This window comes from Crinia signifera, chromosome 4, assembly GCF_055691185.1.
Source record: "Crinia signifera chromosome 4, ASM5569118v1, whole genome shotgun sequence".
NCBI lineage: Eukaryota > Metazoa > Chordata > Amphibia > Anura > Myobatrachidae > Crinia > Crinia signifera.
Genome location: NC_139220.1, coordinates 127,567,300 through 127,680,025, shown reverse-complemented (window position 1 = coordinate 127,680,025; position 112,726 = coordinate 127,567,300). Strand labels below are relative to the sequence as shown.

At 43.9% G+C, this 112,726-nt stretch overlaps 1 protein-coding gene across 2 annotated transcripts; it reads right to left on the bottom strand.

Annotated features, from left to right (window-relative positions):
* Window positions 1-11,943: 11,943 nt before the first annotated feature.
* Window positions 11,944-99,222, bottom strand: LOC146074397 (plexin-C1-like). Of its 2 annotated transcripts, XM_083182405.1 has the most exons (17): window positions 98,001-99,222; window positions 91,555-91,689; window positions 85,256-85,390; window positions 79,629-79,729; window positions 77,616-77,730; window positions 73,661-73,823; window positions 64,959-65,046; window positions 64,746-64,839; window positions 63,252-63,302; window positions 61,398-61,528; window positions 59,559-59,732; window positions 56,770-56,851; window positions 40,475-40,675; window positions 38,385-38,564; window positions 34,276-34,381; window positions 19,565-19,615; window positions 11,944-14,706 (listed from the first exon to the last, which is right to left on the bottom strand). In XM_083182405.1, exons 1-17 carry the CDS (start codon window positions 98,919-98,921, stop codon window positions 14,678-14,680), a joined length of 2,757 nt encoding a protein of 918 aa, XP_083038531.1. In that variant the 5' UTR covers window positions 98,922-99,222; the 3' UTR covers window positions 11,944-14,677. The 2 variants fall into 2 exon arrangements, with proteins under 2 accessions (XP_083038531.1, XP_083038532.1); XM_083182406.1 differs by lacking the exon at window positions 19,565-19,615 and having other exon boundaries at window positions 98,001-99,221.
* Between the last annotated feature and the right edge of the window lie 13,504 nt (window positions 99,223-112,726).

Sequence of the window (112,726 nt, the reverse complement as noted above, 5' to 3'; positions counted from 1 at the left end):
GTTTTGGAGGCTGAAAAGTGCGAAGTGGTGCGATTTGCGGCGAAGTGGTGCGATGTCTTTAGTCCTGAAAATGTGCGATTTTCATGTCTGAAAATCGCACGTTTGCAGGAGAGCGCAAAGTAAAAAAAAAAAAAACGAGCGCGTGGTCCCCCGCCCGAGCATAACCAGCCCCGGGCTCATTGAGCCAGTGCTGGTGACATAAAATCAGGGTCCCCGACAAATAGGGGTCCCCTTGATTTCATGAAACCAGCACCAGGCTCAAGGTCCGGCGCTGGTTCCCAAAATACGGGGGACAAAATGACTAGGGGTCCCCCGTATTTTAAGAACCAGCACCGGACCCAACCAGCCAGCAGGGTAATGCCACAGCCGGGGGACACTTATTATAAAAGGTCCCGCGGCCAAAGCATTAACCCCCTGGCTGGTCAGCATGGGCAGGGGTCCTGGGGAAGTGGGGACCCCCCCAATGAAGGGGTCCCCCCCTCCAGGACTTACCAGCCCATGCTGATAGTCCGGGGCTGTCCCCGATGCCCCTGGGCGGTGGGCATCGGGCTGATGGATTGTGTAACAAAAAGAAGAAAAACTATTGTTTTCTACTGGCGAACTATGAGTCCCAGCAAGCCTACCCCGCATGCTGGGACTTGGAGAATCACAAGTCCCAGCATGCGGGGCATTAAAGGGCCCGCTGGCACTTGTAGTTCTACAGTACAAAAAATAGTTAAAGAAAACACACTGACACCCTGAAAAATAAAAGTTTAATACACACATAACACACACACACAGGGCCGCCGAGAGGGAGGGGGGGAGGGTACATTTTACCTGGGCCCGGGCCTATCAGGGGGGCCCGGGCCAGGGGACACAAGGACACACTTTAAAAAAAAAAAAAAAACTTTTTTAAAGGCAGCGGTTTAGCGGGGGTGCGGGTCAGCAGCGGCAGCCTGTGTCACTCTCACTGTGTGCAGATCTGCAGTCTGCAGACAGTGACAGAGGCCAGCATCCAGCTGCGGAGCGTCTGCAGAGAAACTGTGTCTGCTGCAGACTAGAGCACAGCTCTTGAGACGCGAGAGGGGAAGGTCAGAAGGTCAGGTCACGTGACTGCAAGGACGCGCGGCATGTGACAGGGGAAGATGAAGTGCAGGCTGAAGTCAGAGGAGCTCCTGAAACTGGCTGCCTCCGGGTCATGCCCTGTAAGTACATTTTTTTCTGCCCTGCCTCTTAATACTTAATTATTCTCCATATCTATCTATCTATCTATCTATCTATCTATCTATCTATCTATCTATCTATCTATCTATCTATCTATCTATCTATCTCTATAGATCAGGGGTGGGGAACCACCGGCCCGCGGGCCGGATACGGCCCCCGCACCCAGTATGTCTGGCCCGCCCACCTATATTACTTTTTAAACAGCCACCCGCCCGGCTATTTTACCGATTAATCAGCCGCCCGCCCACCTATATTACTGAAGTATCAGCCGCCCGCCCGCCTATATTACATACCAGCCGCCGGGGATGGCTGCTGCTGCTGCCGCCAGGGAGATGTGCATAAGACGCGCCCGCCAATCACTGCTGGTGCATCACCTCCACAGCCACTGTGATTGGCGGGCGCGTCTTCTGAACATCTCTCCGGTGACAGCAGCCATCCCCGGCGGCTGGTATGTAATATAGGCGGGCGGCTGATACATCAGTAATATAGGCGGGCGGGCGGCTGATTAATCGGTAATATAGCCGGGGAGATGTGCAGAAGACGCACCCGCCAATCACAGTGGCTGTGGAGGTGTGTCGCCGGCAGTGATTGGCGGGCGTGATGCGGGCGGTAGGGAGGGGGACTCGCAAGGTTTGGGATGCGCCGCCATGCATTGCACTGCATGGGCAGGAGCATCGGAGGTCAGAGTACAGCAGCCGCAGCAGCAGCAGCCATCACGCTGAGGTGCCGCAGCAAAATCAGTGTAAACTTGTAAAGGTAAATGCTGCTTCTCTCACCCTCCCTTCCCCAGTGACTGACAGATCCAGGGGTTGTCATTTACCCCTGGATTCACCCCCAAACAGGTTAATGTGATTATGTCTGATTATCATAATCAGACATAATCACATTAACCTGTTTGGGGGTGCCCCCCCCCCCTTCCTCCACACTGTCACTTTTTATGGTGTGTCTGTCCACATGTGTATGTCGCTGCCCGTGTGTATATGTCGCTGCCCGTGTGTATAATGCCCACATGTATATGCCGGTGCCCTGTGTATAATGCCCACATGTATATGCCGCTGCCTTGTGTATAATGCCCACATGTATATGCCGCTGCCAGTGTGTATAATGCCCACATGTATATGCCGCTGCCCTGTGTATAATGCCCACATGTATATGCCGCTGCCCGTGTGTATAATGCCCCCATGTACATGCTGCTGCCAGTGTGTATAACGCCCACATGTATATGTCGCTGCCCGTGTGTATAATGCCCACATGTATATGTCGCTGCCCATGTGTATAATGCCCACATGTATATGCCGCTGCCCTGTGTATAATGCCCACATGTATATGCCGCTGCCCTGTGTATAATGCTCATATGTATATGCCGCTGCCAGTGTGTATAATGCCCACATGTATATGCCGCTGCCCTGTGTATAATGCCCACGTATATATGCCGCTGCCCTGTGTATAATGCCCACATGTATATGCCGCTGCCCTGTGTATAATGCCCACATGTATATGCCGCTGCCACTGTGTATAATGCCCACATTTATATGCCGCTGCCCTGTGTATAATGCCCACATGTATATGCCGCTGCCCTGTGTATAATGCCCACGCGTATATGCCGCTGCCCTGTGTATAATGTCCACGTGTATATGCCGCTGCCCTGTGTATAATGCTCACATGTATAATGTCCACATGTATATGCCGCTGCCCTGTGTATAATGCCCACATGTATATGCCACTGCCAGTGTGTATAATGCCCACATGTATATGCCACTGCCCTGTGTATAATGCCCACATGTATATGCCGCTGCCCTGTGTATAATGCCCACGCTTATATGCCGATAATTGATAATTTTTATATGGCCCCCGAAGGGTTTTCAAATTTTCCAAATGGCCCTCGGTAGAAAAAAGGTTCATACTTTTTGTACTGTACTTTTGTACTGTACTATGTGATGCGCGGGAGTGCGCATCGCATAGTACTAAACGGACAGCAGAAGAACGGAGCGTCTATGGGCTCCTTAACTCTGAACGGTCTTCTCCAAAGCATAAATATACGCTCAAAAAGACATTCACTTTCCCATATAAATACCCCCACTGTAGTCACCGCTGGGTGCCCGGATCCATCCTCCCAAAAGTGCTCGGCACCTTACTTCCCACTTATCCTGGAGCAGGATAAGTGGAACGCACGTGAGTGTGCCCTGACTTCCTACCGGAAACCGGGCGCCCGGCGGGGATGGAGAGATGGGTCTACAGTGGAGGTATTTATATGGGTAAGTGAATGTCTTTTTGTGTGTATATTTATGCTGCCATGCTCCTGGGAGTGGGTTCTTCTCATGTGCTAAACACGCCCTTAACATGCCGTGTCACCCCCATGGGGGCCCCTGGAAGTTGATGTACCGGGGCCCAGGATTTCTCTTGGCAGCCCTGCACACACACACTGATACTTACCTACCTTGAGCCCGTAGGTCGGTCCCTGGATCCGGGGTCCGGGGCTCCAGGGCAGAAGAGTCCGGTTCCGGGGCCTTGGTCCTGGTTCCGGGGCTGGTCCGGGGTTCCGGGGCTCCTGGGCTGAAGAATCCGGGGTCCAGGATCCGATGTAGTCCCCAGGGGTACCTAAGGAAGGAAATACTGCTCACCTGGTCCCCGGCGACGACCTCGGCATCCTCTCCGGCAGAAGCACTGCTCCCATCTGGTACCCGGCTTACAGGACTTTCACAGGCGCAGAGATGTTCCTTCCTTGGCGTCTCTAGTCAGAATGATTTCTGGCCAATCAGGAGCCGAGAAAGTGAAATGAGTGCCTCTGTCACTCTCGATGACCTTTGGGATACCATATCTACAGACAAACTCTTGACATATTTTCTTTGCTGTAAAGGTAGCAGTGTTGGAGGCAGCGGGGAAAGCCTCCACCCAGCTGGAAAACATATCAACACATACTAATACATACTTCAAATTTCTACAGGGTGGTAACTGTATGAAGTCGATTTGTATTACCTGGAAAGGGCCTTCTGTAGGAGGGATGTGGGATGGCTCTTCCAATGTTCTTCCTCAAACAGGTGAGGCATGACATTGCCACTCTACCTGCTTGAGAAGCGAACCCTGGTGAGCACCAGTAGGCCTTTACCAGCTTGCACATACCTTCCTTCCCAAGATGTGTCAGCCCATGGGCCGCCTCGGCTAGACTAGGAAGGTATGCCCTGGGGGCCACTGGTTTCCCGTGTCCATCTCTCCAAAGTCCGGTGGACTCTTGGCCACATCCCTTCGACTTCCATACTGCTCTCTCCTGTGGGGAACACAAATTCTGCATGTCTATCAGTTTGGATGTGGATACCATGTTAAGTGTACAGAGGTTTGTAGGATGGGTGGAAATATTTACAGGGCATGCGGCCCTTTTCGCTGCCTCATCAGCGCGGCTGTTACCAAGGGACACCGGGTCCTTCTCTGATGTGTGAGCTTTGCACTTAATAACAGCCACTCTGTCTGGAAGCTGGATAGCTCCCAGAAGTTTTCTAATATATGTCGCATGCGCCACTGGTGTGCCAGCCGCCGTCATGAAATTTCTGAGGCGCCATAGGGCTCCAAAATCATGTACTACTCCGAAAGCATATCTGGAGTCGGTATATATGTTAACTGATTTTCCTTTGGCCAGTTCACATGCTCTGGTCAGTGCCACCAGTTCCGCTACTTGTGCTGAGTGAGGTGGCCCTAAGGGTTCAGCTTCCACAATACCTTCTCCATCTACTACCGCGTAGCCTGTGCACAGCTCTCCCGTCTCCGTTTGTCTATGACAGCTACCATCAGTGAATAAGGTTATGTCTACCTCACTTAATGGGCTGTCGCTTATGTCAGGACGTGCTGTAAAGGTCTGATTCAGGTAGGTCATGCAATCATGTTTGTCCTCACCTTCACTAAACTCTGCCTTACCATTTTCAGCAACATTCCCATCACCCTCCACCCTTTGTGCCTTGGAGGGCACATGAGGTAGGAATGTGGCTGGGTTTAGTGTGTTGCATCTTTTTATGGTAATATTTACTGGGGCCATCAGCGCCAGTTCCCACTTGGTGAACCGTGCTGAGGACACATGTCGTGTTTGGGCAGAATTTAGGAGGGCAGAGACAGCATGGGGAGCATGAACAGTTAAATCGTGTCCTAACACCACATCCTCACTCTTGCTTACTAGTTGTGCTATCGCAGCTACGCTTCATAAGCAAGTTGGGAGTGAGCGTGCTACTGTGTCCAGCTGGCCACTGTAGTACGCTACTGGTCGGTTGGCATCCCCATGTTTTTGGACAAGTACTCCTGCCGCACACCCAGCTGATTCTGTTCCGTACAGTTCAAAGGGTTTCCCGTAATCTGGCATTCCCAGTGCTGGGGCCTTTGTTAGGCTCACCTTTAGTTCCTCGAAAGCCAGCTCAGATTCCTCAGTATGAGAGACCCGGTCTGGCTTAGTTGAGGAAACCATTTCTTGTAGTGGTAATGCCAGAATAGAGAATCCTGGGATCCAATTGCGACAGTATCCACACATGCCTAGGAACGTACGGATCTGGTGCTGGGTCTGTGGCAGTACCATGTTTTGAATCGCTTGGATTCGGTCATCAGTGAGGTGTCTCAGCCCTTGGGTAAGGCAGTGGCCCAGATACTTAACCCTGGTCTGACATAATTGTAGCTTATCCTTTGATACTTTATGTCCTGTTTCTGAGAGATGCATCAGCAGTTGTCGAGTGTCATCTACTGATGACTCCAGTGACTCAGAACACAACAACAAGTCATCGACATATTGTATTAGTATCGAACCACTCATAGGTTGAAAGGATTGTAAACAATCATGCAAGGCCTGGGAGAAGATGCTGGGGCTGTCTATGAATCCCTGAGGGAGTCGAGTCCAGGTATACTGTACTCCTCTGTAGGTAAAGGCGAACAGATACTGGCTGTCAGGGTGTAAAAGGAAAGAGAAAAATGCAGAACACAAATCAATGACTGTAAAATGTGTACAGTGAGGTGGGATTTGCATTAGGATGACAGCTGGGTTTGGCACTACGGGGAATTGGCTCTCAACTACTTTGTTTACCCCTCTTAGATCCTGCACTAGTCTGTAGCCCCTCCCCCCACTCTTTTTCACAGGAAAGATGGGACTATTGGCCGTGCTGGAAGTTCTAACTAAGATTTCTTGTTGGAGCAATCGTTGGATCACTGGGTATACGCCTAGTTCGACTTCAGGTTTTAAAGGGTATTGTGGTATTTTTGGGGCTATCCTGCCTTCTTTTAAATGAATCAAAGGGAACTCGGTATTTGTGCTGTAATTTCAGCTACCCTAGATGGATTCGAATCTACAACAGTTGAATGCAACATTAGCCTCTGAGGACTGTCCAGCATATCTTGCACTTCTTGTGCGAGATCTCTAGGAGTGTCCAGAAATACCCCATCAGGGGTGCAATAGATGACACATCCCATTTTACATAGTAAATCTCTACCCAGGAGGTTAGTCGGGGCCGCTGCAGCCAACAGGAAAGAATGTTTGGTATGCAGAGGCCCGATTGTAACATCTGCTGGTTTCGTCAGTGGGTAATGTTGTATTTTTCCTGTTACCCCAATTGCTGCTACTGATTGATCAGTGAAACCCAAGTGAAGGGGAGTGTTGAGAACAGATCTGGCCGCCCCTGTATCAACCAAAAAGGTTTGTCTTACTCCAGCTATATCAACCTTTACCTGGGGTTCCTCCCTGAGGTTTTGTGTCAATCTTACTGGCTGTTGGATACAGGTATGACCTGTTTCCTATTGTCTTACCTGGGTTGCCCTTAGTACAGTGTCAGCCATCAGATGGGGAGGAGGCATGTTGCGTGACCTGTCTGTCTCCTCCCATTGTCTAGGGGTTGTGTATCTCCGCGTCTCACCCTGGTGAGGCTCCCAGTCACGTCTATGTGCATTGTATGTCTTGGAGTTTCCTGACCTGCAGTTTTTGGAGTAGTGCCCTTCCTTATTGCAGTTGTAGCAAATTATTGGCTTTCTACCTGTGTCTCTGGTGTTTCGTTGGTATGCAGCTTTATTTGGGACATTTGCAAAAGCTTGGATGCTAACCGCCATTAGTTTTTCGGTTTGCATCTCTCTGTTTCTTAATATGTTTTTGTCATGGTCTACAGCAGATTCCCGTAGGGCATCTACTGTCATTCCTCGCCAATTTGGGAACGATGTCTGGACCCTGGTCCTCAATTTCTCTCTCAGCCCCTCCACTAACACAGAGACAACCATCTCCCTCAGGTGTGGGTTATCCTTAGGATCGGCGACACCAGTGTGTTTAGATACCGTCATCAAACCCCGGTTGAAATATTCGCTAGCTGATTCACCATCCTTTTGTTTGATAGTGAATATCTTGCTATATTCCACTGCTGCAGGAAAATATACCCCCAACTGCAAGTTTATTAGGCGTATATTTTCCTGGTTGACCTCATAATTTATTTCCTTGTCTCCTCTCAACCCACTATCCTGAATAAATTTCAAGGGTACTTATGTAATATCTGGGCTCCCGTTTTTCTTATGACACCGTGTACCCTCGCGGGGCTCGCTGCGCTCACCACGCTTCGGGCACGGTGGCTCGCTGCGCTCGCCACACTATATAAAATCAACTCCATGCGTAATTGGATAGTAGGGATATGAAAAAATGGGGTGCATTTAACATGGGAGCCCAGATAATACATAAGTACCATTTCAAGATATCGATGTGAGTAGGGAGACAGGCCCTCAACATGATTCTCCAATCCTTGTTGGTGGGTTCATCAGAGTTTCCCAAATCCCTTACAAATTTCTGACATAATGTCAGATCTTTCCTAGGATCAGGGAAATCTGAAATGATAGACCGCAGTTCTAACCGTGTCCATGGATTTAACATGGTCATCTTCCTGGTAGGTATCACACCCTCTCTGTCTGCCTTACCATAGGGAACCTCCAGTGTACGTACTGGGTATGTTTGCACCACATCCGCATTACTGGGTCCTGGTATGGGGTTGTCTGTGTCTGTGCTGTGTAGTGCTTTCTTACCTGAGTCCACAACTACGCTGTTGGCATCAGCCGTCTCCTCTTCCTGTGCTGGAGCCCCAGCAGCAGGTTTTGCTGGTTCAGCCTTTCCTTCAAGCATGTTAATTGCATGGGAGACGGCCAATGTCAACAGCTGATCGTTTTCCCCTCTGGTTTCCTTGTAAGGGGATAAAACAGGGTACAAGTTAGTAATGGTTAAGTCTTTACTGATGTTTTGCTTAGCAGTTATTAACCCCTCCGGCACATATGGAGGTGGGGGAGCGGTTGCGGTTGCATTCCTTTTGCGGCTGATTGTATCTGATATTGCTAGACATCCAATTCCCCATTGTTCCTGCCCTTCCTTCTGCCACAACTTAAGAATTTCTATGTGCTTCACTCTCTTCTTACGACAGGAGAGTAGACATATCTCATCTTTTACTGCCGATAAGATTTCTGGATCAAAGCTACCAACACTGGGAAATTCTAACTTGCTGCCTTGTGTCATTTTTTTCCATTTCCTTTGGTAAACAACTGCTCGTTCACCGTGCTTACTGCACATTATGAAAGCTGCCGACCCTTTAGGTCGACTAGATTCCTCCCTAACTAGCACGGCATCCCTGTGTGACCCGTTATTTCCCATTGTTACAGGAATAAAAGTTCACAGCTAGCAGAAACCGGTGGGTCGTTTATCTGTGAGTCGCTCCCAAAACACTCCTCCTCCACAAAGTGACACTATTCCGCAATTAAGCGTGAAGCCCACTATGCGAGGTAATGTACTCAATCACCAAGTCTTTCGGCTAGTAGCGAACTGCTAGTCAACTTGCAAGGTGCGGCCAAATTTTTCCAGGACACAACAAAACTTGTTTTTCTGTATCCCCAAAAACTGGTATTTCTAAAGCAGCTGATCAGATCACTGAGTTCCGATTTAGCTTCTTGTACCCTCCCGGTGGATCAAAATAGGTAGGTCCACGGAAGGGGCAGTTCCTATGGGCACGTCGTCACGTGCACCTTGTCCTACACTGGACTGTCCTACACTGGACTGCGCTACTACGCTTGAGTCGTGTCGTCACACACCCGTTCACCTCAGTGATTGTTTCACACTGGGTGCTAGTTACACCTTGGTCTTACGCTTAAACTTGAAATATTTCTGTACAGAAAAATCTTCCCAGGTTGGTAGTTTCTCACTAGATACTTATGCAGGTATAAATCCCTTTTTAATGACTATAGGAATCTATTAAAATAATGTTTGAGTTGCTTGTTTTTGGGAAAATGAACAATAAAAGAAAAAAACTTATTTTCTCTTATTAATCACCGCTTTATCCACAGTACGTTACTATACTGCTTTAAATAAAGCTAGTGATTTAATACTGTTCACCTTTGAGTTCCTATGTGTGCTGCATGTGCAGTGCCAGTGAACAGCCACGTGTGTACGTGCGTTTGTTAAACCTGTTCACAGGCCGCCGATGAATCGGCCACCCACGTGTTCTATAGTGTATTTGCAAGGTTGCGCTCGGGTTTCGCTATACGCAGTAATTGCGCATAAATATGGAATAAATCCCTTAACTTCGTCCGAAAGTTACGTATAAAGATGCGAAATAAATCCCGCACTTAATCCGTAAATTACGTACAAAGATGCAAAAATTTCCCAATGTAAGCTCGTGCGCGCGCACCTTGCGAAATACACAATAGACGCTTCACGTTACTGTAAAAGGCCCAGAACTTATCGCCACGTGGTGGAGTCCCTGGCCCTGCAGTAACTAACAATAAAAGTTATAGTTTTGCACAGAAGGGATCCTCTATGTACTATAATAAACACAGGCCTTTGTCTCCACGTGTGCGAACCTTATTGCACGTGGCACATATACTGTAATGAACAAGCAACTCAAGACACTATACCCCGTTAAACTACTTGTGGCAGGCAGAAGTACAGTTTACTAAACACTTAAATATACTTTAAAACACGTGGCTTAATGTTTCCTTGGATTTCACTTATTGTACTTCGGGTTCAAACGCTAGCACCTCTCAAACCCTGCACCGCCGCGGACCTGGCCTATCCAGCAATAATAAATACTTCCACCCTTTTGCTGGTATAGGTCAAGCCGCGCGTTTGGTACCGAGTTCTAGAGTGTGAAACGGCCGGACGCCAGCCCCCAACTATCAATACCGATATTTATATGATCAAACAACAATAAGTGAAAAGCGTAGGTTACGTATTATGTCCGTAACCTGTGTACCCTTTATCCCTAGCTACGTGCGAACAAAACGTAGCGCAGCGTAGCGTACCTTTATCGTGTATTATACACGGAAGAACCAATGCATTAATAGGAGATCCCTTCGCAGTACTTTGTCTCTAATCTGCGAATACACTTTTAAGGACAATGTCCGTAATACACCTTATCGCTAGATGCGAATAATAGACGAGACCACAGTATAAAGGTGAGGAGATAGAAACTCCGTAAATAGTGTATTTAGTCCCTAATGGACAAAAGGGGATTACAGAAATAGGAAAAACACAGTGTAACACGTAATGCAATTGTCTAACAATGAATATACAAATCAGGCTCTACTAGGGAAAGAAAACAGGCACAGAATACAATCAGCCAACAATACAATAAAAGTAAGTACAGTGAATGCAACCGTTTACCGTCTCAAATATGCACAGCGCAGTCCGGTCGGAGCTCGCTATGTTCAGATTGAACTATAGCCCAGGTTAATGGTGAGGGGATTCATCAGCAGTTCCAAAAATAAAAGAAAGAACCAGCTCAGGGATGGCTATTTTATAGGGTCAGAAGGGGGAGGACAAAGGCCATTCCTATTGTTCAGGGTTCGAATGTCCAGTCCTCAGTGATTGGGCAAGGTATTACATCTGGCTTGGAGACGTGCAGGGGGGGGAAGGGTACTTTGGTGTCCTTTTGTTTGCTGGCATGTCGTCGGGGGTCGTAAACAGCAACACAAACTAATTACAACTGCATTCCTTTGCCTCACTCAGGACACATGATAAAAATACATATAATAGGTATTTTGTCCGTAATTATCAGACCATGGGACTTGCAAATATTTGGCTGCGACCGGAATGCTGCGTATGGGACACTGAACATAATGATACCAAACATGTACAGAAACAATCGTGTATTTCTAATTAAACTATGTGTAGTGCACTAATTCTTTAATTAACTATATTTTATTTAGTGTTAGTGGCATTATGAATTTATGTGTAATAGTATGGCTGCGTTTCTGGTCCACTTTGTCACACAGACTCGGGTATGTATACTTTATTTGCGCAACTCTGCGAACCAAAATGGCGGCCATACTATCCTAAAATGGCGTGTGTGCAACTCGACTTTAACAATATATATATATATATGTATATACTGGCTTGCTTTGGTCCGACGTGGAGATGTCCTTGGTCCACCGGTGAATCCTGCACGTGCGGCTGTATCCAGTGAGTGGTGAACACTGAGTCCGTGGTCCCTGGTCGGCGGCTGAGCGGTTTCATTCCCTGTGAATGCCGTGGGTCATCTTGTTGCAGAGATCGGAACTTTCATGTGGCTGGCAAGCATCTGATTTTAAACCCCCATGTATGTGAGCATAAAACAGTAAAAAAGTGTTGTTTATACTTGGCGCATTGGTGCGTTTCTCTCCTTTCTTTTGCAAATATATATATACATATATATATATATATATATATATATATATATATATATATATATATATATATATATATATATATATATAAAATGAATCCTGTGTCACACCCTGATGAAAAATGTTTATTTCTGGATTTTAGTGAAACCTAAAAAAGGAAACTTATGTACTGAAGTGTAACAGATCACTTTGGATTAAAAGGATTTAAAAACTGGCTTTAGTGCTGAACTTCTCGTGATTCTGCACCTGCTTTTTGCTGTGTGGGCACTGAAAAGCAGCGGCACTCGGAGACTGAATGGTCTCTTATAGAGAACAGCAGCAGCACTATTGATCTGTAGTAATCTTTCTTAAAATATGTGAAAGACATAAAATTATAGCAAAAATATTTAAGTATTAACATACTGTGTCATTTTACATTTTACATAATATACATTAAAGGGATTGTTTAAGGAGATAAAACCTGCTCGCAAGCGGTGAGATAGTATAGACTCGCTCAGCACTGGGAGGACCATGACATCAGCTGCCTCCTGGAAAACAGGAATTCTTTGGCCGTGGGGAGGAAGGGCTGCTGACATCATCAGCGGCCTCCTTCTTCCCACGGCCTTCGCAGCACCGAGAGAGTCAAGTTGCACACAGAGGTGGGGAGAGTGGCCGTTCGGTGGAGAAGGTGGCTACCTGCTTGCTGGGCTGCAAGCACTCACAGCCCAGCAAGCAGGTCTGAATTGGGGGCATATTTCCAGTACACCTATATAGAAATTGTTTTTGAAAGGCGATGGATGCATACAGTTTTTAATTTTTACAGTAGATGGCGATATTCTCTCACTTTTTTTCCCTACATCCTATTGTGACTGAGAAAACAACAATGGTTATCCTGGAAAATGAGCTGCCACACATAATAAGAAAGGACTATATGTGTGAAAGGGAAATCCATTGCAAAAAAAAATGCAGAAGAGAAATAAGACTTTAAAAAATATATCAATTTGGCTCAGCGCTTTGCAGTACTATTATTTATATTATATATGTAGAAAGAGAAAAAGGGAAAGGGAGGGACAGGGAACAACTGCAGCATGAGAGTATATATATATATATACATACACATCAAAAAACAAGTCTTTTAGACACTGCAGTTCCCTGTATGTATTTTGGAAGATGTTTTTCATTTTTTTCATCTATCAACGGTGTGCCACCCCTATAAAACCTTGCTGTTAAAAAGGCACAGGGAGAGAAAATAGAAAAACAGAACAGAGGTGTGCTGTATCACCATCAACAATACTTAAAAATGGTGACTTCTTAGAGTCAAATAAATCAATAATTTGTAAAAACAAATGGACATTTATTTGATTTTTACCAATATGTATAAATTCATCAGCGTTTTCGCAAGTGTCAAAAAGATCAATCCGCAGACCAACGCATTTCGTCCCTCTGGACTTCATCAGGGGCAATTAATAAATCTCGATTTTACAAATGATACACATAAAACTTCAGAAAGGTAGTAGCTGGTTATAAATCACTACTGCCACCAATAAGTTGTCTATAAATTACTTGTGTCTCCAATACAACTTCTCAAGTGGAAAAACGCTGTATAGCACAGGTACTCAGAGAGCCATATATATGTATATATATACAGAATATACGGCGGCACCTGGAGGCAATGAACAGGCAGAGACTGCAGCGGTTGGAAGATCAAACGTTTTCGATGTTTACTCACACATCGTCATCAGGATAATACAAAGACAGTAAGAACATACCTATAACATACCCTCCAACATTGGAAGGGCAGAAATCAGTATACATTGGGAAAAGGGGCTTGGCCACGGGCAAAGGGGCATGGTCATCAACAAAGAAGCTGTGGCCATGCCCCCTTTCTGAATGTGTACAGGGCATTTTTTTCATATATATGTATTTACCTTAACAAGTGGCAATAGATTTGTGTAACTTGCTCCCTGCCTTTACCACATACTTGCCTACTTTTGAAAACTAGTTTAAGGGAGATTATAGTTGGTAATATAATTTTGCACAGTGCCCCATTGAGGGGACGTGTCATGCTCCACCCGAAGGGCGTGTCTAGTTCCATATATGGAGAGATTGTGAAAGTGACACCTAGAAGCATGGGTGTGCACTGCTACATCTGAGAGGAATCTTTTAAAATGATATATCCAAATGTAGATGAGCCCCAAAGCAGTTACTAAGAGCTACTGTACTTGCTAAAGTGCTGGGAAATGGTGCTGATGATTCAGTGTAAATGTATCTGTCTCTCATTCCTTTTTTCCTAAAAAAATGTAACAGTGTAGTTTGGGCTGTGTAAAATGAGGGAGATTGCTATACTAATGAGGGAGAGAGGAATATTGCTGCTATTTCAGGGTGCCTGAATCAGGGAGTCTCCTGCAGAATGCAGGAGAGTAGGCAACTATGCTTCAGCAGTCACACTGCCACCAAAGTGCTGCTGCTCCATTCAAGGTGTCTGGAAACCACAACTGTGCATGCGCCGTCTCCATAGGCTTTGACTTTAGGGTCTGCAGTGCCGCAGTGCATGCTGGGACCTCCAATGCAGCAGTGGGAAAGGGTGCAGAAGAGGTGAATTAAGCTGGGATTACAGAATTCTCTATCTGCCGCTGCAGCCGCCGGGCACCCGATCCTCAAGCCGAGCAGGAGGAGTCAGGAGCCACCCAAAAAACGGTACATTCGGTACACATTTAGTTAGATGGTACAGACCGTTAAAATGCGGTACTGTACCGGCTGAATAGGTACAGTTGGAGGGTATGCTATACCAGGAATCCCCACACCATGTGTAGTCGCGGGCTCACTTCCGGTTCGGCATGACACCCCACTGATGATGTAATCATCCTGATCCGGTTGTCGTGGCAACATCTAAAAACAAAGCATAACCAGCACATAAACTGGTATGAACAAACAGACAAGGATGATGATATACATAAACATACCAATACACAAAACATGCAAATACATATAACTATACCGGTAATGATACAGCCTGGCAACATCAGGGATCGAGTACAGGTTTAAAGAAAGAAAGAATTGCACTGTGGATGCACACCTGAAGATAGGAATATTTCAAGAAGAGTAGAGATATTCTATTTTTTAAAAGGTTATAACTTTATTGGTTTAATTCAATGTAAAAAAAGGGGAGATAAACGACCTGTCAGGATTTTTTAACATATAGGGCAGTATTCAATGAGAATAGTTCTCCGTGTTTTATGGAGAATTTGTGCTTTGTTCGCCTTGGACGGAGCATTTTGCTCTCCAAAAGCGAGCAACCCTATTCAATGTGAAATATTCTCCGTCTTTCTAAGTGATTTTCTACATCTCTCTCCGTGTAGCAATTCTCCATCTTTTGATGGAGATCTGGAATGTGAACTTTTAAACTAAAAGGTTTTTTTTTTTATTTTGGTGTCAAAAAATCAGGGTTTTTTTTTCTGTGAAGGGGCATGTCATTTTTATTCATGTGCTTATAGCACATGAATATATATTTAATTTTAAAAAAAAATTTAATTTTTTTTTTTTTTTTACACAGTGCAGCCAGCAGGGGGCCGGAGCACTCGAGCCGCTCATTAGATATTCATATATTCACTGCACCCGATCGTTAATATGCACGATCGGGTGCAGTGAATACTTGGTCCCCCGCTGGCTATAGGGGGGGGCAGCCTGTGCTGCCTGGGTCCAGGGGAGCCCACCTCCCCTCCACATTCCTCTGGAGCAGCCAGGGAGACTTTAATCTCTCTGGCTGCTTCCGTCCCCCGGCTCCCTGAAAGCTCCCTGCCGCGGACGCTCGTCTATATATCGCCCTTTTGTTTCATAGGGTTTATACTTCCTGGATTTACTAGCCCTCTCTTACAGGGTTTTGTAAGTCCTTTTCATAGGGTTTAGGCCTCCTAGATTTACTAGCCCCCTCTCACAGGGTTTTGTAAATACTGGGAGTGATTTTTAGTGTATGTCTTTATAGATTTGGTATCACCTTAATCGGAGTGTGATTTCCCAGACAGTTTTATTACTGTATTCCTGGTCTCCTTCTTATTTTTGTATTTAGGTGATTGACTAAAAGAATGCAGATTTAGTATATTACATCACATTGGTCACACAAAACTTCTCTTTTAATCATACGGTCTTTCCCTTGTATGCAGGTTTATGTATGGTACAGCTCTCTCTCACTGAGCTGTGTGCCGTTTATGTTTTTCCGTCTGGGTTAGAATGCCCTTAGGAAACTTGTTTATGTGTGGATTGTGGTGACTTTAATAATTAGCTATTGTGATGCCTCTCACTCTCACTGAGTTGCATTCACTAATATTGCAATACTGGGGTTGAATTCCCCTGATTAGAGTTTGTGGTTCTCTCTCGCCGATGCCGCTCACTCTCACTGAGTTGCACCCACTACTGTTCTGATATTGGGGTTTAATTCCCTTTTCTCAGTAGGTTACCACTGTAATGTACTTTTATTAGATTGGTCGTATAATAGTAGTTCTATCCGAACCATATATTGGGGTTGAATTCCAGTATTGCAATATTAGTGAATTTTGAGGGTCTGGAACAGTTTCAACAAAGATATGATAAATATAAAAAAGAAATCGAAGATTATAAAAAAGAAATAATAGAAAGAAATTCCAACGAGACCGTACCGATTTTGCGAACAACAAGATTTTTAGATGGAATACACGATCACAGAAACAAACATACACCAACAGTAATGCATCCAACTATTCGACATCAGAAGCTGAATCATCAGAAGGGGATTCAAGAAACAATCAATATCACAGGAGGCATTTTTTAGGGCAAGGCCGCAAGGAACACAAAGAATATGGAGAAAGATCAGGAGGGGCAAGGGGAGGCAGGAGAAAAAGAAAGTCGTTGGATTGGAGAGAGGAGCCGAGGGAGAGGAGACGATTCAGAGAGTAACAACACCAAATGGAATATCTGGAGAGGAGATGTCCCAGAGAGTAATGACATCAAAAACAAAATCTGACTCCCTCAAAATCGTGAATCTCACTAATAAAATCTTGACAGAAGAACAACAATCCATCCTTAAAAGAGGATTATCATTCTCCCCCACATCCAATATGCAAAGATTTGAAATGGAGAAAGACCTCAATCTTTTCACGAGAAAATTACTCCTGAAAAAATTCTTTGCAAACCAAGCACGTCAAAGGAATGAGGAGAGAGCACTGATGACAGCAGCGGGCATTAGCCCAGAAACTAACAATATTAATACATCTATACCTTCAACATCTCAGAGCTCAGAAGAAATGGAACAAGAAGATAGGATGGCACTCCAAATCCTAGAAGAACTAGCCATGGAGAACACAGATGGCCTGCCCCCCCCCCCCTAGAACCACACGACAGAACAAAGATCAAAAAGAAATCCGTGTTCCTGCCAGACCCCAATATATGCCCTCAGGTACAAATTTTTCAAAGTCTAGTATCTAGAGATCTAGACAATCTCATGAAGGAAACAAACATCAGAGGAGAAAATATAACCAAAGGAGAAAGGGAGGCACTCAGAGAAATGGAGAAATGGGAAGATACAATCATTAAGCCTTCAGACAAAGGCGGAAATGTGGTGTTATGGCCCCGTGAACAATACATACAGGAACTCAAACGCCAACTAACAGACACCAGCTGCTATAAGAGGCTAACATTTAATCCTAGTGGCAAATTCACCACAGAATACAATAACAGGATTGATCAGGCATTCAAAAACCAAATAATCAGTAAAAACGATTATCAATATCTGAAAATGGAGAAACCCAGAACTCCGACGTTATATCTGTTACCCAAGATTCACAAAAATGAGAAATCTCCCCCAGGAAGACCTATCCTATCCGGAATTGGCAGTCTCACAGAAAGACTTAGTATTTATGTGGACCAGTTCCTGCGTCAACACGTGACAGCACTGCCCTCACATCTAAGAGACACTATGGATGTGCTCCAGAAATTAGAAAATCTCTCTGTCACGGAGGGCACGTGGCTGGTCACGTGTGACGTAGAAAGTCTCTACACCAGTATAAGTCATGAGAATGGGATAGCAGCCATCAAATACTTCCTGAAAATGAACCAGAATCACGATTTCAACAATTTCCTGACGGAATCTCTAAATTTTATCCTAACTAAAAACGGCGATGGGGACGGCATGTGCCCCCACGTACGCCAACCTCTACCTGGGGTGGTGGGAAAGGGAAGTAGTTTTTCAGGAACAATATGAACAGTATACCTCTAATATACTCATATTTTTACGATATATCGATGATATCCTCATACTGTGGGAAGGAGAAAAACAAGATCTGAACGAATTTATTTCAAAATTAAATCAAAATAACCTCAATCTGAAACTAACAATGGAAGCAAGCCAAAGAAAAATCAACTTTCTGGACCTTACCATCACAATTGACGAAGAAGGAAGGATACAAACTGATGTGTATCGAAAGGAAACATCCACCAACTCTATCTTACATGCAACAAGTGCCCACCTGCCAAGCACGATTAGAGCGATACCCAAGGGCGAATTGATACGCATTAAACGCAATTGTTCAGACCCAGAAACCTTCCATGACAGGCAAAAAGAATTAAGTAACCGATTCACAGAAAGAGGATACAGTAAAAGATTAATTAAGAAATCGATAAAATCAGTAGAGGAAATCCCGAGGGAATCATTACTTGCCCCTAAGAAACGGGAAACTAAGGAAGAACCAGTCAGGTTCATTGGAACTTTCAATAACAACTGGAAGCAAGTGAAAGCCATTCTCCAAAAACACTGGTCAATCCTAGAAACTGATCAAGACCTCAAAGACAACCTACCAAGGGAAGTCCAAATGAGCTGGCGAAAATCAAGGAGTATTAAAAACTCTTTAGTGCATAGCCACCTATCGGAACCCAGAACATCGGTGACCAGAAAAGGCTTCAACTGCTGTGGGAAATGCAAGGCCTGCCAATACATGGAAACAACGGAAGACTACACCGACAAATTCGGGAAGAAGTGGATCATTACAGACCACATAACATGCACCAGCATAGGGGTAATCTACCATCTGAAATGCCCATGCGGGAAGTCATACATTGGTAAAACCAGCAGAGCATTGAAAGTGCGGATATTAGAGCACATCAGTAGTATCCGAAATGCCACCAAGGATCAGAATAGATTCAAGACACTAACTCCGGTGGCCAAACATTTTCTCAAGTCCCACAACAGCGACCCGAAAAATTTGAAAGCCTTCGGAATGGTCCATGTCAAGCTAGGAATAAGAGGCGGAGACCTAGACAAGGAACTCCTAAAAACAGAAACTAAAATGATTTACCTGATGGACTGCCTTACCCCAAAAGGATTAAATGAGAATAACAGCTACCTGCCATATCTGTGAGAATTGAAGATATCCCTTTGATCTGAGTAGCATCCTTCCCTATTACATCTATGGGAAATACAAAAGATCCTCATTGCCCAAGATATATAACAGAACCCTGATGCATGCCAAAGCCTTCTGGAAAATTAAATTGACCCCAAATAATGTAAAGACTAGATTACATTGTCTTCTCAGTATAGTGGTAGGAATAAGACCCCTATATAAATTGGATATTTTCACACCAAATTTATAAGAACTAACTCCAGTGTATATACAATGATACACAAAGAAAAATATACAAAACTGTTTCAGAAATGAAAAATATACAAAATAAAAAAGAAAAAAAGAGAAAAAATGAGAGAGAAAAAAGAGAAATAACTCACCATATGAAGTGTTGGAACTCCTGACTCCGGACCTTGACATATAGAGACACCCTGGACATAATAGGAAAACACTCATTAGTACTAAAACAAAGATGATTAGCCCTAAATCTATAAAAACCCCTCAGAAAAAGGATGAGAAAAGAACATGTAAACTCAATCAAGAACGAGTTCACAAAATAATCACCACCCAAATAAAATAAGTCTTAATCACACAATGGAATATTGGAGACATAATCTCCATCTTACAAAGGCACTCTAATGATCACCACAAAATATGAGCACAGTATGTATACTAACACATACATATGAATTCACTACACCCTCTCTCCCCATATGTATCACCTATAATTTATTATTTTTTGTGCACACATTTTTTCACAAATTTTCTCTCACCCTCTTATTTCATTTATTTACAAATGATTCGCTTCATTAATGGATATATATTATGTAAACTCAAATCCACTAGAAACCATTATGATATATAACCTTCTCATTATTAACACATGCAATCACCACTCAAGCCCTAAAATTATTAAAGATAATTACACCTCAAACATAGTTTGGAAGAACACTATATATTAAATTATTTACTCCCCAAAAAAAAGATTCTTATCTCTCTTGTCACTATATATCTTATATATTTAATCCTCTTATAATTATCCACTCAACACTTTATGTGACCACAATCCAGTTCTTAACGATCTCCAGGTCCTAAGAAATGATCTCTAGTGCCAACCATATTATTCAGGAATTTATGAATACACACCTATATTATAATAATAATTAAAATGAAATACATAGCAGAAGACTGACTAAAATCAAGAATAAACAGTATGTAATTCTAAACACAGAGTCCGGGGTTACTGCATTCAAGCATAAACCCCTAAAAAAGATTACAGAATATTACCCATCCAGATTCCGGGAAGCTCAAATGCCAGTAATAGGAATTAAACAATAACCATTATATCAGTCAAAAGACTTCCCCCAGACACAGCGCCCCAGGAAGATATACAATAAGAATACAGGGAACGACTACCCAGTACAATAAATAAGGATGTACAGAAATAAAAATGTACATCAGTAAAATATAGAAATAAACCAGCGTGTATGGAATACACAGAGTCCGGGGCGCACATAACAAACCCTGAACTTCCGGGTTTAGATAGAGAAAAGCCGCGATTGGCTGGAAAATCCCACGTGACCGGCGTGATGACGTCACGCGCCGGTCACGTGGACGGGAGATGCCAGGAAGGGCGGAAATAGCCCTAAATAATGATGCATGCCTATTGGAGAGGCAGGACCATGTGACTAAAAGGAGGGGAGCGATTGGCTGACCAACCCCAATAAGTATAACTAGCAGGACACAATCGGCTTGAGGCTCTGAGGAAGCAGACTTGTGAAACGCGTGTTAGCCTGTTTGCTGGCTACATATAAGCTACAAAGACATATGAAATGTATCAATAATGTATTTATGACCTAATTGTGTTTGATGTTAGAAACATAGCTCCAATGAAGACAGCCATAGTGTATTGAGAGCACAATGAATGCAGTCAATCACCACTAGATGGCAACAAATAACTAGTAATAGTAAATTGGTATAAACCAATGTGAATCAGAATAACTGTTTATTCTAAACCCAGGGGAAATATGAGCCATTATTAACTGGGAACATTTTGAAATACCAACTTTAACTATTAAATCATAATATTGGTAGCTATAACTCAGTGAGAGAGAGTTGTACTACGACATTAAAGATTACAACATAGGTATTTAATCCAACTGATAAAATATAATCTTAGCAATTTTGACTCAGTGAGAGAGAGTCATATTGCTATTTTTAAATACCCTTGTTGCCATCATTCACACATAGAGTGAACATTTAAGGGCAAACAGCCCAGATCACGTATAAATATGAGTAGCGAATAGCTCAGTGAGAGAGAGCTAATTTGCACCTGTATTTGCACACAAAACAATATCATACGATTAATTTGTGTTTTGTATTTACACACAAAACAATATCATACGATTAATACCGATATCCCTATATATTGCAGCAATGGCTCCGTGAGAGGGGGTCACACTGCAAAATATGAAAATTGGAGGAATTAAAACCTCAATATCATAACGGTAGCAGATATAACCCATAAAGGGCAAATTAGCCCAGAGGGTGCATGTATTTGAGTAGCAAATAAGCTCAGTGAGAGAGAGCTATATTGCACTCTAAACCTGCACAAAGAAGAGTACAAAGAGTGGACTGTTGTGTGACCAATCCAATAAAAACACTCAAGGGAATTCAACCCCAATATATGGTTCGGATAGAACTACTATTATACGACCAATCTAATAAAAGTACATACATTACAGTGGTAACCTACTGAGAAAAGGGAATTAAACCCCAATATCAGAACAGTAGTGGGTGCAACTCAGTGAGAGTGAGCGGCATCGGCGAGAGAGAACCACAAACTCTAATCAGGGGAATTCAACCCCAGTATTGCAATATTAGTGAATGCAACTCAGTGAGAGTGAGAGGCATCACAATAGCTAATTATTAAAGTCACCACAATCCACACATAAACAAGTTTCCTAAGGGCATTCTAACCCAGACGGAAAAACATAAACGGCATACAGCTCAGTGAGAGAGAGCTGTACCATACATAAAACTGCATACAAGGGAAAGACTGTATGATTAAAAGAGAAGTTTTGTGTGACCAATGTGATGTAATATACTAAATCTGCATTCTTTTGAATTAGATGGTAGTCAATCACCTAAATACAAAAATAAGAAGGAGACCAGGAATACAGTAATAAAACTGTCTGGGAAATCACACTCCGATTAAGGTGATACCAAATCTATAAAGACATACACTAAAAATCACTCCCAGTATTTACAAAACCCTGTAAGAGGGGGCTAGTAAATCTAGGAGGCCTAAACCCTATGAAAAGGACTTACAAAACCCTGTGAGAGGGGGCTAGTAAATCCAGGAAGTATAAACCCTATGAAACAAAAGGGCGATATATAGATATCTGAGCATATCAGAAAGAGAACCTAACTCAGACACAACGTCCCTTTCTTTGTAAGCCAGCAAAAGGGGAACTCTTTTAAATCCCTATACTCACCATTTCTATCTTTTTTGTGCAATAGCACATTACACTATATGTTGTATGTTTGTATGTGCATTTTAATCTCTTTTTGAAAATTTCACAAGCTCCAAGGGGAGATCACCACACGGATTCTATATGTTAAAAAATCCTGACAGGTCGTTTATCTCCCCTTTTTTTACATTGAATTAAACCAATAAAGTTATAACCTTTTAAAAAATAGAATATCTCTACTCTTCTTGAAATATTCCTATCTTCAGGTGTGCATCCACAGTGCAATTCTTTCTTTCTTTAAACCTGTACTCTAACCCCATTGCCCGGATAGCACCCGCTGCCTAACAAACAGCAATTAAAGGCCAACCCCTAAATAAAATATAGGGGATATCTTTAAATAAAAGTGTGTGCGGACTCCTAACTCCCCTCCCCCTACCCCCCCGATTGAACATCAGGGATCGCAAATGTAAAATACATGCAGTGTTGTTCACCGCATTGGTATCCCTATATAAGATCATAAATAATATGTACAGTGTTAACCACTGTGTCAAAATAAACCATAATATGAGCTGCCAGTGTAAGAAAACAGTAGAAGGAAACAGAAATATATTGCTGTTGCTGAAACCAGGGAATAAATATATACCCGCTATAGGGGGAACAAAAGGGTGGTACCAACTATCAAATAGTCGACACAACCGTCGACATGCAGTGTCAAAATCACAGACCTAATGTATAAGATTACGTGAATTACAAGAAACAGTGGAGTCCAGCAGACTCATTGAGTCTCCAAGGTACCAAAGTTCCAAGTTTATTGATCCATCTGGCCTCTTCTTGTAAGAGACGCAGGGATCTGTCACCTCTCCGAATGCTGGCAGGTTTATGGTCAATGATGATATAGCGTAGCATTGAAATACCGTTGCCTCTTGTGACAAAATGCTGTGCCACAAGTTAATCGCTATGACCACTAGCCAGTGCTGAACATATAGTGGTGGATTTATGTAGAGCTGGATTAAGCCTTCAGGGGGCCCGGGGCACTTTTGGAAAGGGGGGCCCCCTCCTAATTGTCATTACTGGCTGCAAACTGCACAGGAGAATATTACACTGTCAAAACACAGAGTAAGAGCAGTATAAACTTGGTCAATGGTCAACTGCAGGGGGGGTTAAAATAAACATATATAATATATATAAATACTGCATGAAAAGCCTGTGTTTGTCCCTCTGTACCTTACTCTGTAGGAGCCCTGCCAGGCTCAGCGCTGCCTCTGATTAAAAACCCTCCCATAACAAGGCCACTACTGCTGCTATCCTTCATGGGCCTGAGAAGCATGTAATGAGCTCCACCAAGCAGAGCTCAGCAACAGCCACTCAGCCTCTGACCTCTTGTGCAAAGTCTTATGGGACTTAGTCAACTCCCAGTAATGCAATGCACACTTGTGCAGTCAGTGTTCCTCAGCTCCTGATGCTCAGCACCATTAATCATTGTCACATTGGCAGATAGGTGAAGCTGCAGCACTATCCCACTCCCATGCACAAAACCATTAGCTTAAAAAAATACTTACCAACCACAGGGTCCCCTAGATAGAGGGGGGCCCCAGGGGTACTGACCCCTTGTGCCCCCATTATAATCCGGCCCTGGATTTATGACCAGCAATGCGTTCACGCAATGTGCGGCCAGTGTATCCAAGCCCACAGGGGCATGTAATTAGTAGATTATAAACTTAGTTGTACATGTCACCGATGTCTGGCCCATTTGAGGATAGGCCCATTTGAGGATGTGGGAAGTCACTACCTGTATTCAGGGACCTGCAAACCGCAAAATTCATGCACCGAAAACACCCATTGCGTCTTTGCAAAAAGGTGTTCTGTAACGATTTTGAACCTTTCATCCTGCTTATGTCAGTCCTCATAACCCAGTTGCGTATTTTGTGTCGTTCAACATAGTCATCCAGCTACCTCCGTGCAACCTTTTGGCCTAAAAACAACATTGTGAGGTGTGAGATGTTCAGAATAGACTGGAAATGAGTGGAAATTAATGTTATTGAGGTTCCTAATAGTGTAGTAGCCAAAAAAAACCCACAAATCCTGCGATTATAGTGGCTTTTATGTTGTTTTTAATACAGATCCAAAACACAAAACAAGAAACACAAAAGGGTGGTGTATTGGAACAGATCAAGGCCCAAAACACGGCCAGAGATACAGACCCAAAACCAGAAAAGTGCTTGGTGCACACCCCTAATGAGAGAGAGAGAGAGAGAGAGAAAGAGAGAGAGAGAGGGAGAGTTTGACATTATGCCATGAAGTTTTGGTGATGTATTAAACTTCTTTCAAAACTTGCAAAGGTTGGAAGACTGGTGAGTGCTCTTTTGAGGACACACATGCATAAAAGTCCTCCAACGTTTCGGTACCAATAAGAGACGGCACGGCGCACGCACACACTCGCGCAATGCACTCCTGGGTCCGCTGGAGATGACGGAGAGAATGCTGAAGGCCTGCCATGGATGCTTGGTAAGTATAAAAAAGGGTTGGGGGGGGGGGGGGGGGGTAAAAACATATATAAAAAAATAAAAAAACTGATTTATTAAAAAAAACAACAACTTTTTTTTAAATAATTCGGATACGGAATCTACGGATAGAGGATACTCAACCTGTATTACTATAATGGTGGGAGTTGTGAGAGAATGTATTGCTATAATGCAATGTCATTTACAGATAGAAGTCTATTAAGGGTGAGTTATGAAATGAGTTAAGAGACCATGTTTAGGTGTGTGGCTGATCTCCAGAGGGGGTTTGTGCATGGGCTGGACCCTTGATAAATAAATGCCTCCCAGTTGTCCTTATTTTTTTGCTGGACCCCATCAAGCAGTGGGACCCATCGGAGGTATCCCCTGTACCCCTGTGGGCCAGTCCGACTCTGATGGACAATCTAGGGCACCACAAAGTGAATGCATAATTTAGTCTTTGAAGCTGTTCTCTCTCCTAGCTTTGGTTTAGAGACATACATGACGATTTTGGAAAGAGTGAGGGGAAATCACTCCTCTCCTTATTATATGTTATGATTCTGTGGTTAAAGTTGTTGGTACGTGCGTATTTGCAGGGTGCCCAATTAGCATATGTACGCTAGCGTAGGGAAATCGCATAGCATCGCACGACCTGTTTTAGTGCTGTGTGATGCGCGCGATGCGATCTCAGTAGTTAATATGGTATGGACGTTAGGCAGTTAGCGTAGCTGTGCTTTCAGAATCAGTGTAGGCTGCGCAAATAGTGTAGTCAGTCAGAACTTGCGTAGTGTTCCCGGTCCCTGTCAGTAATGGCTGCATCAGGGAGAGCAGAAAACGTGAACAAAGTGACAGTAATGTCTGGTGAATACTGCTGGAAAAAACAAACAGCCTCCTCCTCTGTCTTTGGCAAGGTGAACATGCTCCTGTGAGCATGTTCACCTTGCCAAAGACAGAGGAGGAGGCTGTTTGTTTTTTCCAGCAGTACAATTTGCTTCTAGTCACGCAAAATTGAGTGAATGGGCACCCCGAAGCGTGACGAACGCAGTGAGCCCTGCGTGGGGCGGCGAAACGTGTCCTCCGGACCTTTTCATACACCCACTATCCATGTCGGCATGGAGTTGATTTTATATAGTGTGGTGAGCGCAGTGAGGGGATGTGGAATACAGGTAAAGTAATCCACGTGCGCTCGCCACACTTCGGGCTCGGTGGCTCGCTTCGATCGCCACAATATATAGAATCAACTCCCCGCCGACGTGGATAGTGGGGGGTATGAAAAGGTCAGGAGGACTCGTTCCGCCAGCGCTTGCCATGCTTCGGGGTGGCGTGGATAGTGGGGGGGTGCCTAAAACTCATTGCATGTCATAGAAGTGTATAGTAAAGTTAACGGCATCACACCCTATAAAATTGCATGCGATCACATAAGATTTTGCGTGAGGTGCGATTGCATGCGATGCGATGAGATCCGCCCGCAGCAAGAGAGCAGTGAATAAATTACATAGGAAAATCGGATCACATCTCATTGCACGCATCGCACGGCATTAAAACAGGACACGCGATGCGATGCGATTTTCTTACGCAGAATAGCCAACTAAGCAAATTTCTTAGTGGGCGCCGTGGTACTACACAAGTACCAAGTTATTTTTACTATATTGGTCAAAGTACACCAAGAATAATTTTTCTGAGGCACAATAAAAATCAGGTTGTGGGTAGAAACTGTTTCTGAGCCCTAGAAAAAAGCAGGTGCATACACTGTATGCCTTCCCCGATCAGTCCTTTTATCATACATAATGTAAGTGATCTAGTCTCAGGGACATAAAGTGGGCCCTATAGAAACATGATCCGCCCCACTCCAATGTAGCTAGAGAGACTTCTCTTTTTCTCAACCATAGTTAATGTTCTGCCCCATAGCAGTGCCATAGTACACATTATCTGCACTGTGCCCCAAGTTCATATTATGCCATATTTTAGTGCCACCCCTAAAAAATAATATTCCTCACTGTAGTGCTGCTAGTTCACATTGTTATATACATTAGTGCCCTCAGTTTGCATTATGGCCAGTGCTCTGAGATCTGCTGGCCATGCCCCCAGCCTCTCTGAATAGACACTATGACAATTTCTTAGGAATTTTTGGGAAATAATATTGTCAGTTAATTTTTTTTTTTTAAAGGTGCTTTGTGCGGCTTTGTCTCAAACTCCATGGCACACCAATAGGGTCTGTTTGGTATGAATTGTGAAAAGGTGTAGGTGTGTTGAACAAAAGTTATGTTGTAACATCTTCATTTTAGCTGTTAGGGAACCCTTTACTGCCGAATCAGTAACTAGTGCCCCTCAATGGAGGGTCTTATGCCTATAACAATGACCCTTAGTGCAAGCAGGTACACTGGTACTTAGGCCACCGCCAGGTCTTATTGTCTCTGGGCAGTAGATACTTATACAACAGACAGACAACCGCTACGTGGTGTTAGATGGCAGGAAAATACTACAATATAGTTGCAGAAGGTGCAACTGTAAACTAGTCACTAGAATTACCCCCAATTTGGTAAATAGGGTATCTGCCAGAAATGCTAAGCATAGTCACTAAATCACATTCAATGGCCGGTACAGATATAACAGGACATGGTAAGCAACGGGAATAGATTATGAATAAACGAGGTCTCAGCTTGACTGGCAACAGGAATTCCAGGACAGGCACGGATGACACGGACACAAGTGATCTGGACAAAACACGGACTGGAACTATGATGAATCTTTCCACCGGGTGTTCTGAGAATCTACTTGAACAGGAATCCACTGACCTTCATGGAGATGGTAACGACAAGATCCTCCAATGGACATGCAGCACAAGGTTTTTCCAGAATCCTTCCAAATGGAATCTTTCACCACAGAAGCAGCAGATATGAGTCTTTCTACCAGAGAATTAAAGGGATCTTCTGGACCAGAATCCACTGGACCTCTCTGGAGTTGTTAATACCAAAGAATCTTCCAGCAGATTAGACAGGAACAGACCTTTCCAAATTTGCCTAGTAAAATCTCTCTTCCAAGATTAGCTTTGGAATATTCCCTGACTGAATCAGCATAGGACATTATTGGAGCTGTAAATCAACAAGATCTTCCTAGAGGGATCCTTCCATAGTTCTTAACAGAATCTTTCAAGTAGTTTAACAGGTCGTATGACACAGCCTACATCAGTGATGTCTTACTCCAGCTCCAGCTGTTGTTGAACTACACATTCCAGCATGCCCTGCATCAGTGTCAGCATGGCCAAAAAAATTGTAAAACTGTAGCAGGGCATGCTGGGATGTGTAGTTCAACAACAGCTGGAGTGTCAATGTTAGCCATCACTGTCCTACATGAAGCTATCACTGTTGTATATTGAAATACCTTTGTTTATTTCAATGAGTCTTGCACACTGTAGATTAGGTGTTTTATGTCTCATTTATGAGTTATACATGAATACAGTTAGATATCATTCCACTAGCTTGCTCTCCCTTTCCTTCTCCTCTATATCTTTACTTCCTGGTCACATGTTGCTCTATACTGCAAGATTCTTAAAGAGATATTAATTTAACTAGCTAAAACACATAATCTATCTTTATATGTACTACATCTCCCCCTTCCTTTTATACTGTATGTAAATTACTAATTTTAACATAACAATGTGCGGACTGCATTTTAGCATAAACATTATCCCACAATATGCAATACACATTAAACTGGAAAAACATTTTAGAACAACAAGTTATGAGCCATAAATTGAAAGTCATATCTGCTCAATAAGCCTTGTAGGAGGTTTAATGGCTCTGCCTCTTCTTGTCTGAGTGTATGATCCTTCACTCAAAGGAACAGACACAATAGAATCACTTGGTGCTGAGGATGTTATAGGTGGTGTGTTGACATCATCTTGACTTGGTGCATCAGAAGCAGGGGCTGGCTGGCAACTTTTGGCCTGGGGGGCAAATGCAAGTAAGTGGCCCTGACTTTTCTATGAGCGCTGGGAGAGCACTAGGATCAGGAATGAGGGGTATAGGCAGGGCAGGTGCATGGTTTTTCAGCACTGTAGGCAAAACAGCTTAGTGCTCCCCACACCAACCACACATCCTTAATCACTTTCCAGAGCCTCAGGAGAAAGTGTGTAGGTGTCACATTAGTAGTTCAACACCTGTCATTTGCATCTAGTTTAACAATGATCCCTCCTTAAGATGGTGAGAACTTCTCTCCTCGAAGAAGTTGCAGTGAATCCCCCTTGTTATATATCTCATTCGATCCTGTTCCCCTCTGCTGGGAGGCTGGCCCAGTCATAGGTCGGACGTGCAAGCAGGTCTGACCTCTGACTCCGATGTACACGAGACTGCGCATCGGATCAGATGTCAATCACTTATGATTTGGCCACTTTCCACCCGATTTCTTCACCTGATCCGTCGGAATCAGGTGAAAGTGGCCAAATCAGTCTAGTGGAGGGCCAGCCTGAATGTGAGAGTATGGGTAGAAAGTAAGTAATAACTGATAAAAAGATTGAGCTGATGCATCTGAGGATGGGGCTGAAAAAAAAGATTGGGCTGATGCATCTGAGGATGGGGCTGAAAAAAAAGATTGGGCTGATGCATTTGAGGATGGGGCTGATGCATCTGAGTAAGATAGTCTACCAGGGTTGGGAGTCCTAATATGCCATTTAGTAAAGCTTTGACATTACTAAATGGGCAATTTTTATAGAACATGCATAACTACATGGTTAAAACAGCATTTTCCTTTCAGCAATAGTACTTTATAATAAATATACATTATACCAGTGGGTTGTACCTGCGCACTGAATCTCAGGGTTAGCTGCCGCACTTACGGGTGACTGGTCTGTGGGTTTAAATAGATTGATTGGTTTTCTTTAGTGCCGCTCTCTACCCTTTATGGTTGTGAATTGGCTATGAATAATTTAACAGTAATGAATGACATGCACTGATTTACTTAAAAAAAAAAAAGAATTTATACTGTATTATAAGCGTTACTTTTTACATGTAGTAAAAGCAGTATGTTCAGTACTCAGTATCAAAAAGAAAAGAAAATCCAAATAATGAAAACAGATCAAACAATCAAAACCACTACCTGTGGCAAAAAGTAGATATGTTGCTAAAACATGAGTATGCACTCAAACCACAAACCAAAACCAAAACCAAAATTAAAATAACAAAAAATGCTGCATGCAGACGATGGATATGTTTCTAATGGGCTTAGCCAACTTAACTCATAGGGCAGTATTCAATGAGAAAAGTTCTCTGTGTTTTGTGGAGAACTTGTGCTTTGTTCGCCTTGGACGGAGCATTTTGCTCTCCAAAAGCGAGCAACCCTATTCAATGTGAAATGTTCTCCGTCTTTCTAAGTGATTTTCTCCGTGTCTCTCCGTGTAGCAATTCTCCATCTTTTGATGGGGAGCTGGAATGTGAACTTTTAAACTAAAAGGTTTTTTTAAGAAATTTTGGTGTCAAAAAATCAGTTTTTTTTTTCTGTGAAGGGGCATGTTATTTTTATTCATGTGCTTATAGCACATGAATTTATATTTAATTAAAAAAAATATATATATATATATATTTTTTTTTTACACAGTGCAGCCAGCAGGGGGCCGGAGCGCTCGAGCCGCTCATTACATATTCATATATTCACTGCACCCGATCGTTAGTATGCACAAACGGGTGCAGTGAATACTGGGTCCCCCGCTGGCTATAGGGGGGGGCAGGCTGTGCTGCCTGGGTCCCGGAGAGCCCCCCTCCTCTCCACATTCCTCTGGAGCAGCCAGGGAGACTTTAATCTCTCTGGCTGCTTCCGGCTCCCTGAAAGCTCCCTGCTCCCTGCAGGGGTTAAGACTCGCCGCGAGTGGCAGCGAGTCTTAACCACATTGAATAGAGGGAGCAGGAGTGGCAGCGAGCCCTCCGGAACACGGAGAGTGCATGGAGAGCGAAATAAAACGCTCTCCATGCACAGAGAACTTGGTCATTGAATACTGCTGAGTGAGTCATTTTGGTTTTTGTTTGTGGTTTGAGTGCATACTCATGTTTTAGCAACATATCTACTTTTTGCCACAGGTAGTGTTTTTTTTATTGTTTGATCTATTTTCATTATTTGGATTTTCTTTTTTTTTTCTTTTTGATACTGAGTACTGAACATACTGCATTTGCTACATGTAAAAAGTAAAGATAATAATACAGTATAATTTCTTTTTTTTTTTTTAAGTAAATCAGTGCATGTCATTCATTACTGTTAAATTATTTATAATAAATATAAAGTTCTAAAAAATACATGTATGTACATATAGTTTACCAAAACCAGAAGTGTTTTGGAGTAGTCCAGACTATAGGGGTGGGGCCCAGGAGGGGACATTTAGAGTGAGTGAGAGAGGATGGAAGTGGAGTGGAGCAGAAAGAACAGACGCTGGCTAAGGAGAGTGAGACTAGTGAGAGGGGAGGGGCCCGGCCACAAAAGAAAATAACCGGCCAATGACTGGGCTGGGGGCGGGGCCTTAGCTCCGTGCATAGCAGGAGGCCAGAAGGAAAAGGAAGACGCAGGGCTATGGAAGAGATACTGTATATGCCCTGCAGCAGCATCTGGAAGCTCAGCAGCATCCAGGCTGTTTCTTTAGTTACACCCCTGCACAGCGTCTGGACAGCCAGACAGTAAGCAGAGCGTGCTGTCACTGTGCATGCTGGCAGCCCTAATTGCAGAAATATGTACTAGCCCGGGGGGCATAGGGCACCCTGCCCCACGGCCCAGCCCGCCACTGATCAGAAGAAAAGGATGGAAATATCTTCTTGAAATGATACACATTTCTTGTCACAGTGTGATGGTCATTTTCTGCAACAACGATTGTTCCCTTCCTTTTTACTACAGTCAGTGGATTATAATGGCATGCGATGTACATGCGATGCCCGCGATGGGTGCCCTTCTAGGAAACAAGTACCCATATTTGATACTGCACTGTTCACAACCTCTCTGCTCTCTATTACATAACCAGTTCCCTACCAATCTACAAATTATTACCCCTAATCCCAGGTCCTCTTTTTTATTTATCAACCTCTTGTATGGCACTGTATCGAAAAGCTTTAGCACAATCTAGGAAGACCACGTCTACAGTGTTTCTATAAAAAAGGATTTTGCTGAAATCCTCATAGAAGCCTAGTAAATTTGTTTGGTATGGTCGATTTTTCACAAACCCATGCTGGTTAATACTAAGTAAACTGTGAAGATCTAAATATTTCTGGATACCATCCCTTAAAAATCCTTCAAATAATTTACCCACTATTGATGTTAAGCTCACAGGCCTGTAATTAGCTGGTTCATCCCTTTTTCCTTTTTTGAATATTGGCACTACCTCTGCTATTCTCGTCTTTTGGTACCTTACCTGATGAAAGTGAGTTATCAAAAACGTAATACAGAGGGGTCGCTAATTCCTCCCTTAATTCCATTAGTACCTTAGGATGAATCCCATCTGGGCCTGTTGATTTGTTTGTTTTGATTTTGCTGAGCTGCAATATTATCTCATCAGTCGTGAAAGCAATATTAAGATCTGGCTTGTTCGTCCCATTTGTGGTACCTGTACGTTCCACTCTCTGCTCTCCCCTAGTATTAACAGTTCTGCTTTTCCCTTATCCTCTGCAAAACTTTTACCATTATTATTGGATAATGGGCCTATGTTCTCTTTGATTATTTGTTTACTATTGATATATTTGAAAAACTTCTTCGGATTGGTTTTGCTCTCAGTGGCTATGCACTCTTCATTTTCCCTTTTAGCTACTTTGATTAACCCTTTATAAATTTTGTTTAATTCTTTGTACTTGCTGAACGCCTCCTCACTTACGTTATCCTTATAAAATTTAAATGCACTTATTTTATTGTTGATTGCTGTCCTTACTTTTTTGTCCAACCTTATTGAATTTACCTTTATTGACTTTTGTGATGTATTTAATAGTTAATGATTTGAGCACATTTTTTAGTGTTTCCCACATTTCCTCTGCATTTACCCCTCAAATACCGCTTCCCACTCAATTTCTTTTAAAGATTCTATGAATAATTCGAAGTTACCTTTTCTGAAATTCAAATAGTTTTTTAAATTGAACAATCATTCTTGGTATCAGTGCTGCATTTTTGTAGATTTATATAAAATATTTTGTGTTTTCCTTGTATCGTGAAATGCACCTACAGTATACTGTAGTTTAATTTGATCCTATATAAATTGAATTTAGCTAGTGGGTGGGTATGTTCTAATTGTCTATCCTAAAAGACACAGAGACATGAATACCAACAATCATCAAAGGACATTTCCTTTTTCTTTTTAAAGCACCCCCACCCCAACCCCTAGGAATAGTGGACGTAGGCAGAATGCAGACATAATTATACAACATCTCTGTATGTTCTGCAGAGGGGACGGGGATAACTAAAGGTACATTCTTATTGCATAATTTTATCCAATCTCTTTGCAGTTTTAAGAAAATCACATTAGGGGCATGCTGACACTGGAGAGCCCTAGGCGGGTGGGGGCAATCCAGTGCTCCCCCGCTCCCCGGGGGGGAGGTGCCGGGTATTCGGCCGCTCCACACAAGGGTGGGGGGTGTTTTGCCAGGTATTGCGGTGGCAGACTGGCCGCTCCATACGTGGGGGGGAGGGGGTTTCTGGGTATTGCGGCGGCAGGCGGGTCGCTCCACACAGTGGGATGCCGGGTATTGCGCGGGGGGGTGTGTTTGCCAGGGGCGGGGAGTGTCGGGTGATGCGGCGGCGTCCGCCTAGACACTTCGGAGGTGGGAGGGGGGTAGTTGCGGCTGCCGATAAGTAACTCCAGGGGTGGGGAGGGGGAACGGGTGATGCGGTGGAGGCTGCCTAGTCGCTCTGGAGGTGGGGGAGTTGCCGCCGCCACTCACCTCCATCCAGGGGCGGACCTGCTCAAAACTGCCACCCTCCAGTGGCTGGCACCCTAGGCAAATGCCTAGAGCTGCCTAGTGGTGGGGCCGGCCCTGGGGGCATGACCAATGTCACAATATACCACCGGGCATCTCCCGAAGAGGAAGAAGTGAATTAAGATACTGTCAGAGTGTAAAATGTAGATACATAATACAATAAATGTGAACACTTTCATACACAGCTTACCAATAGCTGCAATTAGTAGAAGAGGAATAACCAGGAGGAAGTATAGGTATAATGAAGAAATCTCTGAGTCTTTTTCCAATGTAGTCGTAAATTTGCCCAAAATAACCTTTAGTAGTAAGAAATTGCATTGTGTTAGAAAAAGACCATAGGCATATACAGTAAGCGGGTATTACACCATCTAATGTTGCCATATTTATTTATTTTGCATTGCATTCTGCTAATGGTTTATTCTTTTTAAATGCTTCATTTTCAGCATTTGTGTTTACTGCAGTAAAATGCACTGGCAGTGCATGCAATGTTCTTTTCAATGCTGTGAAAAATACACACATACAGTATGGGTGATTCACGTTGGCTCGGTAAGCCAACATTTGCTACTTACCGAGTGGTTAGGTGCCTCCCGACGGCTGTGTGAACGGGTGGCAGGTGCATGAATGCATGCCCCCATTCCCCACGTGAACGACGCATTTGCATGTGAATGGATGTGTACGCTCACACATCCATTTGCATGTGATTGTGGGGGGGGGGGGGGAATCATTTGAGGGTCGGCGACCATCAAATGATTGTTCCAACCATTCGCAAATAAAAGTCAGTCCAGGCTGACTTTAATTTACGAGCACCTGGACGTAGACAGGGCAGCTGGCTGACGTCATCCGGCCCACCCCGAACATGGCTTCGGCACACGCGTGTTCACATGGGGATTTTTTGGGGAACGCCCAGGAAATGCTGGGCATCCCCATGCTCCAGCCCACTGCCCGCACGCATCGGCGATAGTAATACTCGTTGAAGGCATTTGCCCTGCGTGTGTGAACATGCGTATTTTCACCGATACGCATGGGCAGACCTGCAACATTTATCCCCAGACCAAATTCGGCTCTTTGCGAGCCAAAGTGAGTCACCCCCATTATTTGGACATTTTATTTACTAGCCAACACTTAGCTGTATGTAGACATTTATCAACACTTTATTGATTTAGCATCTGTTGTGGTTGTTTTCAGGTTGGTGATATACTCAAGTATACTGGAATAATAAATTAATAATGTCTACTCCATTCAGATCAACGGAGTTCTGAAAAGTACTGCAAAATAGCTCACATTGAGCTGGATGGATATAATCCTCTTGCTCTATGAGCTGCCTGGCTTCTACTTTAAACTGAATGAACCTCTCTAGCTTGCTACATGCTTTGTAAGTGAAATGATTACAGTAAATGTGGTAGTTCTATGATCCTATACCATTGAGAGTGGGGAGTTCCATTAACCATTGAGGGTGGGTGAGTCCATTAACCATTGAGAGTGGGGAGTTCCATTAACCATTGAGGGTGGGTGAGTCCATTAACCATTGAGAGTGAGGAGTTCCATTAACCACTGAGAATGGGTGAGTCCATTAACCATTGAAAGTGGAGAGTCCCAATAACCTGCCTTACAATAATTTTCCAATGGTAAAATCCTCTGGGTAAAGTCTTAGGAGTAAATTAACTAAAGCCTCTAAAAATGAAAAGCGGTGCTGTTGCCCATAGCAACTAACTAGATTCTGTTTATCATTTTCTAGGCTGCAAAAGAGAAATGGTAGACACAATCTGAATAGTTGCTTTAGTAAATGTATCTCTTAGTCTACATCACGGGTGTCAAACACAAGGCCCGCGGGCCAAATCCGGCCCGCCAGACCTCGTCATGTGGCCCGCGCGAGGAGATAGCACGCAGGGCAGTGTGTCCCAGCTCCTGCCTAGGCCACCTCCTCTCACCCACCCCACCACGGCCGCCTTACCTGTTCCTCCACTGTTGGCTGCCATGTTCCTGTTGGCACATATGTATGCGGCTACAGAAACATGGCCGCGCGCCTCCACGGCTACGTGGAGGAGGGCCCGGCCACCTGTTCCCTCTGATGCCCGGCAGTGACAGACACTGGGTGGGGATGTCATGACGATAACGCCGCCCGCCCATGCGTCTGTAGAGAAGTAGGAGCAGGCAGGGAAGCTGGACCGGGAGTCGGGGACAGTGTGGCCGCAGCAAGCAGTGAAGAAAAGCTGGAAGCCGCAGCAGCTGCAGGACAGACGGAGAAAGTGAGGATGAGGATCACACTCACAATAAAAAAAATATATATATCTGCTGTTTCCTGAGGTGTCCCCGTGTATAATAATAATAATAATAATGCCATGACACCACAGGCTGCTCCTCCTGTATAATCATTTATGTGTCATGGCATTACTTTTATTATATTATACAGGGGGAGCAGTCTGTGGAGTCATGGCATTATTATTCTACAGGGGGAGCAGCCTGTGGTGTCATGGCATTCATTTTATATTATACAGGGGGAGCAGCCTGTGGTGTCATGGCATTGTAATTATATAGGGGGACCTACAGATACAACCGGCCCTTTGAGGGTGACCAATCTGCTGATGCGGCCCCCGATGAATTCGAGTTTGACACCCCTGGTCTACATCAACAGTTAGGGGAATACATTAAACAGTGGAATGCTTAAAAGTAATTGAGCTAGAGAATAAGCCGCCTGTCCTTCTAGCATGATGATGTTCTAGCAGGACATTGCCTCTGTGCTTGACTATTTGGCCTTCCACACACCAGGAAGATAATTATGCCTAGTAAGTCCACTGTTGGAAGAGATACTAATTGTGATTTCTGTCATAGCAAGGACACCATGGTTTATCCCCAAGGGAAACTGGTCACCAGAGAATATAATGTATCATAATATAGGCAAGATGTATCAAGAAGTTCTGTCTGACCAATCAGTGTCTGTCATTTATCTACTGTAGTACAGCCTTTTAAATAACAGTTAGAAGCCAACTGGTTGCTTTTGGCAACTGCTTCACCTTATCTCCCCCTATATATACATCATGTCTTCTAAGATTTCAGACTTAATCTTGTCTTCTAAGACACACAGGTCCAATTTTGTCTGCTTTCAATAGATTCCAATGGATCGTGTCGATATATCCGATGAAATCGGGCCAATTCGGATGTTTTGACATCAGGTCCAATCTGATGTGCAGTCCTGTGTGCAATGGATTGGATCCTGTAGATCAGTGGTCAGGGAACTCGGTCCTCATTACCCCACACAGTGCATGTTTTGCTGGTAACCCAGCAGGTGCACAGGTGTACTAATTACTCACAGACATTTTATAAGGTCTGCAGGTGGAGTTAATTATTTCACTTGTGATTCTGTGAGGAGACCTGCAAAACATGCACTGCGTGGGGTAATGAGGACCGAGTTCCCTGACCACTGCTGTAGATCATATGTGCAGCATGTATGATATATTGGAATCGGATCAGCGCATATCACATCCGATTCTTCTAGACCCTCCAGCAGCTTCCCAGGAGTTCATTTACATGCGATAAATTACATGTAAAAAATGGCACATCAAGTGGCATCAAGTGCCGTATCAGATGGAGACCTCCTGGAGAGCTGCCGGGGGAGTTCAAGGTAAAATAGGTCTGACTTGTGCCTCTGACAAGTCACACCTGTGTATGGGCACCTTTATACTTATTAGGGGCTACAATCACTCTGACAACCTGCATACAAAGCATACTGTTTCACTATGAACCATATAACTGGTCTATTTTGAAATCTGTTGGTTAAATGCTACTTATATTTAAAGAGATTGTCCTAGCAAACAATAAATGATTAGAAACCAGTGACCTTTATGTATCTTCCTGTTGTGATTGCATAAACACATCAAGCTACAGAACTGTTGGAGCTTCTGCATCTGATTTTACCAAATCTTCCATGTTGTGAAAAATCCATACAGTACATCTAAGAGAAAATGTATAGTTTTTCTTGGTTCAAACAATTTCCAGTGAATCAAATTTTGTAGGCCTGTGTAAAGCTCCATACGCTGCAACATGGCAATTGCTCCTCCCGCCATCCCCCCATAGCGTCGCTCCCTTCCCCGTCAGGATCAGCAAGTGTGTATGCACTTGGCGATGCCAGCACCCCGCCGACGCCAAAATCGGCATTGACGGGATCTCGTTTGGCGTGTGAGGGGCTTAATGTATATTATGGGCCCAATCCATATTTGCAGAAAATTGGAAGGCTGACAACCATAAATTACAGATTTGGGTAACTACAATAATGTGTAAGCCTTTAAATATATAATAACTTACCTTTACTTCCATTTTATAAACATCAATTTTTCCTGTGAAATTCTTCTTAGCTTTACATAGTATAGTATTATCGTCATCATTTTCTGTTATATTCTGTACTTCACAGATAATTTTTTTTTCTTCATAATTAATGAGGACTTCAATTTCATTTGCTTGAATGTTAAGTTCATCTCTTGTTTTCTGTTGAAATAAGTCATCTCCATTTAAGTGACGTACAGTGGATAGAAAATGTTGTATTTCTGTTAAAGCCAAACCCAAGAAGAAGTAGTATGATTTGGGAATACTTTTTATAGTATATAGAAATCTGACCTTAATATCAACTGTTTTATTCACAAATTTAGGCTTCGTTTTTGCAAACACAGAATCAGCTTTGTTGGCAAAGCAAAAAGCACACAACTGGGCAAATCCATGTTGCACTGTAGATAGTACTGATCAAACACATACTGGGGACTCTAGTGTGAATGAGTTTGCAAGTCGGGTCGCACCCAGGTTGTAGCCGGGTACAAAATCTTGGGTGCGACCCGGCTTGCGGATGGAAAAGGGGTATTAGATTTCAGTATGAACCCACTCCTCCCAAATCTAAATCTCTCTGCACAAGTTTCATCTGCCCCACCTGCAGTGCAACATGTTTTTTTCCCATTTGCTTTTTTGCAAGGAAATAGATCCACATTCCTTAACAGCAATCCTTACACCTAAGCCGCATTGACACTAAGGGGCATCAACTGACAATTTATTTTTTAAACTGCAAACTGTTCTGGAGGAGCAGTTAGTATGGAGGAGCCTTGGGAAAACATAACTGATTGATATAATGAGACCATTCTGTGTTTAGGTGACCCCTTAACCTTGGCACCTTATGCACTTGCCTGGACTTGCTGAATAATAACAACCAGCACTGGCAAACTGACACCATCTTTCACAGCCATGTGGTACGTCTATAAGCTTTGATACACAAAATACAACAACTTTAAGTATAGAGTTTGTGCATTTGAAGTTAATTGGTTGCTTTGTCAGGTTGTTCAACTTTACCATATACTGTACCCCTCTGTACTAAGCCTTAAAGCTTATAGTATATTTCTAAACTGCTGCAGATTAAGAGTCGGGCACTCTTCTCATTGCTGCAGGATTCATCTAGAATATAAAGACAGCATTGCAGATCCGAGTGTTGTTTTCAAAGACACATATCGCATAAGGATAGCTGTGAAAGCTCAGTACAGATCCTGCACATGAACCAATCTCAAACAATCATGATGTATGCAATCCATGAGGTTTGCACACATCTCTGAATGAGGCCCATTGACCATGTGGTTTGCCATTCCAATCAGAGCCGGATTAAGCCTTCGGGGGGCCCGGGGCACTTTAGACAGGGGGGCCCCCTTCCACTTGTCATTACTGGCCGCAAACTACATGGGAGAATATTACACCGTCAAAACACAGTGTAAAGGCAGTATAAACACACACACACATATATATATGAAAAGCCTGTGTTTGTCCCTCTGTACTTTACTCTGTAGCAGCCCTGACAGGCTCAGTGCTGCCTCTGATTAAAAACCCTCCCATGACAAGGCCGCTGCTGCTACTATTCTCCATGGGCCTGAGAAGCATGTGATGAGCTCCACCAAGCAGAGCTCAGTACAACCCTCTCAGCCCCTGATCTTGTGCAAAGTCTCATGTGATTTAGTCAACTCCCAGTAATGCACTGCACACTTGTGCAGTTAGTATGCCTTGGCTCCCAATGCTCAGCACCATTTATCATTGTCACATTGGCAGATAGGTGAAGCTGCAGCACTACCCCACTCCCAGGCACAAAACATACATGACAACTACAGGGGGCCTCTAGATAGAGGGGGACCCAGGGGTACTGACCCCCTGTGCCCCCCCTTAACCCGGCCCTGATTCCCATGTGTCTGCAATCTGTGTCTTTAAAGATAGAAGGTTGTTTTGTAGAAGGTTGTCCTTATGATTACCATTAGCTATATTCTGTCCATTTTTTTCTGCAGGTTTAGGGCATTGTTCACACTTATAGAACATTATAATTGGTGGAAACAAATTTTTATTTTTGCAAGTACTTAAAACAACAGCAGTTACTGTACCTTTATTCTTAGTTCAATCTCGCCATCAACGTCATTAAGTAAAGCAAAAGTTCTGAAAGCAGGATTATTCTTGTAAATTAATTGCCCGCACTTTACAATCTGTTCTTCGATGATTATATTTATGCTGATATCCTGAATGATTTCAGATAATTCTGGAGCTATAAAATAGCGGTGTGTATTATTTCCTAAGTGATCAAGTCTCTAAAAAAAAGAAAAATTCAACATTTTGACTATTATATTAGAATGTAAAAATTATAAAGAGTTTCCAGTCAGAGCTGCTCATACATTTGTGTGTTTGCCCAGATTTGCATGTCTATTGTAAGCAGCTTCTACCAGTAGTATAGGCATTGCTCTAACACCCCTGGACCCCCCTCCATGTAATCTGCACTGGACAAGGAACAAGTGACACTTTCCACTACCACCTCACGATTCTCACCAGGCAATGAATGTGCACTACATTTTATTGTGTTGTTTTTAATAATTTATGCTTTTTTTTTATCAAGGTAGAACTAAATTTCTTGAAAAGCAATGCAAAATAAAACTAATGCTTCACTTACTGGTTTAGAAATTATTCTTATAACTGCAAAGCCCCATTTTAGCTACTGTTACTCCAGTCCATTGTCCTAATGACAAACTTTCACAAGGTTGTTTCGTAATATGTGTCTACTACTGTATTTTGATAGAAGGTTTACCTAAATCTAACAAGAATAAAGATCTAGGATAAGTGCATCAGAGTCTGCTGTTGAAGAACAGAGGCCACACATATCCTCAGATGGAGGGTTTCTTCAGTAGTACAAACTAAGGCCCTCACTCAGGTTGGCTTGGTAAGATGCAAACATTCGCTGCTTACAGAGCGCCTGAGATGCTGCCCGTCAGAATACATGCCCCCCCCCCCCCACCACCACCACCACTGAATATACTAGGAAACATGCAAGTTTGTCCTGTCTTCACAAATAAAAGTCATTCTCAACTGACTTTTATTTGCGAGCACCAGGAAGAAGACGGGGTAGGGAGCTGACGGCCAGCCACGTTCCAAGGGGAATGCCAAGCGTTTTGGAAGTGATGCCCATGAAACACTGAGCGTTCCCCCGGTCCAGTCCCGCTACTGCCCCGATGCTGGGGCGGAATTTGGATCAGTGCGAGTGATCCTGAATCAGCCCCTAAATTTCAATGAAATCTGACACAATTCAAAGATAAAACAGGGGTCTAATAAAACCAGGGGAGTGGGATATTGTTCATCTGGTACCAATGCCCATAGACCTCTTGAATTGTAATTACTTTATTACTGAAAATATACTCTATGCATAGGTGTGCGCACATTGAGTGTTAGGGGTGCACAGGCACCCCCTAATGCTGAATAGAAGGTGTATGGGTCCCTCCCAGTGCGCAAAAAGGCTGCCAATTGGGGTTTAGTCCCTCCAGGTGCCCTCCCACCTTTTTTACAATGGTGCCAAAAAAGAAAAGATTGGGATAAACCCACTATCGGCGCCACTAGTGAAAAGAGGAATTTTTGGCACCCCCTAATGCTGTGCCCACCTTCTGAAAAACCTCACTGCCGCTAGCAATATCTGCACTTCCTTTTACCATAGACTTTTGCTTTTTAGAACTGTATTCCATTAAAAGAAGTGCACATCAATAAATTATGTGTTTTGCATTGTTATTTGTACTAGACCATTGTAATATCACTACATGCCTGTGTCATCCATATATGTTTTTGACTTTATTTGCCTTTACTGTCACACAGAGTAATTAGAAGATTAAAACAGTAATAGGCAGGAGATTATGTTGTAGCTGAGAGACGTTTTATATTGTAGCGAGTGCCAATAGATGATGGTAGACACGCTTGATTGACACACCCCATGGGCAGTAATAGACATGCACAACAGGGGGTGCCACACACACCCCTTTGATAGTGCACCCCCTAATAAAATGTGCTGCACACTCCTATGACTCTATGGAAGCAACAAACGCAAACCAGTTAATCCCCTGACTTTGCTGGGGAGGGTGGGCTGCTTCCATTGTTTAGCAACTCAAAAAATTGTGGGATTATAAACATGCATAACCAAACCATCTCACCAGAGAACACTGGTCCGCACAGATTGCCCAGCACATATCGCATGTGTGCCAGTGATGTGTGCTTAAGCACATCGCTCAGCACGGGGCACCCACCTCACCATGTGTACGGGCCTTTAGACTCTTTTGACACCCAATCTGGAGTCCTATGCAGGGCCAGGGCATGGCACCGGAGCACCCCAGGTGACCGTGCTGATCCCCCCCCTCCCTGCAATGCCCGGGCTGTACATCACCTCACCCGGCACCCTCCGCCGCCCCTGTCGTGCACCCCCCCTGATGGAGCGGAGGTGACCGCGCTGATCCCCCCCTCTCCCCTCCCCTCCCTGCAATGCCCGGGCTGTACATCACCTCACCTGGCACCCTCCGTCCCCTCCCCTCACGGAGCATTGCAGGGAGGGGAGGGGGGAGAGGGGGGATCAGCGCGGTCACCTCCGCTCCATCAGGGGGGGTTTGATGCGGCCACTGCTGCATCGCTACATGGGAAGATGTTGCCGGGTGATGCTGGGTGGGCCCCACCGCATCGCACGGGGGGGGGGGGGGTCGGGGGTAAGATATAATCTTTGTTTGAAAAAAAGAGGAACAAACTCTTTTCAGTGAATTGATGGATTATGATGTCCTGCGTTTAGTTACAAAAAAAAAGAAAAGGTTAACTAAAAACTAGCATAAAACTGAACCTGGGCTGTGTTTTGCCATACTGCTGCTGACCGGACCCCTCCTGACCAACTGTTGGAACCTGCCATTTGCCCTGCTGTTCCCAGATCAAAAGTGGAATATTTATGAGGCTTCAGGAAAAGACCATTTGATATATGCTTATGAAAACTACCACCATGTGAGTGCAACGTGGAATATAAAGATACCTTTATGTGCTAAAACGTTACCTCACTATGGTCTTTTCTTTCCCCAAGGTTTATTCCAGGGGGACTGTCTACATCTACTATTAAGTTGTGTGTAAGTTGTTTATGTGATTTATCACCAAGGGTGCACAGTATTTTCTATACTATTGTTCATTGTTTGAACCACTGGTGGTGAAGGTTCATTATTGTGTTACCCCCGGCTGAAATTTCACTTGTTACGTTAAAGACATCAGTACTGTATTATCCATACTGTCAAGGGGCACACATATTGACATACAGTACCTTATGTATTTCTTTGCAGGATGCTAATACAGTATGTTTTTGTATACTTATCAAGACATCAATTGGACATTGGATGCAAACGCGGACTGTGGGATTGGCAGAGATCCAGAACAAAGGCGGAGGGTGACATTTATTAGAGATCGCTGTTGGGTTTTTTTTTTTTGAAAATATGTTTATTAGGATTTTCAAATATCATAAATGTTAACATACAAATAAGCATCACAAACTTTTGGGTTACATTAGTCATAATTTTGTAGAGATAGTTGAGGCATATACATAGGGTGTATCGTGTGAGCTAATGGTCTTGTCAGCCGGTCGGCCAGCGGTCCGGCTGGAAGTGACCAAAGATATGGCCTCATTCTACTAGGTCTTAGAACCTCGATTGGGTATGCGCACAATCAGTCATGGTGAAGGTACCTTATTTTTAACATAATGTATCGTCCCCAAAAGAACTTCAACCATCACAGTGATACTTATTTTCATAACTAAACAACTGATATTTAACTAGGGGGAGGGGGGGGGGGGGGGGTTAAGATGAGGGAAGATTTGGAAGGAAGCGGAAAGGGGGTGTATGTGGGGGGGGGAAGGGGGGTTTGATTTAGATTAGTAATGAGTATCCACACTTTGCCTGATACTCTCTGCAGCGGAGCTTCACGTTCGACTCAGGCTGTAGGTAGAGTGGCTTCAAATAGGCGCCATCTTCTACTATAGTTGTCATAGGCATCGGGTTGTATCACAACATTATATTTATCATATGACATAAAGCGTGTGAGAAATTGGATCAGCTCTGTCACCGTAGGTGTTCTTTTGACTGTCCAGCATTTCATTATCAGTTTCCTAGCCATTGTTACCAACAGGGTCAAGAAGGGTACTAGCTGTGAGTGAGCCCAATTCAGGTGCCATACATCAAAATTTGCTAATAACAAAGTAAGGGAATGAATAGAAACATGGATGTCAAAGGTAGTATTAATGTAATTCACAATTTTATGCCAACATTTTTTAATGTGCCCACAGGACCAGACATTGTGGAATAAGGTGGCCGGGAAGAGGCCACACTTCAAGCACCGTCCGGACTCCTCAGGAACAAAATGTCTCCTCTGGGCTTGGGACATATAGGCTCTAAATACATATCTCATGTGTGTTTCTTGTAAAACCGAAGATTGTAATATGCATAATGTCTTATGATAATGTTTAAATAACAGGTCTGCATCGTTCAATAAAGGAATGTCTATTTTCCAACTAGATTGTGTCAGTGCTTTTTGTTTATGGGCCGTGGGTAGCAGTAATTCGGCGTAGATCATTTTAGTTTTATATTTGCGATTTTGGAATTTGGAAATCACTGGGGAAAGCTTATCACCCGCCACATGGTCATCCTGTATAGGTTGTAGTGTGTTAGCATATTGTAGTAGTTGGGCTATAGAGAATAGACTTTGGGCAGGGAGTCCAAATTTAGTTTGGATGTGTTTACCAGTTAGTAACTTACCACCCGGGTCGAAGACTTGTGATGTGAGCCTGAGTCCTTTTTGGATGAACTGGCGGAACATCGGATTCGTAATCCCCGGGGTAAATAGTGGATTGCCCCATATGGTAAGCCATTTTGAGTTGCGTGGGCTGTGGTTTAGGGTATTGCATACCGACCACCAAGCTTCATATGTGTCTTTGAAAAGCAAATGAGTATATATTTGTTTTGGGAGTTGTTTCCTTGGGGTGTGAAGAAGAGCTGCGGGGGAATATGGGTAAAAGGACGCACAATCTAACTCATAAACTGTAAAGTTACTAGATGCCAGTAGCCAATCCATAGCATATCTGGATAATAACGCCCTGGAGTACAGATGTATGTTCGGGAAACCCAATCCTCCCTCTGCTCTAGGCATCTGCAGCTTGGCCATGGCAATGCGTGGTTTACCCGATTTCCATATACATTTTGAGCAAATCTGCATTAGGGTTTTTATATCTGAAGATTTTAGTTTAATCGGTAATAGTTGCATAAGATAGGTTAGTTTCGGCATAAGTATGGTCTTTACTACTTCCACTCTGCCCAATAGGGACAGCGGAAGGTCCTGCCATAGCTCAGTTGAGGTCTTAATCTTGGTCACAGCTGGAGAGTAGTTGAGGGAGTGGAGAGAGTCAGGGTTCTTAGGTATCTGTACTCCAAGGTATTTAATATGAGTGTTCTTAATTTGAATGGAGGTCAAATTGGTGGATGGGGGGAAAGATGGGGGGCTTCCATTTAGCATTAACAATTCTGATTTATTGACATTTATTTTATATCCAGAGAAACTGCCAAACTGATCTATAATTTCAAATGCGGTGGGTATTGAGTGCTCGGGATGGAAGATGAACAGTAACATATCATCTGCAAACAGGGATACCCACATGTCTACCCCTCGTATAGAAACCCCCTGATATAACGGCGAGGTTCTCAGGGCTACTGCCAAGGGTTCCAAGGCCAGGGCAAAGAGGAGGGGGGACATGGGGCATCCCTGTCTGGTGCCTCTCAGGATGGGGAAGGGCTCAGAGATGTCTCCATTGCATAGTAGTCTGGATGAGGATCCAGAGTATATAACGCTGAGCCAGTTTACAAAGACTGGGGGAAATCCGAAACGGCGCAAAGTGTGGAATAAGTGGTCCCAATGCACCATGTCGAACGCCTTCTCTGCGTCTAGGGCGAGTATGGCTTTAGACGTGTTCGACACGGCGCATCGGGAGTCACACACCACCGAGAGTACTCGGCGAATATTTGTGACTGGTTGTCTTCCTGACACAAATCCGGTTTGATCTTCATGTACTAGCAACGGGACAAGGGGTTTTAGCCTTTCTGCTAAAATCTTGGTCAGCATCTTGTAATCAAGATTTAATAATGATATTGGCCTATATGAGGCAGGATCTGAGAGATCCCTGCCCGGTTTAGGTAGTACTCGTATATTTGCCGAATTAAAGCTTAGTGGAATTTTAGGGGATTTAAGTAAGGTATTGAATACCAACACTAGGCTAGGCGCGATCCTATGGGACAATAGATGGTAGTATGCCGCTGTAAATCCGTCAGGGCCAGGGGCCTTGTTAGGTTTCAGTGCCGCTATGGCATCTACTACCTCTTGGAGTGTGATTTCACGAGTTAGTGCTGAACCTAACTGTTGTGGGAGTTGAGGAAGAGGTAGGTTGTCCCAGAAGATCGCTTCCCTGTCTGCGTCAGAGTTAGGTTTTGAATATAGGTCACTGTAAAATTTATGTAGGACTTGGGCTATTTCTTTGTCGGATGTAGTTAAGGTGTTATCGTGATGTTTTAAGGGGTGGATAGTGGCAGGGGTACGTTGGCCCTGCAGAAGATTGGAGAGGAGTTTTCCAGACTTGTTACCAAATCTGTGGAATTTAAAGTCCATGCCTCCATTTTGGCTATAATTTTTTCATACAGATGGGTCAGGTCCCATCTTTGCAGGGGATGGCGCTGGCGTCGCCAGCCGCCATCCCCCGCCAGCGCCATGGCGATGGTGAGAAGGGGACGCACGCGCACGAGAGGGCGCGCGCGTCCCCTTCCGACGGCGCTTCCATCAGTTCCCCGGGTCCCCGCCGGCTTGCCGGCGGTAACCCGGGGTCCCCGCCGCCTGCCCGCCCCCCCCTAACCCCCCCTAACCCTGTCCGTCTCCCTGAGGCGGAGACGGACAGGGTTTCCGTCGCGCTAGCGACGGAGACTGAGACGCGCGTGCGCGTGAGACGCACGTGCGTCTCAGTCTCCTCGCTGGCGAGGCTGCTGGCGGGTCGCCAGCGCGTACGTTCTGGCGACCCGCCAGCAAGGATGTACATAGTAACATACTGTAGTTTGTCTTAGCTAAGTTGTATTGAGTACGAGATAGAGGATTGGGGTCAGTTTTAAAAGACTGAAACGTATTGGTGAGCTGCTGTTGTGCTGCAATATATTCTCGGGTCGTTTCTCGTTTCTGGAATGCAGAGAAAGAAATAATTTCTCCACGTATGGTTGGTTTGGAGGCCTCCCAGTATAGTACCGGGTTGGTATCTAAAATGTTTTTGTTATGTAGGTGGTACGCATCCCAAGCAGAGCGCACCGCCTCCTTCATTTTGGGAGATGATGTCAGGGAGGAGGGGCACCTCCAGCATCGTATCGAGGGCCTCTCTTTAGTTAGCTTTAATTTAACCCAAACCACGGCGTGGTCTGAGTGAGTGATAGGTTCAATAGAAGAGTCTTCCATTTTTGGGAGTAAGGAGGATGAAGCAAGGATATAGTCTATTCTTGATAGTTGCCCTGTAGCTGCCGGGAGACATGTAAACTCCTTCTCTATGGGGTGGAGTGTTCTCCAGATATCCAATAGTTGGAGTTGGGCTGCTAAGGCAGATATTCCAAATTTGGGGAGTTTGGGGGGGCGTGTGGGGGTAATTTGTCTATCCAGGATGACCGATGTAATTAGATTAAAGTCACCCCCCAGGATAATCGGGGAGTGTGTGTGGGGTGTAAGTAGAGATACTATTTTCAGAAAGAATGGTTTGCTATATGTATTAGGAGCATAAACTGACATAACAACAAATGACTGAGTTTCATAAGACATATGGCATAAGACAAAGCGACCTTCAGGGTCTGCAGTAACATTATTTACATGAATAGGTAGGTTAGATCTGACTAATATGGCTAAACCTCTAGCTTTCGAGGTGTATGGCGCGGCCGCAACCATTCTCCATCCCAAAGCGTTTAGTTTTAGTGTTTCACTGACTGTCAGGTGTGTCTCCTGCAACATGACCACATCTAGTCGGAGTTTGTTTAAATAGATCAGGATGCTTTTGCGTTTGCCCGGAGAGTTTATGCCACCGATATTCCAACTCCCAATTTTAAGTGACATCTAATATCTCAGGATGTGAAAACGCAAGAGCATGATACAGCAGTTGTGATTTAGTGGCGGAATACACTGCAGCAGAGTATAGTATTGACGTGTTTGTCAAACCCATAGGAGGGGGGAAGGGGTTAGGAAAGTCAGAGGGAGAGAAGGGGGGAGGGAAACACATAAAGACAATTACAAACAAGAAAAATTGTTTAAATTGACTTCCGTGGGAAATCATCTGCATTCTAGGATATAAATATCCCAGACATTCGCTTGGAGAGGGTTGGCTCCTAGCACCAACCGTCCAAAGTTTTTGATATTTTAAAACAAACAACAATTTCGCAATCAAACTTTCTATAGTAACTATCACATAGTAACTATCACATCCCGCTGCAAATGATGCAAGATATGTGTTTGTAAACCAGTGTAAACGTGCAACAGAGAATTGTCAAAGAACTTGTGCACCATTATGCACATTGGTGGTTCTCGCTGGTGACCTAGCCAGATTGGCTGCCAACTACGCGTGTCCGCAGTCAGGGAAAAATCTGCTTTGTGGTTGCCATAGTGATCAGCAGCTGGAACCAAAAGGCTATGTGGATCATTTGGCCCTCAACTGGTACTGGTAACACATAAGTCGACAAAGATAAAAAGAAAAATGCAAAAATAGAAAAGATGCCTGTGGGCACAGTCACCCTTAGGGCCAGTGCATACATATATTCCAAGTTAGCCGATGGTGTGCATCTTACAAGGAAGTAAGAGGCTGAGAGGGGCTGCCGGGTCAGTCACAGCCCGACATGTGGTGAGGAGATCTCGGGTTGCCCGCCTGCTCCTGTAAATATGCCTTAGCATCATCTGGGTTGAGGAAATCTTTAAAGGAGGAGCCCTCAAAGATTCGCAGTCGGGCCGGGTATAACAGCGCAAATTTTCTGCCATCCTGTATTAGCGACGAGCATATCGGGGAGAAATCTTTGCGTGCCTTGGATAGTTCCGCGGAATAGTCCTGAAATAGCAGGATTTTATGGGACTCCCAGGTAATATTCCTCATTTTGCGTGATGCAACCCATAACAGTTCCTTGTGAAGGTAATTCAAGGATTTGAAAATGATGGGACGGGGTCTGGCGCCCTCTTGTGGTTTCTGTGGGCCAAGTCTGTGCACGCGCTCTATCACAAGATCATTGCATCTATCTTGGCATTGTAATAGTGTGGGTAGCTTGATTCTCACAAAATCATATAATTCTTGTTCATGGGGACAGAAACGGGATGTCACTGTGTGGTGCACCCAAAGAATACGTATTAAAATGGTCCTGGTCCTGACGAAGCTAGTGGCGAAGCGTACGCCGACCGTACCTTCGTGGCTACCCCCCACTCCCTTTACCCATTGAATGCATTTCTGATCTGTCTAGCTTAATTATATAATTTTTTTTTTTTTTTTATAAAAAAAAAAAAAAAATGTATATATTTTTTAAGGTCCGTGTGTCTTAATAGCTCCGCTAACACCAGAGTCAGCGAGGGAAGCGCAGTGTGTGACGCGTAGCACTGCGACCCCCTGACTTCTGAGGCATTAACCGGCAGCAAGGCACAATCGTGATCGAGCATTGTGCTCCTATGCCGCATATATGATTGCGCTCTAGCCACTACTATCTGTACTCTGTGTCACATACACAGTTAACTATACGGAGACTTATTCCCAAATATACCATACCTAATAAAGCTTATTTAAAAGACAGTTTCTCAGAACACTAATTGAAAGTGAATACATTACTATTAAGGGAACGGGGGTCCCACGTCACATGGATAAAGATATCCATTTTTACTACATGTTATGTGTTTACTGTCTTGTGTCTGTTATATTTTCGCTACATTTTATCTATCTAATTAAATAAAGGTTACATTTTTATACGTATTCTTTGGGTGCACCACACAGTGACATCCCGTTTCTGTCCCCATGAACTTCTGCTCTAATCAGCTGTCCAGTGGTAGCACACCCTCCAGACTTTATTGAGTTGTACTCCCAATACATACATGAGGGGCCGATACTTATGACGAAAACTTACCTCCTGTGCGATTGACATACCCATTTCCCCCATCTCCCCTTCTATTGTCATATAATTCTTGCCCTTTTATGGACTCTGGTAACCCCACTAGCCGCAGATTATTTCTCCTGGATCTGTTCTCCAGATCCTGGATCTTATTCTGTAGCTGATTGATGGTTTTAGTGTGATCAGTAGTGACTTTGGATATTTCATTAACCTGAGCAAAGGTTTCCCCCACCCTATGTTCCGTGGTGAGGACCCTGTTATGGAGCTGGGGTAATTGCAGGTTTATATTCTTGGTCTGCTCCTTAAGGAGAGGGCCAATTGCCAGTCTCATAGCTGCTGCCAAGTTCCCATATGTAATAGGGGTGGCCTCATCGGGTCGGTCTGTGTCAGCTAGCAGCAGAGGGGTAGCGAGGGATAGGGGTTCAGGTACCTGCGAGTCATCTGCATTCTGATCGTCCTCCGAGTGATATTGGCTGTGTGACGGAGATGCAGGGAGAGACACGCTGGCGGAGGGTCCGGGCGCCATTTTGGATTCTCTGTGTCCCTTCGTTTTCTCCCTCTGTGAGCGGTTTCTTGATCCCGGCATCGCCGAGAGGTATTTGTCCATACGGCGGGGGTTGTCAGCAGTACAGCGGGTCTCAGTGAGCCATGTCTGGGGAGGCTTTAAGCCTTGTAAAATGTGCTTTGGACGGCCGTCTATCGGAGCTGCGTCTCTCAGCAGCCTTCCATGCAGCCGCCGGAACCGGAAGTCATCGCTGTTGGGTTTTTGGCGATTTATATCGCAAAAACGGCCTTTTTTTATTTTTCTCGAAATCGACTACTTAATGGGTGGCGATTTGCGGCATAAATCGCACTTTTTGCAGCTAATTCGCACTTTCTGAAGTGCCGATTTACAACATCGCATCCAGATGTTTTCCCATTGAAAAAGATACAAATCGCTAATTTAATGTCTGCCGCATTTGGAAATCGACAGCAAAATGCGATTTTTGCCCCCAAAAAAAACAGACCAAGTCCAGGGTGGCGATTTGCAAAAAATCGCCACCGTTTGAGCGTAGAAACGGTTAAATATCTCACAGGTGACCCACATAGCACTTACTAACTCCCCTACATATACTCCCACATGATTATGAACACCTGTGAGGCTGTTTGAGATGGACATTTTGCAGAGTGGACTGGAGGTGCTAGTGTGTGAGCTGGGGCGTTTGGAGGAGCTACGCAGGAGGGATGCTGCTGCTGCCCACCAGGTCCAGGTACCCCGACCACTCCGTGCTTCTTGTCGGTACTGTGCTAGGGTGTACCTGGACTCCCTCTCTGATCAACAGGTGGTGGACATGTTTAGGTTGAACCGACAGAACCTGTTGAACTTATATGAGCAGGTGAGAGATGATTTGGACCCTTGTGGGGGGGCCGACTATGCAGTGTTTGTGCTGAAGAAATTAATGTGCGCCCTCCACTTGTTTGCCACAGGCTCCACAGGTCTGTGAGCTCATGGGCCTTGGGGGTGTCACAAGCCACTTTCTCTAAACATTTTTCTCAAGTGTTAAATGCATTAAAGAAGCTGTGGCGCACATATATCACATTCCCACGTTGTGAGTCCGAGTGGCAGGACCTGAAGGCGGCATTCTATCGGCTCTCAGCATTTCCAAATGTGCTGGGAGCCATAGACTGCACCCACATTGGGATTCGGGCCCCGCACGTGAGGGAGCATGTCTATGTGAATCGCAGGGGCAGACATTCCCTCAATGTGGAGGTGGTCTGTGATGCAAACCTCAGAATTCTCAGTGTGGTTGCAGGCTACCCCGGGAACTGCCATGATGCCTATATCCTGCGCCACTCAGCTCTCTGGGACCGTTTCCACAACAACACCATGCCAGAGGGCTGGCTACTTGGTAAGTCACTTACCACTGTTTACATGCTGTTTGCTTACCTATGTCTTTACCTTTAACATCCATGTGTGGAACCTTCTAATCAAGAGTCATTTCTGTTGTAATTGTTTATACCAGGCCAAACAATGTAGTATAGGCTGCTACTATTATGTACCAATTACCCACATGATATGTGACCACACAAATCCCTTTACATGTTAGGTGACTCAGGATATGGGTGTCATTCGTGAATCATGACACCTCTGCGGATGGATGGAGGTGACATCGATCATTAATCTCAGGTGCTTGAAATGTTGCAAAACAAGTGGCGCCTACACACAGTATGCAATTCCCAATGCTTATCCCCTTCAAATGTGACTATTTCCTTAAAATCCCATTACAAATAAGCACACACAACCCAAAGTCTGTGTCTGCTAAAATGTGACTAGTTGACAATACATAATAGAACAGTGTGGGTAATCATTTGTAAAGAATGACAACAAGTTTGCTGGATGCAAATAATTTTTACTTGCAGAAAAATTTAGCCATAGGCCATAGCATATGAAACATTTGCAGGAACAATCACTGCAAGAGTGAATGAAAAAAAGAATGAACATGATACACATGTAAATGCAAAGAAGATTATTCATGTTTAAATACAGGCCGGGTATTAGCACCCTTACCAGTAGTGGCACCACCACCCCTAGTACGGACACTACGCCGTGGGGGAGTAGTGTGGGACCCACTCATGGGTGTGGAGGATACACTACTGCTTTGGGTAGATGTGGTTTGGTGCTGACCTAACAAAGTAGTTGCACTGAGGCTGATTTGCGTTTGTAGGGACATCAATGCAGTTGTTTGCCCATTAATTACTTGGGTCTGTTCAACCATATTGGCATTTAGACCTCTAAAATTAGTAGTTTGACCCTGAATGGCTTGGCCAATTTCTGCTAAGCGTGTGTCTAATGTAGAGACAAGACGAATTTGTGTCCCTACATTAGCCCGCACACTTTGAGAAATTCGTCTCATTTGCAGAGCTATGTTCCGCACATACCCCTTCACCATTTCTAGTTGGGTGGTCTGCACCTCCATAAAAGCGAGTTGTTTCCCCTTAAAAAGATGGATGGATTGCGCCAACTCCTCCGCACTAGTGGGGGTGTTGGTGGCTGCAATGATTGTGGGCTGCTGCCTATGTGACTGCGTATAGGGGGCCTCATTGACTGGGTGTGCTTGGTTTTGTGCAGGCTCCAATGATGTCACCGTCTCCAGGATGATTTCACTCATGTCGTCCATATTTTGCATGGGATCCGTTGGTTCAGGCATCGGTTGTGAAGGACCTACACATGAGAAAAGAGTGATAAGTATGCTATGCAGATTGGTGTATGGTGGGTCATGTTACCTTAGTTGGAATGGTTAGGTGTTGCTCATGCATTATGCATTGGCACAGGCTACTGTGGTGGGGACAGCCATTTGTGAATTGTGCAATGTGTGTGTGTAACACTATGATATCTCACCTGCAGACTGGACAGTGTGACCAATCGGATGTGGCTGATGTTGGTCAACAGCAGGCTGGGACTCCAGAGCTGGAGCTGTTTGAAAGAAGAAGACATTTTCCATTATTATCATTTGCACCTAACTGGCACTTTTCGAAATATGCAGATAAAAACTTTACCTAAAGCAAACTTTTTGACCCTGATATGATTACATAAGGAATTTGAAGACTTTGAACTGAAGTGGTTATTTGAGAATTATGACTGTGTTCGATATTTTGAATGCACTTGCAAATAACAGGAAAGACCAGCAGATTAGACCTGTAAAAGTGACTGTAAAGTGCTTTTCCAACTACCCAGAGGATTGATATGGATTAACAATCAAGTACACTGCAGGCCTACAGTGTTTAGGACAGCACACATTAATTGGATCTGTGGAACTACATAACCCAGCAAAATGCAGAGTCCATTATTTAGCAATGCAAGGTAGCAAAATGTGATTTTGCTGGGATATGTAGTTCCACACACAGCAATCTTTTGGACACATAAAGCATAGCACCATAAGAGCATGCGCACATGACATAGCAAAATGGGTAGTTGACATGTGTGGACACTTACCAGTTGGCAGTGGAGTGGGGGGCCTGTCTGTGTCGGCAATGTGGATGCCGGGAAGCACCTCCGGTGGGATGATTCGGCGTAGCAGCCTCTCATAGGCCTTAAAGCGGACCTCCTGCATAGGGCCACCTCCTGTGCGACAGGCCTCTTTCTTCTCCAGGGCAAGCTTGGCTTTGAGGAGGCGCTTGATGTCATTGTATCGCTTTTTGACGTTGCGCACACTCCTCTTGTGTGTGCTAACTGCATTTACCGCGGAGGTGATACTGTCCCACACCCCCTTCTTCCTTGCCACACTTGTGCGATGATGGTGAGGACCAAGTAGGCGGTCATACAGGGGCAGGAGTGCACGCACCAGGGCCATATTCTCCTCATATGAGAACCTGACTTTCCTCCCACTAGCTGTACGAGCTGCATCATCCTCCTCCACATTTTCAGCCTCACCCTCTTCCTCCTCCTCCTCCTGTCCTGGTTCTTCCCCCAGCACATCCAAGTCAGCTTCCTCTGCCTCCTGCTCAGGCCAGTCCACCTCAGAGAAATCCCCCTCTTGCAGCTCCTCCTCTGTGTGCCTGGCACTCTGTTCCTCCTGTGAAGACACCTGGCTTGTGCCTGCTTCCTCCTCATCCTCCATAGCCACCTGCTCAGCTTCCACCATGTGGCCTCTCCCTGGCGCAGCTCTTGCTGGGAGCATGCTGGCTCTCCCTGTCCTGCCTCTGGCAGTGCTGGCTCTCACTCCCCTACCTCTCCCAGTGGTTGGGGTGTTTGGGCCCAAGCTGGCTGTCCCTCTGCCTCCTCTGCACCTAACAAAACCTCCTCCTCTCCTCTCCATCTCAAACACCTTACTCCCTTTCAAAGGGTAAAATGGCGTCTGCGCCCCTTTATATAGGGGGTGTGATGCGTATTGCAAGGGACTAAGGTGGGCCAATAGGTTAGCATGTTGTATGGGCTGTTCAGGTGTATTGGTGTAAATCGCATTCCGGTTGGCCGCAAATACGCACATGACCTAACCCGGAAATCGCACTTTTATGTCGTATTACTTCGACTCAATTCGCACCTTATCGCCGTCTATCGCCATGTATCGCACTTTTCTGGCGGCTTTGCACCAGCCATTCAATACGCGATTTCTGGAAAAAAAGCGATATAAAAAAATGGCGATACACCGCGATTTGAGTTTAAATCGCATTTTCACAAAAACTGTCAACACAATAAATCTCGCCCACAGAGTCTAACCTAGGACCATTGCAAAGAGAGTAAATTTAGCTGTGCCCCAAAACATAGGTCGCAGCCCTCTGTCTGGTTTCCAAGGTATGGAGCAGGTATGCACTGGAGTAGACACTGGAGTCTGTAGAATGGTGAGCAGACATTGGAGCGGTGTAGTAAGTCAGTTGAAAGGATCACGGGAACCAGGAATGTAGTTTAATGGAGACATTTGTACCAGTCACACGCATAATTCTGAACATGTAACCATTATGTCAGTGTGGAGATGAATGTCAACATGACAACTGTTGATTTTGAAATCCTGTCCATATTCAGTGTCGACATTCGTACCATGTAGACATTCTCATGTTGATAAGGTAAATCTAGACACTACGACTGACAATCTTATTTACCATTCCTCTTGGATAAAGTTATTATCTATACTAACATTACTATACTAATATTATAAGAATGTTGTGTTTGCCATCTTGTTCCATGTTCGACAGAACAAGGTGGTGAATAGTAATTAGCGCTCTGTGTATAGCCAACAAATACAAGAAAAAATGTTTTTTTTTTATATCACCATTTTTTGATACATGCTTTGTAAAATCGGTCAAGGTAACCTGTAACGATATACACCCCTCCACACGGATAGTGTGACAAAGGTGACAAACATCTTGTTCCATGTTGACAAAAACCTCATAAAACAATTTTCATGAAAAACTGCATTATTTTGAAGTGAAAACTCCTAGAAATTAGTTGCACTTTGTTTCATCTCAATGCACACGACTGGTAAAGGGGGTGGGGGGCTCACTTAAATTGGACAGGCTACAGTGCATAGCATTGACACTGGTGTGAGTGGTGGGTGTAGGCACTGCTGTCATCAATCAGTATACTGCTGTGGGTCATGTGGGCCATTCCTGTGACAGGCCTCTATGCAAAGAAATAGAACTATAACACCTCAAATATAAAACATGTTGGCAGAAGCAATCAATGTCATAGTGGGTGAAGCCATGGGCTACAGCTAGGTACTTATAAAAATAAATGTCATACTTACATTGTGTAATGTGTTTACTAAAATTATTAAATTATCTATAAAATCCAGGTTTGTACCAGATATTGAGATATTTCGACCACCACTAAATATAAGAAAAAAATACAACAGTAAAATAAGGCAATGTCAATCGTAAGCGCTCAATACTTCACTTCAGTTTTACAATAAACATCATTTACAGGCCGGCGGATGATAATTAATTTGCAGTGGTAATGCTATTCCATCAATTACAACAACTATAGAAAACCAGTTATCAGCACAATTTACTAATCAAATGTCCCCGGGCAGTGGAATGATAATGATGATATTGGGTGCCAGGGTATCTGTAATGGTCGACGGTGACTAGGTCGACACCTAAATATGGTCGGCTTACAATAGGTCGTCATTGAGAGAAGGTCAACACAAGCTCACCCCTTTGAGTTCCAACATCTCTGCGAGAGATGCGCAAAATATCCGCTAAAAATGGCAGTGTCGCTCACATTTGTTATATAAATGAAAATAAAAAATGTTGTGTAAAAATAGATATGTCCTATATAAGGTAAACATTACAGGCATAGGCGTGCGCACGGGGCACCCCCGCACAATTGCAGCACCTCCTTGACCGGCAGCAGCAGTGATGATGCGGCTGGCTGCTAAGATGACCAACGCATCGCGGCCGCATATTTTAGTCCCCACTGAAGAGCATAGAGCCTGTTGTGGTTGTGCAGCAGCCGCCCTGACCCCCTTCTCCCCCTTCCCCCCGCCCCCTTCCTTCTATCACAGTCGGTGTCCCCGCCGGGCATAGAGCTGCCTGCCTACAGAGTGCAGCTTTATCGTGAATGCGTCAAACAGACTCATTATACACCTCCGCACTGCTGGCATTATACACTATGGCCGTGACAGCACAGCTGAGCACACTCTGCTGGCGCCACGTTCCGGGCAGTCAGGAGGAGGAGGCGGAGCTACCCTCTCATCTTTCCCCAGCTCCTCTCCTCTGCTTCCTGTATGGCTGCTGGGGAGTCGGGATTTGTTGGGTGATTCTGCAGTGGAAGCTGTGCTGCCGGGGATGATGATTGTGGCCAGGTGGATGCAGTAACAGCTGAACTCTTTCCCTGCCTACAAAAAGAGCCAGCCCATCTCATCCTGCCTAAGATGTAAGTAAACCTATCAATGTCACAGCCTGTTGCCATCTCACAGCTTTCATCCAATGCCCCCCAGTCACCCAATATCTCACCATCACCCAATACAGTATGTCTATTTCACCCACTATCTGTGTCACCCACTATCTCTGTGTCACCCACTATACAGTATGTCACCCACTATCTCTGTGTCATCCACTATATTTCACCCACTATCTAGCTCTGTGTCACCCACTACATAGTGTATCACCCACTACCTTTGTGTCACCCATTATATGTCACCCACTATCTCTGTGTCACCCTCTATCTCCATGTCACCCACTATTTTCCTGTCTCTCGCTATCTGTCACGCACTATATTGTCGCTCACTATATCCCTTTCACCCACTATCTCCTTGTGATTCACAATCAACGCCCAAAAGACGTTGATTGACACGCCCAGTAGGCGGTGATGGACATGCCCAGTAAGCGGTGATGGATGCGCCCAGTAGGTGGTGATGGACATGCCCCTCCAATGGTGCACCCCCTAAGAAAATGGGCTGCGCACGCCTATGATTACAGGTCATTATGATGAAATAAAATGTGTGCTTGCCAATTTTCACACCTGTTTGGACAAATTCACTTGGACCTTTACAATGTTTAAGGTCGACATGGGCATGGTGGACATTCAAAAAGTCAACACAAGTTTTTCCCTTTTTTGTTTAGACCGACTTGGTTCATACTTTACAATCCAAGTAGGTATAGAGTGAGAATATAATAATGTGCTGAGCGCAAGGAGGCACCTTTCCCGAAGCGTAGCGAACCATGTGAGGGGACACGGTAATCTTATATGTTGCACATGTTGTCATAAAAAAGTGAAAGACTTGTGTTGACCTTTCAACCTTAAGCTTGTGTCGACCTTCTGTCAATGTTGACCTATGGTATTTCGACCATTTTCAGGTGTTGACCTAGTCACTTTTGACCATTACTGGTCGACCAAGTGACTGTTGACCTAGTAATTGACCTTATACTGTAACCGGTTGCCAGAGGTAGTGCTGAACTTACCGCTTTCTAGTCAGAAAATATATATGTAGACTTGGACTTCCAGTTACAGATTTAGGGCAGGGTGTAATGAAGTGCGAGTTTGTCAGCTGTGAGGGATGTCAGCCAAACTTGGGTGTTTAAAGGGGGAAATCACTTACAAGGCAAAACCATGTTAAAAAAATTGGCAGAGTTTGATCCGTTACAATTTGGAAAAAGTAGACAAATTCTGCCAGTTATGGTCTCCAAATCGACCGTTGTAATATTCTGCGTTTGGATCTTAACAAACCAAGATGCCAGCAATGTGCATCAGATTTAACTCCACACATTGCTGGCGGCTTTGGAATTCTCTCAATTTCTCAGACCAGATAGTTGAACCTTGCTGGCCACAAGGACCTCTATTTTTTTAACATTTGTTTACCTTTGTGTGTGTGCCAACATGTGACCTCATGGCTTCTTACATCTAATTTTATTTCCAGAAAATGTAAGAAATCATTTTCATGATAGGTTATTGTATTTGGATACACAAGCTCATGGAAGAAAATTTTTCATCAATTCAAGTAGTTTCCCCCTTTAGTAGGAAAATAGATTCTGCAGGAATACAGCAATAGTCAACTATATAATAAAACATCCAAATGTAATTGGAATCACTTACCTGAGCCACACAGAATTTGGAAAATTTACAGAACATGTTGGCAATGACTCATATAAAATATTCCCATTGTAGCAATTCTGGTTAAAACCTGCACATAATCTTTTAATTTCTTTGCGGCTTTGTGGTAGGGCTACATAGGCATGTGTGTTATTTATTTGAGGGATAACTTTGAGTCTGAAAGAAAATGGGGATCATAAATATAACTGCAAACTAGAAAGAGGCCATACATTTAAAATGTTTCACTTCTTAATAAAACAAAGCATATTATACAGTGGGAAAGTTAATTGTTCCTGTTCCAAATCTTTATCCAATACACAAGTGACAACATTATAGGTAACACACTTAGCAATTAGCAGAACTTAAAAAAAAAAACCTCAGACCTACTGTACTATAGTTTTCTGTGGGGGCTCCTCACCATGTCACATGCTGTCGTGGCAGCACACGGTGGGCACAGCACTCACCTGTCAATGTCCGCCGGTGGCTGGCATGTGTCTGGCAGGTTCCCAGGGCTGGTGGGCGATGACTGGCACTGGGCGGCATGTGAGAGTGGCGGTGTGGGAGATGGAGGCACAGCAGTGTGCCTGTGTGGGCTGGCGGCATCAGGAGGCCGGCACCGCCATCTTGATTATGGGCAAAGAGGTGTATTGGCCAGGTTAGGGTCTCTCCTACTCTCTCTGACAAGGTAGCCAATGGCAGCTGGCTATATAGGGGATCTGCCTAGGATACTCTGGGTAAGTACAAAAAGTCTCATGAGCTGTGCGCTTCCTTTGGGAGATTCCTGACTATCCATAGTGCCTCATGTTCCCTCTGCCCTGTCTATCAGTTTACTTCAGCTGGCCTCTGACCTCATCGCAGTCTCTACCAGTCGGCCAGTCTCGTTTGTCTGCCTCCACCCTCTGGCCCTCACTGGACTCTCGATGTAACCCCCAGTTCCGGTCTTAAGTCCAGTTCCATGTTTACCCACTCCAGTATACCAAAGTCTTTCAGCTCTTTCATTGGATCGAATTGTCATTATCAGCCTCATTCTTCTTTCCAGATACAATTGCAGTCCACAGCCCCCGGCACATTTCCGTCAACTACCTCTGAAAGCCTCAAGTTGTACTTGCAGGGACTTGCTTATTTCTTTCTCATTGACTTTATCTCACAGAAGTATTTGAACTTATTTTCCCCTTCATTAAACCAGCCCATTTCAACCCTTCATCTACTGGTCAGTCTCCTGTTCCTCAGAACCACACGATACCATCAAATCCCTTGCCCATGACCAACAACCTTTGCAGTAATCAAATAAATTATAATGCATGGGGCTACATTTACAATAAGGATCAGCATCACATAATGAAATCACATGGAAGTATATAGTTTAAGTAACATACAATACAAAAGCTGACATTTGAAATTCATTTGAAATGTTAAAAATTAGCAAAAAACCCCATGCATAAGTAGTACTTTTTCCAGTGGTTAAAGTACTGTGCACTGTGTATATGTAGATTCATTTTTTCAGTGGTATTTATGTGTCGGCTGGTAGCTACATTCATACTTTACCTATAAATATAATGCCAAGTCTGAGACTTACTAGACTTATAGGGGCTTATTTACTAAGATGGGAGTTATATAAAAAATAGGTTGTTGCCTATACCAACCAATCAGAATCTACTTCTTACTTATTCAGCATCTTCTGGGAGATTATAGATAGAATAGGATTGGTTGCCCATGGCAGCATCCTATCTTCAATAGAACTCCCATCTTAGTAAATAAACTCCATAGTAGATTTCATTTATGACTTATCTGAAACCTAATATATCAACAATTCTTGATGTAATATAAAATATGGTCACTTACTGCTGTGGTTTGCAGCTGCTGGTACCAAATAAAAACATTCTTGACAAGTTCATCAAATTGTCCCCAATAATTAGGACGCTCTTCTTTCCTGCTGAGGTTACCCTGCTAGGCACGACAGAAGTAATGGAGGCCTGGTGAGGGCAAAACATAATATGTGACTCTTTTTTCAGCAAGAAATGGAATTCTATCTTTCAATACATGACTTTTACAATGTAACTTTCTTTTATGACATTTTTAAACTTCAGTTCAGTTTGTTGTACTACATTATGGGCCTTATTCTGGTTGCAAATTTTGCAGCTTTGCGAGTCATTGACATGCCACCTCCCATTGCCAGCACAGCCACCCGCGCACCCCTTAAACTGCGAATTCCTCCACATGCATGCAAATGGCAATTTTTTGCATATACATCCATTCGCAGCCTTGCGTGCAGGGACAAAATCATTTAATGGTTGCCAGCCAACCTCTGTGGTGTCAGATCTGTGGGTGCCCTGTAGGGAAGCGGGCGGGCAGCAGCTGCTTGTGTCCCCCCCCCCCCCGCATGTGTGTCACAGACTCATTAACATGGGAACGCCCAGCATTTTCATTGGAATGCCCATGAAATGCTAGGCATTCAAATGGGCGCAGCCCATCGCTGCCACCCCCGACCACACTGCTAGGTGCGAACAGGACGGCACTCGCACCAAGCGACTGCACATGCGCATAAATGTATATGCGCATGTGCAGTCACTCACCATTGTTCCCCTGCACGAACGCACAGGAGAGCGAATGAACCTGAATAGGCAGTGAATATAAACACCTTTGTTTATATAGATATGAGTTTTTAGTACACCAATAAGATGAAACAATATACAGTAGTTAGTAAGAATTCCAAAGTGGTATGAACAAGCCCAAGAATGATCAATTAAATCAATTTCATTATTAGATTAACATCATCCCTAGCATGCTAAGGACATAGGACCATTAGGAAAACATCTGTGAAATTAAACTTTTACTGATATACTGAAAGTAAATAAAATCTTGTAAAGGATATCACACAATTAAAATTTCACACATCATCCCTGTTCTATGTGCTTATTATTAATCAGTAAAAAAATACTTTTCTCTGTATTCTTTTTAGTCTAACATCACATTGCTGTTACACTTGACAAAATGCGCTGGTTAAACCAAGTGGTCTTATGATTACTGATAAATACCAATTTCAGGAAACACCACAACAGGAAAAAGGTGTTGCCATTGCATGTGTTTATATGTCATATTTCCTCTACTTCCGTTTGCGTAACAGATAAATAAAGAATGCAACTTCTTAAATAAATGCATAAATTACATTCTATAAGGTACTTTTAAAAGTTACTGTGCTTTTACTTAATTTAATGACCAAATTTCTACTATTTCAATCACTACTACAGCAAGCATGTCTCTCTTTTCAAACTATTTATTATACATTATAACACTAATGGTGTGTACACGATCAGATTGGATCGTGGATAGTATCTGAAGGCACATCCAATTTGCATACAAGTCTGACTATATAGTGCAGATCTGCACTATATAGTCAAGGCAGACAAGACTTTCTGCCTTGCGATACGTGAACATGCATCGGAATCAGATCGGGATCTGAAGGGTTAAAACCCTTGCAATCTGCATCCGATTCCGATCCGATGTTGACTATATCGTCAACATCGGAAGGCAAAAAGTACTGTGTGTACACACCATTACTGTAACACTACTAACACTAAAAGGATATTTATAAAAAGGGTGCCCTTGTAGCCATTTCACTTTCTGCCATAAAATCAGCATATAACTTTACAGTATATGTTCTACTAAAAAAGGTACAGTATATAAAAGTGATCTTACATTAGATGGTGTGCTCAGGGATGTTCCGTCTTCAATGCTTCTGCACATAGCCTGCATTATTACAAATAACAATTCAGTAATCAGTGGTGAACATTGAACAATTTGGCATTGAAAGGCATTCGTGTATAGTCAAGAACACATTTTCATTTCTATACAAAAACAAGCACTGTAATTTAACAATAAAATATAAAATGAATAACAAAAACTTGCATGTTATTCATACAGTTCTCATATATAATTGGCTATCACGCTCCCTCTACGTGTACCCAACTTAATATGTAACTCACTTTGTGTCGCTTCATTTGCCATACATCAGGAAAACTTGTTACGAACATTGTACATATTGACCATTGTCAACCTTTGGTACCAGTCGTCCTTTTGACCATTTTGACCTAATGCATGTCAACCATATGGTCAACCTACGTTATCATCTAGATAGCCTTGGTTTTCTAGCCATTGTCTGCACCAGCCCTTTCCTTGGTGGAAGAGATCTATTTGAAAAGAGGCAGATCTCTCTGCACAAGCAAAATCCAGAGTTCTGTATGGCGAAAACCCATCACCATCCCAGTAACATCCATTCAGTCATGTCTATGGAGCAGTGCTAAAAATTGGTAGGTTGTGTGTTACTGTATTGGCTCGTGAGTGAGTAAAGCCAAACCCTATAATAGAGATTTATTGCCATAGTACTTTTCATTTGTAAGGGCATATGTACCAAGCTGTGGAGAAGGATACAGTTCCAGCCAATCAAATACCAACTGCCATGTAAGAGGCTGTGTTTGAAAAATGACAGTTAGAAGCTGACTGGCTAGTACTTTATATCTATCCACTTTATCTCCCTTTAAGACTAAAGCCCCATATACACTATACGACGGAGGCTGTGGCTGATATAGTTAACGATATTGTCCGTACACACTGAATGATCTCGGACACCGATATCATTAAGTGACATCACCGGGACCCACAAAACATGAAGGTCGCTTAGCTTACACTGCCAAACTGATCTACATGTTTGGAAGACATCAATCATCATTAACGAGGCGCGTGAGTCTAGTGCAGGGGTAGCCAACTCCAGTCCTCGAGAGCTACCAACAGTTCACGTTTTCCAGCTCACCTCACAGGTACACAGGTGCACTCATTACTGACTGACACATTTAAAAGATCCACAGGTGGAGCTAAATACTTCATTTGTGATTCTGTGAGGAGACATACTGTAGAAAATGTTAACTGTTGCTAACACACTAGACTAATGGAGTCTAGTGTGTACACACTAGACTCCATTATGAATCATACTTGCTCAGAAGCCCCTGTCAGAGCGATATTGTTCACAATACTGCCTAGTGTGTATGGGGCTTTAGTACATTTGCCTCTTCATATGTTTACTGTAGAGTTCTACATGAGATTTCACAAATACAGCAACCAATCCTGGGACTGACAAAAGGGAGCAGCAGTGGAGGTCATGCTGTGCTGCACAACTTAATAATACATTACATTTACCTCATCTGCATAATTTTCACATTCAATCAGTGGAGAATTACATGAAGAATCTTTGGTGCACCACAAACATCCGCTGGATATACACTCCAAGCAACTGTGAAAGTGAAACATGTCTGAATTATAAAGCCCAGCAGATGTTGTATTACATGTTTGTGTAGAACGCTACTTGTGCTTAGAAAATATAAGTTTCAGGACATGTAATCAGAAATGTACCTGAACTCTGAATACTGCGAGCAATTTTTAAACTGTAACTGAGCGGAGACCGTTCTGCTATTACTTTCTGCTTCAACAGTTAACATTTCTGAAATGTAAAATAAAAGTGTGTTAATACAGTAAATTTATTTAGCATTTTCAACACCATACATTTAAATGGTTTAGGTTAATTTATGCAAATGATCAATAAAAAACAAGTCATCATAAGATAACAGACATGATAAGAAGGACCAATAGCATGTGCTTATGGACGTATGATAACACAGGAGCCATAAGCCACCCTAGTGCTTTGTATCTATGTGTTAACCCACAGCTGTGACCGCTGTTTAGGACGGCCACAGCAAACCCTATGCTGTCTTTGTTGGCCTCCCTTGAAAGATGGATGGCACCTGCAATATCTAGGACTTCTACTATAATAGGCAAGTTTGAAGGGACAAATTAGGGCCACCCCAACTCTGGTGCAACCAGGTCTTATGCAGGGACAAGGTACCCGTAATCTTCAGAGGCAATAAGTCCATACCAGAGGGCAGATAATAATAAGGACGATCTAGTCGCAAACCCAGGGTGACCCAGTCACAAATACAAAAGACACAACAAAACGCACAATGCAAACCAAACATAACACAGCAACCAACACCAGAGGCGTAGCGAGGGCGGTGCCGATGGAGCACTAGCTCCAGGCGTCGGAAGTTATCATGGCGCCGGAGCCGTGCCGGCACCACCATCTCGCCCGCTCAAGTGCCCAACTTAGTGTGGCTCCCCCGCCGGCTCCCCGCTCCCCGCTGCGTCCAGGAGACGTGGTATATTTAAAAGTCACATCTCCCGCTGGACCGCGCTAGCCAATAGACACTCGCGGTCCAGCAGCCACCAGTTGATTGGCTGCTGGACCGCGAGCGCCTATTGGCTAGCGCGGTCCAGGGGGAGATGTGACTTAAATAGCAGCATCGTGCACAGTGGGGAGCCGGGAGCGGGCAGGCCCGGCGACAGGGGGGAGGGGGTTCGCGGAATGCACCGCTGCTGCTGCTAATCTCTGCACTAGTGTGTCCCACCCACCCTGCTGTGCACTAGTGTGTCCCACCCACCCACCCTGCTGTGCACTAGTGTGTCCCACCCACCCTGCTGTGCACTAGTGTGTCCCACCCACCCACCCTGCTGTGCACTAGTGTGTCCCACCCACCCACTCTGCTGTACACTAGTGTGTCCCACCCACCCTGCTGTGCACTAGTCTGTCCCACCCACCCACCCTGCTGTGCACTAGTCTCTCCCACCCACCCTGCTGTGCACTACTCTCTCACACCCACCCTGCTGTGCACTAGTCTCTCCCACCCACCCACCCTGCTGTGCACTACTCTCTCACACCCACCCTGCTGTGCACTAGTCTCTCCCACCCACCCACCCTGCTCTGCACTATAACTCCCACCCTCCCTGCTCTGCACTATCATTTACTCACACCTTCCCTCCCTGCAAGCACATTTCAGTCCCCCTTGGCAACGATCAATTTCAGTCCCCCTTGGCATTAAGCATGAAGCCCCTGGCATCGAGCATGAAGCCCCTGGCATCAAGCATGTAGGTAAGTGGCACTTATGTGTTAAATGTGTAATGGGCATTACGGTTTGTTAAATAGTGTGCAATGGGCATTGCGGTGTGTTAGTATGTGATGGGCATTACGGTGTGTTAGTATGCGACGGGCATTATGGTGTGTTCTATAGTATGCAATTGGCATCATGTGTGGCCTTATGTGTAATTGGCGTTATGGCTGTGGCTTTATGTGTAATTGGTATTACAAAGTTTGCTAAAATGTGCAATGGGCATTACGGTGTGTGGTATAATGTTGGGCCATGCCCACTTTTCACGGAGCAGGAGCCTCACCTACTACAAATGGGGGGGGGGGCGCGAAACATGCATTTGCTCCGGGCGCCGTGGCACCTAGCTACACCACTGACCAACACAAAGAGAAGGGCACTTGCAATACCTAGGAACTCAACCTGCGTAGGTGAGAAATAAACATAAGGAAGCGCAAACCTGTGACAATCCTCTGGAAATCACAGAGGAAATGTACCAATGTGGACCCGAAAATCACAATTCTGTCCACAAGGTAGCTGGCAAAAACAAGTAAAGAAAGGAATGAACCAGGGCTACAGGTGGAGCATTTATGGTGTCCCTGAAGTGGGACTGGAATCAGGCTGGAATTTCCAGGAGCAAGAGGGTCCAAAGTGCAGCTGCAGGACACAGGAGCAAACAGGAGGGCAAGTGACTACCACTAAGGTGGAACTATCACTGGTGGGACTGTGCTGGACTGAATTTGTTAAAAGGGCTCAGATGAACAATCAGCTGCAGAGAATTCAGCCAGCCCTCCGGACCAGGGCCCTTATTCTGATCGGTGCGGTAATATCCGCGAGCGTTCGTGCCGCCGATGTTTTGTGTCTGCGCATGTGCAGAGGCGTCTCTGCGCATGTGCGAGCGGGGCGTACGGCGAAATCCCGCATGAAATGTGAACACTACGAACAGGGGGTGGAGAGGGGCGTGAAGGGCTATTTGGGCTCATTACCATATGCATACGCCCCGCGTTTCATGGGCGTTCCCATGCAAACGCTGGGCGTACGTATGGTAATGCGGCCGTGACGCACGTGTAGGGGGCGGACATATGACATCGCCGGATGTCAGCTGCCCGCCCAGATCCCTGCTTTTGCACGGAAAAATGTCCGTGTGGTCTGAGGTTGCGGGAGCTGGTGGAGCACTCGGTCCTGCATTCGATGGTCTGCGACCATCGAATGATGGGGGAGGTTCCCTGAAATGGAGGAGGCGTATTCCGTGAAAAATACACGTGCGGTCCGTTCGGTCAGCTTCTTACCGTGTACGGACGGAGTTGGCGATCCGTATGGAAGGCGGGGTTTCGCACGCACGGTCCTGGCCGCATAATCGGATCCGGCCGCACCGATCAGAATAAGGGCCCAAATGAGTGCAGCTGCGGGAAGGTGCACCTACCCAGCATCTCCTGCTGCTCCAGCAACCACTGGGCAGAAGTCGTCACCTGGCCAGGCACTGGATGGAAGCATCCCTGGAGCTGGTATCTCACCCACCGTGTGGTCCACAAACTGGGGAACAGAGCTTCCGGGGGCACCGCCTGACATTGCGGTTTTACGTACAACTTTGTCTGCACAGTTTATGTATGGAACATGTAACAATCAGTGACTGTGAGATCGCTTGCAGTGGCCTACTAAGCCGCACTATCATTGACATGTTGTGGCTGTTTCAGGGTGTAGAAGGGGCAGCATCAGTGATTGTTTGGTAAAATGGGGACATATCTACCAACTAGTAAGCCTGCTCGAATCAAAGGCTCCGAAAGCTACTCTGCCTTCTAGATGCAGTTTCACTCGCTGCAAACAGATGGCAGTGTTTCAGAGACACACAAACGGACACTAGACATAAATATAGATAATACATTCTTCCCTCCCAAGGCAGCGTCTATTCTGAGTAACCGGAGGTTTACTCAGATGGCCGATGTTCACGCAAGGCTGTGTCTTTTGAACAACGGACAACAGAAGCTGTCAGGAGTGAACTATTTACACAAAACTTGCCAAATGCCTGGAGATTTTTGTCACCCTTCAGTACAATGAAATTATTTGCAGCATTGTGCAATGGCGCCAAATTAATAACATCATGTCTATTCACTGCTCCCATAACTGGGGAAGGATGCAAAATCCAGAAGGCTGGTCTATTTTCCCTAAACTTTTAGAATCTCCTGTAGATTCTCTGAGAATGGCCAAGTGTGACTTCATATAGCTTGCCAAACAGAGAATATACAAACTCCACTAAGGCCACACTAGGCGATATTGAGCACAAAGTAGCACATTTTCCTGTTTTGAGCTACTTTGAGTTTAAAATCTTCTAGTGTGTTTGGCTCGGCAATGAACAGTGATTGTTGATGCTCGCTCTCGCATAATCTCCAACGACCGCCCTCCATCGGCCTGTTTTACAGGTTAAGTGTACTACATTCCAGTCTCCTACTATGGAAAGTGGGTCAATGCTGGTGAAAAATCGATGGGAAGGGTAAAAATCGCCCAGCAATTATAACATTACTGATGCCCAGTGTGTGCACAACTTTAGACAGGGCCCTGGGACTTCAGCTCTGTTAAACAGCAATGGGGCACTTTGGGCCTTATTCGAGTTCACTCTTTCTGACAAAATCCTTCTAAAGCCCTGTATACATGCTTAGATTTGCTTTAGATTTGATGTTAGATTCGATTTTCTATTAGATCTGGCATTGGATCTTCCCATTAGATTTGGCATTAGATCTGTACTTTTGCATTCCATTCGATTTCGATTAGGATTCGATTTGATTTTGCTTCTATAAGCAAAATCGAATCGAAAACAGGCAAAAATCTAAGCGTGTGTACAGGGCTTTAGATGGACAAAACCATGTGCACTGCAGGGGGGCAGATGTAACATGTGCAGATAGAAATAGATTTGGTGATTTTTTGGTGATTCTTTGCAGGGTAAATACTGGCTGCTTTATTTTAACACTGCAATATAGATCTCACTTTGAAGTAAAACCCCACCCAAATCTAATTAGATCTGCACAAGTTACATCTGCCCCACCTGCAGTGCACATGGTTTTGTCCATCTAAGAAGGATTTTATCTGAAAGAGTGAACTCGAATAAGGCCCTTTGCCACCATGACACCTTCTAATTAGTATACCAACATTATACTCTTATTTTTAAGTTGATATATTTACAACTTATTTTGTAATTATTATACATTTTTCATAATCTAAATAATCATTAGTTATAAAGTAATGGCCCCTTTCCTCATCTTTTCAAAATAATAAAACTTAACACAAGCAAAAATGCTAAATGGGCCTGATTCTGAGGAGCGAGTGCAGCCAAAACAGAGCAAGTAACTGAACCATGATCTGCTGCCAGCAGGAGATTCAATATGTGCAGAGGGAATTGTGGAGCTGTGTGCCCAGTAATAGTGTGTTACATGCAAAAGCCAGCCAGTATTTACTCTGTATGCAAAACAATAAATGTATTTGCACCCACTGCATTGCAACATGGTTTGTCCAAGTGCTCACAGTTTAGAAACAGGCTGTCTGTGACTTCTCATAGTTAAATTAAGCCACAAATGTGACAAAACAAAGCAGAATTTTCACAATGGGCTAGCTCTTCCTGTTGCTGTAACCATGGTCTGCTTATCACATGCTGCTGAGGGAATCGGTACATCTGTCAGAATGAACTTAGGTCTACAGTCATTAGGTCGACCCCACTAGGTCGACTGGCAGGAAGGTCGACCTGTCTTAAGGTCGACATGGGCCAAGGTCGACATGACTTAAGGTCGAATTTGCATAAAGGTCGACATGAGGAAGGTCGACTGGTCATAAGGTCGACATGGGTTTTTCACTGTTTTTTTATCCGAATGTCGACAGAGTCGACATGGACACAGTTGGCAATGAGAATCGGACCCTCGCATCGCTCGCTTCGCTCGCAATGCTTCGGGCACGGTGCCTCGCTGCACTCGGCACACTATTTTATTCTCCCACCACGCCCTAGTGGATGGTAGGGCATGAAATACCGCCTGTCGGCACATGTCGGCTCAAAAAACAGTGAAAAACCCATGTCGACCTTATGACCAGTCGACCTTCCTCATGTCGACCTTTATGCAAATTCGACCTTAAGTCATGTCGACCTTGGCCCATGTCGACCTTAAGTCAGGTCGACCTTCCTGCCAGTCGACCTAGTGGGGTCGACCTAATGACTGTAGACCTAAGTTCATTCTAATAGATGACCGCTTCCCCTGCTGAGATGAATGGCATACAATATGCCTGGTTTTAAAACCACGAAAATACAATGAGGAATTTCATTAGAATAACATTCCCTTACAATCCAGTCAATCCACAGTAGGTATATCTGAATTCAGGTTATCCTGACCATCTGCAGATACTGATATGGTGATGTTTTGCAGTTGGTAGATGGCTTCTTCACATCATTTAAATAATAGACGCCCAGGAGCATTCCCTGATTACTAAAAATAAAAACTAAGCGTCCCCCTGACAAGAGTATAACTTTATCTCAGTTAGCCAGAGCCAAATAGCTGGGCTCATCTTGGGGCTAATTCTGAGTTGAAAGTAATGTAGATGTCAGATGCAGTGGAGCAATCTTTTTCTAGTGGTCAATGTCATGCGTGTAAGTCACACTCTGCATGCTTCTAGAGTCCTAGTTGCGATTGAGATGTGCATTCTAGAAAATGTACTGTGCATTCCGCAGGCCGTCTTAACAGCAATGGAGCCAATTAAGAGAAATCATAACTTTCCCCCACCATGCTTCCATACATGGAGTGGCTGTCTTATTAGTTAATAGTTCCAGCCTCCACCAATCAGCATGCTGGCAGCCATTCACTGTCTGGCTTCTAGCTTAAAGGCAGGTAGAGAATGCTGCCTGACCATTTTGATTGTGTGATCCCTACCCATTATCCATCCCTGTTCGAAGGCTATTCGAAATGTGGGGCCCTGGACAGCTGTCCAGTATGCCTATACGCTTAGATGGTAGATGGCATTGGCTTTCCTGGGCAGTGACTATAAAGTGGCTATACAGACAGACAAAAATGTTTTGGCTTATAAACATTTATGGGAGTGCCATAGATGTGTAATTGACGTTGTTGTCAACTCAGATACATGATCACTCATATTGGAGTCCATTGTGGAGTCCATTGTGGAGTCCATATTGGAGTCGATATTCTGAAGGAGAGTCTGCACCTAGCACAGGGCTTGTCTGAGCTTCGATGTCTATGTGACAGGGTAGTCCCACCAGAGTCATTGAGCCACTTTCTTAATATCCTGTAAGGGTGGCATTAAAGTAGCCTGCGGGTAATTGTGGAATCTAGTAGTTATCAGACACCACCTGTCCATCAGATTAGAGGATAATTCCTTATACGCACACATTTAGAAATAACTAACGACATCAAATATCATAAAAAACAACTTTAAAAAATCCCACAGAACCCATTTTGTCTTCACAGGCTCCAACATACACTGGTTTGTTAGTGAGTGTTCGCATGAGATGGGAAATTTGATAATGGAGGATGACTCAGCCAAAGACAAATTAATCAAAAGTGGACATGGCTTAAACTAAAACAAAAAGCAGCTTAATTTTAAAAGTACATCTAAGAAATTGAAATCTTTCCAAAAAATAAACACGTTTTTTAATTAGAGAATAAAAAATTAGGTACTTGTTTCCTAGCACGGCCACAAATCTTGGCCATCGGGGGTAATTTGAGTGGCCTGCGACGCGACCGACGCGATGCCCCCGATTTTTCCATTGAAATGCATTGAAAACAGTGAAAAATCGGGTCGGTCGCGTCGTGTGCACCTAAAAATGCTTAAATGGTCCAGACGCGATGCCCCCGATTTCCCCATAGGGAACAATGTTAAATGCCTCAATTTACCCGCGATGACCACGATTTCCCATAGGAAACAATGTTAAATGGATCAATTTACCCAAATCAGCATAGGGAAGAATGGTAAATGGGCCAGAAACCCCCAAAAAAACCACAGAGCAGTGGAATGTCCCCCCAAAAGTAGTTGACGCCACCCCGCCATCAACGTGAACCCGAAGCGTGGCGAGCGCAGCGAGCCCGCGAGGGGCGGCGGTACGCGTCCTCCAACCTTTTCATGCCCTACTATCCACGTCGGCGTGGAGTTGAGAATAGAATAGTGTGGCGAGCGCAGCGAGGCGAGCGCAGCGAGCCCCGCGAGGGTCCGCGGATACCTTCACAGGTAAACGCGTCCCTTCGCGGGCTTCCCAGGTGTCCGCGTCGCCATGGACACCTGGGAAGCCCGCGAGGGGACGCGTATAACTGTGAAGGTATCCGCGTCCCCTCGCGGGGCTCGCTGCGCTCGCCACGCTTCGGGCTCGGTGGCTCACTGCGCTCGCCACACTATTTTATTCTCAACTCCACGCCGACGTGGATAGTAGGGCATGAAAAGGTCGGAGGACGCGTACCGCCGCCCCTCGCGGGCTCGCTGCGCTTGCCACGCTTCGGGTTCACGTTGATCGCGGGGTGGCGTATAGAACTTTTATGTTCAGGGGTGTTTTTGGCCCATTTACCATTGTTCCCTATGATAATTTGGGTAAATTGATCCATTTCACATTGTTTCCTATGGGAAATCGGGGTCATCGCGGGTAAATTGAGCCATTTAACATTGTTCTCTATGGGGAAATCGCGGGCATCGCGTCTGGCCCATCGCACCCGATTTTTTAGCGGCCGCGATGCCCGCGATGGCCCCGATTTTACCCCCGATGACCGCGATTATGATCGTTGTGGCCGTGCTAGGAAACAAGTACCAAAAATTATTAAGTATTTTTTGTTTTTCTTTAACAATGCAACTTTATTTATTTATTGATAAGCAAATGGTGTTTTTTATTTTTATTATTAATTCTGTCAAAACATTGGTATAATAAATTACCTCAACCATACTTATTCACAATTGATAAAAATAGATTGCTAAATGGCATTCTTGAGATGAGGGAGTGCCAAACATCCACGAGAGATGTCGCTACCATATGTTGCTGACTAGAAAAAACAACAACGTTTTATTATGAAATGTTTTCTAGTATATTTAATAGGTCAAAATGTCATGTCCTGTGCATGCGTTTCACATTAAATACATAACTTTATTATCCATTAGACTAAAGATATACTGTACCACTTTCAGATGCTGCAATTGCAGAAAATTCACAGGAACAGTCCATAGAGGCTGATGTGCTCTGCGAACAAAGTGTTTTACTTGTTTCTGTATTTTTAATTACACAATCCCAAGCGGCATTTTGGCCAAGTAATGAAGGATGTTTCTTAATGGTTATTCTTATCTAATATAAAGAGATGGATATAAAAGCTTGGTCAGAAAACATACCAAATTAACAATTTTATGTATGTTTGGCCTTACACACGAACTGTAGTGACAATTTAGCCTCTGCATCTGACTAAAAGGCCAGAGATAAAAAGTTATATTCAGACAAAATTAATGATTTAAATGAATGGTGTACAACTATTTATTATATTGTTGTATGGAAGATAAATAAAGATACCATTTTATAAACTTTTTGTTTAAATGAAGGGTCTCCCAAGAGTTGTGACTTAAGTGACCTTCATGTACAGAAAAAGACCATTACATTTAAAATATATACAGAAGGCAGAAAATATTTTCAAGTGCTACTTTGTCAAATCGGGCTATTTTCACTCCTTGCAGTGAATCTTTTTCACTGAAAATCTGATTCACCCTATGCAATGTTCACTGTTCGCCAAAAGCAAACAGTGAATGCCGGCCAGTTCTCCGTTTCATGCTTGCTGCAATTCGCTCGTGTATTTCAATGGGGTTTTCACTTTGATTCACAGAGAGTGTATTCAATGCTAGTATGGAGAACTGCTTTCTCCCTGATTTTTGCCATGATTCACCGTTTTGCATTCAACATCTTTTTTTAGGTGAACTGGAAAGTGATCTTTTAAAGGTTTTTTTGGAGTTTTTTTTCTGTGAAGGGACATGCTATTTTTATTTATGTGCTTGAAGCACATTAATATATATAAAAATTTTATTTAAAAAAAAAAAATTTCTTTCACACATGCGCCAGCAGGGATCCAGGAGCCGCTCATTAGATATTCATATATTCACTGCTCCCGCTCATTACATATGTCGAGCAGGAGCAGTGCAGCGGCTCCCAACCCCAGTCCCCTGCTAGCTCTCCCTGGGGGGCGGCTTCCATCTCCCTGCCTGCCACCATCCCTCGGATCCCTGCGGCGGTTCAAATTCGCCATCAGGGGCAGCGAGCCCCTGCGTCATTAAATACAGCGACAAGGAGGACTGGCAGCAAATGCTCCAGCCCTCCGGAACATGGTGACTGTTCAGTGAATCCTAAACAGGATTCGCTGCACATGCCGAAAAACCTCATTGAATACTGCTCATTGTCTCAGGCAAAAGACCTTGTGGGCAATTCAGTTTTCATCAATGTGCAGTGGTGAAGGCCATTTGTGAACCTCACTGAGAATTACTGTATTTCATCACTACTATGTGATGTGAGGGAAAAAGATGCAGGCATGCCTTAAATTTCCCCAGCACTTCAAGGATATGTTTAAAAAATGAAAGGTAGAAGGTTTAGGAAATCTTGTCAAAAAATGTGCTTTATCACAAGGGGTTTTTAAATGAAATAACCTTGCAACAAAAATAGAAGGGGAACTGAATCAGGAGTGGGTTAGACATAAGGCTAAGGAAGTTACGACTCAAATAGGAACCATAGTTAAAAGACTAGATCAGTGACTTCCAAACTGTGTTACGTGGAACGCTGGGGTGGCTCAGAAGACTTACAAGACTGATTGGTGGTCCAGGACCAATTCAAATTATTCATGGTTAATGTAATAGGTAGAATCAGTGTTTGAGGCTGATAATAATGATAAAATATGAGGACAATCAGAAGTAAATCCTATGCCTCACCATATAACTGACCCTAAAGATGACATATAAAGACAATTTACTTAATTTAAAAATAAGTTTGCTCTGAATTTCTTATGCCACTTTTGGGAAAAAAAGTTTTTTTCTCCCCCCCCCCCTGTGATAGGCGCTAATTAAACTGTAATAATTTCACTTAACACTCTAGTTTCTCAATTTAATATTATGACAAGATATGATCTATTGAGCAGCAGACTAAATGGTGTGATTGTGATCTCACACCTAATCAGGTGTTGGGTGCACCTAACTTTACCCCACCTGTACTACCAAAAAACTTTTATATAGAGACTGCGCTTATAAAACCAGGTGCACGTGTGGCTGAATCAACGATCACTACTAAGTTGTAGATAAATATATTTATTAGTATGAATATACCAAGTTAGAAATTAAAAGACATTTTCTTATACATAACAATGAATAAAACACATGTAAACTCTACACAATTGAAATCGGTGGCCACCTAAAAAATAAAATAAATTAATTGATGTTACTTCTCAAAGGGAAGCTTTCTTTGATGAATTTAAAAATAAATATTGCTTTTCCAGTGGGAGGGGGAACAATATTAGCAGCCAATTTTGTAATCTCCAGTCACCGCTTGTAGTTTTAATATAAATTTGTCCAAAGCACTTTTGTATATCTCATACTCCACATGGATATATGGATGTTGGGCCATAGTTCAAATTAGCAGGGAGGCAGGAGAGCTAGTAAATATTTCTTAGTCTGTGACTCTCCGTTCTACACCCGCAAACCGCCCGCCGCCGTGGCACTGACCCAGAGCCGGCAGTTGTAGTCAGTCCAGACGCCGTGTCTCTCACACACGGCTGGGGTCTCGGTCAGGCGTCAGGCTGGCCCATGTAGCTGCAGAGTAGCGTCTCTCACCCGCTCTCTGTCAGGAAGTGGATGTGGGTCTGTGTTCTCCGAATTGTGCAGTTGTTAGGTGATAGCGGTGATCGGTGGCTGTTAGAGGTCTCTCCTTGGATCAAAGACACCGGGCAAATTCTCCTCTAACGCGTTTCGCTCGTATTGGAGCTTTTTCAAAAGTGCATTGGACAAATATATATTAAAACTACAAGCGGTGACTGGAGATTACAAAATTGGCTGCTAATATTGTTCCCCCTCCCACTGGAAAAGCAATATTTATTTTTAAATTCATTAAAGAAAGCTTCCCTTTGAGAAGCAACATCAATTAATTTATTTTATTTTTTAGGTGGCCACCGATTTCAATTGTGTGTAGAGTTTACATGTGTTTTATTCATTGTTATGTATAAGAAAATGTCTTTTAATTTCTAACTTGGTATATTCATACTAATAGATATATTTATCTACAACTTAGTAGTGATCGTTAATTCAGCCACACGTGCACCTGGTTTTATAAGCGCAGTCTCTATATAAAAGTTTTCTGAATTTCTTATGGCCTAGGGATGCCGTGTTCTGATACTCTAGGGCAGGTTCCCAAACGGTGTGCCGAGGCATCCTAGGGTGCCTTGTGACACTTGCCTCAGTTTGTCGGTTTAGAGAAAATTGAAATCCAAAATGGTCAGTGTAATAGGCAAAACTAGTTCTTGTGGCTTCCCATCATTTAATATGTGGACAAACAGAACCAAATCCTGTTTCTCACCATATAACTAACCCTAAGGACATATAAAAACAGTTTACTTAATTACATTTTTCTTTCTAAATTTATTAATAGAAAATTTTTGGCCTAGGGGTGCCGTGAAAAAAATTCTGATACTCTAGTGTGCCATGATTCAAAAACGAGACTTCCATCTCCCTGCCTGCCACCGTCCCCCGGCTTCCTGTGGATTCGCTGCGTTGAATAGGGCGGCAGGGATGGCTGACAGTGAATGCTCCAGCCCTCTGGAACGTGGTGAATGTGCAGCGAATCCTTAACAGGATTCACTGCACATGCCGAAAATCGGCATTAAATACTGCCCTTTGTGTTTTAATGCATAAAATTACATCACATATGCTGGATAATTGTAGTCACTTTAATGACAAGAGAAAGAAGAAAGAAAGTAAGGGGTATATTTACTAAAGCTTCTGAAAATGAAGAGGTGACGTTGACAATAGCAACCATATCAGATTATGTCTTTCATTTTCTAGGATGCAGAAAATCAGTTCAGGAAAACAGCTTAAACTAGAAATAGAAATAAATGGTAACCTTTCTCTGGTCTGCAGGAAACACGTGAATTCCCAGACATTTGTCACATTCCTCTGAAATTCCAACCCAGTTCCCTAGTTCAGGGATTGCTTCACATTCTGTATTCATGGTGCACCTGTTAATTTAATATCCAATAGTAAACTGCAATCCTATGTTTATCGGAAACAAGATTATTTTTTTCATTTACTATTAAAGTTAATAAAATTACATGTGTGCAATAGTAGTAATGATATTGACCACCACTACAATGTAGTATATGTATTCTCATCATCATCATCATTATCAAGGTTATTCAGAGGCACCACAGATTGCATTGCGCTGTACAAAGGGATACAGATATACTGGAACATACAGGGTAACAGTTTGATCAGAAAAATAAGTGCTATAATAAAAGACATACATGAAAATGACATTAAACCAAAATAAAAGTGAATTAGTGTAATTTCAGGCAGATAGAAAAATTCAGCATAAGACATATCAGACATGTGAGACTAAGAAAAGTTTTATTGTCAACTGGCTGAACAATAAAACTTTTCTTATCAACTGGCTAACACGGTACCAAACTTTTTTCTTTTTACATGTGAGACTGGCATGCACATTTCTTTAATGTAGAAATAAGCTACAGTACATACATTTCCATAAATATAAATATCAGGGGAGGACTAAGGGGTAAATTTACTAATTTACGAATTTACAAACACGGTGGTGTTTTCCCATTTTGGCAAACATGGAAATTTACAAGTGAAAATACAGGAGTATAGAAGTTCAAAACACAGGTGTACAGGGATATACAATGATATACACCATTGGTCAACCTCAGATGTAATTTCCATTCACAACGCTGACACGGGAATTTACCTATAATCATGTTTGCAAATATACATGTGATTTGTGCAAAATGGGACCTAAATACATGTTTTAAATAGACGTCCCCCTCACTAGCGTGTTTCGAGAAGCACGGACAGGTCAGTGAGATATGAACTGTACTTCTATGTGTCATTAAAAATCTAGATCATGCCCATAATGCTGTGTTTATTTTACAATAAGCTAAGTTTAGCAACATGACAAATAGTGGATATTTGAAACACTTAACTAGAGTTTTTTTTTCTTTAAATGTTTTAAAAAATATATTTTATCACTTTAGTTAAGAAAATACACATAGGAGGTTCTAGCACTCCCAGTATCCATAGGTCCCCACTGTAACATTAGCCCCACTTTCCCTGTAGCAATAGTTTCCTAAGTGGCCATAGCTCTCTCTTTAACACTAACCTTGAGTGGTATTAGATCCCACAGTGGCACTTCTGCTCAAAAGCCCCAGTGGCAGTAAATCCATTTGGGTCATTCACATCCCAGGCTAAAGATTGCCCTCCCTCAGTGGCATTCACCATTCCCCTTCATGCAGAGTATAAGGGCAGCGGAATATGAGGTTACCATCAGTACCCAATCTGATCTTTGCACTCAGAGTGCTGAGGTTTTACAACACAAAGCAAAGAAAAACGGATTAAGTCTTGGGGGTGCCTGGGTCACTTCAGGCAGTGGGGCCCCAGTGGAAGGTGGTGTAAGTGGTGGTGGGTTTTATATTCAATTATGCACATCTCCCAACATGACCCATTCCAGCCACTTCTGTTTGAATTCTGACTACCTGATCCTGCTGCTGCATTAAAGGGACAGCTAGTGATGTCAGTGTACTCCACCTGGGGGGCCCCTGACAAATCAGGGCCCAGGGTACAGTATGCCATCCCCCTCCCTTAATTTGGCTATGCTTTGGATATGTAATACCTCTATAATCTATTGGGTGTATTGGGCTATCATATAGGTTATAAATTATAGGGACCAATGATTTATTAAAAAGTCTATAAAACTTGATTTTTATGGTGGGTGGTCTTCTTCAGATCACACCCCATTTTTGGAACATGTAACAATCAGTGACTGTGAGATCTCTTGCAGTGGCCTACTAAGCTGCACTATCATTGACATGTTGTGGAAACATCATAAAGATTATTAAGAACTAACCTTTTCTGTGTCTGGCACCATCCGCAGTGTGGATCATTCCCAGATAAACATTCATTGCAGGATGTATGTTGCTTACAATTCGCAATTTTCAGCCGCCTTATCTAGGGACATAACTCATCATTTCATTACAACATCATTGTTTACTGCCTATTCTTACACTGTGCAGGTATAACATTATTATATAGTACATATGTTGGAGGAATTGGCAAGATAGGAGCATTGATGCTCCAGAGTTATTGTCTCCATGGAGACAAAACAGCTAATTCCATCTACTATATTTGGGGTTTTGTAAAGTAGTCACATTTTGCATTACTAAATGGGAACTGCAGCCTGCAATGCTAGTTAGGCTACTCCTAGACAATTATCGGACCACAAGCCTCCTCAGATTCATTACTTTTGGTTTTGTTTGTATAGTTCTGCAAAATTCTCCTAACGGCATCTACTGATTTATTTCTGTCCAGGATGGTTCCCAATAATTATATTAGGTAGAATACTTTATACTTTTAGATAACACAATAAAATATATACTGTATAGTCACTTCCATAAATCTGCAATGAATATGGCAAGAAGGGACCCCGGCAGTGGTGTTCTGACTACTTTCAGGTGTCGACCTTCAGTGGTCAACCCAATGCAAGTCAACCTAAATTGGGTCAACCCAATGACCCATACCCCTCCTGGCTGAGTTGTCCAATCGGAGTTGAGAGCTCCAATAGTTGTAGCCAGCCCAAAGCAGGACCTCCAGTGGGCGTAGGCAACCTTTACTGCCCCGAGGCATTCCAAATGCCCTAGACATTTGCCTTGCTTGCCTATGGCTAGGGCTGGCTCTGGTCTTAACTACCCTTTTAAGTCTGATCTCACTCACTAGCTGAACCTAAAAACACTATAAGCGAAGTACATAAAACAGACTAAATTTTTGCGGAATTAAAAAAAGAACCAGAAACCTCAGTGTTAAATTAAACTTCTTAAACTACCGCAGAACATATGTCCTGGCACTCGGTACCATTGTGTACTATGGAAAGAAAAGCAATGTACTGTACTGCTATTTTTTTTTAGCATTGGGCCTAATTCTGAGTGAGATGCAACATTGATGCCACCCACGGTTGGCAATTATGTACAGAGTCATCACAGTATTGGGTGCATGTTCTGACATTTTTAGTGGACATCGCTGGGAGGTAACAGGAGGGTGGTCATACTACAGAAAGAAACATTGTCCAAAGAGGCATGTACAGGTGGCCATACTCAAAGGGAGTAATTGAACCTGCTAGTTGCAAGTTTTGATGAAGCGACTGATTGTGCGATTGTGCGATGGAAACCCACTGATTGGTGGCCATGGGCTCACTTCTCTCTTAACACTGCTTCATAGATCTGCCTCTCAATTGGCCCCTGCATTAGCACAAGACACAGAAGCAACTGCGGCAAAGATGCAGCCATGGGCATGTGCAAATCAGGCAGATGTATTAAGCCCGGTGAATTGATAAAATTAAATGTGATAACACACCAGCCAATCAGCTGTGTTTTCAAAATGACAGTTAGAAGCTGGTTGATAAAGTGGGGCACAGAGTTGCACTGGCGGGCAGGCGTTACTTGTCCTACATGCTCTTCACCACAAGTCACTGCCCCACCTTACAGCCTCTCACTTCTTCAGAAGCTGCAGCTTCTAGGCCAGTTCAATGGATGTGCCAATATGCCAGGGCCGGCGCTACCCACTCAGCAGCTCCTGCAAAGCAGGGAGGCGCCATGATAAAAAGGCGCTGTCTCCCTCCCTGCTCTGCTAAAGCTGCCTCAGCCCTCACTGTCACTGCCTCCTGCACGCCGCCCGCAGCGCCTGTCTGACAGCGGGCAGGCGGCAGTATGGAGAGGCTGAGCAGCTCCCTGCACCGCGCACACACTGCCCTCCTCCTGCACGCCGCCTGCAGTGCCTCTCTGACTGTGGGCGGCAGTATGGAGAGGCTGAGAGCTCCCTGCACCGCACACACACTGTCCTCCTCCTGCGACCTGCCCCCTCTTCCTCACGGACACTTGCGCTGAGGCATGTAGTGCAGTCTGTGAATGCCTGGATGACATGTCATGTCCGGATCCACCCCCTACCCATTGCTCCCTGCGCCTGTCAATCAAATGATGAACAGGCAGCAGCGCCGCCTCCCCTTCCTTTCCTCTTCTCAGTGTGCTGTGCCAGTGCCGCTGCCAGTCCTCAATACTCCGCCCCCTCTATCTCCTCCCCTCTTCTTCCATCTCCTCCTTCTCTCCCCTCCTTTCCCCCTCAGTCACGAGTGCTGGACATACTTTTTGTACTGCTTTCAGATCGCATTGCACACACATTGCATGCATGCCGTGCGATGCAATCTAGCCCATAACGTATGCGATTCTCACAGTGTGTATGGGCACCTTTAGTGCTTGCAACATTTTGCGGACACAGCACTGAGATGGTGTATGCATACATGTACATGCACCCGAGATCCTCCATAGGATCGCATGTTGCATACACTCCCACAATCAGGCTGCAGCTTGTTGCAATGGCAATGTGAAAGGGCGCAACATGTATGGTTTGCAGGAGGGCGCCGGGCACCCTAGCACCGGCCCTGCAATATGCCATACCGCTGTATATCGTATCACTTTGAGCACTGCACATCTATACTCCCTGTGGCCTGGCACTTTCTTACAGGTAGTACTGTGCGGGTGCCTGCATATAGTAATAACATGAACCTCCTCCAGATGTGGCACTCCAATAGATAATCACAGATCCATGGCATGTTACACAACGTTTCAATGCATCTTTAATAACATGGCATTTTCATCATGAAAATGTCATGTTATTTATTTATTTATTTTATTGAAATTTTTCATATATCTCAAAACAACGTATATACGCATTTCAGCGTTTACATTAAACATTGTATTCCATTCTCTCATGTTATACATTGTTTTCATTACATGAACATAGGCTTACTTATACATATTCATTTATATACCTACATATATCTCTCAGAGAGCAAGGAGAGAGGTATTATCTTGCTTCTCTATTTAGTCTCCTCTCCTTCTTATATTTTTAGCCCTATGGGTCCTATATATGTTTTTCTTCCTTCCAGCCTTCCGTACTTTCTAATACTTCTATATTTTATTGCAATTGGGGGATTAGTGTATTTCCTTTTCTTTACTGTGTTTATATAGTGCCAGTGTGAATCTGTGAATTATATTATGTTTGGGGCCGTGTTTTTCTTTTCTATGTGTATAAAGTGTCTTACTTCATTTCCTTTACCTCTCTTTGTGTGTATTTGGACCATTGCTCCCTCCCCCTTTTTTATTTCTATTTACCCATGATGTGTACTGTACTATTGGGCCCCTAGTGTTTCTTTATTTTTTATTTTATTATACTTCTGTGTTCCCCCCCTCCCTCCCCCTCTGTTTTACTTTTCTTCCTAATGTACGGATTCGGCCTTTGGTTATTAATCTGAATCTTCCCAAATTGAATGGCCCATTTATCTTTCAGACTAAATTTTTTTTTTTTATCTTCCCCTCTTCTCCCCTTATCTTGACCTCTCTCCTTCCTCTCTCATCTCTGAGACATACTTATTACTATTTTATTTTATATCTATCTTTCCTTCAATTTTCCCTTAGTTCATTGGTTAATTTATTTGTCTTATCCTTAACAGAATGGATTCCTTACTTAGACATATCCAAAATAAAATTACACATTAACATAAACAAACCAATCCCACATCGGATGAGGGTAACATTTCATCAAATCGTCCTATTATATTATTTTACCTTTTTATTCCTATTTCTAGAGCTACATATCCTCATTAGCTTCATCTTAATATGCAACCGGTCCTTTGTATTAATTAATAGCCATCCCCCTGTTGCCTATTTGTCTTGTTATATACCATGGGGTCTTCTCATACAAATATAATATTTGTGTCTGGATTTCACTAGAAAGGGATTCTATATATGGGCCCCACTTTCTATAGAATCGTATCACCCCTGTCTCTATGTCTGGTAGGGTTGCCTGTCTCTCCATATATAGTATACTAGGTAAAAAGGTGGTACTTATGTATTATCTGGGCTCCCATGTTAAATGCACCCCGTTTTTTCATACCCCTACTATCCAACTACGCTTGGAGTTGATTTTCTATAGTGTGGCGAGCGCAGCGAGCCACCGTTCCCGAAGCGTGGTCTCATAAGAAAAACGGGAGCCCAGATATTACATAAGTACCAAAAAGGTTTTAGTTTCCAGTATGGATGGGGCTGAGCGTTTAATCCAATGATTTAATATCATTTTTTTTGCTACACCTAATATTACCGTCAGTATTGGGGTTAAACATTTTTTTCCTTCTCCCCAGCTCCCATTCATCTAACATCGATAATAAGCATACTTTGGGGTTCCTATTTACCCTTAAATTAAATATATTATTGATAAGATCTACAATTTTATTCCAAAATATTGCTATCTTGCCACATTGCCAGAAATTATGAAAAAATGTGGCTTTTCTCTGGCCACATTTAATACATGTATCTGATTCATCGGCCATCATGTGGGTTCTCTGTGCCGGTGCCACATATGCCGTGTATAATACTTTCAAATAAATTTCTTGAAGAGATGAAGCATGTAGGTATTTCAATATTTGTTGGCTTTGTTTTAAAATTATAGGGCTTTGTAAATTTGTTACTATATCACTTTCCCATTTCCTCATTGATCTATTCCATTTTTTTCCCCTAGTGTCACCCAAACCTTCAAATAATAGTGCCGTAGCCTATAAGTATTTGTATGAGCCCCTTTAAGGAGATTTGCAATTGGATCATGCTCCATACCTTCAAGTCCTACTAATGGTAACGACTGAATTAAATGTCTTATTTGTAAAAACATATAGAATTGTGTTTGTCTTAGGCCGTATTTTTCTTTTAGATCTATAAATGTTCTAATTTGGCCCCCCGGGTCGAAGACGTCCTTTATAGCTGAGAGGCCTTTTTCCCTCCAAATCAAAAACTGGGGATTATCTAAACCTGGTAAAAATTGTGGGTTACCCCAAAAAGTAATAAAGTCAGAAACTAAAGGAGATCTTCCTAACTTTTTATTTGTATAATTCCAGGCCTTGTAAATGTCATGTTATTAAAGAGGCATTGAAACATTGTTTGCGCATCTGTACTGCAATAACATTTTAAATGGCTAATTTATTTTCAACAATGTAGCTCCTGTCTGGCTCTATCCTCTCTGTCCTTTTCCTCAACTTTCTCATACAGTATATGTCACTTCCCCCACTCTCTCCATCCCCGCTCTAACCATTCAGTACTTACCCCTGTCCTGGCCTGTCTCATCACTCGCTACAGTAGGAGGAGATGCACTCCTGTGGTGCATGTATATACTTTTGGATACATGCTGATGCTATTTTCATCCTCTTAACCATTTAGCTTTACAAAAAGTAGGGACTATGTCTATGATGTTGACACTATCATTCAGTGTAAAGCCCAATGTGATTTACACTTAATGTTAGTGCCACTTTAAATTTTCAGCTCCAAACATCCGAAAAGCAGCCATCACTTCTTAGAAATAGCCCATCTGGAGATGCAAAGACTATGCTAGTGTAATGCATCTATGGTAATCATAATGGTGTGGCAAGCAACAAATACAAACCTCATGCACAGTTGCAACGTATAGGTAGGTATTGTCAATAGGATCCAGGATGATATTCCGAAACACTGGAGCTTCTTGTTTAAATTCATATAAAATGGCTGGACAGTTTGCAGTGTAGTTTGAGTTTAAAGTCATCTGGATTTCAGAAATGTATGAAAATAAATGTAGTTAATAAATCACATTTTTGACTGCTTACTTAATGTAAATTATCATAAAAATGAATTGTTTTAATTTCCCTGCAATTCTTTTTGGATCCTCATTTTCACAGGTTTCTTCCAGATTCACAGTATAACCAATGTGAGGGCCGGTGCTACCCACTCAGCAGCTCCTGCAAAGCAGGTAGGCGCCATGCTGAAAAGGCGCTGTCTCCCTTCCTGCTCTGCTAAAGCTGCCTCAGCCCTCAATGTCACTGCCTCCTGCACGCCGCCTGCAGTGCCTGTCTGACAGTGGGCAGCAGTATGGAGAGGCTGAGCAGCTCCCTGCACCGCGCACACACTGTCCTCCTTCTGTGACCTGCCCCCCTCTTCCTCACAGACACTTGCGCTGAAGCATGTAGCGCTGTCTGTAAATGCCTGGATGACATGTCATGTCTGGATCCGCCCCCTACCCATTGCTCGATGCGCCTGTCAGCTGTCAATCAAATGACAAACAAGCAGCAGCTTGTTGCAATGGCAATGTGAAAGGGCGCAAAATGTATGGTTTGCAGGAGGGCGCCGGACACCCTAGCACCGGCCCTGACCAATGTTATCTGGATTAGGGGGTCTTTTATCCACACGAAGAGGCTGATTGACCAATATTGGTCATCTATATAAACTTGGAACTTCCAAAGCACATGGGGTTCAATTCTTATGCAACAACATTTTTTTTCTTCAAAATTTGTTTACCAACAAATTAATCATGACTTTGAAAATGTACTTTAAGAGACTTCTGGTTCATGATAAAAATACTGAACAATATGTGATGTCATTAGTATTACTGACAAATCTGTTGATTGTAAAAGCAAAATGCATACTGTGCATCCAAATCTATAAAGAGGAAAACATAACAAACTGATGTTTTCGTAACTTCAAGCCTATATATCATAATAATGTGTCTTCAATGATATAACTAATAATATTGAACATTTTGTTTCCCCATTATACAGATGTAGCAGGCTACATCTTTGCCTGGCGCCCGCAAGATCCCTGATCCCTTGCCCGGAGCGCCGGTGATAGGGACTGGGACGCGCGTGCGTCTCACGCGCGCGTATCAATATCACGGCTGCTGGTCAGCGTCTCTCTGGCCGTCTCCGCTTAAGGGACATGCTGCCCAGTTCGGGGGGGTCGATGGCGGGACTGGCGGCAGGCTCCGTTGCCACGGGGCGCGCAAGCGTCTCGTGCGCACGCTCTCCTGGCAGTCCTCAGCCCCTGCAAAGATGTAGCCTGCTACATCTGTAGCTTACGGTACTGTATATTAATTTTATTAAAGCTTTATAGAATGTCACAGACAAAATTTTGTACACTTCATTGAACATCGATTACTGACCTCTAATATCCATATACTGTACTAAGAGAAAATATGTTAACAGAAATCATTTCAGAGAAAGAAACGGGCTGTACACTACACTTGGCACTCTTATTCCAGCATCCTGAAGAAGCCAAACAAGGCTAAACTAGTTGATTGGGTACTTTTGCATTATCTGGGCGCCGATTTTTTCATCGCATGCCACTACTTAAGGCATGCGATGCAATGCGATTTTTCATTGTAAAGACCCGATTGTTAATTGTATAGTCACCCATGGGTGATTTCATACCCCCACTATCCAACTACGCATGGAGTTGATCTTATATAGTGTGGCGAGCGCAGCGAGCCCTGCGAGGGGTCGCGGATTACTTTACATGTATTCTGCGTCCCCTCGCTGGGCTCGCTGCGCTCACCACGCTTAGGGCTCGGTGGCTTGCTGCGCTCGCCACACTATATAAAGTCAACTCCATGCGTAGTTGGATAGTGGGGGTATGAAATCACCCATGGGTGACTATCCAATTAAAAATCGGGTCTTTACAATGAAAAATCGCATCGCATGAATTGTATGCCACTATATTGCATGCGATGTGATGCGATGCAATACAATGAAAAAATCGGGCGCCCAGATATTACACAAGTACCGTCAATTGCGAGCAAGTTGGATCCCGCTGAACGCTGTGTAGGTATACCATACAGCCAGCAGACCCTCAGCCACTTACTGCACCCTGGTAAGCACCAAAGTTGTGGATATAACATTGGACTGACATTTTTTCTGACGCCCCATAAGTGAGATCTCATATGAACTAATATCCACTGAGATCTAAAGCACGATCGTATAAGGAAAGAATTACATAAGAGCATGCTTTTGAAGGAAGAATTTATATTATATTTTAGATTTCGTGTTATCTGTCTGTTTGTCTTGTTTGTTACACCATCCCCAGTGTGTATACTGGTATTAGCTTCTTTTAATATATTTTTTGTCTATTTTTGTTTAATTAACACTGGTGAGTTTTTATGTAACCCAATGAAATTCATTGCATTTTTTTTAATTCAAACAAAAAACATAACCTATATTGAAATATCTCAAAGATTTTTCTATTTGCTTTGGAAATATATGTTATTGTATCCTGCCCCCTGCAACTAAACTCTTGCTCTCAAGCAATGTTTTCAATCTACAACCTGGTACTCCTATCAACTCCTCGACTATAAAGACCCTATTCCCAAATAAGATTACCACCTTTTTATTTAATTCCCTTACCCTTGGGTTGCACAGTGAAGGAGGGAGGCAGGCTGGGTGATACAGTGAAGGAGGGAGGCAAGCTGGGTGGTACAGTGAAGGAGGGAGGCAAGCTGGGTGGCACAGTGAAGGAGGGAGGCAGGCTGGGTGGCACAGTGAAGGAGGGAGGCAGGCTGGGTGGCACAGTGAAGGAGGGAGGCAGGCTGGGTGGCACAGTGAAGGAGGGAGGCAGGCTGGGTGGCACAGTGAAGGAGGGAGGCAGGCTGGGTGGCATAGTGAAGGAGGGAGGCAGGCTGGGTTGCATAGTGAAGGAGGGAGGCAGGCTGGGTGGGACAGTGAAGGAGGGAGGCAGGCTGGGTGGCACAGTGAAGGAGGGAGGCAGGCTGGGTGGCACAGTGAAAGAGGGAGGCAGGCTGGGTTGCACAGTGAAGGAGGGAGGCAGGCTGGGTGGCACAGTGAAGGAGGGAGGCAGGCTGGGTGGCACAGTGAAGGAGGGAGGCAGGCTGGGTGACATAGTGAAGGAGGGAGGCAGGCTGGGTGGCATAGTGAAGGAGGGTGGCAGGCTGGGTTGCATAGTGAAGGAGGGAGGCAGGCTGGGTGGTACAGTGAAGGAGGGAGGCAGGCTGGGTTGCACAGTGAAGGAGGGAGGCAGGCTGGGTGGCACAGTGAAGGAGGGAGGCAGGCTGGGTGGCACAGTGAAGGAGGGAGGCAGGCTGGGTGGCATAGTGAAGGAGGGAGGCAGGCTGGGTGGCATAGTGAAGGAGGGTGGCAGGCTGGGTTGCATAGTGAAGGAGGGAGGCAGGCTGGGTGGTACAGTGAAGGAGGGAGGCAGGCTGGGTGGCACAGTGAAGGAGGGAGGCAGGCTGGGTGGCACAGTGAAGGAGGGAGGCAGGCTGGGTGGCACAGTGAAGGAGGGAGGCAGGCTGGGTGACACAGTGAAGGACAATCTACATGAATCACTGTGGGGCAATGTGTGAAATTACTTAGGGTGCTAATGTGTTTGATTACTGTGGATAAAACGTGTATTACTGTGGGGGCTATTGTGTTTATATTATTCTGGAGGCCTTTATGTTTTATTACTGTGGGGGCCAGTGTACTGTATGTGTTGTATTTTTTCGATTAGGGATAATGTGTGCATTTTTTTTTATCCCCTTGTGGACTGATGGTGTGCCTTGGCAATTTTAAAGTCTTGTCCAATGTGCCGCGAGCTGAAAAAGGTTGAAAATCACTGCTTTAGACTATTACACGACATACGTGTATAATTTACAGTTTGACCGATCTTGTGCATTATGTACTATCTGTGCTCCCACAATGTATGTTATCTTATAATTCAAGTTTCAATAAAATCTATTTAGAAAAAAAAAAAAAATATATATATATATATATATATATATATATATGTTATTGTGCAGAATATGAAAATGTTATGAGGAAGGCATGAAATGAACCATTAAGTGTATGAAGTGATGTAATAAAATATTTATTAACCAATTAATAATCTATAAAATTGGTACCATGGATGACAATAATATGTAAAAGTTATAACTCTTTGATTGATAATGCACCTCTCTTATTATGTGAGTAGCAGCTTTTAGTTAAAGGAGTCCTGTTCCCATTGTGACCCTTGGAATGTCTGGGAACCTGATAGGGATGATAAGTCCCAAAATATGAACTACTGTATCCTACTATTGTGGGCCTCCATCCACTACACAGATATATCTGAAGCTACAAATCTATTCAGATTTCCCTTGAACTCTCCCAGGAATCTGATCTGACACTGGGCTATATTTTCACTTAATTAACTTCAAATACATCCGATCAGATCTATCTGGTGCAAACAGATTGCGTCAGACTGATCTGATGCACACATGCTACATCAGATGTATCTGATGCAATATTTAAATATAAAATATAAATATAATAGGATGGTATGCTGGACTACAATGGGGGATATCTGAAGCAGGGGCCACTGTAAAAATGTCAGTAAAAGGTTAAGGTGGCCATACACTGGTCTCGGAGCAGTGTATGGGCATCCATTCCCCCTTGGGCCCCCTCGGGTGGCAAGATTGCATGCTGCCCTTCTGCATTTGATGCATCTCATATGATCCCGTTCCACTGATGCTGGGAGGGGGGCCGGATCGGAGATTCAGCACGTCCAAACTCGATGATTTGAGCGCACGGTACTGTGCATTACATCGGATGCCAATTAGTTTGGCCACTTTTCACCCGATCTGTCGGGATCCATGAGGCGACAGCAGGTCCCCTGGGTGGGAGGGTAGGACTCAGGGCAGGTGGGAGTGGCCAAAGTCTTCTGTACTTCAGATGTGATACATCTGAAGTACACAAGACCCATCCAATGCGCCCCTGATGGCTTCAGATCAGATAGATCCTTGGTGCAGCCCCAAGGATCTATCTGCTAGACACTTCTAAAGTGGGGCCATGCATCGGATCAGAGGGAGCTCCAATTTGGCCTCTTTTCTTCAGATTGATCGGTCTTTCAAGTTCTGGATGGAAAGTCCTCTGGAGTGTTAATGAATAAAGCAGTAACTCCATGGGACCAAAAGCATACACATATTTTGATGGCAGTTGTGAATCTTAGGGGCCTTGTCCATGCTCCTTATGATGCGGCAGAGAGGCATGCCAAACCTGACACGTTTTGCTGGGTGGACTGCCAGATTTGCTTGGGGTTGCAGCCTTAATCCAGACTAATTTTGTGTCCCTTTTCTTATATACAAGTAATGTCAATGTCATATTTACCTATTCTGTGCTGCTTCTGTCTTACTGCCCCACATTACCATAAATAACATTTGAATAGAAAAAACTTGTACAACTTTTATACAAAATGTGTAGGAATATAGTTTATAGTCAGCCAGCATTATACATATCTGTACTGAAATTCCATACAGATGCTTGCACTGCCTTTTAAACACATTCCCCTGTTTGCGGAGGGGGAGGGTTAGGTTGGTAGGGGGGTGGTGAAGGATAATTTACTTACCCTACAGTTGTTGGAATCTTGGCCATTGGGAAGCCAGGGTCAGTGAGGCAGATGTATTAAGCCTTAACAAGTGATAAATGCAAGGGTGATAAAGAGAGATAAACGTCCAGCCAATCAGCTCCTTACTGACTTTTTTCAAACACAGCCTGTAACATGGCAGTTAGCAGGTGATTGGCTGGACGTTTATCTCTCTTTATCACCCTTATATTTATCTCTTGTTAAGGCTTAATACATCTGCCCCATTGACCCTGGCTTCCCAATGGCCAAGATTCCGACAACTGTAGGGTAAGTTATCCTTCACCACCCCCCTACCAACCTAACCCTCCCTCCCCAAAGGCTAACTCTAATGCCCCCCCCCCCCCCCCTTCCCCTGAGCATCATATCCTACCCTTGATACTTGATGTCTAGGATGTTGGCTGTCAAGATCCTGTCATTGGTATCCCCTTACAAGTATGCAAGCGCACAATGGGTTCACTTAACGACATTAAAATCTAGCATTGATTTTTATCTAACTTTACTATGTGAAAACATTTAAGCAGGAAAACATTTAAGTCATTGGCTGACCTTAAGTAATTGTCCATTTCTAGTTCCAAGAAAAAATACCATACTCTTCTGCACTTCCATTGCGTATACTGCAGATAGGTCTCCATGGATCAACACTGGTTTTTCAAGTATTGGCAAAATAGTAGTAGCATTATCCTGAAAATAAAATACATAGAAATAATACAATTTTCAGAACTAACAATAAAAAATACCACTTCCACTTGCATGCACTGGGTGAGGTGAATGCACATGTGTTGAGTTTGCAACTATAAAATGATGGAGTGATAAATCCATTTATGGACCAATCATAAGGGTGTTGGGCAGTAACTGGGCAGTGACCAAACAGATGCACAGGCCTGTTCCATCTACAGGGAGTGTCATGGCATTGTAAGCAGAAATAGAAGTGATGCCTGTTTCAGATGTATCTTTGGGTGCTAATAATAGTTGGCTTTCATAGTCCAGGTTGGCACTGCAGAGTGCAGTGAGGGGGTTGAGATGTGTCATAGGGAGCCCAGCAAGGATTAGGAGGCTATATGAGGAGTGAGGTTTTTGTGATTGTGGCTTCATTTTCTATTCAATGCTGGATAATGTAGAAGTGTGCCCTGATGCTGGGACAGCGTCTCCGCACCAGGCACCACAGACACAAGAGAGGATGGGTGACTGTGACAGGAGAGGACATCATGAAGATTGTGCAGTGGTAAACATAGCATAGCAAGGAAGAATGTCAGGAGAAGGGCACAAGAAGGCTGCTGTGATCCCCTGCAGGACGGGTCAGCAGCTGGGACACTTTGCAAGTGACTGTCCCTGGAGTGATCCTGTGATGCAAACAGTTTGCCAGACATCCCTGAAGAAAAAGACCCAGATGGTCCAGCAAGCCATTCCACAGCATGGACAAGACCCAGGAGAAGATAAAGGGCTCTGTTTGATCTGTGGGAACTATGGACATGACCATAATAGCTGTCTATAGGATGAGCTATGGAGCAAGTACTGTATTAAGTAAACCTTTGTGAAGAATGTGAAGTCCCAGGACATCTGCTACCAGATTGTCCTTGGGTGGAAGGCCTGACGAAGACCGAGGCGATGATTAGGTCACAGATTAAGCTGAAATGGGAGCTTGGGAAGAACCCCTATCAGCTTTTCGTTAGGGTGAAGGGACACAAGCTTCATGATTGTCCATTGGATGAAGAGTGGATGATTGCGGATGGCCGAGTACAGAGTTGGCAGGAAAAGACCTGAGAAATGGTGCGGTAGAGCCTGCTTGAAGTGAGTTTGCATGTGTGCATATTGTCTCAGTGGGAGCCGAGGGGTAAAGATCTGTGTGTGATGGAAGTGGTTATGATGACTCCATTGAAGGTTGCATTGGTGCCCCCGTGTTGAAATTGCCAGTGACAGGGACATTTGGCTCACGAGTGTCCCTGGGAGGATGACTTGACATTGTTGTGCCCAGAGAAAGAGACCCCTGGAAAAGATTATTTACCATTAAATATGGATGAGGATAACCTGGAGGTGAAGAAACCATGCTATGAGGAAGAGTGTGTGGGCCCAGTGGCAAGGAAGACCAGAAGTTCTCGAGATTGGAAGAGTTCTTAACCTGGACATTTGGAAAAAGAGTGTCCTGGGTATTGGGACATATCAGCAGAAAAGATGGACTAAGCTAAGGAAGGGAATCATCCCCTGGCACAGGAGTCTATGGAGAGGAGTCCAGACTAGGAAGTGTTGGCCATAGATGAAAAGCGTGCCTGGCAGGATCTGGAGCTGTATTCACAGTTAATCACCCTCCGTGAAGAGGAGGAGAAGGTCCTGGAGAAAGACCACCTACCAGAAGAACAGAACTGAATGGGGATAGGGGAAGGAGATGGTAATGCCATGGGAGGAACCGTTCCAGAAGAAGACATGGAACTACTGGAAATGCCCCATGAGAAAGCTTGTAATATGGTGACGGTTGCCCGGGATTAAAAGGATGCAGTGGAGGAATTCACTGTTGGGTGGTGGTCAGCTCCACTCCATGGACCAAGTTATGACACCCCAGACCAAGAGGAGGATGAAGCTTGGGTGGCCGCTGCACCCATTGAAAAGGATTCTCACTGCTGGCCTATGGTAAATTGCCATAACAAACTACCCCTTCCCTAGAGGAAAAGTGAAGTTAGGACGTACAAAAACGAGGAGTCCAGAACCAGTGGATGAAGGATGTGGGGCCACAGTCAGTCCAGGATAGTCCCTCAAACACAGTCTCGCTGGAATGACCTCGGAATGCCCTGAACTACAGATGCCTGACAACAAGATATTTGTAGGGACTAAAAAGGAAAACGGGGGAGGTGTAGAAGTGTGCCCCGGTGCTGGGACAGCGTCTCTGCTCCGAGCACTGGAGCAGCAGATGCGGCAGGTACCACACCGCTGCACACACAACCCCTCACAATAACATTGCCATGGGAATAAGTGGTGCGTAAAAGTTGACCATTGGAGGCTTGCCCAATTTTCCATGTGGATGGGGCATCAACCAATTTTTAGGAACGTGTCATCCATTCCAGGAGAGTAGACAAGTATGGTGCTAGTCCAGGTTATAATTTATGATGGTAGCAGTTATGGACAGGATGGCATTCAACATGCAGACATACTGCTGGTCACCATCCATGGGTAGATTTAGATTCTTACATTTGCATAAGCTAGTAAATAAGCATGCAGAAAAGTAGATTGAGATGCATCAACTCAAAATTAGCCCCACTGTAATTAGGCAGCTAGAAAACAACTAAAAACAGCTTGGTTGTCAGTTATGGAACTTACCTTAAGTGTGTAAATAAAACTAGCAATGCCAGTTGTTTGAAAAATCATGGTTTAGTTTTGTCTAGTTAAATGGGGATTGTTTTTTGGGGAGAAACTGGTGGGGTGATACTTCTTCAGAGAAGTTTTCTGCATACATCTCAGCACTTTACTGGAGTCATGAGGCAGTTCAGTTGCATTGTGAATGCACAGCTTAGTTGGTGCCACTGTGTAGAGAGTTAAAATACTTTGAGGACCACCACTGTTTTACATTTGTGTGGCCTAACATCCACTGTTATCCTAATGGCATCACCTAAAAGATCCTCTAATAGGTCAAATCTATTGGTTATGGGCACATAAAACCCACACACAACAGTGTGAAATAAACAGAAAGTATGACCAGGGGTTTGCTGGTACCTCTGCTCCCTCCCAGGTACCTTTGCTCCCTGGCTGCATTGTCTGTGAACTACACAAAATCAGACCTGCTGGGAAACATTCTCTACCGGCCTGCAGCCAAACAGTCAATGGCTATAAGCATGCTAATTGCTGAGTGGCTAATAGCAGAGACACTGCAGGAAGCTATTTTTTTTTACTTAAGTAGGGACCCCAATGCATTGCTTTGCCTAGGGTCCACAACCCTGTACCTGCAGTCTGACTTCAGATGTACTTTGTCAGCTGGGTCTTCCGGTCATGGCGTTTTGCTTCCCGTTTGCGGCGTGGCTATTTTTTTTGTCGAAGATATTTGCATCTGTTCTGCAGAGCAGGTTCTTATACTCATTGTGCAGTAGTGTATGCAGTAGCACTGGACCAGAAGGGGCAGCTCATGCACCCGATGTCCGGATCCCGGACATAACAAGTTACCGCTGTCACAAACGGGAAGCAGAACGCGGGACTGGAAGACCCACCTGACCAAGTACATCTGAAGTCAGACCTACCGTTCAACCTCAAACGTTTGTTTAAAACAGCAATAATTTACAAATCATGGCTATTAGTGAACTTTTTAAAACTAATCAGTTTTGGCACCCAACTTATATATAACCAAGGAGTGCACCCTAGCCAAGATTTTCTATTTCTAGTGTATATAAAAATAATTATTTCTAATAATTATTTTTATTTATATGGCGCTTTTCTCCAGGCGATGCAGTTGGCAGGTCGACACAATTAAGGTCGAAAATCAATTGGTTGATCACAGGCTTTAGGTCGACATAGCTTAGGTCGACATAGTCAAAAGGGTGACACAAGCAATAGGTCGACATGAAAAAGGTCAACATGAGTTTTTCAAGTTTCTTTTTTGTTACTTTTTTCGGTACTTATGTAGAAATCGGGTCGGAAAGATCGCATCGAATCGCATCCGATATCGCATTTTCCATAGGATTCAATGTTAAGAAGGTCCTGTTCATTTCCCCACTATCCAAGTGGGCATAGAGTTGATTTTATAAAGCGTGGCGTGCGCAGCGAGCCACTGAGCCTGAAGCGTGGCGAGCGGCCGCGGATTACGTAAAATGTTTTCCGCTGCGCTCGCCACGCTTCTGGCTCGGTGGCTCGCTGCGCTCGCCACGCTATATAAAATCAACTCTATGCCCACTTGGATAGTGGGGAAATGAACAGGACCTTGTTAACATTGAATCCTATGCAAAATTGCATCGCATCGCATGCGATATTGCATGCGATATCGGATGCGATTCGATACGATTTTGCCGAAAATCGCGTCGCATTGCATCTGATTGTATGCCTTAAGGTAAGGCAGCCCAGATACTACATAAGTACCCTTTTTTCAAACTTTACCATCCAAGTGGACATAGAGTTAGATTATACAGTGTGACCGTAGCATGGCAAGCGAAGCGAGCCATGAGAGGGTAACATGGTACACTTATATGGTGTCCATGTCGACCTATGCCGACATAGACACCCCCAAAAAATTGAAAAACTCATGTTAACCTTTTTCATGTCTACCTTTTCCATGTTGACCTATTGCTTGTGTCGACCCTTTGATCATGATGACCTAAGCTTTGTTAACCTTTTTGATGTGTCGACTTGCCCTGTAGGCCAATAGTGGTCAACCTATTGATTGTCGACTTTGATTTTGTTGACCCTATGACCCATACCCTTCTTCAGAAGGACTCAAAGCAGCTTTACACTAGATAGAAAAAAACATAGTACAAATTCACAGAACATAGGATTTAGTATATCAGCAAGTAGAAAACCTAGAGCATGATAAGCATAATTCAGGGTTAGTGCAGATATTTTGGGTAATAAATTCCCCTGGTTGTATATTCTCCTAAAGCAGGGATGGGAAACCTTTGGCCCTCCAGCTGTTTTTGAACTACACTTTCCAGTATACCCTGCAACAGTTTTTGCATACTGTACCTCCCAACGGTCCTGCTAAACGCAGGAACGTCCCGGTTTTTGTGGATGTTCCCGCGTCCCTCCGGCAGCCGGCAGTGTCCCGCTGCGGGATAGGGGAGCAGTTGGGAGTACCCCCAATCTGACAGAATAGACGCTATGCGCATGCGCACAGCGTCTATTCAGAGGCGCAGTGGCCCTATTCTTGCCATGGAAAAGTTGGGAGGTATGGTTCTGGCATGGCCAAATAGCAAATCTGTATCCCTTCCGTATCCCTGCCCTAAAGGTACCAGAGGAGACAGCCATATTGGTTGCACTATATTGTATTACCCTGTGTGAAATAGATCACACCTAGCAGAGAATGGGTAGTGGCAGCAACCTAATGCTAGGAGTAGTGGGGGGAGGGGGGATTTATAACCTAACAAGACCCATTCCTGGAGAAAAAATGCTCTCTACTTGGACTTTCCCCTTAATATATGATTGGTATCACCTGTAGAGAGCTATATAAGAAAGGTGAATGGAATCATAAAGTAACAGTCCCTCCTGCAATAGGTGTATGTATGGATTGTGTATATTAAATTAAATGATGTACTGTATATTAGATTTATACTAATAGTTAAAAAAAATCCTAGACACCCATGTGGGTAGAAGGAAAAACTAGGATCCCTGTGTCACCTACAGCTCTCTCTGCCCTCCTACATATATCTCCTCTGGTCAGAAAGCTTTATAAGTAGCTCCTGATCCTCCTGTATCTCAGCCTATCACTGCCTAGTGTCCTGCTTGCATTCTGACGGGACTAAGTAAATACCGGACCCAGAATAGACCAGGGAACGATGGACCGGCCATCAAACTCTTCATTCCGGAGCTTGTAGTATCTGTCCGTTCTGAGGGGTATCTTGTCTGTGGGAAGGGGTGTCCCTGTGATAGCTTTCACCATTGACATGGGGAGATTACAGCCACCCCCTGTGGGCCAGACTGTTCCAGTTTTTATTACACCCCCGGACCATGCAGGGAGGCTGTATTCTCCCCCTTATCCTCTCCCTGGTGACAGGTTTTGGAGCAGCCCCACTGGACGGGACACCCCTGGCAAAGCGCCCCCATGGACTGGACACTACAAGATCCAGAATTACATATATTGATGAATGGAGCCTGTCCGGTCCGGCATTCCGGGGTCCTGTCTGGTCCGGTCCAGTTTTAACCCATATCCCATTCTGACTGCCTGATTTTGCTGCCTCAAAAGAGGGACAGCTAGTAAAATGTCTGGCCAGGGGCCCCTGACGAAGGGGAACCCCGGAGTACTGTATGCCCTGCACTCCCCCTAAATCTATGCCAGACACCCTCACTTTTGTGCTTCAGTAAATACTCACACAATTGATGTTATTAACAGCAAAGTCATATTCGATACACGATTTCTTTGTACTGTCTAGGACAGTGAAGTTGTAGACACAAAGTGCTGTTCTGTCCGGGGACACCTTCTTGTTTGTAGCAAATATTCCAGCCCAAAAATATCCTTCTGAAGTAGCAAATGCAAATGAAGACAAAATAACTCCTCTCTCACTGCCACATGTAAGATTAGTCTGGCTTTGAAAGTTCAATGTCAAGTGGTCATCTACATTCAGAACAACAAGTCTCCCAACTGCATTGATAGATGGGTAATAAGGAAATATGATGTTTTTCTTCCATTGAAATGCATCAACAAAATGCAGACCCTCTGCATTATCCTTTAGCGAGACATAGTTATCCAGACCTCCAATTATAAACAAACCATCTTCTTTCTTTCTCATATATATTGGCCTTTCTGATTCTGGATTTTGTTTCTCGGGAAATCTAGCAACAATGAAGTAGACATATTCTTTAATAAATATAAGCCCCACAGCTGCATTTTCCCGGGCACTAGGAACGATGCCTGTGGTAGGTTTTGTTCGGTTTTTCAGCCCATCAATACTTTGCTCCATGCAGGATCCTTGGTTTTCATTCCAGCAACTGAGCACAGTGTCATTATAAACAAGTAGGATTTTGTTGTAATAAGTAGCAGTCTTACCTATGGCTCCTGTTTTCATGCACTCATTGTCATTTTCTTCACTAGCTCCTGAACTTTTTACCTCAAGAAGTTTGTGATTAAATTGGTACAGGCAGTTCTCCGTGGCCACGATGAGATGTTGCCTACCAGCAGCAATGTTATTGATAGGATGTTCAAATATGAAGTGTCCTTCACTATACTCAGGCTGTGTGGCTACAAAGCTGATGAGAAGAGACAGCAGGATACTTGCAGAAAGAATATCTGACATTCTGCACCCCTGGTCTGCAGTTGTGAGGACTGCGGGTACTGGATGGTGTATGCACTGTCTGCAGTCATGTTATGAAGCATTGGAATGAAATGTAACCCTAAAATGTTGTAATATTGTACTAGTTCCTGTTTTTAAGCAACTTCCTGAGTTGTTGATCTTTAGTTGCTAAAAAAAAATATACTGACATGTCATAATTTTCATGCAGTAAAAGAAGTTCCAAAGTTTCTTTTTTTTTTGTAAAATAACTTTAAAATATGGCATAGCATATGTATACTAGTGCACCTGATGTTATGCAACTACAGTTATTTCATACTTGCCAACTTTTGAAAACTAATTTCAGGGAGATTATAGTTGGCAGGAGAATTTTGCACAGCAGCCCATTGATGGAGCATCATGCTCCTCCCAAAGGGTTTGTCTAGTTCTATATATGGAGAGACTGTGAAAAGAGATTGTGAACGTGGCACCTAGAAGCGTGGGTGTGTACTGCTACATCTGAGAGGAATCTTTTAAATTGACTTATATCCAAATGTAGATGAACCCCAAAGCAGTTAGTAAGAGCTGCTATACTTGGTAAAGAGCTGGGAAATGGTGCTTATGATTCGATGTAAATGTATCTATCTCTCATTCCTTTTTTCCCAAAAGATGTAACAGTGTAATGTGGGCTAGGAAAATGAGGGAGATTGCTAGACTAATGAGGGAGAGAGGGAGATTGCTGTTATTTCAGAGAGTCTCCTGCAGAATGCAGGAGGGTTGGCAGCTATGAGTTATTTCCTCTGTTCGATCTTATTTGTTGTAACAACAGGGCAAAGGGCCCTATTCAGACCTGATCGCTGGGCTGCGAGGAGGGAGGGCCGGTGTGGACAGAGATGGAGACGGCACTGGACCATGGGAATGCCCAGTGTTTTATGGGCATCCCCATGAAAATGCTAAGCATTCCTATGGGAATGCAGGCAGGCCGATTCAATCATACCCCTCATTCAGACCAAGTGGCACTAATGTGTTGAGCTTAATGATCCAATAGGTCTCCCTTTACAGCAAAAATGTATCCCTATCACCCAATAAAAATCCCTCACATTTAAACGATTCTACGACTTTGATGGAACTCAATGGAGTTATCTGGGAGGAAAATTTCCTGGGCACATCCTGACGAAAAACATAAAGGGTGACATTCTATGCTTTGAGATAAATGCGCATGTTTTTTTAGCGCACCACATCGCCGCAAATCGCACTTTTTAGTCATAATTCGCATATTTAATGTGATGCGTTTTGGAGGCTGAAAAGTGCGAAGTGGTGCGATTTGCGGCGAAGTGGTGCGATGTCTTTAGTCCTGAAAATGTGCGATTTTCATGTCTGAAAATCGCATGTTTGCAGGAGAGCGCAAAGTAAAATAAAAAAAAAACGAGCGCGGGGTCCCCCGCCCGAGCATAACCAGCCCCGGGCTCATTGAGCCAGTGCTGGTGACATAAAATCAGGGTCCCCGACAAATAGGGGTCCCCTTGATTTCATGAAACCAGCACCAGGCTCAAGGTCCGGCGCTGGTTCCCAAAATACGGGGGACAAAATGACTAGGGGTCCCCCGTATTTTAAGAACCAGCACCGGACCCAACCAGCCAGCAGGGTAATGCCACAGCCGGGGGACACTTATTATATAAGGTCCCGCGGCCAAAGCATTAACCCCCTGGCTGGTCAGCATGGGCAGGGGTCCTGGGGAAGTGGGGACCCCCCCAATGAAGGGGTCCCCCCCCTCCAGGACTTACCAGCCCATGCTGATAGTCCGGGGCTGTCCCCGATGCCCCTGGGCGGTGGGCATCGGGCTGATGGATTGTGTAACAAAAAGAAGAAAAACTATTGTTTTCTACTGGCGAACTATGAGTCCCAGCAAGCCTACCCCGCATGCTGGGACTTGGAGAATCACAAGTCCCAGCATGCGGGGCATTAAAGGGCCCGCTGGCACTTGTAGTTCTACAGTACAAAAAATAGTTAAAGAAAACACACTGACACCCTGAAAAATAAAAGTTTAATACACACATAACACACACACACTGATACTTACCTACCTTGAGCCCGTAGGTCGGTCCCTGGATCCGGGGTCCGGGCTCCGGGGCTCCAGGGCAGAAGAGTCCGGTTCCGGGGCCTTGGTCCTGGTTCCGGGGTTCCGGGGCTCCTGGGCTGAAGAATCCGGGGTCCAGGATCCGATGTAGTCCCCAGGGGTACCTAAGGAAGGAAATCCTGCTCACCTGGTCCCCGGCGACGACCTCGGCATCCTCTCCGGCAGAAGCGCTGCTCCCATCTGGTACCCGGCTTACAGGACTTTCACAGGCGCAGAGATGTTCCTTCCTTGGCGTCTCTAGTCAGAATGATTTCTGGCCAATCAGGAGCCGAGAAAGTGAAATGAGTGCCTCTGTCACTCTCGATGACCTTTGGGATACCATATCTACAGACAAACTCTTGACATATTTTATTTGCTGTAAAGGTAGCAGTGTTGGAGGCAGCGGGGAAAGCCTCCACCCAGCTGGAAAACATATCAACACATACTAATACATACTTCAAATTTCTACAGGGTGGTAACTGTATGAAGTCGATTTGTATTACCTGGAAAGGGCCTTCTGTAGGAGGGATGTGGGATGGCTCTGTTGGGATGGCTTTTCCAATGTTCTTCCTCAAACAGGTGAGGCATGACATTGCCACTCTACCTGCTTGAGAAGCGAACCCTGGTGCACACCAGTAGGCCTTTACCAGCTTGCACATACCTTCCTTCCCAAGATGTGTCAGCACATGGGCCGCCTCGGCTAGACTAGGAAGGTATGCCCTGGGGGCCACTGGTTTCCCGTGTCCATCTCTCCAAAGTCCGGTGGACTCTTGGCCACATCCCTTCGACTTCCATACTGCTCTCTCCTGTGGGGAACACAAATTCTGCATGTCTATCAGTTTGGATGTGGATACCATGTTAAGTGTACAGAGGTTTGTAGGATGGGTGGAAATATTTACAGGGCATGCGGCCCTTTTCGCTGCCTCATCAGCGCGGCTGTTACCAAGGGACACCGGGTCCTTCTCTGATGTGTGAGCTTTGCACTTAATAACAGCCACTCTGTCTGGAAGCTGGATAGCTCCCAGAAGTTTTCTAATATATGTCGCATGCGCCACTGGTGTGCCAGCCACCGTCATGAAATTTCTGAGGCGCCATAGGGCTCCAAAATCATGTACTACTCCGAAAGCATATCTGGAGTCGGTATATATGTTAACTGATTTTCCTTTGGCCAGTTCACATGCTCTGGTCAGTGCCACCAGTTCCGCTACTTGTGCTGAGTGAGGTGGCCCTACGGGTTCAGCTTCAACAATACCTTCTCCATCTACTACCGCGTAGCCTGTGCACAGCTCTCCCGTCTCCGTTTGTCTATGACAGCTACCATCAGTGAATAAGGTTATGTCTACCTCACTTAATGGGCTGTCGCTTATGTCAGGACGTGCTGTAAAGGTCTGATTCAGGTAGGTCATGCAATCATGTTTGTCCTCACCTTCACTAAACTCTGCCTTACCATTTTCAGCAACATTCCCATCACCCTCCACCCTTTGTGCCTTGGAGGGCACATGAGGTAGGAATGTGGCTGGGTTTAGTGTGTTGCATCTTTTTATGGTAATATTTACTGGGGCCATCAGCGCCAGTTCCCACTTGGTGAACCGTGCTGAGGACACATGTCGTGTTTGGGCAGAATTTAGGAGGGCAGAGACAGCATGGGGAGCATGAACAGTTAAATCGTGTCCTAACACCACATCCTCACTCTTGCTTACTAGTTGTGCTATCGCAGCTACGCTTCATAAGCAAGTTGGGAGTGAGCGTGCTACTGTGTCCAGCTGGCCACTGTAGTACGCTACTGGTCGGTTGGCATCCCCATGTTTTTGGACAAGTACTCCTGCCGCACACCTAGCTGATTCTGTTCCGTACAGTTCAAAGGGTTTCCCGTAATCTGGCATTCCCAGTGCTGGGGCCTTTGTTAGGCTCACCTTTAGTTCCTCGAAAGCCAGCTCAGATTCCTCAGTATGAGAGACCTGGTCTGGCTTAGTTGAGGAAACCATTTCTTGTAGTGGTAATGCCAGAATAGAGAATCCTGGGATCCAATTGCGACAGTATCCACACATGCCTAGGAACGTACGGATCTGGTGCTGGGTCTGTGGCAGTACCATGTTTTGAATCGCTTGGATTCGGTCATCAGTGAGGTGTCTCAGCCCTTGGGTAAGGCAGTGGCCCAGATACTTAACCCTGGTCTGACATAATTGTAGCTTATCCTTTGATACTTTATGTCCTGTTTCTGAGAGATGCATCAGCAGTTGTCGAGTGTCATCTACTGATGACTCCAGTGACTCAGAACACAACAACAAGTCATCGACATATTGTATTAGTATCGAACCACTCATAGGTTGAAAGGATTGTAAACAATCATGCAAGGCCTGGGAGAAGATGCTGGGGCTGTCTATGAATCCCTGAGGGAGTCGAGTCCAGGTATACTGTACTCCTCTGTAGGTAAAGGCGAACAGATACTGGCTGTCAGGGTGTAAAAGGAAAGAGAAAAATGCAGAACACAAATCAATGACTGTAAAATGTGTACAGTGAGGTGGGATTTGCATTAGGATGACAGCTGGGTTTGGCACTACGGGGAATTGGCTCTCAACTACTTTGTTTACCCCTCTTAGATCCTGCACTAGTCTGTAGCCCCTCCCCCCACTCTTTTTCACAGGAAAGATGGGACTATTGGCCGTGCTGGAAGTTCTAACTAAGATTTCTTGTTGGAGCAATCGTTGGATCACTGGGTATACGCCTAGTTCGACTTCAGGTTTTAAAGGGTATTGTGGTATTTTTGGGGCTATCCTGCCTTCTTTTAAACGAATCAAAGGGAACTCGGTATTTGTGCTGTAATTTCAGCTACCCTAGATGGATTCGAATCTACAACAGTTGAATGCAACATTAGCCTCTGAGGACTGTCCAGCATATCTTGCACTTCTTGTGCGAGATCTCTAGGAGTGTCCAGAAATACCCCATCAGGGGTGCAATAGATGACACATCCCATTTTACATAGTAAATCTCTACCCAGGAGGTTAGTCGGGGCCGCTGCAGCCAACAGGAAAGAATGTTTGGTATGCAGAGGCCCGATTGTAACATCTGCTGGTTTCGTCAGTGGGTAATGTTGTATTTTTCCTGTTACCCCAATTGCTGCTACTGATTGATCAGTGAAACACAAGTGAAGGGGAGTGTTGAGAACAGATCTGGCCGCCCCTGTATCAACCAAAAAGGTTTGTCTTACTCCAGCTATATCAACCTTTACCTGGGGTTCCTCCCTGAGGTTTTGTGTCAATCTAACTGGCTGTAGGATACAGGTATGACCTGTTTCCTATTGTCTTACCTGGGTTGCCCTTAGTACAGTGTCAGCCATCAGATGGGGAGGAGGCATGTTGCATGACCTGTCTGTCTCCTCCCATTGTCTAGGGGTTGTGTATCTCCGCGTCTCACCCTGGTGAGGCTCCCAGTCACGTCTATGTGCATTGTATGTCTTGGAGTTTCCTGACCTGCAGTTTTTGGAGTAGTGCCCTTCCTTATTGCAGTTGTAGCAAATTATTGGCTTTCTACCTGTGTCTCTGGTGTTTCGTTGGTATGCAGCTTTATTTGGGACATTTGCAAAAGCTTGGATGCTAACCGCCATTAGTTTTTCGGTTTGCATCTCTCTGTTTCTTAATATGTTTTTGTCATGGTCTTCAGCAGATTCCCGTAGGGCATCTACTGTCATTCCTCGCCAATTTGGGAACGATGTCTGGACCCTGGTCCTCAATTTCTCTCTCAGCCCCTCCACTAACACAGAGACAACCATCTCCCTCAGGTGTGGGTTATCCTTAGGATCGGCGACACCAGTGTGTTTAGATACCGTCATCAAACCCCGGTTGAAATATTCGCTAGCTGATTCACCATCCTTTTGTTTGATAGTGAATATCTTGCTATATTCCACTGCTGCAGGAAAATATACCCCCAACTGCAAGTTTATTAGGCGTATATTTTCCTGGTTGACCTCATAATTTATTTCCTTGTCTCCTCTCAACCCGCTATCCTGAATAAATTTCAAGATATCGATGTGAGTAGGGAGACAGGCCCTCAACATGATTCTCCAATCCTTGTTGGTGGGTTCATCAGAGTTTCCCAAATCCCTTACAAATTTCTGACATAATGTCAGATCTTTCCTAGGATCAGGGAAATCTGAAATGATAGACCGCAGTTCTAACCGTGTCCATGGATTTAACATGGTCATCTTCCTGGTAGGTATCACACCCTCTCTGTCTGCCTTACCATAGGGAACCTCCAGTGTACGTACTGGGTATGTTTGCACCACATCCGCATTACTGGGTCCTGGTATGGGGTTGTCTGTGTCTGTGCTGTGTAGTGCTTTCTTACCTGAGTCCACAACTACGCTGTTGGCATCAGCCGTCTCCTCTTCCTGTGCTGGAGCCCCAGCAGCAGGTTTTGCTGGTTCAGCCTTTCCTTCAAGCATGTTAATTGCATGGGAGACGGCCAATGTCAACAGCTGATCGTTTTCCCCTCTGGTTTCCTTGTAAGGGGATAAAACAGGGTACAAGTTAGTAATGGTTAAGTCTTTACTGATGTTTTGCTTAGCAGTTATTAACCCCTCCGGCACATATGGAGGTGGGGGAGCGGTTGCGGTTGCATTCCTTTTGCGGCTGATTGTATCTGATATTGCTAGACATCCAATTCCCCATTGTTCCTGCCCTTCCTTCTGCCACAACTTAAGAATTTCTATGTGCTTCACTCTCTTCTTACGACAGGAGAGTAGACATATCTCATCTTTTACTGCCGATAAGATTTCTGGATCAAAGCTACCAACACTGGGAAATTCTAACTTGCTGCCTTGTGTCATTTTTTTCCATTTCCTTTGGTAAACAACTGCTCGTTCACCGTGCTTACTGCACATTATGAAAGCTGCCGACCCTTTAGGTCGACTAGATTCCTCCCTAACTAGCACGGCATCCCTGTGTGACCCGTTATTTCCCATTGTTACAGGAATAAAAGTTCACAGCTAGCAGAAACCGGTGGGTCGTTTATCTGTGAGTCGCTCCCAAAACACTCCTCCTCCACAAAGTGACACTATTCCGCAATTAAGCGTGAAGCCCACTATGCGAGGTAATGTACTCAATCACCAAGTCTTTCGGCTAGTAGCGAACTGCTAGTCAACTTGCAAGGTGCGGCCAAATTTTTCCAGGACACAACAAAACTTGTTTTTCCTGTATCCCCAAAAACTGGTATTTCTAAAGCAGCTGATCAGATCACTGAGTTCCGATTTAGCTTCTTGTACCCTCCCGGTGGATCAAAATAGGTAGGTCCACGGAAGGGGCAGTTCCTATGGGCACGTCGTCACGTGCACCTTGTCCTACACTGGACTGTCCTACACTGGACTGCGCTACTACGCTTGAGTCGTGTCGTCACACACCCGTTCACCTCAGTGATTGTTTCACACTGGGTGCTAGTTACACCTTGGTCTTACGCTTAAACTTGAAATATTTCTGTACAGAAAAATCTTCCCAGGTTGGTAGTTTCTCACTAGATACTTATGCAGGTATAAATCCCTTTTTAATGACTATAGGAATCTATTAAAATAATGTTTAAGTTTCTTGTTTTTGGGAAAATGGACAATAAAAGAAAAAAACTTATTTTCTCTTATTAATCACCGCTTTATCCACAGTACGTTACTATACTGCTTTAAATAAAGCTAGTGATTTAATACTGTTCACCTTTGAGTTCCTATGTGTGCTGCATGTGCAGTGCCAGTGAACAGCCACGTGTGTACGTGCGTTTGTTAAACCTGTTCACAGGCCGCCGATGAATCGGCCACCCACGTGTTCTATAGTGTATTTGCAAGGTCGCGCTCGGGTTTCGCTATACGCAGTAATTGCGCATAAATATGGAATAAATCCCTTAACTTCGTCCGAAAGTTACGTATAAAGATGCGAAATAAATCCCGCACTTAATCCGTAAATTACGTACAAAGATGCAAAAATTTCCCAATGTAAGCTCGTGCGCGCGCACCTTGCGAAATACACAATAGACGCTTCACGTTACTGTAAAAGGCCCAGAACTTATCGCCACGTGGTGGAGTCCCTGGCCCTGCAGTAACTAACAATAAAAGTTATAGTTTTGCACAGAAGGGATCCTCTATGTACTATAATAAACACAGGCCTTTGTCTCCACGTGTGCGAACCTTATTGCACGTGGCACATATACTATAATGAACAAGCAACTCAAGACACTATACCCCGTTAAACTACTTGTGGCAGGCAGAAGTACAGTTTACTAAACACTTAAATATACTTTAAAACACGTGGCTTAATGTTTCCTTGGATTTCACTTATTGTACTTCGGGTTCAAACGCTAGCACCTCTCAAACCCTGCACCGCCGCGGACCTGGCCTATCCAGCAATAATAAATACTTCCACCCTTTTGCTGGTATAGGTCAAGCCGCGCGTTTGGTACCGAGTTCTAGAGTGTGAAACGGCCGGACGCCAGCCCCCAACTATCAATACCGATATTTATATGATCAAACAACAATAAGTGAAAAGCGTAGGTTACGTATTATGTCCGTAACCTGTGTACCCTTTATCCCTAGCTACGTGCGAACAAAACGTAGCGCAGCATAGCGTACCTTTATCGTGTATTATACACGGAAGAACCAATGCATTAATAGGAGATCCCTTCGCAGTACTTTGTCTCTAATCTGCGAATACACTTTTAAGGACAATGTCCGTAATACACCTTATCGCTAGATGCGAATAATAGACGAGACCACAGTATAAAGGTGAGGAGATAGAAACTCCGTAAATAGTGTATTTAGTCCCTAATGGACAAAAGGGGATTACAGAAATAGGAAAAACACAGTGTAACACGTAATGCAATTGTCTAACACTGAATATACAAATCAGGCTCTACTAGGGAAAGAAAACAGGCACAGAATACAATCAGCCAACAATACAATAAAAGTAAGTACAGTGAATGCAACCGTTTACCGTCTCAAATATGCACAGCGCAGTCCGGTCGGAGCTCGCTATGTTCAGATTGAACTATAGCCCGGGTTAATGGTGAGGGGATTCATCAGCAGTTCCAAAAATAAAAGAAAGAACCAGCTCAGGGATGGCTATTTTATAGGGTCAGAAGGGGGAGGACAAAGGCCATTCCTATTGGTCAGGGTTCGAATGTCCAGTCCTCAGTGATTGGGCAAGGTATTACATCTGGCTTGGAGACGTGCAGGGGGGGGAAGGGTACTTTGGTGTCCTTTTGTTTGCTGGCATGTCGTCGGGGGTCGTAAACAGCAACACAAACTAATTACAACTGCATTCCTTTGCCTCACTCAGGACACATGATAAAAATACATATAATAGGTATTTTGTCCGTAATTATCAGACCATGGGACTTGCAAATATTTGGCTGCGACCGGAATGCTGCGTATGGGACACTGAACATAATGATACCAAACATGTACAGAAACAATTGTGTATTTCTAATTAAACTATGTGTAGTGCACTAATCCTTTAATTAACTATATTTTATTTAGTGTTAGTGGCATTATGAATTTATGTGTAATAGTATGGCTGCGTTTCTGGTCCACTTTGTCACACAGACTCGGGTATGTATACTTTATTTGCGCAACTCTGCGAACCAAAATGGCGGCCATACTATCCTAAAATGGCGTGTGTGCAACTCGACTTTAACAATATATATATATGTATATACTGGCTTGCTTTGGTCCGACGTGGAGATGTCCTTGGTCCACCGGTGAATCCTGCACGTGCGGCTGTATCCAGTGAGTGGTGAACACTGAGTCCGTGGTCCCTGGTCGGCGGCTGAGCGGTTTCATTCCCTGTGAATGCCGTAGGTCATCTTGTTGCAGAGATCGGAACTTTCATGTGGCTGGCAAGCATCTGATTTTAAACCCCCATGTATGTGAGCATAAAACAGTAAAAAAGTGTTGTTTATACTTGGCGCATTGGTGCGTTTCTCTCCTTTCTTTTGCAAATATATATATACATATATATATATATATATATATATATATATATAATGAATCCTGTGTCACACCCTGATGAAAAATGTTTATTTCTGGATTTTAGTGAAACCTAAAAAAAAGGAAACTTATGTACTGAAGTGTAACAGATCACTTTGGATTAAAAGGATTTAAAAACTGGCTTTAGTGCTGAACTTCTCGTGATTCTGCACCTGCTTTTTGCTGTGTGGGCACTGAAAAGCAGCGGCACTCGGAGACTGAATGGTCTCTTATAGAGAACAGCAGCAGCACTATTGATCTGTAGTAATCTTTCTTAAAATATGTGAAAGACATAAAATTATAGCAAAAATATTTAAGTATTAACATACTGTGTCATTTTCTAAAATCCTTATTATTACAATATCTGTACTTTGATCTTAAATCCATCATTTTACAAGAAAACTGTGCTACACATAAATTCCATTCAAAATGGCAAAAATTCATCTCCAAGAAAGTTTAATATTCTCTACCACCTGGATGGCAGAGAATATGTAGGGCGCTGATTGAGATGAGTTGGTATTGCTGAGCTGCTCAACACCGGGGGATGGTAAGTCCCCTATATATCAGAAGCTGATGAGAAAAGAAGAAAATTGGTGGTGGAGCGCTAACTTAATAAAAATAGTTGACCAATTGGGTATTACAGTATTAATATTTAATATAACACATCAATAAAAAAACATGACAATACGATCACATGTAATAAAAAGGTAAAAAGTATATTGTATATTTACTATGACAGTGTCCACCTCTACAAAGGCCTGGGTGTGAATGAATTAAAGTCTCACTTGTTCCTAGTGTTGCCCTCTCATAAGATGAATTGCTGGATAGCGGGTGTCCATATACCTGTTTGCAGCCTGATGATATAGAGCTCCCCTCGTGAGGAAAGATGGCACACGTCTCACGGAATGGAGGGCCGCAAGATGTTATCAGGTGGTGGTGTCCCTTTTGAGAGTCCAGTACTTGATGAAATTGGAGGGCTGGTCCAAGTGGGAGTTGAAATCACAATATTTGTAATCCACAGGTAGTGTAGAGGATATCCGCCTAACGCATTTCGTCATCCACAGATGGCTTTGTCAAAGGCATGCTGTTGTCTAGGTCAGCATGGGGTTTTATACTGTCATACAGGAAACATTACATTTGACCTCTAAGTGAGGTACCCAATTGGTCATTAAAAAATATTCAAAGAAACCGCTATATTATCTCTTTTGCGGACAATTTGGATGGAGCAGGAGGCAATCTGACAAATGTTTTGTCTTATATATACATATTCCACATAAAAATACCATTTTAAAGATCGTTTTTGTATATTTTTTGTTCCACATCCGGTTGCTGGAACGCACACTGCGTGCAGTTTCCGGTCTGTGGGACGCATAATAGGGAAAAGAACATTGGTGGACAGTGTATATTTTCTGCTATATGCAGAGGGAGATCGTTTGTATTCACAATTCCGCATCCGGTAGCTGAAACGCACGTTGCGTACAGCTTCCGGTATGTGGAGCGCATAATGGGAGATTGCATTGGTGGACAGTGTGTTTCCTCTGTTACGTGCAGAGGAAAGAAACCGGATGTGATGTAGCAAATGTCCGGCGTGTAGTATCGTCACCCGACTTCCTGGTTTGATTGTCGGTCTGTGAGACGCATAGGTCTCAGCCGGGTGTTACACATAGATGTTTCCCCGCAACTTGGGGCTTTTTATCTTTTATAGGTATTTCTATAACAGTCGGTTTTAATCATATGAATAATTTAAACATATATCCAGTATCTCCGTATAGTAATGGTATTTTGAGCATAGAGAAAAAGGGGCTTAGACAGAGTGGGGAGAAAAATACGGAATTATTATATCTTGTTGTTGTATTGTTGTCATGGCAACTTCCATACGCATCAGTATGCAGAAAAAAAGAGTAAGAGAGGTAACATAAATACATATATAAATACACAATTTAATTTTGTGAGATATAAGGTGTTCTTCTAATAAATATCTGATTAGATGGGTAAGAGTCTTAGAGAAACCACATTTTGATACATACGTTTTATACACTAAAAAACGATAAGGTATCCCGATAGGGCACATTAATATTCAGAAAGTTTTGTATTTTTATTTTATTTTTATTTTTTGTTTTTTTGATGTTTTTTTATATTTTTATTTATATATTACTTGTTATTCAATTTCTGGTTTTAGAGGCATACATTCAATTCCACTTGGTCATTCAGACCTTCAGGGTGAATGGAATTCAATGTATGCATCCAATAAATTTCTTGTCTAGAGAGGGTGTTGAAGCGATCACCCCCTCTTTTTGTATTCTTGACGTGCTCCAGACCAACAATTTTCAAACACTTGGGATCACTGTTGTGATGAAAGATATAGTGTCTTGAGACACTATGGTTACTTTTTTTATTTATTATGTTCCTTCGATGTTCGAGGAATCTGGTATTGCAGAGAATATGAAAGATTAGACTCTAGAATATATTTTCCCTAGATTTCGATATAGCATTACAAAATACAGCCTAATGTATAAAATAAAGCATAAGCATACTGTACAACTACTGTATAACTAATGCTTGATATGGATCACATTGACACTCTTGTACCATTCAACTTGTTTTGTATCTGATTTGTACTACTTGAAAGAAAAAAACCCAATAAAAAAAAGTTTATTAAAAAAAAAAAAAAAAAAAACATACTGTGTCATTTTACATTTTACATAATATACATTAAAGGGATTGTTTAAGGAGATAAAACCTGCTCGCAAGCGGAGAGATAGTATAGACTCGCTCAGCACTGGGAGGACCATAACATCAGCTGCCTCCTAGAAAACAGGAATTCTCTGGCCGTGGGGAGGAAGGGCTGCTGACATCATCAGCGGCCTCCTTCTTCCCACGGCCTTCGCAGCACCGAGAGAGTCAAGTTGCACACAGAGGTGGGGAGAGTGGCCGTTCGGTGGAGAAGGTGGCTACCTGCTTGCTGGGCTGCAAGCACTCACAGCCCAGCAAGCAGGTCTGAATTGGGGGCATATTTCCAGTACACCTATATAGAAATTGTTTTTGAAAGGCGATGGATGCATACAGTTTTTAATTTTTACAGTAGATGGCGATATTCTCTCACTTTTTTTCCCTACATCCTATTGTGACTGAGAAAACAACAATGGTTATCCTGGAAAATGAGCTGCCACACATAATAAGAAAGGACTATATGTGTGAAAGGGAAATCCATTGCAAAAAAAAATGCAGAAGAGAAATAAGACTTTAAAAAATATATCAATTTGGCTCAGCGCTTTGCAGTACTATTATTTATATTATATATGTAGAAAGAGAGAAAGGGAAAGGGAGGGACAGGGAACAACTGCAGCATGAGAGTATATATATATATATATATATATATACATACACATCAAAAAACAAGTCTTTTAGACACTGCAGTTCCCTGTATGTATTTTGGAAGATGTTTTTCATTTTTGTCATCTATCAACGGTGTGCCACCCCTATAAAACCTCGCTGTTAAAAAGGCACAGGGAGAGAAAATAGAAAAACAGAATAGAGGTGTGCTGTATCACCATCAACAATACTTAAAAATGGTGACTTCTTAGAGTCAAATAAATCAATAATTTGTAAAAACAAATGGACATTTATTTGATTTTTTCCAATATGTATAAATTCATCAGCGTTTTCGCAAGTGTCAAAAAGATCAATCCGCAGACCAACGCATTTCGTCCCTCTGGA

What these genes read in the sequence shown, in the direction of transcription:
- LOC146074397 (XM_083182405.1), bottom strand. Translation starts at nt 98,921, where the DNA reads ATGTCAGATATTCTTTCTGCAAGTATCCTGCTGTCTCTTCTCATCAGC. An exon ending in GTGAAAATTATGCAGATGAG is followed by an intron (nt 63,303 to 64,745) that starts GTAAATGTAATG and finishes GTAATAATGCAG; the next exon opens with GCTATGTGCAGAAGCATTGA. An exon ending in TAGTAAACACATTACACAAT is followed by an intron (nt 40,676 to 56,769) that starts GTAAGTATGACA and finishes TCTTTTTTTTAG; the next exon opens with AGACTTGATCACTTAGGAAA.